General features: G+C 28.0%; 7 protein-coding genes and 1 long non-coding RNA gene across 11 annotated transcripts; 4 read left to right on the forward strand and 4 right to left on the reverse strand.

Annotated features, from left to right (window-relative positions):
• Positions 1 to 431: 431 nt before the first annotated feature.
• Positions 432 to 71764, reverse strand: LOC100869610 (uncharacterized). Of its 2 annotated transcripts, none has more exons than XM_012494003.3 (10): positions 71354 to 71764; positions 50179 to 50725; positions 36723 to 36789; positions 11841 to 12778; positions 10680 to 11527; positions 7175 to 7538; positions 6693 to 6889; positions 3338 to 3727; positions 1091 to 1284; positions 432 to 644 (listed from the first exon to the last, which is right to left on the reverse strand). In XM_012494003.3, exons 2-10 carry the CDS (start codon positions 50207 to 50209, stop codon positions 569 to 571), a joined length of 3105 nt encoding a protein of 1034 aa, XP_012349457.2. In that variant the 5' UTR covers positions 50210 to 50725; positions 71354 to 71764; the 3' UTR covers positions 432 to 568. The 2 variants fall into 2 exon arrangements, with proteins under 2 accessions (XP_012349457.2, XP_086759079.1); XM_086902953.1 differs by lacking the exons at positions 50179 to 50725; positions 71354 to 71764 and adding exons at positions 36906 to 37238; positions 39101 to 39304.
• Positions 37841 to 39309, reverse strand: LOC147658365 (uncharacterized). Its single transcript, XR_015290656.1, has 3 exons — positions 39147 to 39309; positions 38354 to 38428; positions 37841 to 38253 (listed from the first exon to the last, which is right to left on the reverse strand). It is a non-coding gene; the product is annotated as an uncharacterized LOC147658365 (long non-coding RNA).
• A 3437-nt stretch (positions 71765 to 75201) lies between the features above and the next one.
• LOC105736999 (uncharacterized) lies at positions 75202 to 78077 on the reverse strand. Its single transcript, XM_012494006.2, has 3 exons — positions 77929 to 78077; positions 77500 to 77619; positions 75202 to 76181 (listed from the first exon to the last, which is right to left on the reverse strand). The coding sequence occupies exons 1-3, from the start codon at positions 77956 to 77958 to the stop codon at positions 75822 to 75824; spliced, it is 510 nt and encodes a 169-aa protein (XP_012349460.2). The 5' UTR covers positions 77959 to 78077; the 3' UTR covers positions 75202 to 75821.
• Positions 78078 to 81847: 3770 nt separating this feature from the next.
• On the forward strand, positions 81848 to 86976 carry ImpE3 (Ecdysone-inducible gene E3). The gene is made up of 4 exons (XM_003698905.4): positions 81848 to 82226; positions 83814 to 83894; positions 84097 to 84920; positions 86224 to 86976. The coding sequence occupies exons 1-4, from the start codon at positions 82176 to 82178 to the stop codon at positions 86603 to 86605; spliced, it is 1338 nt and encodes a 445-aa protein (XP_003698953.2). The 5' UTR covers positions 81848 to 82175; the 3' UTR covers positions 86606 to 86976.
• A 1173-nt stretch (positions 86977 to 88149) lies between these two features.
• On the forward strand, positions 88150 to 89679 carry LOC100870680 (uncharacterized). The gene is made up of 2 exons (XM_003698903.4): positions 88150 to 88349; positions 89031 to 89679. Exons 1-2 carry the CDS (start codon positions 88314 to 88316, stop codon positions 89601 to 89603), a joined length of 609 nt encoding a protein of 202 aa, XP_003698951.2. The 5' UTR covers positions 88150 to 88313; the 3' UTR covers positions 89604 to 89679.
• Positions 89680 to 91810: 2131 nt separating this feature from the next.
• On the reverse strand, positions 91811 to 94553 carry LOC100870561 (uncharacterized). Of its 2 annotated transcripts, XM_086903108.1 has the most exons (5): positions 94101 to 94553; positions 93768 to 94028; positions 93141 to 93650; positions 92887 to 93075; positions 92220 to 92825 (listed from the first exon to the last, which is right to left on the reverse strand). In XM_086903108.1, exons 1-5 carry the CDS (start codon positions 94275 to 94277, stop codon positions 92724 to 92726), a joined length of 1239 nt encoding a protein of 412 aa, XP_086759234.1. In that variant the 5' UTR covers positions 94278 to 94553; the 3' UTR covers positions 92220 to 92723. The 2 variants fall into 2 exon arrangements, with proteins under 2 accessions (XP_003698950.1, XP_086759234.1); XM_003698902.4 differs by having other exon boundaries at positions 91811 to 93075.
• A 186-nt stretch (positions 94554 to 94739) lies between these two features.
• On the forward strand, positions 94740 to 97404 carry LOC100869488 (uncharacterized). 2 transcript variants are annotated; one of them, XM_012494008.3, is made up of 3 exons: positions 94740 to 94880; positions 95077 to 95227; positions 95304 to 97404. In XM_012494008.3, exons 2-3 carry the CDS (start codon positions 95103 to 95105, stop codon positions 96649 to 96651), a joined length of 1473 nt encoding a protein of 490 aa, XP_012349462.2. In that variant the 5' UTR covers positions 94740 to 94880; positions 95077 to 95102; the 3' UTR covers positions 96652 to 97404. The 2 variants fall into 2 exon arrangements, with proteins under 2 accessions (XP_012349462.2, XP_086759235.1); XM_086903109.1 differs by having other exon boundaries at positions 94754 to 95000.
• A 6021-nt stretch (positions 97405 to 103425) lies between these two features.
• On the forward strand, positions 103426 to 110414 carry JHBP-1 (take-out-like carrier protein). Its single transcript, XM_003698901.4, has 6 exons — positions 103426 to 103589; positions 104860 to 104958; positions 107123 to 107273; positions 107949 to 108082; positions 108544 to 108693; positions 110041 to 110414. Exons 1-6 carry the CDS (start codon positions 103517 to 103519, stop codon positions 110193 to 110195), a joined length of 762 nt encoding a protein of 253 aa, XP_003698949.3. The 5' UTR covers positions 103426 to 103516; the 3' UTR covers positions 110196 to 110414.
• Positions 110415 to 123415: the final 13001 nt, after the last annotated feature.

The raw sequence follows: 123415 nt of genomic DNA on the forward strand, positions 1-123415 counted from the left end.
AATTTGTTTAATTATTTGTAATATTACTTTCAGTTTCGAAAATCGAAGAAGTAGTACTGTTTAAAGTGAATTCATAAACGAACATAAAGTTGTTTGCTATGAAATCATTTGCAATTGTAATTACCATGAAATAATTGATTCAGAATAAATGAAAAATAATCGATACGCTAAAAAAAAATCATTATAGTACATGATGCAATACTTTGAAATAAAGGATATAACTATTTTCGCCGAAAAAACGATTATTTCGAAGTTATTTCAAAAAAAAACTTAATGATTTATTGCAATCATGTGGATTTTCGAATTTTTAAACCGAAATTTTGTATATCCTTTACATATAATAATATTCTGTGTGAAAATATTCCTTCCAGATATCTATAATCAATTTTTAGTTGTTAGAAATCAAAGAAAAATAGAAAAAAAATGAAATATAAATTTTCAAATATACAATGTATAATAAGTATATAGAATTAATTTCATTTGGTCATTGAATGTTATAGTCGGCTCATACCGTTTTTATCAACTAATTGGTTGATTGTGGTTTTCCTCGTCATGTTGATCCGTGATATCACCGTTTCTCTATTTCCGTTTCCTGAATGGATGCTTCTGTCACCGGAGGTAGAGGACTTTCTGTAGATATTTGTCTGAAAGTATATCGAGACACGGACAAGGAAATAAAACCGACAATTTATTTGTTACATATTCTAACACAAATGGACCATCAATATTACAAGTTACTGTTTTAAATTAAATAAATTTTCCTGTTCAAAGAGAACCATTGTTTCAACTATCTTTTAAATCATGAAATAGATTAATCGAAACAAATTATCTCAAAATCTTCTTTCGAAAATTGCAAATATACGTATTGCATTCAAGCTTAATCGATAAAACAGAACCGTCATGGAACATAAAGACACATAGATTGGAAACGTTTACATAAAAAATTGCACTCGCGATCTTGACAGACATAACATTGCATTAACATATTTTAACACGATTCACATTATTATTATACAAGATCGTACTTCAATATTCAATATTTTTGATCTACTCGAATCGAGATCAATATAAAATCGAAGATTGTGTTTACCTGCCATTTGTTTGCCAATCATAAGAATCCGGGGCGGAATTGCTTCTACCTGTTCTTTGAAACTGCTCTGTCTTTACGTTCCTAATTATTTTCTTCTCCTGTGAGATTTCCTCGGCTCTTTCCGATGGGGATAATTCTATGCTATCCGCCGCCGTGTTCGCCGGTTTTCCACCCTTCTTCGGCAAGAACGGATTCTGAAGATCGAAAAACAATATCTCGATTACACACTTTCATTGGAAAAGGAAAAAAAAAAAAAAAAAGAATAACAAGAATATAGATAGTCTTCTTGACGTTACTCTTCCAGAGACTAAATAAAGCTACGAATAGAATTTCAAAGGAATCGTTCTCGTGAAATTTCCACGATTTTTCGATTTATTTTCACGATATCGCGTGCTCCCTCGATGAAAACTGACGAAAGAAGCAAAAAGGGGGGAAGAGAGAGAAGAATGCGAGAACGAAATATAAAACGAGGAAGGAACGCTTCATGCTTTATGAGGCCGATACTCCACCGACATTATTGCCGTGTTTACAGAGCCGTCAACCTTCCTTGAACCCGGTTGATATTGACTCGGGCTGCTCATCAAATAATAAGGGCAGAGACGTGGCATTGTGGCGAGAGTAGGAGGCAGCTTTTCCACGCCACAGCCGCGTCGTGAACAGAAAAACAGAAAAGACTTGACCTCCTGCTGTTCGCTGCTCGTGACGAGAGATCAAATGTCGGCCGCAATTGAAATTCAATGGCCGACCTCTTCCATCGTAACTGCGACCGAACTGTTGCCAACAGCTTTATTATGCGCCCGATCAGAAATCTCTAAAGAAGAAGAAACTCAGCCAAGTTGATTCAATTACTGTTAATCAATGATCCGTGCGATCGATCGAACTTTCGATTGCGAGAAACTTTGAAAATTTGATCTCCTTGATGACGATGAATACGAAGTCGCGTGTATAATGAAATGAAAACGTGAGTGGCGAAATTCTAATCGTTCAAAATTGCCAATTTGTTTTCCCAATTCTTTTTTTATTAGATTTATACGACGAGTAGAAAAATTTATTTTTAGATTCATCGAATTATTTACGCTTTGGACGTAGCTGACGTTTCTGATCGATCAGAGTCATCAATTCAATACAATATTCTATTCTGATTTTTATCTCCTTCATAGTTTTCTATTCGTCGAGGATGGAATAAAAAATTAGAAAAAGTTACAAGGATATTTGGAGATTTGAATATAAATTGTTATAATCGTTCAAGTTGGAGAAAAGTTATTCAGCTTCGTTTCGTTTCGTTCAATAACTTTAAATTTAGAAAACTGATTCGTTACACTATTCTTGCATCGAACACTTTATATAAAAGAGTTCGTGATATTTCTCTTCCTCTTTTATTTTCTCTTTATTCTCAACGACGAAGAATTTATGCAGTTGATAGACGAGACACTTGAAGAATCACAACGAGGGAATTTTTACAAATGGTTAAGCTTTATCGCTGATGTCTACGTTACTTCCGCTTTTATCGCTTCGTGATGTAGATCGGCTCAAGGTAAAAGATGAACAATTTTACACGGACGCAAAGACTCCATTTCTCTTCAATGCAATTACACGAGACTGTCTGGCAATAGCTATCGTGTCGTCTTAATATTCTACAAATTGCGAATAAATGGGATCAGGAAGGAGAGGGAGAGAGTAAGAAAATTTCCAAAGCTATAAAAGTCCCCTTAAGAACGTCGGGCAAAGCCAGAGAAATAGAAGAAGGTTTCACGAGTTACATAAACAAGTTTGCCAATTAAAATTAATGATTTTCTTCTTTTTGATTTTTTCTACAAAAATTAACTATCATTAGTTTCTACTACTTGACTCACTGATAATTTGATTAAAAAAAGAAAAAAGATACATCATAATTGAATAGTTGGAGATATAACACTTCAAATGTGTTGTGGAATTTATTAATTAAAGATTAGAGAAGTTGATTAACGATTAAAACTAATCCATGATTTATCGAATACCGATAATTACAACTCAAATTTATACAAAATATAAGAAATAACGCTATTCATCTAAAAAAAAGAAAAAAAATTAAATTGAAAATTATCTAATGAAATTTAGAATTTAAGTAACATTTTTTAATATACAATTAATTCGTATATTCAATTATAATTAAAAATTAATATCAATTAGTTTATCATTAAATTTAAAATTATTTTTAATCTCGTGATAATAAAAAAATTTTATTTGAAAATTTTAAATTCCACTTACTTGAAAACTGTGCTGCTTCAGCATAGTTTTGATAAGAATCAAAGTGTCAAGTTTGGGTATTCTCGTAACCACTCGTTCCACTTCTTCATCCGTAACGGTAACCGGAAGTCGACAGTTGTCAGCTTCGATTGGCAGTGGTTCAGCGCCACGATTGGTCAGCCAAACGTGTTCCTTCATCTCTGACAGCGTGATCCTTTCGGCCGGATCTTTGGCTAGCATTTTTGAGATCAATTCGCGGAGACTTTGCGAAAGGGCTGGTTTCTCTGGAAATTTTAACGGTTCACTGCGTATTGCCGCTTGAACGCCAATTATACTTCCGGCTCCATCCCAAGGTATTCTTCCGGTCACCAAACAATACAATGTCACTCCCATTGACCATACGTCACACAACTGAAATGTAATTTTATTATTTCTTTAATTTCTTTAATATTTAAAACGTCGTTAATGCTTTAATAATTGGAAAATATTAACTTAAGATGTATTGATCTCTTATTTTACTCTTATTTTCAGATAAATATTAAGCTTTTGAAAAGAGAAAAAGAAAGGCTTTGGAAAACCAAAATAACTATTATTATCCTTATATCTATTACAAATTATAATATTATAATAATGTAATAATCATCTGACAAAGGTCTAATATATATATTGACAAAAATAGTATAATTTTGTATTTGATATTACTTTGTGCACAAGTTAATATTCTTAAAGTATATTGGATAGAAGAATATGCTTTTAAGAGATTATAGAAGATTAATGGAGATATCCCAAGATGAAAATAAATATTCAAACGTCACGTATTATCTATTTACGTCATCCACTTCGAAAATGACACGATTTAAATGACATTGTGTAAAAAGTGCAAAAGATACTATTGTGTATACAAGATATTTATAAAAATGTGGGACACTTTTTGATCGATTCTAGAAATACTGTAAAACGCTGAATATACCGAAAGTCGATATCCAGAAATTTGTCATTGAAATAAATCTAACGAACGAATTAAATTAAAATTGATAAAAATAAACGTATACGATGATATTTTTAAAAAAATCTACGCCTTTCGTGATAATAATTGCAAGCAAAAATCTGAATTATTTCAATCAATGGTTCAGATGTCAACTGTATCACTGATTGTTAATTACAGTTCTCGATGCAAATTGAAATTAATGTGTCGTTTTCATGGGTATAGACCTGTTTTCAACCAATTGTTAAAAAGTTCACCAAATCGATCGAGTTAAGTCGATAAGGTCACCACCGGACTATAATCACGATACGTGTGAGAGAGAAATAATTCTACGTTGAATTATATGTTTCTTCAACAACGATCTACACGACCAGAAACCATAATAACGCGTTGTAAACATTAATCATTAACTATACCGTTTAACCTGAGAGCAGATACAATACTTTTATTACCATTATGTTTTGTTTTCGCTGGAAGATTATTCAATAATAATCAGTCGAAGCACGTTCACTCTTCTATAAATGAGCTTGATTATTGATTATTAATTAATTCTTGGATCATTTTGATCCGCGGATTTAACCTGGGAGAGTAGATGAAATTTTAATTAAATCCTAATGGAATTATTAACTTGACACTTTGATAACCAGTAATTTACTTGCTTTCTTTTTTTTTTAATTGAAATGCTCTTCCACAAGGACGAGCTTGAAAAGTTAGTTGATTGCGGTTTCACGTTGTTAATATTAATTATAATATAAATATAATATTTTCCTTGTGTCCACTTGCTGTTTCGAATTTTAAAATATTATTTATATTGTAATGAAAACACATGAATATGCTATTTTAATTTAAAATTTTTATAACACTTCTGTATCTGATTTAATTTAAGATATTTTATAATGATAAAACGATAGATTTTTAAATTTTTAAACGAAGAAGACATTAATTTTTTTTTATATTTATGTTATTTCTAACAATATTAATATTTATCTTCAGATAGAATGTTTTAAAACTTATATACAATAACTTATATTTGAGGATTATTTAATTGAATCAATTTAATGATCGATTAAGATGAAAAATAAATTGATAAATCACTTAATAATTTTTTTCTTTATAAAATATATATTCAATAAAACAACATTTCTTGTCGCGTTTCAACTTATACCTTTAAGATATATGGAACAAAAGATTAAGTAACAATTTTTCTCTCTAACTGATCATACAAATTCTCAACTTTGTCAGATAATCGATCTAAATCATATTTACCCACTCTCGATAATTTTATTAGATTCAATAAAATTTCTTTAATCGGATGTAATAACTCAAGAACAACGTAGATTCAGCAAAGAGAAGAAACTTAAATTTGATTTCACAAATTATTTACCTTCAAGCGTGTCATGGTCGATTTAAATAAAATAGTGAAATGGTGGTACGACTTAACTTTCTTATCAAAAAGTTTCAGGATACGTGTAATATAATTATGTACATAGAAACACGATCAGAAAACTTGTGAAACGGATTGCGTTGCTCGACATCGATTTCTTAATGGCTTGTGAAATATGCAAGGAAACTTGCGATACAAAGAAATATTTTCCACTTGGATAATTGGGTTAAAGTTAGTTTTTTTTTCCTTTTTTTAATTCTGGAAAGATCTTCTAAATTGGCCTTCAATAAAAATAAGAATTTTTGCAGAAGAACACATCCATAATTGATACGGTATAATTATATTATGATTATTAACAATATTAGTTGTTAATAATCATTCAATTTTGAAGCATTCGAAACAAATCACGATCATAATATAATTTAAATTGATGCATGCATCCATATATTATTTATAGTTTTAAGGAAAAAATTCTATTCCAAGAAGCATGTAACAACAGATCAATAATCACTTTCTCATGAAATTTCCAAATAATAATTATTTTTAGAAACAGAATATATTTTTTAATATCAAAACCAAACAGAAATTATATTTTTAACGACTATAAAAAGTATTTGCATATAATGTTATACATAGCATTAACATTTTATTGGTATTTTATTTTATAATATTCTACATTTATTTTCCATAAAGATATAAATATACCATAGAAGAATTCCATTTCATTTCATTTCATCAAAACAAACCTACGCAATGCCGCTTAAATTTCACAATCGGCTCTCCTCGTGAGAAACGAGAAATAAAGATCTGTCACGTTATCTAAACTGTTCTTCGACTCTCGAGCTACTCTTATCATCGGACGGTAACCGATCGAAAATTGGCGAAGCTCGAGAGTGGCGAAGCGTGGATTGAACAACAGTGGCGGCGTAATAATTCTTCGCCACCTATAAATACCGGGCAAAATTGAAAATCGATCAAACGATAGCCCCAAACGATAGGATACTTACCGTTCCGGAATAATGGGCGCCAGGCGTGGTTGTTTCGGGTGCAGCAAACGCCGGTGTTCCGGCCGGCCCCGACAACAATTCTCCGGACGCCCTGAGCTCTGCGCTAACCCCTAAATCGGCGATCTTGATCCGACCGTCGCTGTCCACCAACAGGTTGCTCGGTTTTATGTCGCGATGCACTATCCTCTGGTAGTGCACTGAAACAATTTGAAATTTATTTGCAACGAGTATGAAATTTAAGTAGGATATTTTCTTGGAGTAGATCAAATCACTTTTAACTTAACGACGAGCATGTAATAAAATTATTGTAATTAGGATATAAATAATGTGTTTAATCCAACAAATAGGTAACGATTGTATAAAGTTATGGAATAAAATATTATGATATTGTTATAAGTTATTATTTATCAAATAGTTGTTAAAATAACATTTTAGAAGAACAGGTGTATCACAGTTTATATCTCGACAATTTGAATACTCACGATATTCCACGCCCATTACAACGTCACGAAAATTCTTCCTGGCAGTTTCCTCGTCGAGGGGTTTGTCGGTGGGCACCTGAAGGATCTCTCCCCTCTGGACCAATTCGAAAACAAGGTAAAGATTATCCTCGTCCGGGTCGTCGAGAACTTCGACCAATTTCACCACGTTCGGATGATCCAGTTTCTTCAACAACGCGATCTCCCTGTAGACTTTGGCCAAAGGGTTGGCCGCACCCTTTCTCCCCGGAGCCATCCGACCGAATATCCCCGCCTTCTTCATCAGTTTCTTCTTGCTCAGAATCTTCATCGCGTATTGGGTCTCGTCTTCTTCGTTATAAACTAGTTTTACAATCCCGTAGGAACCCTGTTGAGAACGAGAAAGATACAATCTTTCGAGTGTGTTCTAATTTAAAAAAGGACGAGAATTTTAATTTTCAACCCATCTTTCTTTACTTCGATTTTTAGTTTTATTATTTCATAACTTTCCAAGCTTCGTTTCGAAACTTTGCTTTTCTCCAAAGGGAAAATTGAAGAAATTGCGTCGGTTGATCGACGGGATAGTTATTAAAACATATTTGTTCATCCACGTTTTTCAAAGAGAAAAAAATGCTATTTTAAAACGTGATGTTTTAAAGAGAAATGGAAAAGGAACATTGTTTGTGTGAAACAATGCTAGTTCATTAAAGTTAAAATTCCCGATATTTCGATGTTCCCTGGAATTTTTTTTTCTTTTTGGCGTTAGTTCTCTCTTTTTCTTTCGTATTATTTTATTTTCGTTTCGTTTATTTCGAGAAAATCCACATATAAAAATCTCATACATTTCTTAATTCTATATATTTTTTTAATCTAATATTAAATTTCCTGAAAAATTCATTCATAGTAATGATAATTGTTGTTTTTCCAAAATTTTCTTGATCGTTGCATCTTCGATATTTTAATTATTATAAGTATTCGTACTTGAAATTATGTAACACTTATGATTTTTCAATGATTAAGTGAATTAATCAATGGTTAAATTTCAGTGTCAATCTTCGATTAAAAATCTTTTTCAACGAATGAAAATGAAAGAAATATATACGAAAAATAATATTTTTAAGAATTCTTCATTTTCTGCTCCACTAATCTAAAATTATATCATTGTCTTTCAAGATTCAGAAAATTATCATACTATTTTGAGAAGTAATTTAAATATTACTTAAATATATTAATATCTTTAGCAATGTTAGAATTAACATTTCTCTAAATTATTAAAAATTACATGCTTTCAAATAGAAAATATATATATATATAATTCAAAACTCTTTTAAATTTCACCAAATGAATTTGTTACCATTTATTAATCATTGACTGATTTGGAAACAATAGATTGAAATCAATCATAAACTTTGTTATTTCTACTATTACAGCCAATAATATTATTATTATCATTGTTATTGTTATTATAACAACTATTTCTTGCAAATGCTACTATTACACAATCATCAATATTGTGAATAATAGAACATACATAAAGTTATATTGGAAAATTCAGAAATAACATTTTTCCTGTTAAAATACAATAAATTTCAAATAGAAAAACTTAGTTTTTGACTCCTTGAGATTTGATGGAAACTTAATCTCGACCTATATATTTGGAAAAGATCAAACAGTGACCGAGAAAAAGTTCGAATCGATGCCGATGTTCAATTTAAAAGTGGCAAACGATATTTCTTCGCTTTTATATTTTTCCTCGAAATTCAAGTGATTTCTAGAATTTTGCTTTATCGTGAAATAAAAAAGTGAAGAAGGAAATTTTCAAAGTTTCCGAGTCTTGTTATTTTTGGCTAATTTTCGTGGAATTGTTGCGCTCAATCAACAAAAACGAAGATTACATCTCGTTCACTAACACAGAAACGGATGGATACAAAGAAAAATATTTCAGGAACGAGAAACATGAAAAATACGTTTTTGAAACGACAAAATATAAAATTTTTTTCACATTTGTTGAAATGTTTTCATATTTTAATAGATGTTAAAATTTTTTCGCCGTTTAGAAGAAGTGAAATTATATTTGAGATTCTATATTACTGCTGAAAGAAAATTAAATATATTATGTTTAAATTGAATTATACTTTTTTGAATAAAATTATTAAAATTTAATTTTCTTTCAAAAGAAAATTTGAACGAGCTTGTAGGAAAAAATATGGAGCGAAAAGTAAAATTTAAAAGTGTCGAGCGTGATAAATTTATCAAGACCGGTATAAATATTTTAAAAATCTTCTAAAATTTATTTTCTCGATAGAAGTGAAATGTTTCCATATTTTGATAAATGTTAACGTTTTTTTTATTTTCTCATAAAAAATATGGAAGCCAGAGAATTTCTGTCTAAAGGATAAATTTGTTAATACAACATTGATTATTTCACGTGTCAAAATACAAATACAGAATATAATCGAATAATTTCGAGAATTCCTATTAACAAACTGTAACAAATTTTCAGATAAAAATTCGTGTTCTCGAATAAAATTCCTTTCATCGGCTATTTCTTAGTCCAGAGAAAGAATTTCCTTCTAGGTGGAGAAGGTTTCTAGGTGAATGGGTAATTTACGAAATTGGAGCAATTTATTCGACGATGTTGAAGCAAAGAAAAAGTAGAAAATTGAAAAAAAAAAAAGAAAAAAGGAAGAAAAAAGAGGAGAGAAATAAGTCTGATTGCGGTTAACAATGATAAATGAAAATATCATTCCGTAGATTATTGAAAGTGTTATTTTTCATTGTTTCAAATATAAAGTGAAATATAAAATGTGCAATGTAAAAAAAAAATATATATATATATATATACATATATATATAAAGATATAAATATGCAATAGATGCAAATGAGTTCGAAAATAATGAATCTTTCTAAAAAATAACTTCACAAAATCACAGGATCGAGGATCAGTTTAATCAATTTTAACGATACGTTAATGCGAGATTTTCTACGCATCGACGGCATAATTTCCAATGCAACTGATCAATTAAACGCGATTAGAACGAATCGTTACATTTCGAAATTGGCCTTAAAATTTCTCGCGTGTGACGAGTAGTTTCGGTGAAAATAATTTAATAGAATATTTTTTATGCAAGAAAAAAAATTACTCTTTATTTTCCAGCGGGGAATTTCATTTATGGTTGCATTAATTCGTTGCTTTCGCGAATTATGTAGGTCACGAGTGATACGTAAATTGTTCACGAGATAAAATCTGTCTAAAAGACAGATGTTTTATAATTAATTTATTATGAAACATATACATATATCACTGATATAATTGTATTATAACAATATTACAATTACCATGTTTATTATTAATAAAATTATTTTATAATAAACATAGACAAGACTCATTTAATAAACGTTTTCTTCATTCTTGTTGACATTTCTTTATATCGACTCCAAGTTTCGCTTAATACGATAAATTGACACAACACGAAAAAAGAGTTAACCATATGCATTATACCAGACATTGATAGAATTGAAACTTACCTGACCAATGTTGTCCAACAATTTATATTGATTCAGTTGAAGAGCCCCCTGTTTGTTGTCGATGGAAACCCTCCTGCTCTCCCTCAAAGGCCTCCTCCTGTTTCTGGGTGATCCCTGAGGACTTCCATACGGAGAATAAGGGCAATAAGGATAAATAGGTCTCACAGAGACACTCGAGGCATCTCCAAGAAAACTCTGACTGGTTCCCACCTCTCCAGGTGAAATCGCTTTCCTAACGTTCGAATCGTCCGCAGTTTCGCCACACGTCAACGTCTGAATGTCCCCAGAAGCGCTGCTTTTCAGCGTGAAAACGCTCGAAGACTTGTTCAAAGGATGTTTCGTCGAAGATATCACCGCACTCGTGTCATCTTGTTTCGAAATTTGAAATATCCTTCTGTCCAACTGCAGCTCGCCCTCTACCCTGTCTTCAGACTGGGTGGAAAGCAACTGGTACATCTTGATCGGTCGTGGAACAATATTCTCTCTGACGGATTGCTTCATCGTTTCTTCCTTCCTCTGAATCACAGAGATTTTGTCGAGTGGCGTTTCGTTGATTTTTGACATGACAGTTCTGACCCTCTCGGGATTGATATCTTTCGATCGATCGATCGACACACCGTCCGTGCGTTTCGTATCGGTATTTCGAGAATCGTGAAAAATCGTTGGCGTGGTGCAAAGAATAAATGGTGTTTGACTCGTCGAAGTTGGAGAAAAGCGGTTTATAGAATCGTAAGGATCGAAGATGGTCGATGATTCTTGGCATTTAGTGGATGGTACTTCTGATCTGTCTTTTGAACAGTCGCCTCGATCTGCTAAATCGCTTAGACGACAATGCGTGGAGAAGTCTTCTGTTGGAATGAATTTTACATTATTTATATTGCAGAAGAATATGCCTAATAATTTTTTACAATTAATTAATTTAAATATTAATTGTTATAATAAATATCTAATTGTATCAAATATTGCACGAAATTCTTTGCAAAATTTCAAACTCAGTGGAGATATCTTATAACTCAACGTTCAAAGTATCACGAGTTAAAAGTAAATTTTGATTATTATTAGAACTTACTTTATTAATCTTTATGATTTCTATATTATATTCAGATTGTACTCCATTAAACGTTGAGATTGAGATTCATTTTAATTATATATATAACTTACCAGAATTGATACGTTTTGTCAATCCAGACAAATTATCCAGGCTCTCCTCCCTAGAAGGAGCTTCATCTCTGAGAACCTCCTTAACTTCCTCTATGTTAGGCATCTCGAGTCCAGCTCCGGACACCTTTCTATGCAACTCTGTGGTAGGCATGCTTCCAACCTCGACGTCCTCTGTCAAGCTTTCTTCGCCTCTCCCCAATATCACTCTCGAACTCAATCGTTTAGTCGTGGAGGATCTGCGCCTCTCCTTGATGAACGACAAATCTTGCAACACATCCACGGTCGACGAATTCCTTCTCTCCTCGTCGAACGTCCCCAAATTACTCGCGTATCCACTGCTCTCTCTCCTAGGTCTCACCACTCTTGGGGCCTTGGATTTCAAAATTTCTCGAAGGGTGGGCAATCCTTCGGCCTCCTCCAGAAACAAGGCACTGTCCTTTCTCACTTCGACGATCTCTTGATCAGAAATGTCCTCCGGGCTGGATGGAATCTTGGTGATGGAATCTTCGTGATCTTTGGATGATCCAAACGTGGTCAATTCGTCAGATGGCAACTTGATGGTCACTTTCCCTTCCAAATCGGCGAATCTTTCTCTCGTCTGGTCCTTTTGCTTGTCCCCATCTGGCGATTTCTTCGTTGGAAGTTTGGTCTGTTCTGGTGAACGGAAGGATTTGTTGAAAATGTTCACGGATTGTTGGGATTCACGTTTCGTGGATGGATACTGGAACTTGATGGACGATTCCTTGCACGATAGAATTGCTTTCGATTCGAATTTTCGGATGGAAGGGCGTTGGTCGGTGGAGGCGGTGGAAGGCAATGGGAAAACGAGATTTTCTCTATCCAGAGGAATGTCCAGGGAAGTGTCCCTCGAAGTTGGCGCGGCGATTGTCAACGATTTTGGGATGGAACCTGGAGACTCTTCGTCGATCGCGGTGTGTCTGAAAATAAAGGAAAAATTGAGATTAGAAAAAGAGAGGGAAACGAATTCGTCCCATCTCTTCCTTTCTTCTTTTTCTATTTATTCTCCATGCAACGCAATTCTATCTTTTCTTTGTTCTTTCCTTTTTGTTCTTGTACTTACAATTCTCATTATTTTATTTGTATCTTGTTAAACCAATTTTAGAGAATTTGTGTTCATTTGGAATATATATTTTTTTATCATACAATTACAGTACTTTTGTAGTTAAACTAATTTAACAAACTTTTAATTCTAATAACTTTCAAATCAATAGATTTGTAAGAAAATGTGCTAATACTTTTTGTAAGAATTAAGAAATTGCTTTGATTCTAATCCGTACAATTATATTCACATTATGCTGCAACTTATTTCCAATATCTTTTTCTATTTTTAATCATTTGAAACGTATAACTCTCTATTACAAAGATATTCTTATAAATGAAACGACTTCAGATAATAAGATTTTAACTTAATACTAAGAAGATTTCGTTTACATAAATGTTAAATTTTATTATTATACGTGTTAATGACTCCAAACTTGTATAAACGATACTTGTCCATCCAATGATATCTCTCTCTCTCTCTCTCTTTCTCCTGTTCTTTGTTTTGCAAAACAAAGAAGCGAAAGAAACGTGTTTCATCGGGATCGATTGTAGGGATGGAATTGTTAAGGGAGACGAGGTGAATTGGATTTTCCTCGAAAACAAGCCGGACAACTTTTTCGAGTGTTCCGTCCACTAACACAACAACAATCTGATCTGCATTTGACATTTAATCGCTATTTCGTGCTCCACGTCCTCGTTTAGTTCCCTCAACACCCTGACGAATTGCACGAAATGAACTCGCTACGACTATTCATCGTTTCGTCACTTCTTTTTTTTTTTTAAACGTAGCAATTGATTTGCAAGAATTACAATATATATACAAAGAAGAAAAGTATCTTTAAGTATTTTTCTGTTCGATCAAAAGAGTAAAGTAAAAGAATTTTTTCAATTTTGATGTCCACTACTTGAAAGAATCGTTGAAAAATTGAAACGAATCCCTTTGAATTAATCCCTTGGAATTATTTCTTAAGTATTACAAAGTATGGAACTTTCAAAGTTTCTACGATAGAGTTTTATCCAGGGCTATTAATCAGGTTTTTAAATTTTGTTTAAACTTAGTAATAAAATAATTAATAAATGGTCTTATATACGGTTATTATACACGTTCATCGAAATAAGATATTCGATTACTGTAACACAAGTCAAGATTATTACAAATACCATTAATAAGAAATCCTTTTTAAATCCTTTACAAATTCTTTTTGACAAGGAAACAAATGTTACGAGCTGAGGACGGGAGACGTTGAAAGAGCATGTGGCGCCCTCGCGTGTCTTTAAGACTGCATTAATTCACAAAGAAAATATACTTCGTCCTCGCCGTGCTTCTCCGAGAAGTTGGGCTGTCGTCATTTAAATTTCATATTTTCCTCGTTTCAACCCGACTCGATTTCAATTGCAAATCAACCATCCTCTAAGACATATAGATAGGTTAGTTCGTTGAAGATTTGATGAACTTGGCGCTCTCCAATGGCCAAAAACTTTCGTATCATCATTGAAACTCCTCCCTCGATCCTTCGTAAAATAGAATTGTTTTTCGATGTTTTTTCTTTCTGTTCGCAAAAATACGTTGCAAAATGTTATTCTTTTCAACGAACAATTTTAATCTAACCTCTCTTCTTGCGATTAATTCTAACAACAAAACGCTTCAAGAATTCAAGCAGAACGAATTTTTAAATTATTTTTAAAGAATTCTTCAAGATTTCATTCTTCCTTACGACAATTATTCTTATATACTTTCTCTTATTTCCTTACTTCCTTCATCAGGAAAAAGTAATTCTCAGAATATGGATGGATATTAAATATACTCTCGAGATCATCAGATTCGAAAAATCTGAATTTTTCAACGGGAACGAATAAACCGCGAGCGATCCGACTTGGAAATAACGTTGGATCAACGTTGTTCGTTTCGAACTGGGCCAAATGAATACGAAGACGCGATCTGCATTCACAGAGGGCAGTTATACCATCGTGTATCAACTCATATACCTTTCTCCCAATTGGAACGCCGCTTTGAACTCGATGCCAATTAGTTCACTTTTCCACGGTCAATTGAAATTTCGGTCGCCAATTGAATCTATCTCCACACGCACGTGCACCAATTTTCCAACGTGAGCCAATCGTATCGTCGTGCACGTTCAACATCTTCCGCCAACCAATCATCGAAACGACTATCTATCTTTACATTTATATTTATTCAACACCAATTGTTATTTCTTATCTCTGAATGGATGATGAATCATTGGACGGTTCGATTCGAAAATCGATAGAAAAGGAAGTATAAATATAAAAAGGAATGTTATAATTAATAATTAGAACGCGTTACAAGGAAGAAGTAGCATGATAAATCGATCTACGAAACCAATCTTCATGGGATTCAATAATATCGTAAATATAAATTATTTTGAGTCAATAATATATGCTCTTGTGTTAATTTCGATTAAACTGTTTTGTGCAATGGATAAAAATTCTGAAGAATTTTCTTTCTTCGGCCCAAAAACCAGATCTTCTTATCGCGTGGAAGATTTCAAACATTTTCAAACATACGTTACAATCAATCATGTATCAATTATGTGGATTGTTGTGAAGTGAAACTGATGCGACTAATAATTCCGTAATTAGGATCTTAAAATTTCTATCTTTTGTTCATAATTCCTACTTATCGGATTAACCGTAATATTACTCGTAACATCTGGTTACTAATTTGTTGTTTAGATACACGGATTAGAGAGGATTATCGAAAACCCAATCTGTTTTCGATTCCAAATCGTGCATCTACAAATATTACGTGTTACTCGAGGAATCTATATTCATCTCGTATTATCAAGGTTTTCAATTGATAGGTGTTAATTTCGAACAAGATGGTTCATCGTTTCGTGCCATTATAGGCATAGAAACAGGATTCATTTTGGCGATATGAAAAGGCTGAATGATGGATTCGCGATGAATGAAAGGAATGTGTTACTCCTTTCATAACGAGAACCATTTTAGGCATCATCTATTGAACACCGCCGCATATTGAGCAGATGGCGTTTCTGTAATATTTGATGAAAGCTTTTGAAGGCCTTAGCAGGCCTTGCTTCACATACCTTTCATTACAGAGTATTTAAGCTTGGAGAATTCTGTTTTAACGGAAAGTCATAGGAATTTTTCATGAAAAATTTAATTTTATCGATTTAAATTAATTTTAATTTTAACATCGTTGCAATACGATAACAAGATGAAGTTTCTCTCTCAAATAATTCTTACGTGAACAATTAGCACAAAAATAAGAAGGAACAAATAACGAACAAATAAACGAATAGTAAAAAAAATTGAATATTATAACGTTTCCCCTTCGATCGAATAAAAATTTATTCCAACATCTATCGTTGCCATGAGAGAAGCAAAAAAAGGTTCGATCGTTTGCAACATAAGTGCGCCGTTCTAACATGGAATGCGCATGTTCGTTTCGTTCGTTTTTGCGGTAACACCGTTAAACGATGAACGACAAGAGACAAGAATCATTACCATTTACCTAAACAGAAAAATCGAGATGTCACCATTTCGACAAATTATCGTAAAGGGAATACCGACCTCTCGCCATGATTATTACTTTTTATCCCATTCGCATGAGACGAATAATTACATTTTTTTTTGCGCGTGAATAGAATTCATAAACTCAACGAGTCTCGATTCGCACACTTTTTTTCTCCGTTACGTGTTCGCTTTACGTAATATATATAAACTCGAGGAAGCATTTTTATATACAATTATTTTTTTACTATAAACGCAATTTTCTTGATTAAACGTTTTTCCTTAACTCTTTAAGCGGTTTAATGTCGCGTTACATGTATGACAGGAATGACTCTAAATTTCAGAATCTGAATATCGATGAGATATATTCATTTATTTATCAATTAAAAGCGATAAAAAATTTAAATGACATAATAGATGTAATGAAGTAACGAATTATTCTTCGCGCATAATAAGAGCCGGAATGAAATAAAATAAATTCGATCGTTTATTACTTAATTAATTACATTCTTAATAACGAGGAGATTTGCAAAATTTTTTTCAACGAGGGTTGAAAGTTAAAAAAGCAAGAATATAATCTTGTATATAAGAAAAAAATTCGATCTCTCTCTTCTCTTCTTTGTTGGACTACATCATTTTGTTAAACGGGGTGTTAATTTTCCGATCAACACGACGAATATAGACAAATTATGTGGGGGTGCAACGATAATATGCTTGCCAACGCCCACTCGAGGATTCGTGGGAGTTGATACGTTTTCTCCCCCGATTAATGACGAGATAATGGAGAAGATCCGTGCTCGAGGGGTTAACGAGGTGGGTTTATAACACGGTGATCGGATAATATTTAAACTTCGTCGCTGTTAATTATAATTTAAATTTATTCGGCGAATAAATCTTAATAAATTTGGAGGGGCCCATTCAAGCTTGTCGAATTTTTTCTTCGGCGGCAATTAACGCAAATTAAAATCATGCAACTTAATATTCCATCAAAATTTTTGTTTCTTTGGATTTTATTTAAAATAATAATTTGTGAATTGTAATCGTGTAGGATACGATTTTAAATGGCCCACGCACGATTCTCTCGTCGCTAATCGTGCAAATGTGATAACCTTTCTTTTCCTATTTCGCAATTTGCGACTAATAGATTATGGATCATAGAAATATGAATATTTGGCTTATATAACATGGTATTATAAAGCGACGAAAAATCGAATGCACATCCGATGAAGTATACCTAAAACGTAATAAATCGAAATGTATTCCTCTCTATCTTAAAATTTTCGAATCGAAATAATTATTGACCAATCAATGCCAATTATCTCTAACGAGTTTCTTCGTGTATATCACTCGCTGGAAAACGATCTGACAATTAACGTTTCTGCTCTAAATCTTCCTCTATTTCTGTTCTAAGGAGACGGATGGAGAAGAGATTGAGAAGAGGAGAGGCCTCGAAACAGGAACGTCTCGCGCCTTTTTGAAATTGGATCGATTCCTCGATAGTTTACGAGACCTTCAGGAATTCGCGAATCTGCTGCAAATCCACGGCGAGATACGATCGACTCGAGAATTTCTCCGCAAAGTTGGGCATAAATTAAAGTTTCTGATTGAATTGCAACCGCGAGTAAAAAAAAAAAAAAAAAAATTGGGATTCGTTTAATGAAATTTGTCTTCGATAGTTAAAAGAAAGAAGAAATAAATCGTCGAAAAAATCGCAATTGATTCGATCGACCGAATAAGTACATATTAGTAGCTGCTTTAACTGTGTTATGTCAATATTTAAGTATCCAGATACTATTCACATTCATGTGATAGAAATAGCTTTTGAATATTTCAATTTTATTTGACATCGATTTACAGAATTTTATCATATCAGATTTCCAAATCAATTTTTAAGTTGATTATAAAGTTTAATTACGATAATTGATAATTCACTTTTAATTGTTAATCTTCCTTATCCAATTCTTTTCGGGGTAATGGAATCTTAACAACCTCGAGACGAGAGGCGACACGGCGTGTCGAGTGGATCGTTAAAAATGATCGATGTGCAAAAATATGAGAAAATGTGGCATTCGTTAAGATTTCCCCCCTGTAATTTGATCCGTATTTAGAATCGCATTGTGCTTCGGAATTATGATCGTTAAAATTAAAATTAAATTACGATCATTTATTGTTTCATTTACGAATAAAAAGAGAAATTGCAATTCTAACTTAGATTTAAATTTTTACAAGTTAAAAAACAAAGCAAGATTTATTATTAAATAAATATATTCTTTATTCTTTATCCGAATTTCGAGAGTTCATCGGGAAACAGCATCAAGTTTTTTTCAAAAGTATCCCAAATTATCTATCTTCCAAATCTTAATTTTATCTTCAACTCGTCATACATATATTCATAAAATTTCACACGCGTATGATAAATCTTCCAAAAACGTATCTCAAGAAGAAGAAGAAGAAGAAAATAAGCCAGCAGAAAATTATACGACCTCGTTTGCTCTTACCGCAAAGCCTCTCCGTTTCTTACCAGCTGATACACGCACACATAACCGAGATAATTCGTAACGATGATACAGAACGATAATTAAGTATCGGTGTTAATGGTTGACGTTCGAGGCTGACCTCTTCCCATTTGACGCGCGCAGATAAACGAGGCAAACAAGACGCGGCACGATATCGTTGCACGCGTGGGCTCGCTTATTCAGATTGAAAAGAACGTGAGGCCTTGCCTGGAAATGTCACCATCCGTTTAATTAACCATCCGTGGGTGGCGTCGCGATCGAGAAAACTTGATCGACTTGAGAGGGAATAGAGGGAGGCTAGATTGTTCTCGAGACTTTGATCATCACGGTGAAGATGATGGTTGGAGATACGAAATGAAATTTACTTATTGCAGTTTGATCGGGCTTAATTTTGCATTAACGACACACGTATTTACTTACTGTTAAGTAAAATCATCTTTTTATCTATTTATTTCGTTTTTATTATCTTCATCGAGGCAAAAAAAAAAAAATGAGAAATGTCAGATATATTTATTTATTATTGAGAAGAGAGATTCTGTGTTTGAGAATTTATAGAATTTTATTAGAGAATTGAATGTTATTTAGATCGTGCCACGATTTTTGAATGGATATTTTATAATAAAGGATTTGTAAAGAGATTTCAAAAATCATCTCTAAGTTATTCGAAGATGAATTGATTCCATTATTGTTGTTTCGCGATAAAATAATAATCGATGATAAATTTTTCGAATCTTATAAAATGTTTCTTAAATAAACATCGGATAACAACACTCGATTCTCTGATTTCGTTTACCGAATCCGAAACAGAGTTTTGTTTATATCGTAGAAATTGTTCGAACGAAAGGAACAATTTCCCCAAAACAACCTGATATTTCCCTTTTTTCCTCGAACGCGTTCAAACATCCACTAAAATATGGAAATTTCGAGGTTCGTGAGTCACGGATCGATCTTCGCTCGAATAATTCGTGTTTGCATAATTCTTTCCGTTTCCTTGATTTTCATTTCGAACGAATATGATGTGAAACAGCAACGTCGAAAGACGCGCTAATTGTGCGAACTGTCACAGAGAAACGTTCTAGCGCGATAAAACTATACGAGGAATTGCCCAATATAAGGGTGATGGCTATGGAAATAGAGACTAGTTTTGAGATAAGAGTTTTCATCCGTGTTTCAAATTGAATTTAAATTTTAAACGATCTTTAATATAATTAAAATTTCGATTCACACGTTCCTCTGTTCCTGAAAAAGGAAAAATTTATTTCAAAGAGTAAATTTTAAATAATCATGCTTTAAAAAAGAAAACTTATTTGTATAATTAAAATCCGGATTAACAATGAATTTTCTTCTTTGAAAAGAAAAAGGGGAAATTATTTTATTAAAGAATAGCTTTTAGTAAACTTTTTCTTTTTTTTTTTTTTTAAAGAGAAATCGTTCGTACGCCATTTTTTTGAAAGGTTTACGTTAGAATAACATTATTCTTTTGAAAAAGAGAAATTGTATGTTGTGATTAAAAGTTGGCTTAAACAATCTTGTTTTAAAAGAAAATCTTTTACGCGACTAAAATTCAAGTTGAAATCTCTTTATTTTTTCAAAGAAGGAAGGGAACTACTTTCCATAATTACTTCTGGAAAGAAAGAATATTATTTTGCGTGACTAAAATTTGTATTTAAATGATCTTTTTTTTTTTCCACGAATATTGATCCATTAATTGTAAATCGAATTTTCTTTTATCTGAAAATAAAGAGAATGATGAATACACGAAATTGGAAATTTAATAATTTTCAACAATATTGAAATAATTAAAAAAAAAACTCGATTTAATAATTTATATAAATAAATAATATTCACATATGTGATGAGAATATACGAATATACTATAGTCAATAACCTTTGTAATTGTAACGTTATTATACGAGATATTACGAAATCTTCGCAAAGGAATGCGTGTCTTTCATCGATGCTGACATCGTAGAATATCAACTAATGTTCATCCTCGTTCTGACACATTTTGGTAACGTTACGTCATTGATAACCTTGATTGATTATCATCATTGATTGGATTAATGAACGTCGAAATAATAATATAAAGCAATCGCACCATTATAAATAATAAACAGTAAAGACAAATATGTAACGAATAACGAAAATTTTAAAAAACGAATATTAATTAAAAAAAAAAACATTTAAATCAACGGATCAAGATATCGAAATGAGATATCCGTTTGTAATTGATTTAACAGACGATCGTTTCGAAACCACGAGGAATCGAGCCCTCTTCTTATTATGGTTTTACGTCCATAAAATTGTCATTAGACTTTAAAAAAAAAAAAAGAATTCTCGAACCAGAGAAAGGCAACATGCCACTCGTCTCGCGACATGTCACTCTCGTAAATTTTCAACACGAGGCCGTTAGCATCGAGTTTCTACATCGCGACAGACACTGACGCAAGCGGCCCCTATGGAGGCGCGCGTTTTATGGAGACGCATAAATCTTAACGTCTGGAAACGCTGATTGGAAAATTGATTCTGGAGAAACCGCATTCACGCTTGACAAACGGCCGCTAAACCGGATAGTTACATCAAGTACCATTTAAAGTTTTATTCTGTATCTGAAGGGCTGGTTAAAGGTATCGATCTTGGTGGACCAAAGCTTCAAGAAGAAGGATGCTAAATGTTAAGTTTATACATCGAACGAATGTAAATTAATCCACTCTTTATCCAGATAATTTATTTTAATATCATTGGATCGATTATTATAATTCTTCGTGATTGTCTTCGATTTGAAGAGATCTTCCATTTCTCCATTCTATTCCAATTCTATTTCAATAGAATTCTTGTTCCTATTTTTCTTCAACCTTAATTTGATTCTTTTATATTGCATTAACTCGTTATTCTCGATACGAAAAAGTCGTCTTTGCCTCGAAATTTTCTGATCCGATATCAAAAATAAATTCCAAACGCAAAATTGTATAAGAAACACTCTGTATCGTTAAAAGCATTAATAATAGCTAGAGTCTAAACAATCAGGCTACAATGATTTTCCTTCATCATGGATTTACAAAAAGGAAAATAGATAATAAAATAGATGTTGCAGTTTCGGTGTTATTTCAATGGACAAACAAACCGATAAATTCAAAACTAGGAGCATCGAAATGGTGGTGCAACAGTGGAATAAGCAAATCAAACTCGAAAACCACCAAACTTAACGAACGACCCCCCATGTAGGCATTAAGTAAGAGGACTGATTGCCATCAGTCACGGTTGGCAAATGGGAAAATCGTGGAAATTCGCGCTCGACCAAACCCATTATCCATCCCTGCCGGAGAATTCCTGTCCTCCTATTGTTAAGAACTTGATATACGGCCACTCGTGGAGGCAGCTGTTTCCAACTATTTCGACCGTTCTAAACGGCGCAATCCCTTCGAGCGTTAACTTACACACCAACTTCCGTCAACTCCCTATAAACATTATTCTTTGCCAGTGTTGTACAAGTTTCCGTGTCGGTGCTATTTTTCCGGATATAATTGTAGAATCGTCTCGATATTTAAATTGTGAGCCATTCGATCTTTGCTCGATTACGTTGAGTAACAGGTGTTGAGATCGATGTTGAGATTATTCTACTTGATTGAGTAATAAGTGAATTTTTTCAAGGGGAAAGCAATTTTTTCAATTTTGGATCTTTCAATTACGTCTCGTTCGACTCTTAGAAGTTTTGGAGGAAAGGAAGGATTGAAAAATTGTTAAGGTTATCGCGTCTATATTATATCTGTTATTCCAGGCGAATACGCATATAAACATTCCAGTACAAGTGATCGTACGCGTCGATTCATTATGCACTTATCGTTCGCTCAACTTGAAACCCAGATTTAGAATCATTACGCGGATCCACTCGAGACGATATCCGGTCCATTCGCGTGTTTTACATACAAGTTGTAACTATTTTTGTGTTACGATGCTTGCTGCTTGAGTTTCGTGGAAATAAATTAAATAAAGCTCACTCGATGTCTAAAAACATTCTGTACAAAATATTTCTCATAAGTATATTTTTTGTTTGAATTTATTTAATACGAGAATTGATCGAAAATATATCTTGCTATATCTGTGACAATTATTTCAGAAGGAATTTTAAGTTCGAACGAGAGGTAAAAATTTATATAATTATGTATGTAATTAAATCTTAAGTCTTTTAGAGTTATATTGTTTTATTTACATATTATATTGTGTTATCTTTCGTGCATAAGAAATGCTCTTTACGTGTAATTAATTACAATAATACTTGATATTAAATTATTATCGAAACTCGTTAAACTCCAGTACAAAATCTAATTATCTCATTATGAAAGAATATCAATATCAGTACATCGATATAAGAAATCAATATTGTCATTAATTAATTATTAATGTAATTAACGTAATAATATTAATTATAATAAACCACACAATTTGCATATTTGGACGTATAAAAAGGTACAAAAATACACGTGACGCGAAAAATATTCAAAGTACAATACACAATTATGATATTCGAAGGAGGAAACAAATCTCTATTTAACCTTCGTTCCTTTATATTCGTATTGAAAATTGTTGATTATAAAAAACAACACGTGTAGGATAAATTTCGTAAAAAAATAATAATAATACAATAATGAAAACGTAGGAAGAAAATGGTAGAAAATAGCATTTTTTGTAAAGGAAGAATTCTTGGATTGTTGAAAATAAATTTTATTCTCATGGAAACGTATCACGTGAGATATTAAATAGCAAATTTTCTACGTCGTGAAGGTTGTCGTATAAAGCGAAATAAAATGTCGCAATTTCACGAGATGCATCTTATCAAGGACGAGTAGCGAGGCTCGCTTTAAAATTCGAGTAAAATTTTCCATCGGCCAGTTCATTCCAATTTTCTTCGTGCTCCATTCAGCAACATTGTTAAAATACCGTTCTCTGTTTAGATAACTTTATGAAGTCATAATCGAGTCTGAACCAATTGTCTATGATGTCATGATACGTTTATATCTGTTTGAATTGGAAGCGTCAAAGTTGGAGACCTGGATGATAATTAGCATCGTTAATTGTTCCGGTTTCCAATGACGAGGCACAATACCAGGCAAAAAATCCATAATAGAAACCGTAACGCGTTTCTGTTATACCTTGCATTAATGAATTATCGATCTGATCGACCAAAAGGACACATTGTTAGACACATTAATTAATTACGATAATTAATCATATAACGTGTTGTTATATGATTCGAAAATTTTGAAACGTGGGATTTTGTAAAAATCTTCTCCAATATCGTGTGATAAATCTTGAATTATTCAAATTAAAAGTAAGAAATAAAATTTCAGAATTTTAAAATTGGACTTTGTGCAACTTTTACTTGTAAGAATATTTTACAATTCCAATTCTAGAATATTGAAGTTCTACGTTTTCTGGATTCTAGAATTCTTAGAGCTTCGCGAAACCTTGGAATCTTAAAACTGGTACTTTGAGTAGATTTAAATTTCGAGTTTTGAAATTACGAAATCTCAATATTTTAAAATTGTCGAATTCTAGAAGGATCTCACGCTTTTAAAATTCTAAAACTCTCAAATTTTGAAAAATTATTAACAATTCTGGAATTGGAATTTTACTATTTTACGATTCCACATTCCTAGATTCTATATTTGATAAATAAATCATCGACATTTTAGAACAATGTTATCCCTGAATATTAGAATTCGAGAATTTTGAAAATCGTAGAACTTTGAATATCACAATTCTTGTTATCGTAAAATTCTTAGAGCTGGAGAATTTAAAAATTGTATGATTACAGAATGACCTTTGAACTTTGATACTCAACTTTGAACTTTGTTCAAATTGTAGAAATCCAAATTCATTAGCGAGTGGCCATTCAATTATGGCGCGAATCGATTTATTAGTGTTGTAATAAATTACGAAATACGATAACTAGCATCGATAGGTCGACACATATTGGTTACGCGTTGCACCGTTTGTCTTTCCTCGTGGCATCGTTCCCGACATCGAACAGATTCAATAACGTTTCGTCGATATACCGATTAAAGTGATATCATCGTTCACCATTTCCATGTATTATGCATGAAATTTCATCCCAGAAGAAACGTGTTCTTCTATTCGTAACGCAATACCTCGACCAATCTTTTCAACAATGGAACACGAATCTGCAATTTTCCGGTGTTTGCCATTTTTGTCTATGTTTTGTGAAATGAATATAATGTAAAATATTATTTCCTTTATATATGCATGCGAATAATGAACGAATATTGTACATTTATAAATATTCTATTTGAATTTATTTCTATGCATATATCGTTAGATATAAATAAATTTAAATAGAATAGAAAATATTGGAAAATTTTTTGGAAATCTTAAAATTTTCCTTTGAAATTTTAATTCAATATTTATATGTCGTTATAATCAACGAAACGAAATATGAATCTGTGCAATTTTTCTCGATTTTTACTTTTTCAGTTGCAATTTTTGTCAAATAGATTTTATTATTAAAAGAAATCAATCGGTGAAAGTGTTTATTACAAAAGAGAAGTCATGAAGAAAGAGTTTTAAAAATGACAAGAAAAATATTACTTAGTAAATAATGAAACGAAGTTATTTAAAGAGAAATTGTTGCAAAATAATTAAAGTAAACTTGAAGAAGCCATTAAATTGCATAATTATCCAAATTTTTATCAAAATTGTAAATAAACGTATGTCAGACACACATAATTTCATTCTGTTCAAATAAAATCTGATATTATTCTAACTTCAGTTTATAATTCGTATTTATTAAAGCATGATTTATTTATCGAGAGATATTTGAATATCGTAATTCTGATCAAAAGGTTAAATAATAAAGAAAATTTCTCGAAAAGATATCTATTATTATTGTTTTTCCTTTCTGCATTAATTCAACTTCGAAACAATAAAGATTCGGTAAACGAATGGTATTATTTTAATATGCAAAGATATTTTCTATTCTTTCGGATCGTTCAATCTAAACATCATGGAAATTTCACTAGCTCCAAGAGCAAGATGAAACTTCTTCAAGATAATATACAGAATGAGTAAATCATTCTAATTTGAAATTCTAAATTTTGAAACTCGAACAAAGCAACAACGTGAGAGAAAAGAAAAACTTTATCATTAAAGGTTCATATAAATCCTGATAGGGAATAATATAAATAATGATGATGATGATATTATAAAAATTAGGTAGAAATATTATAGAAACTTTAAAATAGTAAATCTGTTCTAATTTTATACAATACTTTGATTATATAAATGAGTTTGAGTTTTTGAACTTAAAAATCCTAAAATTTGTTGAAAACTTGAAAATTTTGAAAATCCATGCTTCAAAATTTGAAGTATCTTAAAATTCAAAAAACTCCAACACTTAAAATTCGAGAACTCCAGATATATTCCAGATTGAAAACTCGAGTATTAAAAATTATGAAGCTCGATTGAAAATTTCAATATATTTGGAGTATTTTAAAACTTCGAAATACTTTAAAATTCAACAATTCTAAAATTTCAAACGTCAAGAAGGATTTATTAAATTTCTCGATAAACTCAATATTTAATCGATCCTACAATATTCCAAGTTTACCTCGACAAATCACGTATAAACAATACGTAAGTAGATTAAACAGAACGTGTGTAAACAGAAACAAACAGAGATAAATCTGTATTTTCAATTTCGCAGCACCAACTTTCAACTTCTCTCCGACCTCTTTCCATGTATTTATCACAATATTTACACATTATACGCATACAATAATTTTAATCAACAGTCACGAAGATACATTTCCTCCAATGATGAGAACGACAATAACCTTTCTTTTTTCAATTGCCTTCAAACGGAAAAATACAAAAAAAAAAAAAAAAAAAAAAGAAAAAAAAGAAAAGTCATATATATTTATTTATATACGCGCATATCGCGCATAATTGCCCTATTATCTCGTTTTCGTTCCATTACGGCATACAATTCATTTTTCCTCCCTGTTCATTCCATCGATTGCACGTACAATTTACATTGGTTTGTAGCGAATATCGGCAACACGTGCGCAAACGTTCGGGTTATGTGTTAAACACAGCTGTGGAAACTAAACAAACCGTCAACATTGCGATATCAATTTAATGATATATGCACCGTTTATTTTATCATTGAAAATTAACATCTATCTTTCGAGTATTTTAAACGATACAATTTTTTTTTTCCCCTCCCTCTCCTAATCTCGAGAATATTTTTCATTAATTATACTTATAATTATCAAACGGGATATATTTCTTTTGTTTATTAAAAATCTCGTAAAAATCGGGATTGTTGTTGAACAAACAAATTTACGTTCGAAAACGATTTTACAAATCGTCGAGGAAGCGATTTTGAAAGATGCGAATAAATGTTGAAAAGAATATAATTTGCATGGATATTTTTAGATTTGACTTTTAACCGATCGTTTTAAACTTCAAAGAAGATGAATACTTACCGAAAACAGAAATGATCCCAAATGATAAAAAATTTCTCGTGTATTGTACTCTTCTTGTTGAATCGAGATTCAGAGTTGACCAACGTCACTTCAAAGTTTATCGCAATCGTGGAATGTTGATCAATAATTATTTTAGTAACAATTTGCTATCTGTAAAGCGTGTAAATATGCAAAATACACAATAGCTAAACAAATTCGCTTATTGATTTAAAAGTAAGCAAGAAATCTGGCTTGAAAATATTATTACATCGGGAAGGAGAATAGATCAAAGATCACTCGTCGAAACTTTATCTTTCGTCGTGTTTGAATATAAATTTATAATAAGAAAAAAAAAACAAGAAAACAAATTGAGACTATGCATCGAAGTTTTGATTTTAAATCACAGCACAATAATTATCATGTCTGTGTGATAAATGTGAATCGATATCGGTCGCAGGCAAATTGACCAACGTCACTCGTTCTTGGAATGCTACGAAATCAAAATTAAATCGCTATTGTTAATTCTTTTTCTAAAATAATCACTATTTCAGTCTTTCTCTCTTTTTCGACGAAGTGTTCTTTTTAAATAAATTAAAATATTGTTTTCTTCTTTCAGCGTTCAATATCATTCACTCAAAGCAGCACTGTTTCAAGAGAATCCTTCAACTGTTCAAAATCCCAAGAAAAATGATTCTTCTTGGCGAATATCAATGGCAAAAAAAAATACTTCTTTCCAAGAAAATCTTCCAACTGTCGTGGATCACGAAAGACCTCTTTTGCCAAATGTCAAAAGATAGCATAAACAAATATTCCTTTCCAAGTGAATCTTCAAAACTTTCACAAGAAAATTATCTTCTCGTAGATCCCTCCAAGAATCCTCTCCAAGATCACGAGAGAAGAAATTGTCTCTCAAAATGATCTTCCAACTGTCAAAATCCTTCCAATTATCCTCTTCTCAAAAAAATCCTCAAAATTTAATCCAAAATAAAAAGAAAGAAATTATCTTCCAAAATAATTATTCTTCAACTGTCCAAAATCGCACGTTATCGAGCTTAATACCTTCCAAGAGAATCCTTAAATTATCCAAAAAAAAAAAAAAAATCGCACAAAGAGATAGTCTTTTCCAATCTGTCCAAGTGTGCAAGTATTCCTTTCCAAGATGATTCTTCAAGTCAGATTCCGCCCGAAACTGGATATCGACGCGGAGTATACCGATTCACAGTGACCGCTTCCGGCGAGCAGCCACACCGGAATCAGACTTGTGGTGTTATTCATCGACTACGTGGTATTCAGCGACCGCGTGGCTCGTCCCACCACTTCGTTCCTCGATCATTGCTGCCGTGCATCTCTCGTCTATGAGACGATGAGTCTTGAGATTGCGTAACGATGGAAAGGAAACGGTGGATGAAACAACCTTAACGACCTTTTTCTTCGTCCCAGAAGGTCGTCCATGATCGACACGAGTTCCGTTTCTTTTACCACGAGTTAGAATGGGATACGATGTTGGACGAGCTATCTGTGGGCGAGGATCTGCACGTTAGGAAGGTTATAGGAGAGGAGATTTAGAAAGACTGATGGACGAGAAGAAATGATTTAGGAAGGGGAAATTTAGGAATGGTGACCGTTTTGTTGTTCCAGATTGAAAATAATTTTTTGACGAGTAAAGAGATTTTTGGAATTGTGAATTTTGAGGATTGATTATCTTTGGAATTGGTAATTTTTTATTCGTATTTGTAATTTATATTTTTATTGTTTATGAATTAAAATATGGAAATATGGAAAGTAATAAGTAAAAATGGGATGCGATATTGGTGAAAAAAATTGGTTCTTATTGGACATTTTGTAAAATAAATGTGCGGTATGATTAATTGCAAGGCATTTTGAATGGGAGCCAGAGGGAAAAGTCTGCAATGGAGGCAGCTTTCAGATCCTGTTTTGGATAGATTCCTAATTTTTCTCTATAAAAATTATTATACGAGAGAAAAATGTAATATTTATTAATATTGCAAACACATTAAAATGAAAATTTCTATATCAGAATTGATAATAATATTAAATAAATTATCAGACAGATATAGATAGAAATTATATTAAATTAATAAAATTCTTTCATTTGAAAGAAAAATAATTATTTAATTTCCTTTTCTAATATTCCAATTTCTATATTTTAATAAAACTCTAAAACTCCTAACTGATATTTTTAGACCAATACTAATTATAAAAGTTTGTCAGATTATTGAATTTCAAAATATTAAAGTTTATTACATATTTTATATTTTGTACTTTCAACTGGATTTTATAGAATAATTATAAAATAGATCAAATAATGTTATCTAATCTAAACTGTTAATTAATCTTTGACCTCATAATTTTTTTATTTTAATTATTAAACTTCTTATTATTATATTTATTTTTAAATACAATATTAATAAGTATTTATCGAAATATGTTGAAAAAGAATTTTGCCAACAAGAATTCGATCCTGCTACCATTCTAACTATTCCAGATTCTAAGCCCTGTAGATTGGAATACAAGATTTGCACGTTCCTTTCGAATCATCTTTAGGAAATGCCAGAAAAATCTAGTTTCCGTGATAGAAAAAAGAATCCCTCCAAATAAGAATTCGAGTATAAAGGAAAGATTTAGAATTTTCTAAGAATATTTGGCTTCTTTTGGAAAATGTTTGCACAAAACATGTGAAACGCTAGTGAGAAAGAAAACGTTCAAACGAAGAAAATACAAAGCATGCATACATATATTTCGTTTCTTTTTAAACTGCTTTAAGGTGATAAAAGATTGGATGGAATTTTTTAGACACGTTATACAGTTGAAACCATTTTTTATAATAATAAATAAAACATGGATAAATAAATTATCAATATTTTAAAGTTTAAAGTTCAATGATAAAATCTTTTTACGAATGATGAATGTTAACCAACAACATTCTTGATATTTACAACAATTCTTAGCTAATATCAATAATAATAATCGGCATTATTGCAAAATCGAAGGCGGAATACATAGAATAAACGCTTTTACGTTTAATTTCTTTGTATTTCGAGATATTATATATTTATGAATAAAAGTATATATATTATATAGATTTTACATACTATAATAATCATTTCTTTCTGATACATTCTCTATTCATATCAATTTTCTTCTGGTATATTCAATATTTCGAATTTATTCGAAATTTCAAAGAAACGCCACAAGTAAAAACAACATGGCATCTATTCGAGCATGCACATTTCTATGTAAACCTATGAATTAATTAATACTTATATAAATTAATATAAACTTCTTTAATTATTTTAAAGATTCAGCTTCCAGAAACGAATGATAAAAGTTATAAAAAGTTACAAGAGTTTCAAAACTTTTAGCTCGAAAGAATCACAAATCCAAGATTTATCGCCATCTTTAAAGTGGTTTGCATTGATGTTATGGGTTGTTTCACGGAAAATTCGAAATTAAAGTCACGATGGAGAAATTAATTGTATGACACGATCATTAATATTTGTGAAAAAAGGTTCGTAGCAGAGTAAAAAAGAAAAAAAGAAAAAAGAAGAAGAGGGAGAGCAATTTACAACTTTGACCCTGTTCTGGCCACGTGCCACTATTCCAAAGCTTCCATCTACCGACTTGTCGAACCATGACACGTTTATCTATAGTTCGTGAAATTTTATTGGACATCGTTATTCTTGACTCGAGAAACAATACAAACTCTTTTATTGTGTTGCATCTAGGATGCAATTTTTTTTTTATCTCCACCTCCATTTCTTTATTTTAAAGTAGTGCGCAAAAAATGAAAAATCTGTGAAAACAAAAAGCTGTAAATCATCACAGTCGAACGATCGTTATATCTTTGAATTTACAACATTAATTTTTTCTAAACTTTAAAATTCTAAAATTCTAAATTCTTTAGAATGTATGAAAATTAAAAATATTTTAAAAGTTTTATTTTTTTTTTAATTTTTTATGAAGTTGTTGTATAGAATTTATTAATAATTCATTCATGAATAATAAATTTCTCTGAACCATTCATTCACTTCATTATGAACGAACCATTATCTAGATTAATGAATTTTGTCTTTTCAGTAAAATTACAGTAAAACTTTTATTAATAACAATACAAGTAGCGATAGACCTGATTGTAATTGTAATCAATCACAATGAAACAATGAGATTAATGTATGGTTCTTGATTAATTTAAATGTTTAAATCATCATCATTGTAAAAATTATTCTAAGAATTTCTTTCGTTTCAAAATTTTCATCATTTTGAAAATATATTCCTGAAGAAATTTTGTCTTTGGAAAGATTAGATTTGAAAAATAAAAATAGAAAATAATTTTTGAAAAGAGAATTAAAAAAAAAGAAACTTCTTGAGAATTGGATCTAAGGGAAAATCGTTTAAAAAGATTTTATTAATAAATTTCTTACAAATTTCAACTCCTTCTTCCTTTCTTTTTCTTCGAAGTAATATCTACATGTACATATAATTTGACTATTAATAAAATATTAAACTTCTTTCCTCTTATAATCTCCTCTTCATTTCTCAATTTTCACTTGATACCAAACAAATCATTACACGTACAATTAAAAATAAAACAAAGAAATTACCAATTACAATACAATTTTTATTCCAATTTTATATTCATATTTTCACTATTAATTTTTTCGATCTTCTCGTCGTAACATTAAGTGGTCATTAGAAAAGAAAAAAAGAAAAGAAAGAAAGAAAGAAAGGAAAAAGATAAACGAGCAAATAACACGATCGTTGGAATTCACGTAACAAAAACATTTATATTCTTTGAACAATTTGTATAATTAGATCGGTTTAATTGAAAACCATGTACGAAACTATAAATAGTAGCAAGATGATTAATCATTTACGATTGTGAACCGCGATAAAACGGATTCGCAACTTTGAACGAGTGCACGAGTGGTCGTAGGGAAGGAAATCGCGGAGTGGAATTCGTATGAGTGTCACGCAAGATGCAAATCCGGTAAATTTCATGTATTCCCCTCTATCTTGATCAAACACAAGTTCAATTTTACGATGCCTCGTAAATTTCATCGAATTATCCAGCAACATCGTATTATTCACTTAAGTGCGGCTAGGCGTGAAGACTGTTTAAATTTCTTTTCCACCATTTTATCGGTGGCAACCGTGCCAATTTATCGATGCTTTTATGACTTCGTTTAAAACACTTTTCATAATCAATGTTATAATCCAACTTCTTCTCATGTTCGTAATACTTGTACTTCTAATATAATTATTTATGCAATTCTAAAATGAATTTGATTTGGCCCCTTATTAACTTTTTTAAGTTTTTAAGCTCGGAATTTTTGAATTAAGGAATTTTCAATTGAGAATTGATCTCAAAATTTCAAGTGGGATAAAGCGAGACACGGAATGAAACGATGCTTCTTCTAATTTTAATCGTTCACAATTTAATAAATAAGCGTCGACATATTTGAATGAATTTGTTTCGATCTCTTAAATTAATCGATTCTTTAAAGATGTTCCATAAATACAGTAACATTGTACGCATAACTAAGAGAGAAAGAATGGTGATGGCATCGAACGTAACGCGATGGCACCGAACTGTAAAAATCGCGAATGCAGATTTGAAAAGAAATATTGAGAAATAAAAAAAGGAAATGAAAAGAAATAAAAAAAAGAAAGGAAAATAATGATGTAGAAAAATCATAGAGGAACTTAAGAATTTCGAAACTGCTTAAAGATCTAGAGAAGATCTAAAGAATTAAAATTTAAAATTGAAAAAAAATTTTTGAACCATGAGAATTTACAAATTGATCGAAGATTCAAAGAAATGTAAAAATTTCAAAAATATAAAATCCCAAAATGTCAGAAAATTTTAAGATTCCAACGATATCTACAAATACGTACAAAATTTAAAATCTCATAAATCCATAAAACTAGACGTCTAAAAATTCAGGACTATAAATAACTTATCCAGAGGATAAACTAGAAATTTAAGAATCTAAAAACTCCAGCGATCCAGAAATAAATGACCAAGGATAAAAAAGAAAGGAAAAACAAGATAATGGAAGAAGCAAACGCGTACAAAGAGAAAATGAGGGAAACCGGACGGAAAAAGGAAAAAGACACTTGCGGACGAGGTTAACCTCCGACGTATCCCGTTCTTTGTTCTTTGTCTCATCCGCTCGGTCTTCGTTCTATGATTAAAACGATTGAATCCAGGTTAACCTTCGACAATCGTCGTATAACGTAAATTGCCAACATGATACCGTTTCCCATCAATGCTGCGCCGCACAGACAGAGTAAAAAAAAAAAAAAAAAAGAAAAAAAAAAGGGAGAAGAAATGGAGATAGAAATGGAATATAAGATAGTTGTTCGAGATAACAAAAGCAAGGATGAAAATTGGGTGAAACGAAGTAAAAACGCGTCTGTTCATCCGGCATAAACGGTTCTTTTCTATTTTTCGTTTAATTGAAACAATAATGAAAAGAATTTTCGCGATTCATAGCGTAGTTGTAGCGAAAAATCACGAGCTCACCGACTCGAGAAACAGGTTACGATTCGTTAAATTTTCTAAGATCTATTATTATTTTTATTAAAATCTTTCAATGCTCGTTTATTATATCTTTACAACTCTTGAAATTATTCAACTTAGATATTCAATTAATCAGCACGTTTTCAATCAAATCATTAATCTTTCCACATTCTTACCACAACTACATCAACTATCATCTTTAATTCAATTTCTGTAAATTTAAAAAATGAACAAATAAATATCGGAAATCCGCTTAATATCAAAGATTATTCCTTCGAATAGGCAGAATTTGAGAAATTTCAGACGCCGTTAATCATCGATAATTCATCCAGCCTTTCTCTTGGAAGCAAATCGTGTAAACTATAATTCAAACGCAACACGTTCGTTGGGCAAGCGATCATCGATTTTTACCTCTTCTCGTCGAAGCCACAACCAATCGTTGAATAACGATGGAATAACGGTGTCGTTGATGCTTCTGGGTGTAAACTTTTGATTCCGAAACGAATATCACGTTCCCTCGACATTTCGCAGCATCAAAGAAAACGGAGACACATAATTCCAGCGAGGGTTTTTTTCCTTCTTACTTCCAAGATGCACAAAATTGGGGGGCAAAAATTTGGAAAAATTTCCCATCGAAACGTTCCCTTAAGGGGAAATCCAAGTCTCGTTTTTCGACAAATCGTATGTTAGCGAGACGACGACTTCGATTCGAAGAATGGAAGAGAGGAGAGGAATCGAATGATTCCTTTCGTATTCCAATATTGGAATTATGGAAAGGAGGTGGAAGGAAAGGAACATCGGAATCCGATTGATGCGGGCATGAAGGAAGAAAAATGATTTCCAACGTCGAGGAGGAGCAATTATTTAGACGAGTTTCGTGCCGGCTTCGTGGCTATCGATCGTCTTCGAGACAAGGTTAAAAATATCTATTTGCATGCCGAGATGCATTATACCAGATTAGGCCCTGTGCCTCCTTGCCTTCGCTTTTCCCTCCCCTTCTTGCTTCATTTCGTCGCGAAGGTCGCTGTTGATCGAAGCGAAATTTATCGTTGGAACTTGGATCCCTGACGGTAATCCGATTACACGGTTTCGTGCGTGTAAATTTGAGCGTTTCAAAGAAGAATTTATATATTCATCGAGCGATCTTTGAATGAGTCGAGTCGCTCGAAAGAATCGAGGTTGGATAACTTGAGACGAGAAGTATTCATTTTTAGAATCTAAAGTTTAACAAGTAAGTGAAACTTGTGTTTGTTATTTTTGTGTGAGAGAGAGATCTCAAGTTTGAATAAAAATTTCATCCTCGATTATTTCGTTTTATTTTTACGTTAATTAAAATTGTGATAAATTTGGCTCTTGATGTAGCAACAAAATTGCAATTTTGAAAGTAAAATCGTGAATCAATTTAGCAGGAGATGGTAATGAATAATGGAATAAATGTTTTTTGTTTCGTAATATAAACGATCTCGCTTCGTTTTTTGCTTATAAAGTTTTGAAGATGAAGATTTTAGACGTCTGAACAACCCATTCGATGTTAAATTAATTAATGAGACAGATTTTGAGATTTCTATCTTGCAATTAAATCTTAACAATATCTTTTTAGGATAAAAATAAAATTTTGCCTCGATCTTTGCACGCTAAACTCAATTCCGATATATAAATTAATTTAAAATATAATTGAAACTTGATTGAAAAAGTTTAAAGATTGATTAAAAATCACCGCAAAAGTAATCATTACACCAATAATAATAATCCAATTGAAATCTTGTGAATTTAAAGTTTCAATTTCGATTTGGCACAATTTTTAGATAAGGATTGCACGCTTTTTCAGCGATCATCGTCCCCCACATAATCCCAGTTAAACGGAAAATAAATTGCCGATGTATGAGAGGGAAATCAGATATCTCTGTAATGCGCAGCTCGTTTTGCCAATTTATCGAACTTCGATTCGATCCTTGAACGACTTTTTACAACCGGAAGAATCGGAAATTGATTTTAGTTAGATACCTCTCGTTTTAAAGTTAGAATAAATTATTAAAATTTTATAATAAGGATATTAGTATAATTCATCCTATCCCAATTTTCCTTCAGCTGAATATTATATTTTCTTTTCTATGTTTTAATCTTATATTGCAGTAGGAAATCGATATTGCACGCGTCAATAATTATTTGTATATCATCGAAAACTGAAGAAGCTAAAAAATGATAAAAGTGCAAAAAAAAAAATTATTTGTTATATTATAAGTTATGATATATTATAGAAAATACCTGGATATCAAGAATGCAAAAAATAACGATGCAGCACGATGGGTTCTGATGGAAATACTGCAAATACTTTCATTGCCGAAGATATTGCTAGTATTATCTTTTAATTCTGTGGAGAAGACTGCTATAATTTAAAAATGTAATAGATTAAAAAGTTTATGTGATTCAGCAGCAAGCTATAATTAAAAAAATATTTATATTTTTATATTTTATTCTTTAGTTATTATTAATTATCATTCTTTTTTGATAAATAATACAACAATCACGAGAAAAAGTGAACATTCTATTATTATTCAAAAATTCTTTTAACTCGAACAGTCTTGTCTTATTTCGGATATTAAATAATTTTCATTCTATTTAAATTTAAAGTTCAAATTTTAAATGCTATGATATAATTTTTGTAAATTAAATGTACAATTCTTCTGTATTCCTTTTATATCTGAAAATATGAAAAATTCGAATATTTAAAGGTTATTTAATCTTATTAAAAATTATCACTCACTTTGGAATATCGCCGATTTTCGGTGGCCGACATTTTCGCGGAGGAGCGTTGCCCCATACGTTGCACGCTGCAAAAAAATATTTTATTTGTTATTTAATTTTTTCTCACACTTATCACTTTATATCTAACTTCTATTTTTACTTGCAACATCGTAATAATAATAAAAAAAATGATTAAAATTACTTCGTCTTATATCTCTGGCAAAAATATTGGATAAAAATTGTTTCATCATAAACCAACTATTCTCGTGTGAATAGCTCGAAGAAAGATATATCGAAAACTTCGATACTATGCTTTTAAATTTGTTTTCTGAACGGGGACTGAAACTTCAATAATCGATCGATTTAATCTCAACAACTTTCAAACTTGCGAATTAACGCGGACGTCTTCGAACTTTGCACAAGTTCAAAGTTCCTGTCAAAGCTTCGAAGGTATGCGAAAGTTTGTCGTGGATCCTCTATAGATTCGAAATCTTGGGCAACAGAAATTTTCGAATGTGTTGGAACGCATTAAACTCTAGAATCAGAACCGGTCAAGTTCCCAGAATTATGCTAACTCTGAAATATCCTGTAAATTTAATCTACATATTTTCGAATTTAACGCTCCAGCAATTCTTTCTCCGTGGAATTTCTAACGCGCTTTTTATTCCATAGTAATGAAATAAAATTGTTATATATAACACGACGTGTTGTACATGCGACGTTCCAAAACTCTTATGACGAACATTGCTTATTAACTTTCATTTTTTTTAAATTTCAATTTTCGTGTTTCACATAGATAAATTGTGCATAGTAATTGCATTCTTTCCCTGTATTAATAAAATTAATAATCAAAGTGTTTCTCTTTAAATAGGGATAACGAGCATATCGAAAAGAATAAAAAGTTAATATAGAATAGAAAAATTATTAACATGCAAAATGTTTCGCTAATAACGAGAAGTGAAATTTATTCGTGCAAAATTTTATATACGAATAAAAACGCTTGCAATCACGTGAAATCGCGAAATTAATTTCAATTACGAATATATTTAATAGAATTTTTGAAAATTTAGAAGAAGTGATATTATTTAGTTTTAAATAAAAAATTATTATTAATTAATAATTACTATTAAATTAAAATTTCTTTATACGAAATCTATTTCATAACGTTATTTAAAATCACATGAAATCACTTAAAATTGCACTTTTTTTTTCTTTTTTTTTTTTTTTTTTTTTTTAATAAAATCGCTGAATGAAATTTGATGAATTTCGAAATCACTAGAAATTGAAAACATCTTTCCTCTCAGCATTATTACTCATCTACTCCATTTGTCCGCTTGGCTTCTATTCATTTCATTGATCGCCCACCTTCGAAGGCATTTACTAATTACAAGATTCGCTCTTTGAACACGTTTGCTGATCCACTATGTCCTGCGATCGGGTCTTGTTAAACCCAGAATGCGATTTTAATACGATTTAAACTCATTGATTCTTTGTTCTTAATGCCCCAATCCTTTCGCCACTGAATTAAATATCAGTGTTGATGAATTTTCCTTCAACACGAATTAAATACGTTAGATTTTTCACTTTTTCTTTCGTTCCGTTGTATAAATTTCGTTTGTTTAAATAAAAACGAAATCATATTGAAAATACTTTTATCCACGTTAATCTATGCAGGATATATCACATTAGCAAAAGAGTTTTCATCGTGTTTCTAGATTCTTTGCACTGAAATTTTCAAGTGGAAATTTAACTTCACTGCTTGAAACTTACCTGCAAAAGAAATTGATGTTTTAAATAATAGAAAAGAAATTAAATAATTGATAAGCAGAATATACAGTGAGATATCTTTAGAGACCAAAAAAAAAAAAAAAAAAGTACAATAATTAGTATAAAAATATAATGAAATATATAAATCAATGTTTCTCATATTCTTCATGTCATTTATCATTTATTACAATTTACTTTATAATAAATAATCTTTTCTATATTTTGAAAAAACGTTCTAATGAACGAACACTGTGAATCACATATTATCATAGAACACTGTTACGCGATAATGTGATGAGTCATTTTTTAGCGATCTGTATATGAAAAAAAAACATACAAGTGTACGTGTATATATATATATTTGTAATTTAAAAAATCGACAAAGTTATTAATAGCTTATCTGTCGATCATTTTCCTAACTTAATGATTAATACGTATGAAATAAATGAAAAAATTCATTTTTACAATCGTGTAATGAAAAAGTGATATTTTTATCATAAAAGTTGTTTCGTGTAAAAATATTCATTTCCATTCATTGTTACATTCGAAACTTGTATACCTTAATAATCTTTCGATAATATCTTATTATCCTAAGCTCGATGAAATTTAACATAGAATTTAACAATTAACCTTGGAAAGAAATAATTAACCAGCTAAGATGATTCTTAGCTACCACCTCAATTCTCTGGCTTTTGCTTCTGGATCCATTATGATTACGCCATGATTCGAGCCAGACAAGAAACTGTCTGGCTTTGATCGACGACCTTTCAATTAATTATCGCTCGTGCGTGCAATAGCACGGTAACCAAGTTTATCGATGCACAGACGGCGAACAAATTACGAGAGAAGGCGGTTATGGATTTTCTTCTTTTCTTTCTTCCTTTTTTTTTCGAGTATCGATATCTGTCCAATCTATAATAAATTTAAGTATTTGGCGAGAAATTTTATCGATAAGTTGAGGAGAGTGGAAAGGGGAGAGAGGAAGCAAGATGTTTCTATTTGTTTTCAATCATAAGCTTGATTTCATTCGTGATTCGATTATTTCCGATAAATTGGGTCTACGAGGGGATGAGGCGTTTGTGTCACGCTTCGATTACCGATTTCGTCGTCGATTTTTAATAAGTAGGGTGCAGTTGAGATTATGGCTTTCGCAGAAACTTCTCTCTGTTCTAGATTCAAAATATATATTATTTATTTTTCCTCTTCAACAATATCGACGATCGAAAATAGAAAATGTAATTTCCTGTTGTTAATTTTTAATTGGAAATATTTTTTTAAGAAAAATTGCGACGAAGAAAATAAACTTAATTAAATGTATAAATAAAAGCAAAGAAGTAAAATTTCATTTCTGTTTCAATTCCTTTGAAAGACTTTTTAAATTCTTTATAAAAGTATTTCTTTTAGATTTTTAGAATAATAAAAAAAAAAAAAAAAAAGGCATCCATGGAGGGATAATTTAATTTAAATTTTTTAGGTAAATTTATTTCGAAAATACGAAAGATTTAAATATATTAAATTTAATTCAAATTTAAATATGAAATTTAAATAAATTAACTTTTTTTACAATGTAACTTATATAATTCCATTAAATTTAAGATATGTTATATATCTGATATTTTGTAATTTAACATGTCTATTAGAGAAGAATTATATAATAATTTCGAGAAATTAATAAAATTAAATATCTATCAATTATTAATTGAAAAAGAAACATAAAGAAAATTAATCCTGTATCAATTTCTCCTAATATGATAATTTCTGTAAAAGATATAATATTTTTTCCAAATATTTAACAGGAATATTTGCAAATAATAAAATTATGTAGATATGTAAAAGAAACAGAATTCGATACAATGTGTCAGAGGATAATATACGAAGCAGCAGAGATAAATAAATCTCTATAATTCATAACTGTCATATTAAATATGATGTATGATAATACGTAGATTCGTGTCAATTGGGTTCTGTCCAAAATAAAGAGAATTGTCGCAATCCAATTTTTCCTTTATCCATCTGAAAACTTTTCGAATTTATGGTACATGATTGTTTTATATCGAAAGAGTAGGAAGCCAACCGGCTAAACTTTCAACAATAAATTCCATTTTGGCGGAGTTCGAAATAATCTCGAATTCTACACCGTTTGGAGAAGTAAGTAATGCAAGCTTTGGATGATTTCAATTTTAAAACGTGAAAGGAAATTCTTTCGATTCTTTTGCATCTGCGAATAAAACGATAATACGATTATACGACTTTATGTATTTTTATATCTTGCCTTTGTAACGTTGCCACTTCCTTCGAATCATTGTACCCAGTTATGTGTGAAAATATTGTATAATATATCTCACAATAATCCTGCGTAATTAATAATAAATAATTATTCTGCATCATTTTTAGTGTAATTATATAATAGTAATAAAGCATACGATCATATTTTTTATTTTATTATAATATTGTATTATTGCTTTTGTTTCACATAATTTTATGATTAATTATTTATTATGAAATATTATTGTTACGATGGAATTTGTCGTTTATAAATTGTTTGTTGTTTCGAGACGTGTGAAATCACGAGAGAAGACTCGATTCGAATGGTATGATTGATAATTGTAAATAATGGAATATTCGTAATAGCAAATGCATGTTTTATGTTTTATTTCTTAAAACATATCGTGCCATTATTGTTCTATATGTATTAATTAATATTCTTTACATCGTAATAATTTATCAAATGTAATAATGTTTAATAGATCATAATTTTAAATCAACCAATTTGTACATTTGCACGTTATGCAAAAAAAAAAAAATTCATTTGTATTAAATAGTTATTAATCAATAATATCATAATAGCTAATCATAATATTTTATTATTGCTCTTGTTCCAGAAATGATTTAGAACGTTATATTACATTATCCTATACAACATTGAGACGATGCACAAGAATTTTCATAATAGAAATATGTCCATCATCTCTGCAATATAGTTACTTCGGTTATAACGTGTACATCATAGAATATAACCGCTTAAGGGATTAAAGGTTAATTATATTTTTCATAATAACATTGTAGAACTAAATGAGATATAAAATGGATATGGTGCTTAACCGAGGCTATATAAACTTTAATCATTTTAATCATAATTCTTCCAAAATTAATTATGTCTTAGATTATTTTTAGTACTCGAGAGAAAATTGAAATATTCCAAGTAAAGTTTGATAAAATGGAAATCGTAAAACTTATTTTATATTTTAATTACTTCTCTTGAAATTAATTACTTTCCTTTTTTTCGCTCTCGTTTCTTTTTTCATCGTTTTTAATTATTTATAGTATCCGAAGGAAAATTAAAATAAAACTGAAAATGTGACAAGCTGATGTATTATGCAATTATTGTTCTCATTAATCGTTATTTTTACTATAATAATAATAATTATTATTACAATTTTTATAAATATAAGAAAATATTGTTAAAATTTTATTCGAAACAGAAAATTGATATTTTATCTTTAATACAAGTTAAAATAAATTACAATATTCCTGTTGGGAAAAAAGATTGAAAAAAATTGCTTACATAGGAATGGCAGTTAATAAAATTCATAATCGTTTTTGGGCAAAGGATGATTGAAAAATGTATAGATAAAACAATTTTCTGCTGATAAAATAGTATATGATGATATATATACGGTATATGATATCTAACGAGAAAATTGAAATTGTGAAAAATAATCGTGAATATTTCGTCTTTTTTAATTGAAACATCTTTAACCACTGGAAGAAAGCCAATCGATAGAACGATCGCTTCGATGAAACATTTAGATACCATTAAGTTGAAGTGCCTCGCGATAATTAATTAAGAACGCCTCGTAACCTTTAATTAGCAATTACGAACGATCGATCTCGTTTGAATGCAATGGTTTCGTAAACTTAAAATACTTTGAAATAAAATCACACCAAAGTACTTTGCCTTCGTATAGGCTTGAAGATGGAGGAAATAATAAAAATAATAAAAATTGTAGAAATACAAGAAAATGATAATATTATTAAAACAAAAAGACTGAAATTTCCATCATTTTTCTTTTCTTATTTTTAAAAAAAGAGAAAATAAATATGCTGTTTCGATTAAGAAAAAATATAGACAAGAAATGAATAATAAATATAATATTTGCTTTAAAATTGATTCTAATATTCAATTTTCGAAAGCTTGGAAAAGATTCTGTACACACAACCTATAAAACCTATAAATAGAATGCAATAGAATGATTCTTAATCCCCTCATTTTCTGAACTGGATTCTGCGATCAAAACGATTTTCGTGCTGACTCGAGCTTAAAAAACTTTCATAACAATTCTCATCAATGTCCTTAAAATTTTTCCTCTTCTCTCTCTCTCTCTCTCTCTTCGAAATTATATTATATTTATATTTCATTCACATCAAAAATAGGATTAAATATAATTAATAATTAAATACAAAATGGCAAATACACGAGGTACAATCTTTTAATCGATATTCGAATCAGACTCGTTTCAAAATTTCATTCTTGTATAATTATTTTAAATCTTGCTCGACGATTAACACGAGTCGAATGTATCTCTTCGCAAGATTCATTAATCAATTAATTGACTAATTAATTCTCGTTAAAAAAATTTTCATCGTCTATGGATAGCGCATTTCCTATCTCGAAGTGTAACCTGTTGCCCCGTTTCCAGTTATATTCACGCGAAATTTCGTTACTATCCTGATGCACTCGCCAGATGATAATTAAACGATAATTAATCTTCGTCAGAGGAGATATATGTCGCATCCAGTTTTCGCATTTACCGTGATCAACCTTCTCATCAACTATCGAGATAGTCACCTACGTGTGGAACCTATTTTTTCGAGACGATATTACCAATTTTAATAAATAACATTTAAATGAGTTTCGAAGCTTATTATGAATTGTATTTTAAAAAATGAAAAAAATCAACGAAACATTGAACGTTGATTTTATCCATAATATAAATAAAGCTTCTGATAAGATAGTGTATATGAGATTTTTCTTAACTGACTCATACACATAGAGAAAGTGTATCTAAATAATAAAGATCTAAGTTATGCATAGATGGATCCAGAGATAAAATAACTAAATTGATCAAAAAATCGCTTCCAAATTAGCTTTCAGACTCTCTCTTTCTTTATTTTTCTCTACTTCTTTTACCCAATACCAACCATTTCTAAAAGGCACTCAGGTACTACCTGATACAAACTCCATACCAATAGCCATTAGCGGTCGAACATTCTTCCTTGAAACAACGATTCCAATTACTCGATTTACTTCAAATACTCTTCTTTCTTCTTTGATATCAAACTGAGCATATACATTAACAATACTCGAACGCTTTTTCCTATTTCTTCCATCACACATACACGTGTCTAACACGTGTCTAGAATCTAAAAAATGATAATATTTAATATATTACTTCTTTTTTAATTTCCTCTTTCAATGACAAGATAAACCTCTGATCCATCTATCCAATTATTTAAACTCATCATAATTCAATGCCCCCGTAATTTTGATTCGAATCGAATCGAAAAAATATCGCAAAAAAGAGGAAAAAAAGATTCAAAAAAAGACTTATGGAAAAAATCGAAGGTAAGGAGAGAAATGTAAAATCCATCACGATTTTCGTTCAATTTCTCGATCCGGAGGATCGTACGATACGATCCTCCGCGCGCGCGCCTCTAGAGGAAAGAATCGAATGGGAAAACTGAATGAGCATCGCGACAAGCGTGTCGGGTCACTTCCAATTACTCCGGTATACGATTCCTAGGCACAAGTCAATTGTTAAATCGCCAAGGGACCACGAATCGCTTCGAGCCGGATCCGTGTTCGCATTATCTCGGTCATATCCTCTTTTCCGTCCATAACGGCTGACTCTCCGGCTACTCAACGGCTGGAATCGTTCCAGTGACACATACACACGTATACACACACACGCCCTCGGATATCGATCGCGATGACGAGGATGGAAAAATAATTGTCGAGATTCCAATCGCTCCACTTCGCGTAGATGTGCTGTGAGACATTTCTCGCGTATCGAACAAATAACAAATCCTGAATCTATTGCGGTGATTATTTATTCCTGTTATTAAAGTTGCTGGGTGGTAATACGAAGATTATTGGATAATTTGTAGTATAAAAGAATTATTTTGCATGTCATTGTACGATATGATAGAAATTATTTTATATATCATTGTATCTATCATAGTATTTTAAAAAAACTAATTAATCAAGTATATTAAATTTCATATTATTTGATTTTACGCGAGTACAAAAATTTGATATTATGAAAATAAAATGTAGAATCTGACGTAAAGATTCTAGGTTTATAGTAATTATAGTACATTTTTTTGTCCTGTTATTAATTATTTTATATTAAAAAGAAAAATAATTTGTTATAAATTCTGCAAAACTATTATTGTGATTTTTTAATATGAATTTAAATTTAGAAATCATGTCGAAAAGTATGGAGCATGTAAAATGTGACTAAATATGTATTTTCTGGAAATATCGATATCAAAGAGAAACATTGAAAGATATGTAATGAGGTTCAGTATTAAAAAAATAAATTGATTTCATTAATTTTATTATTTTATTCAATTAATAATATTTAATTTGATTCTTGAAGTTTGGAATTTTCGTATTTTATGTTTCTAATCTCTACATTTTAATCATCTTAATTTATTATTTAAACTAAAGTACATAAAAGTGAATATTTCCAGAAAATTAATTTAATCGAGTAATAATTAAGCTTTTGGCTTAAATTACTTTCGTATTTTTTTCTTCACGATATAATCACCGTTAAAAACTTTGAAATAAATAAAATTAAAAAAGTTCTTTTTTAAAAGGAATTATTCTATTTTTGAATTGCTATTCTATCATGTTTTATTATAAATTAATCTAAACTTGAAATAAAAATTCTTTTTTCGTCAAAGTAATTGTCCTATTTTTAAATATTATAAAAAAATATTAAAAATCGTAAAAAAGAATTGTTCTTTTTCGACAAATTCGACAAATTCATCAACTTTCAAATAAATATATATAGTTTACAAAAGTATAGTAATTCAAATAGAGAAAATTTTTATAATTATTACCACTAACATTGCCTAAGAAATGATAATAAATAGGAATTTTGTTTTGAAAATAGCTTGAAACATTTGTAAATCATGTTCTTTTTAAACTAAAACTTTATTATCACTGTGCACAAGGATTTTTATGAATCAAAGGCGAGCATTTGCGCGAGTAGATATGCATATAACGTACATTACCTTGACACACTTTTGAAATTAAAGGGATGCATGTGCGGATAACAAATACTTGGACTCCTTTATTATCCATGATACAGACTAAAATACTTTTGTAATTATACAAAGACAAGAGACGAATTGAATCCAAGATTTCATTGCTCAAAGTTATTAGATCAATAAATGTGAAATCTTCTTTTTCCTGGAATATTAAATTTAATTTATTAAATATTAATAAATGTTAAAAAAATATCGCGAAAATAATTGCTGAAAGCCTAAATGCATAATCATTTACATTTAGAACATTTATGAATATTACAATATTTCAAACAACGTATTCGTTTAAATGATTTTTTAATAATTTTTTAATTTATATGAATTTAACATGAAATATGGAAAAAGTATTTAATATGAGAAAAAGTGCCGTAAAAATCGTTGGAAATATTAGTGATGAAAGGTAATATGAATATCAAGATGTTTCAAATGACGCGAATAATATAGAAAATATTAATAATATAACGTAATATTTTAGCATGGATTTTAAAAAAAGGAGAAAATAATTTAGAAATTATTGAAAACATTTTGGAAAGGAAAATGTAATTTAAAATTACAATTATTAAAAATAATTTTTTATATCAATTTTTAAATTTTTATTGCACAAATTTAAACGGAACGATAAATATCAGGAAAATTGTCGAAAATATAAATTCAACATTCAAAACAGAGAATGTAGATGTCAAAAAACAATCAACGTTGATTTATGAAATTCAAAGAGGATGAGTTTTATTAATAAATGAACAAAGTGGACTAATCTCGTTAATGTTTTCCGAGACATGAATAAGTGATGTGTGCCTTACAATAATCAATAGGAAAAATAACGTTCCATGTGAAATTATTTTATTATTATTCTTTGATGTTTTTACATAGAGAAATTAAGAAAAATAGAAAAATTTTTAGTTAAGAGATATCGCGTATATTATCAATGATAAAAATGATTAATGCTTATAAAAAGTTTAATAGAATTTCGTGGAAATTCTTTTGATTGAAAATGTTTAGGATTTTTTGTAGAAATTATAACATTCAATTATAACACTTTGATGTGTAACATGTATAGATATTCGCAATTCTTTTAATCCTATGTAATCCATGGAATCTATTTGGATAAAAATTAAATTTTTTAATTCAAATACACTTTCAGATATATAATAAATTAATTAATTATTATTTTAACTATAATGTTTGAATAATGAAATAGTAAAAAAAAAAAATTGAGAATATCTTCATAATTTTTGAAAGTTTAAAACGTTGAAAGAATTTGAATGCGATGACAATAAAAATTCTGAATTTTTTAAATTAAATTTAAGTTGACATTTATATATAACACATCGACCATGTCCTATTTCTGCAGCAAATTATACGTGTTTCCAATATCCACTGCCAGACTTCTCTACTTAACGATCCTCTTTCTTACGAATTCTTTCTTATACCCTTATATCTATATATTACATACCCCTTTCTTTCTTATATTCTTTCGTATATATATATATATATATATTTTTTTTCCAACTTTTATAACACTTTTGAAATTACAGTTCTATAAATTGAAACTTATATTCACTTGAAATATTATTGCTTAAAATTTTCTTACATATAATTGAAGTATAACTTCGATATTATTTCTTTATATAACTAAACTTCGAAAAGGAAAAGATATAAAATCTTATATCGCTCAAAGAAATAAAAATACGTATTTCTATCTATCTACCTCGAAAACTTTTCTCTATTTTCCCTTTTTAGTTTAATTTCGACTATTATCGATTCGATGGTATCAAAACGAGATAACAATAAATGATAATATCGTGGAGGATCTCGATTTTACCAGGAAATTCGATATAAACACAATGCAGGGATAAATCGACGGGTTGGAATCATCATCGATAGGGGTGTTTACGGTGGGGTTTATCGCGCCGTTTATATCGAGGCCTGGCTGTGATCGACAGCCAAGTCCATTAATCAACGCAAACTCGATTAAGAGTCACGAAACGGTTCTCTTTCAACCCTGATTGTGCGATCCTCTTGCACAATCGAAGCCCAAGGGTACGGCACGTTTAAAGATGAAAACGAACGATCGTGGCGCGGTGTAATTGGAATCTACGAAATTTGTCGAGGTGTAAAATCGGGCTGATTCGAATTTATCGATAGAAATTAATTAAGGGATTAATTTCAGTCTAGCGGGAATGTTCGAGAGGGTGCATAAATATTTATAGAATTGTTGAAACTTCAATTAATTAAATTAAATAAAGGAATTAAATATTTTATAGTCTAAGCGTTTAAATTGTATTTTGTAAACACAAGATATAAAAAGATGCTATGAAAGAAATTCTGAATTAATTTATTGATTTTTATATATATTCGCTTTAAGGTTGCGTAATTAGATGACTAATAATTTCTTAATAAAATTATTTAATTTCTGATTTCAATAATTTCTTGGTAATAAAATTCTAACTTTGAAATGTAAATCGACGATAAAGTTTTTGAGGAATATTTAAATATACAGATGTTAATACGAAAAATTAAACGAAATAGATTGATAATATTTAAAAATATTTATATATTTAAGAATAAAGTGATTGCGTTCATGCTTGTCCTTGATTGATTTCTACTTGATTTAAATTTTAAATTATTCATTGGTAGAAAATTGTTATTAAAAAAATTGAAATCATATCCTGTTACGTAAAGTTACGAGAAAATATTGCTAATAAATGACTAGTTAGTTAGATCTGCATTGATGAGTGTGCACACACTCGTACGTAATGAGACATAATTCAATTTGCAGCGAGTATTACTTCCCTACGTTGATTAGACGGTATTAATTAATCTAAAGTTCGAAAGAAACTTATCTCTTAGATGTTCTTAACGAGCTTTCATATCATTTAGATATTTTAAATACAATTCTGATATACGAATATCAAAGAAAATTTGTTTCGACTAATATATTTTTTGATCAAAAAAAAAAAAAAAAAAAAAAAACAATGTCTCTTTATCGTTATAGTGATAAAGTAAGGAAGTTTCCTAACAAGAAAAACGTCAGAAAAAGCCAGAGGTGTTTATTTCTTAAACAACTTTCTCCATCGAATTAAGGCGATGAAATGTAATTTTTCTAATGATGAGAAAATGAAATAAGAAACTTTCGTAACGAGAAAAAGTTAGAGACAATTAGATTCTTTTCGAATATTTCTATTACTAAATAAGCTCTCTAGTCCGATCTATCAATGTGATAATAGAATGATTGTTAATTAAATAAAAAATTCGAAAAGTTTAAAAATTTGATCAGTTTAGAATAACTGTTGTTAAACTTTATAATAAACAAACTAAATAAAGAAAGAAACAATAAAACAAATGAAAAAAAAAATTGGAAAAAATCATGATATGATTATTTCAGAATATGTATATATTGAATTTTTCTTTAGATTAATTAAAATAATCCTTCTCAAAAACAATGAAAATAATAAAACACAATACTTCTTTTGCATAATTTCATTAACAACGAAACAAAACACTTTTTCTTAACAAAGATTTAAAAAGAAAATGAACAAATATGATTTTTTTTCAATATTTTGATCGCAAAACTTAATTAATGAAATTTATTTTATGTAATAAGGAGAAATTAAAAATCTGAAATCGATTGTTTTTCTTCTCTATTAATTAATAATAATAAATAATTCCCAAGAATTAATTTCTTTGATTCAGAATACAGACAAGATTGTCGAACAAAAGAACCGAGATCGAGACAAAGGTAAGGAAATAGCGAAACGTCCAAGTCAAAATTGCACCATCCAATCTTCGTATACTAGTCACGTTTCGTACTACGTTACTGCCAACGTTTCGTAAACAGTGAAATTCACTTCGTAGTTTGACTGAATATTTGAATAACGAACGAGAGCATGTCAATAAGTTTGATGAGATAAACTGCGACATTCCCAGACTGTCGACAAGGAAACGTGACCACATTCCGGAAATCAATAAACCGAAGAATAAGCTTAAGAATAACTTGAACAGAAGTAAACATGTTAAATCAAATTTTTCTAGTTTAGCATTGGTATGAAAAAAGATGAATCACAATTGCATTTCTATGTTATGTTACACGCTTGGTTCTTTGTGTAACTTGTTTGAAATTTCTTGAAATTTCTTTTAGATCGTCTAATTCGATGTTTCTAAAATAATAAAACATTCAAATTATAAATCTCAATACCATTCAACTGAAACGTACTCTTCTAAAAAGTTTTATATTAACAACGACGCTTGATCAAAAAATAAAACAAATGTTTAATTATAATTCTAATTATAAACTAATCCCAATTTCTAGAATCGAAATACACTTGCCTCCCTACAACAAATCGATCAAAAAATAAAATAAGAATCCTACTCACCATCCATAGTCATGTTATCTCCTAGCTTCATTTCGATGCTCACTGTTCCGAATGGATCCACGCTGTTCCAACCGACTTGTTTTCAATCGAGCCTTGCTAGATGGGAATACGAACGATTATTTCTCCGCAATGTCACTTTTTCCTTTCTCTCTTGTCCTTAGATAGATATCCAATTGCTAGGGATCCCTAGACGATCTCCTTTTTCCCCCAACGCGATTTCTTCGCGCTTGTTAGGTGAGTGGCTGCCGTGTCGGCGATTACACGCCTGTCTCTTGCCATGGTTAACGTCGTTTCGCGGCAAAATAATCAAATTATCAAACGATTCGACGTTCCACCAGCCTGCTGACACACGGACCAATCGATAAATCGTTACTTCTTCGAATCTTCGCCATGGACCATGATTCTTCCGCTTCCTGTGAGATCATCGTACTTGTCTAAAGGAAATCGAAATTTCTGATCGACTAGATTCGGGTTGGAGCTTGGTTATCTTTCGGGCAAGAGCATTTATCATCGATGTTAGAGAGATTTGCAACTTCTCATCTTGGACCTGTGAAAAGAAAAAAGGAATATTAGTATCATAAATAATTTTACATTTAATTGTACACGTATAGATAATGTCTTGAGCACGTTATTCAATGATTTGATCGAGTATCAACTCTTTTTAAATATTATAATTATATATCATCAATTGTTAGAAAGTATGCTTGCTATATATTCCAGAATATCAAAACTTTGCATACTTTCTGGAGATATATATATTCCTTATGAGCTTTCTAACAGATTTTAATAAAATCTGAACTTTAATAATCAACGTGATAATGATAATACATTTTAAGAAAAATATTTATATATAGAACATCTACTTTCAAAACTTCTTCACGTTGCATCACAAACGAAAGAGTATTTCTCTAACAGATTCCAATAGAAACCTTGTATGAATCAAATATTTAAGAGATATTTAAATTAATTATTCATAAAATAAATTTATTTAAAAAAAAAATTCTAAAATCTTATTAAAGAAACGTATTAAGTGATTTATTATTTTGTTTTTAGTTATAGTAATGAAAGAAGAAGACATATTTATATCCAAAAATCAGAAAAAAAAGAAAAGTTCTTGCCAATCGATCATTAACTAAAACCGAGTTTCACGAATTTTATTTAAAAAAGAATCACGAAGAAATTCGAATCAGTAAATACTAATCGCTTTGGAATAATCAATCGAACCCTTTAGAGGATTCGTTGAAAATTAATCTCGATCCATCGAGCGCGTATAACATCGTTCTTTATTCATCTCTGGCCGACGAATATCCGGGAAACTGGGCCACAGAAACTCAATGGTCCTTCAATTCGGCCAAAGGACACGGCATTATAATCCGTTGTGTTCCAAAGGGACTTAGTGTACTTAATTCGCTCACAACGACCTAAATATGTTTAGGTTTACGTCACACGTGACGCACACATGATTTCTAACACTTTCAACCATGTGCATCGTGACGTACGTAATGTTGATTGACAAGGATCGATGTAGCTATTATTATTACACATCGTCTTTGACGATGCTTTCACGTCGAAACGAATGTTCGCGGTAAAAATATTGGGATTTTGATGCACAGTTAATGTGAAAAGTTTAAGGAAAGTGATTATAAAAAAATCTACAGAAGTTCGAATTATTTGATATATGATTGGGTAGATATGATTACGTTGTAATTTCGAAGTTTTGATATCGAAAAATTTTGATTTTGCATGTCAATATCTTGAGAATGAGTTGTACAAAAGATGGAGTACAGGAAGATAATAGTTTTTGACATGTTGTTTTTATATAAATTTACATTCAAAAAAAAGTAAATTAAAGTATACCGCAGTTCATAATTCTTTATATTAAATAGAAAGTATCTTTGCTAATATAAACAAATTTCATGTAATATTATCACAAGAATAAAAAAACCTATCATTATAATGTTCATTACACAAGTTCATTACAGTGATATGTAAAAATAACATTGTTGATTAAATCAATATTACAAGAAAGAAACGTAAATCCATTCTTCCAACTTCTCATTTTTCATTCGAATATCAAAAATACGAGAGAAATACTCTAAGAAAAAAAAGAGAAAAGAATGTTATTTGTTAATGAAACTTTTAATATTCTATATATATTTCAATGAAGAAGAATCTAGAATGTATGCATAAAGTTGAAAAAGCTTTTTCGAATCGTAAAGTAAATCTTTATAAACAAAGTATCTAACGTGCCGTTCAGATAAGGTTACGCGTTTATTATTTCCGGCTATAATTCTGTTTCCGCTAACGATTCCTGAGCGCAAAGTGGCTAGGAATATAAATTTTTATTTTTATTCATTCCTTCATTCAACAAAGAGAATTTTAATTTGGAAATTTTATATATTTCGCAAAGTTGAGAAATTAATGGAAGGCGAAATACATAAAGTATTTTTAATAAAATTTTATTAACGTTCTACAAAATCCTTAATTTTATATGTCCTTTAAAATATCATTATCGATTAATGTTTCAATAATATTATTTGATGTTAATGATTATTTTTTATCTTTATCAGTAAGTATGTTCGCATAGCTATGCATATGCTTCAACTTGTTATTAAAATAAAAATTATGTTATATTGTTGTTTGCTTTGTTTGCTTTCCATGAAAAGTACTTAGTCTACTTACTAAGAAATAGAAAATTAATTTTCATAAAATTTTCATAAAATAATATTAATCGAAATTTAAAAAATCGAAAGGAAATTCTAACATTTCGCGAGGAAAGAGTATTGCATCTTTTTTCCTTTTTTATAATGTCGTCTGTAAAGTGATAAATATGTTGAGTCCTTAACAGACGATAAAAATGTTATATGACTTCGCCTTTCAAAAATAGCACAACAAAAGGGAGTAGCGCGTTATCACACAAAATTCATAGATATGTTGAAATTTATTCGATACTTGGAATTCTTGAATGTACTTCGTGTCCTGACCTGAATTTCATTTTCAAAATAATTTTCTCTCTTTTTCTTTTATTTTGATAAAGAGAGCAACAACAAACAAGAGAAAAGAAACGTAAGAATGTAAGATTTAAGACACAAAGGATATGATAAAATAAAAAAAATAATAAAGATAATAAAGTATAATAGTTAAGAAAAATAGAATAATAAGAGTAAGAGGAAATCGTGTATAGAAAAGTTCTATAGATTTTTCGTTAAATAATCACCAATTAAAACGAAATTCATCAAACTCTCGGCACGGGTTCAAAATGACCCGTATTGGATCACGTTAATTAAGTCAATATTTATTTTTAATCGATCTCGATAATACAAATCATCATTCCCTTCCCAATCCCTTCATAGAAACTAATCTGATCTTAAACTTTACGACAACTATGTAGAAAATTCCAATTTGAAACAAAAAATAAAACTTCAATACAAAGTTTTGTCTTATTAATATTATATTTGATATACAAAGTTTATAAAATAAGTAAATGCATCTATTTAAAAACATACTTTATAATTTATATTGTTTTATATTTAATAATAACTTTTACATAAGTAATTTTAAATCAAGTAACGATATAAAATAGTAAAATACCAATCATTCCTTACTGAATCATAATCTGTGATTGTGAAGATTTATTACTATACATTCTTTTTTGTAAAGAAATTCACATTTATTTTGTTTTGTAGAAAATAAGAAGACTTTGCATAAAATCAAATATAACACGTATAAAACAAAAAACATAGATTATATACTCTCATTAGAAATGCATTTTTAAAAAGATCAAAATAAAGATATGTATAATCAAAACGAGATTCTACATACGATAATATTAGCAAAAATACTAAATTGTTGTAATAAATAAATTCAAATTACTTTAATAACAATATTCAGCTTCGTCCACTGTTTGAAATATCAAGTCTCATATCGTAAGCATCGAACGAATAAAAGTCAACAAAAGGAAGAGTTATATTAGAATTCTTGTGTCGTTCGTATTTAAGAGACTTCTAGAAAAAGTAGTGCAAGTGGACAAAAACTTCCAGTTTGATAAAGTTTCACGAGAGCTCAGTTCACGTTTTTACTCGGAATGCCATCCCTCAGGATTAAGTTTCGAGGTAAAAATCACTCTGCACAAGTTTAGCAGGCTGCATCAGCAGCGCCCTCTATCCGGTTCAACCATCTTGCATTATGTACCATCTGGTATTCCAACACACTTTTCGTATTCTGCAGACGTACCAAGCTGCTCGTAAATTCAGATCAGCTCCCGTTAAATAACCAAGAAACTTAAGATAGCTTCCTAAGTACGTCGCGTTGCGTTTTGTGCGTCAAGATATACACATTTGGTCGCGAGTGAGAGTTTTCCCTGATGGCGCCAGAGTCGTTGATAAGATGGGGGACCCTAGATCTTACAACATAATTTGAGGATTTATTCGAAGGCTTATCAAACGAACGAGTGAAAAAATATTTTGAAAAGAATTTGAAAATTTGTAAATTGTAAATATCAAATTAAGAAAATTTGAAAATTTTTATTAACAGCAATAAGGAAATGTATTATAATAAGTAATTTTTTCAATGGATATTTTTAAACGTGATAATAATTTGTAAATTTATTCAATGATTTATTGAATGATTATAGTAATTATAGTAATTATTGATTAATTTTAGAGAGAATTTATAAATTATGATTAAGAAAATTTGAATTTTTGAAAGTAACAATGAAAAATATAATAAGTAATAATTGTAATTTAGTGGATATCTTTACATTTGATAGTGATTTTGGAATTTATTCGAAGATTTTTCTGAATATTAATAAGCAGTCTGAGATCTTGGTTGTGGAGAGAATTTGAAAATGAAAAATAAGATTAAGTGAATTAAATTTTAGTTAAGAAAATTAGAAACTTTTGTAATCAAGATAAAACGTACAATAATAGTGAAATTTGTAATTTAATACAAGTAAGAAATAAAATAAGAAATAGCGATTATGAACTTTAAATTGGATATTTTTAAATATTTACCATTCGTAAGCGCGAAATATTTAAATGCGTAGAATCGTATTTCAATATTTAATGTAATTTTTATTCTGTACCATATTCTGAATAATATATATCTATTTTCATCGAGATACTTTAATTCTAGATAAATTAACTCTAGTTAAAAGTATGAAAAAAATTTTCCTTTAAAATTTATATATATATATATGTATTTAAATGTAAGAGATTAATAAGATTTGCCATTGCTAATTCTGCATTCTCTTATGAGAAACAATATCAATATGGAACAAATATTCCAATAATATATTCCAAATGTAATGTATTGGAAAATTATGCGTTCACCCAATATCAACTGATTCTCTGAAACACATGTAATATATTTTGAATGTGCTAATTAATTAATTTGTACATTTTAAAGTAAGCAAAATGATTATACAATTGATTTGAAAATTACACGTACATTATATCACCATAAAATGACACGATTGTTTAAATATGTATACAATTAAAAATTGCAGAAATGCATTTTTAAAATTTTTAAACAATAATTCCAATAATTCTGAATATTTTTCTAAAGAAAGAAGGATTTTATAACAATACATTCATTTAATTAATCTACCTTAAAACACATGACCCATTATATACAACTTTGAATCCATACGATTTCTTTTTCACGATCAACTAACGTAACGTTGAAAATTAGCTTGTCTTCGTGTCTTGAAACGTATACAGAGAAAAACGAGAATCAATCCATTGTCGAAAGAACCGCAGTATCCTCTGATTTCCATTATTAAAAAAAGAATGAGAACGTTAATAACGTTTGTGTTCTTTGCTTTCTTTTCCCTCGATACATCTTTATTAATTAATCAGTGTGCTGCTTATTTTCTTTTTGGTAAATCAATTACATTTGCGCAGGTTATTATTATGAGAATATTTTTTTAAACTCTTATCGACATTTTTATATTTATATTCTTTTAAATAAAATTTAGAAAGAAAATATCCTGTGGTGTTTCGTGCGAGCTTTCGTTTCTCGCACGAAAGAAACTTCACAGAGAAAGGAGAATTTTTTCCTGTAATGTAAAAATTCTTTCCCCATAGACGTTTCTCGAATTAAAAAAGTGCCCCACCCGAAAAATTTCTCTTAACCCACTTTCCTGCCCGCGAAACCCTCGAGAAACAAGAACTTTCTTTCCACTCTCTGTCGTAAAACCCTTAAGGCCGTACAAAGAATACGGTAACCAAGGTGAAACGAAAGAAAGAAAGAACCTCTTGGTTGAAATCACCGAGTCATCAAAGGAGAGGGAGAAAAAAATAAGAGAAAAATCGCGACACATGTGAAGGTTTGGTCGAAAAGCCGTGGCCTTGAACTATTCCTCGACCTCGTCACTTGTTTCCTTGAATTTCTGTACAATATTCTATACTATTCTAAAAAGTAACACCACAGGTTGGACGGATCAGATAAGAAAAGATCTACGCGCATACGAAATGAGTTGAACAGAGAAGACCGAACAAGAAATTACGAGGGACAAAAGGGAATGAAGCGAAAATAGTGGTGGAGTGAAACGAATGTTAAATATAGGGATGGATGAAGCAATCGCGAAAAAGAAGAATAGGATGAAAGAGACAAAGGAAGGAAATTTGCGACATATGAGAGAGGGAAAAGGAGAGGGCGAAGTATGGGGAAGTAAGTGTTGTACCCGAAGGACAGTCTTTGTTTTTAGGATTTGGGAAGATGAGTTTCCTTGGAATCTAGGCTGCTCGATTCGAAATTGCCTTTTTTTTTGTGGTTTAGAAGAGCCAGCTGTGAGAAATATTCAATTAGGGATGGAAGGAAGGATCGAAATCGTAAAAAAATTGCACGGTGGTTTTCTTCTGAAATTTCTTTTTCATCGAATAGCGAAGAGAGATTTCCTTATTTTATTGGAATTGATTTTTGTAAGATTCAAATCAAGACACCAAGTTTTCCATTAGAAACATCTATATATAGACAACTGATGCAGTGCGGCATTCATCTCCAATTTCATATTACTGAATATAATATAAATAAAATTTTTCTTTTCCAAATATTTTAATTTTTCAAAATCGATCTCGGTATTGAAACGATTGTTTCTTTGATAAGTGAAGAATATGCTTTCAAAATAATTAAATACAATACATAAGAAACATACAATAATTTTTAATCGATATTAAAAAAGAACATATACATATATACACATATGATTATGCATAAAAAAAGTAGTGAAAGTAATCTTAAAAATTTATCGAAGAAAAAAAGAAATTATCATTTCAAAACTGTATCATTTTCTATGATTTTGTATAAACGAGCATATGGTTTCCTCGATAAGCAGAAGGAAAATACGAGGGATAAACGATCGTTCCCCTCGGTTGTTTGGGCGTGAAATCGGCGCGCGAAAAGCACGAACTGCATGGAAATTTATAGGCAAAAACTGAGCGCACGCCACTTGACCGTTTATTTGAATATCCTTCGTCGCGAAGACGAGCCCATTCGAGGGATTTTCATGAATTTTAACGCTGTTTAGCAGTGGAAAACGTACGTGTCGGTAATACCATAGGAAATCGTACCACCTGTCAAACCGGATTGGCAAGAAATCGTCTTTTCCTGTTTTCCTCGGTGTTTCCAGTAATCAAATATTAAACTCGTTTTACTCTGAATACGTGTATTACACTTACTTTGTTAAAACAAGTTTTTCTTAGCTGGAAAAAACATGATTTTTCCAACTAAGAAACCGTGAAAATGGAGTATCTCTCGACTGGGAAATTACATGGGCATTTTATGCATAGAAAAAGAATTGGAAAATTTATTTTGAGAGAGTGGTGTTTGAATGAAGTAATAAAAGAAATGAAAAGAATTGTTTTACGGAAGAATCTATTTAATTTATTTACCTTTTCTTATATTATACGTAGATGAAGGAATAATTTTAAGAATAAATATTTGTTTTAAAATTATTTTAAGTATTTTCAAAAGTTAATTTCTTTGTACTTTATTTAAACAATTTTTATTCATAGATTTTCTAATATTGAACAAACTTAAAACTTAAAATTTCGTTATAGTACAAACTCTAATAACACAAAAAATTCTATCTAAACATTTTCCAAACATTTTTATCTAATATTGGAATTCTATTATTCGAATATTATATTTTCTTTACTATCATACAAATAAATTAAATCATATGTCCTTACGATAATTCGTGTATCATAATATTGAAGATATATGTACATTATTTTTTTAATAATTACGAGAAAAATGTTCTGCTATCCGAAAATTTCTTTAATCCTGTTATGGAGATTCTTATTCAATATGTTACTTTTACTTTTATATTCTTGCTCTTCGTTTCCATCTCTCATATCTCAACTAATTTAAGAAATTGTAATATTGGTAAACAGGGTGTAATGTATCAGCAGGGTATTAATACAATTTGAGAGACACATTTGGAGGATCGAAATATTTCTAGAGGTCAAAATGAACAGAAAAGTTAATGTAGGTGGAAGAATGTCGGTTGAGGTTTATTGATTAAGTTATAAGCAATTGAAGTTTAGTATTAGATAAAACATTAGACAGCATTATCTCCAATGCGCTATCGTCTAATAAGCAATTTTTCGTTGGATAAAGATAAAATGTTAAATGTAAATTTAACAAATAAATATCAATCGAAATTTTTATATACCAATTTCTATATTTGAGAATCGATCTTCCAAAGATGTTTCACGAATATGTGTATTAACATTCCGTATAAACTAGAGAATCGTTCGAGAATTTATATATTTTCCTATTAGGATATTTTATATCTATAACAATATTTGCAACGCGATCGCCTAATATTTGCTGAACAAGATTGATAAACGCCAATGAAATGCTATTAGGAATCGAGAGTCGGTGTTAAGAAGTAGATGACTACATATAGATAAAGTTGACCGCGATCGGTTTAAATGGAGACAAACAACGCCAATTTAATCACGAATTGAGGTGTCCAATGGAAAATGCCGTATGAATATCAATTTTGTTTATCTCGTTATTCTTTCTATTTCGTTTATTCCATTTTGAATGCAATGAGATTCCATATCACATTTCCTATAAAGCTTTCTTCGATAATGTGTCTATTTTGTTTCTCATTTTTCGCGCCATTTTTCTTGTTAAAAGATTTAACAATTTGTTTAGAGATAAAGGAGAATTTCTTTTTATTAATTGTTTTATTAATAGAAATAGATATTTTCACAATTTTTCTATAAGATAATATCTGTTTCATCAAGAAGAAATATATTTATTATTTAGTTATTTAATAATTAATTGAAATAACACGTGTGCAATACAATGAGAAGAATTATTGAGAGATTGTAAAAGATTGCATCTTTTCTTAGCGAAAAAATTAATTTTTATTACTTTTATTAAATTTATAAATGCGAATGAGATATTTATTGAAATTCGGTGAGTAAGAATTTATAATTTGCATAATTATAACTTTCGTGTTTCAAGTAATTTCTCATTTATTTTATTAAATTCTTTTCACTCTTCACATTTTACTTGTACATAAATAAGACATACGCGTATCATTTATTAAAAAATAAATTGTAAATCCTAGTACGACACTTGTTTTTTAAAAAAACAATCGCACACGAACCAATTTTCGATATATATATATATTTTGAATACTTTCAGATTATATCTTCAATTGTTTAAGATTTCTAATCTTAAAAAAAAAAAAAATAGGGAGGAAGAGAGAAACTAGAATTTTTCATTCCATAACATAGCTGTTCTAAGAAATATCTACATACGACACGAGGCTGAATCAAAAGGTAAACTGTTACCTTATTTCACTTTTCATTCTCTAAAGCACTTCCGGCTGTAGCATCATCATCATCCACTGGGGTCAACAAAAGCGAGCTGTTTCGAGTGAAGAGGAAAGTTCTTGTGCTAGAAGTCGCACGGTTCTATTCGAGCGAGCGAGATGCCTCAAGAAAATCGATAAGCCCGGCCTTTAACCAAGGACATCGGCTCTCGTGCCACGTATTCTTCGTTTTTTCGTTTTTTTCTTTTTTTTTTTTTTTTTCTTTTTGGATAACGTATTGCTCGGAATAATTACAGAGAAACATTTATTCTGGCGGTATAACAGTCGATATTTAGCGAGTGAGTAACGAGGAGATCGAGAAGATTGATAGGGAAAATGGAATCGTTGATTTTCTTCTTTGTATATTTCAGAATTTTGGGGTAAATGAAGATATGTAAGCATTTAAATGTACATAGATATTTTAAAAATTTAAATATTTGGGATATATTTACTTGTATCTAAATTTTTAATTGCAAGTATTTAAAAGTATAAATAAGTATCAATAATAAAAGAAGCTGCAATTATACGAATAATATATTAATCATTATTAGAAATATCATGAATATCTTTCTTTAAGAGTATATCTTTCTGAAGTCATTAACTTTTAAGTCATACCTACGATTAATAAAGATGTTTAAAGTCACAAATATCTGTGACAATTATAAAATTACAAAAAAAAAAAATAACCATTATAACAAGTATTTTAAATAAATATTTTAAAAGTATAAAATATTATATTTCCATCACTAACAAATTTATATCTCTCTTTCTTCAAAACATTCTGTACAGAGATTCACTAACAAGTCTATCAAAGTACCAAGGAAAGAAACTGCAGAAGCAATTCCCACATCCCAACTAGGTATTGGATCCATTCAGAATCCGCGTTTGCAGCTATTTTAAGAGTCTATAAAAAAGATGCTCGTATAGAAATGTGAATGAGAAAGGATACAAGAACAGATTAAACTAAATTATAATCTGTCTACTAAACTAACAAAATCTAACTATGTTAAAGAATTAAACAAAACCAAGAGACATAGAAAGAAATAAAAGATCCCTTTAATTTTAATAAAAATTAATTAATGCATTATATATACATGCAAATACGTTTATTTCCTTTATTTCAATTAAAAATTCGTTGATTCAGAAAAAAATTGTTTAGAAAAAATGATTTTAAAAAAAAAATCTATTATTTTCTATCACACAATAATTTCAACCTTTTTTCCTAATAGAGTAGATTATAGTTCAAAACTTTTCTATATTTATTTTCCAAATTTTCCTTAATATTATGCAATGGCACGACTTTTAATTCGCCTTCGTTGTATCTATTATTCTTATTTCTAAAAGAAAAAGGAGTACGAATTGAATAAAAAAAAAAAAAAAGTCGAATCGAAAACGTCCTAAAAATGGTCACAGACAAAAATAAAAATGGTCTTTTCTTGAGGGAATAAAGCTTGGGAATCTCTCGCAATAAGAATAAAGAGTACACGAATTTCACACCAAGAAGACGAACTTCTTAAACTCGAGTTAAGTTTATCATCAACGTTGTTGTCTTCGAGAGCACGTGCATTATCTTCATCGATGAATCATGCCAAGAAATAGAAAAGAACGTATATATATATGTATATACACGTGGAAGGAATAACGAGCAAATTCTAAAGCCAATCCCATTCTCTCTTGTTTCTTCTCATCGATCAGATGCACGATATTGCGATAATACGGGTACTTTTAAAACTTGAGAGAAAAAAATATCCACGAAGAAAATTTTTCCCCGGTAAGGATATCTTCGAGGATCCATCGCGAAAGTTAAACGATAGACTTGGAAAGAGCTTGCACAATGGAAATTCAATACATGGAATTTCTTGTTATTCGAAGCTCCATTAACAACTATGCAAATATTTTATCGCTCGAAATGTTTTGCTTTCTATTTTTTTTTTTTTTCTGTAAGCTTTCTCTCGTTTTTTCCCTCCTTTTCTTCTTTTTTTAAACGTGGGTGTATTTTTCGTTCGGTTGAAAAGGTTGGAGCCTCGTCTTTGAGGTCGGGTTTTGAGTTGGTTAGACTTTGAGGTTAGGTTTATCGAGATGATCTTTGTCGTTTCGTATCGAATGGGATGAAAGACAAACGTAAAAGAAGAGAAATGTAATAAGACAAAGATACAAAGAACTACTACTGTTCTATGAATTGTATTATTCTGAAAGAAAAACTGATACAAAACAAAGGCAAATATTAGATATGGATAACGCGTACGTAAAGTATAGGATGAAAACAAATTTGAAAATAGAAAAATATATTCTTTTAGAAAAGATATAGCAATTTAAGACAAAGAGTAAATGTAAAAAGACAAAGATATATTCCATATGAATATACAAAAATAAAAGAAGAAAATATAAAAATATATATATATATATAAAAATTCTTTCTTCTTCGTGAAACTCTAAATTGAAAAATATTAAAAAAAAATTCGACAAATGGAAAAGGATCGATTATACGTGTTGAAAACACAAACTATTCTATACTTTTTCAAATAAATCCCTTCCATTCATTTATCTATCTATTTTTTTTTTTAAACAAAACGAAATTCAATTGAAAAAAAAATATTACAAAGTATCGTATCGAGTAAAAATTTTATATCAATTTGCTAATAATCCTCTACCAATTTATCGACGATTCGTTCGGGGAAAGAGAAAATTATCCGCGAAAACTCATCTCGGTTGCAGTTCAGCTCGATCCAATTACAAAAAGAAGTTTCTCAAACACTCACGACCTTTTTTGGGTCGAGCTACCGCGTATCCGACAGAGGCTTTTATCGAGCCAGATGGCCGACCTTGCACGGATCAAACTACTAGCCTCGAGGATCTTACTCTCCACTGTCGCCGAGCTTTTTCTTCTTTCTGTACACTCGACCGAGGAGTACAGTCACCCTTCGTGAAACGAAGATTAACAAAGAGAATTGTGCATGATTTATTTGCGTCACTCGAGCGGGCAGGCCTTCCATTTCTTTCGTTTTGCTTTTTTTTTTCCAACGTTTTGACATTTGCTATCGAATAAGTGGCCGAATGACGTAACACATTGATAATTGAACGATATTCGATCGGCTGCCCCCTGTAGAGCGTCATACGGATCACGTTATCCTTATTTACAGTTTTATTTTTCGATCGAACGGAGATTGATCTCGAATTAAAATTATTGATAGAAGTCAATGATGGATTATATTGTACATTATGAGTATTCGTGGAATAGTAGATAATTATATAATGCTTAATTATATGAGTAGTATATTCTATTTTTGATGCTCGATTTATGGAAATTGATATTTTTTTTTTTTTTTTTTTTTTTTTTAATACAGGATAATTACGTGCAGAGTAAAATAGTAGTATGGCAATTTTATTTAATTTTACGTGAATAAACAATTGATTTATTCTTTCGAAATTTAAACATTCAAACTTTATTGTAAAAATTAAAGTAGTAATTGGAGGGGAAAAACGATTTTACGATAAGTCCTTTTTCTGTTGATTCAAAATAATTTAACAATTGTCTGGAATCAACGAAGAACTTATTACGATTATTTATTATTATTAAAAAAATAATTCCTTGTTCGAATTAATTTATAAATATGTCTTGCGTTGTTGAAATTCTTCCCCCCTTCCCCACCCTCCCCCCTCCCTCCCCCGATAATGTCACGAATTTTTTCTTATTACTTTCTGAAAGCGTTTATTATCCAGGAATAATTTAACGTATAAACAAAGAATGTCGTCTGATTCTAAATGGATGGATTTATCTTCATAAATCTGGTCGATAAAAAACAGCCTCGTCGGCATGATTATTCAATTAGAAGTTTAAGAGCTTTGTTTTAATTAGAAAAGAATGGATTAAACGAGATAAAAAAAAAACGAATAAAGAGATTAACTAAAATAATTTGTTATTATGTTTTAACTTTTGAATTATGAATTGACTAAATCTGTTACAATTTCTTAAATCTGTCAAGAAAAATGTGCGATTTCTTGATAAAATTTATACAATGATGATGATTTTACATTTAAAGAAAAACTCACGTTAGTATTCTATTTTGAATAAAATTAAAAAAAAAAAAAAAATAAGAAAACAATTTTCTTTCATCTCAAATTATTATGATCGAGATTAATTACCTAATAATTCTTCTTTTAATCAATCATTTAATTTTTCCTATTCTCACACCAACCTTTCAATCATTTATTCTCAAAATGAAAGAATGTAATTTCCTTTTTTTTCTTTTAAAGACCGAAACTTAATTATATCTTTATTTCCGCAAAGAAACTTCAAACGAGAGAAAAACAACGAAATCTAAATTCTTTTAGTTTTAAAATAATACTTATTCTTTAAAAATAATATCTTGAAGATAATATCCCATCATTTAAAATCATAAATAATAATAATAATAATCAATATATATATATATAATCTACTATAACTTATTATCATAATTTGAAAAAATTTTCACAACAATCTAAATCTCGAAACTTAATCGCTCAAGCAAAAAAAAACCTGCACAAACGTTTCGATTCAAATCAAATTCGAGAGACCAATTTCTCCCTTTTTCCATTCAAAGATAATAATTTTATTTCTTTAATCCCAACCAATGGAAATGGAAACACGCAAAAGTGTCATGTCGTCGGTCAATCCTCTCTTTTTTCATACTCGGTTTTATTATAAATCGATGCAACCGTGCAAAGAGAACAAACGGCGAAACTGTGGAAAGAAAGAGAAACGTGAAAAGATCCTCGTTTCCTTTCTCGAGGAATCAACGATCCTTCTACGAGGTCGTTGTGACTGCAAACAATTTGGTTATGTAAACGAAAGGGGGGCAAGATAAATCACGACTAATATTCGACGGTCCATCTGTTAGAATATTATATAAATGGCAATTTAGAAATGTACATTAGAGAGAAGATCTAGGAAAATATGAAGAAAAGTCAGTATTATTCTCTTTTATAGGATTTCAATATTCGAAGATGTCAGAGATTCTGCGTTATACAATCATGAAATTTAAAACTGTTTCCTTTCTGTTTTTCGAGCAACTTTTGATTATGGAGAATTCCATTTGGTTTTTCAGGTTTCTTTTTGTCGTGGTTGATCTTTTCATGTTTAGTACGAAGAGAATGTACAATTATTGGAAACTCTTATTGCTAAAGCTTGATTAGTCTAAGATTATGTTGAAATTAAATAGAAGTTAAAATTTCAGAAAACTTTTATAAATTCCCTGTTTTTATCAAGAGTTGAAACTTGATGCTTAAATTGATCTAGTAAATATATTATGAATATATAATTACTCTAATATATGTAAATATTATGAATTTGATAGATACTTTGATATATTGTTCATGTTATTTAGACATGTTATTTAATTACATTCTGAAAATAATAAGGATTACTTAATTACTACCAAGAATTGTATTTATATTTTACTAATCTGTTTAATTCACTAAATTATATATTTTAATTTTTTATATATTATATACATTCTTTAAGTATATAAAAATTCCTATTTTAATAAATTACTAATGCAAATAATTTTGAAAAAAAAAAAAAAAAGGAACTACTTTTTAAACATACCGTACAAATATATGGAAAAACGAACTCACCGTTTAAGGATACAAATATATGAAGAAGTCCACCGTTCAGAAGGTTAACTAGCTCTATCACTCTGTATCGTGATCTTTTCGCAAGTTCGTTAGTGGGTTCTATTTAAAAAGATAAAAATGACCTTGAAATCTTTGCGAAACATCTTCATTTCACATCGTGTTGTAAACGATTCCGAATCACTTAATTTTCCTAATTTTCCTAACTAGCTTAACTCAGCCAATCCTAAAATATTTTTGATATAACATATAAAACGTTATGAATTTTTTTTTCTTTTTTCAATTACGATACTGATTCGAGGATGAAAAGATAAATAATTTATTTTTATTACTAAAAATTCTACTCGTTTTTTTCGAAATATTCGTTTTGATTTTAACGTTCATAAAACTGTGTAAACTACTTAAGTTTTATTAAGATTATTAAGGCATATTAAAGTTTATTAAGATTCATTATATAAATCTACAATATTATATTATAAAGTAACTTGCACAAATATTTTGCAAAGAAATTCATCTAATCCTGATTTCGATTAAAATTTATCTATACGTAGAATATAATGAATTAGATATGGAGCAATTCTTTCATTCAATAAAATCCATATTCAAAATTCGAATCATTATGTTTCGAATAAAATGTTGCCTGAAAATATTCTTTATACGTGTGATAATGTGATAAAAATCTAAATATTTTATATATTTAAATTTTTTATCTCGTATTATTAACATAAAGTTAGTATTTTAAAAAAAAATAATATTGAATCTTTAAAAATCCTGTTCACTCTCTCAATGTGATATCCCATTAAATTATCTCTTGTTTTATACAATAATTTCAACAATACCCCCAGAATTTAAATCTAAATATATCTCATTATTACAACGTTTTATTTGCAACGAGTGCTCTAATACTTTCGTGAGTACATTGTACAATATATAATAAAATATATAAAAGTTCGAATAGCGTGTCTGAAAGAAAGTTTTAACGATAATTTGCGGTCGACGATCGCTCTTTTCGGTAGTAACTTATTTCTTTCGATCACGCCACCAGTTGGATAAAAATAATTTGAGGTCCAGCTTAATTCACTGTAAACTGATAAAAATTGATAAAAAAGAAAACTTTTTGATTTATCTATTTTTATATCATACATTAGCAATAACTAAATATTATTTCGTTGGAATTCATACAGAATTTTCGATTCGGGGAACGCAATAACTTTGAGAGAGATTTTCATTCATGAATTTTTTTTTTTATTAAAAATAGATTTTATATCGTGTATTTTAATAAAAAAAAAATCATTATATTATTAATAATTAATCCTATTTCGTTAATCTCAAGAGAAAAGCGAAATTTAGGAAATTTTAATTTAATAATCAGATAAAGAATGAGATTTTTCGATATAAATTTTATAATTGTTGAAAATTATTTGAATATCGAGATAATTTTTATATAATATTTGTTGTCACTTTAACGTTTCGAATTTAGATTTGGCGAATCTAAAAAATACGAGAAAAAATTTTTATATATATATATATTCGTTACAAAAAAAAAAAAAAAACGAATTTTCGCCCCGATAAATCCCAATAAAAACGACGAAAGAAACTTAATTAATAATGTAACTGAATTGACGTCCAACTATGATAAAAAATTCAAACACTCATCGTCGAGTTTCATCTTCGATTCCATCGATTTTCCTCTCGCGAGAACTTTGTCCCGAAAGTATCAGACAAGAGCATTGAGATGTTAAGTTTTTTGACCGAGAAACTTTCGTGCTTGCATATAAAGCGTGACTAATTAAAAATGCATAAAGCATCGCGGTTTATTTTCGTGCATCGCGTATCGAGACGTAGGTGTGTAATTTGGTATTAGTGTATCAGATGCGTTTTACGTGTCAATTTGAAATTCCTGGGTGGTTTCTTCCAATACTCGTCACAGGATCCAATTCCTCTAAGAATTGAAACGATAAAAGGACGTAAAATGTGACAGAAGCGACTTTCGAGAAGAGTTTTGTGTAATAAAAAATATAATTCGATTCAAATACTGTGATATGTAATTTATTACAATAAATCAAGGGAAGAATAAAAGTTAACAATAGCGAAAGAAAACATTGGCAATAAACGAGAATGGAAGAAAACTAATAATTGAAACTAATCAACGACGATAAAAACGAAATGCGAAAAATCCAATTATTCTTTTCGACAAGTGTCAAACAATATGAAAAAAAGGAAAAATAGTAATACAAAGATTCGATACGACATTGGTATAAGATGATCTATTACAATAGAAATTTATTCGATTGTTTATTACAGTGTTTCGCCATTCAATCAAATTTTTATATACGCGGCAATACGTTTTCTCGACGCGAGTCGAAAATAAGCAAGAATTCTTCTTTATTCAGAACTCGTCGAAACGAGCGAAATAATTGATAGATCACGAAATATAGTCTTTTTACTCGAATAAAAAAAACGCAATTTGTTCTATTTATCTGTTTTCTATATATATGCGAATCGTAACATGTCGCAAACATGGAAATATCGCGCAGTGAATGGAAATTTTCACCGGGAAATACTCGGAAAATTTACTTTACATTCATTCTAACTAAATATTCCCTTGGTCGGTATTTATATAAAAATTTAAACAATGTTTCTTTAACCATATAAAATTCCAAAATTAAACAACACAGGGAGGAAAATATTATGTTTCGTAAAAAAAAAGAAAAGGAAATTACGCTTCATGACTTTTAATTCTTATTTAATCAACAAATAATTTTATAATTTATTTATTAGTATTAGTAATTATTTATTTAATTTATTTATCGTTATAATTACGAAATATCTTTATAAAATTTTCTCGAATAATGTCTATCGTTTCATACAATAATTTTTAAATTCTACAATTAAGATATTCATCTTTTTTAAAATCTAAGATTATTAAAATCTTTCCTACTTTCCTTTTTCTACAAAATATTTTCATAATATCAAAACTTTCGAGTTTTCAAAATCACATTCTCGCTTTCGACTCTTTCGAAAGACCTTGTAACATCGATTATTAAAAACTAACACCTCTTTCTCTAAATTAATTCTTATATCAATTTTTAAGAATTAATAATCCTTTCTTCTTAATAAACAATACCTATTGATTCTCAATCGTTTTCAACGATCTCTCATTCTTTTATCCCTCCCTTAAATCCTTACAGCGTCTCTTTATAAGAATCAATATCCTTTCAAAAAAAAAAAAAAAAAAAAAGTATTTCTATAATATTAATCATTAATCTCTGATAACCTTTTAGTTTCAAATTATCTCGCAAAGACATGTAACATCGGTTTTAACAAGTTTTTTTCGCACGTTCAAGAAAGTAACGCCCACGAACCGGTCGGTTCCCCGGTTATATTCCAGGGTTTCCTACTGCCAAACAGAATCTGTACAAGAGTAAAGAGTACATACTTACATAGTTAACTAATGATATCCAGAGATTTAACCAGTCACGCGAGATACCTTGTCGTCAGAGACAAGGCCTCTTAATTACGGTTTTATCGTGTAACATGATGCAAGTATTCGAACGAATTTACTTTTCGAGGTGAAACGTGAATTTGCGCCGAACTTTTGAATAATTCATTTATTCGTTGAGTAATTTGATTTGGATCGTGGATTGGGGGAAAAAATCTTGTATTTTGTGACACAAGTTTTTCATATTCAGTATAATTGTCCTATGTAGAATAATATATAAGAATTATTCTTATTTTATAAAATTTGATAAAAGTTCGGATAGTATCTCGAATTTTTTAGTTTTAAAATATTATATTGTACATGGATATTGCGTGGAAAAAAGTTTGTTCAAATTTCAAATTTCCTTTTTTTTATTTTATGTTTGATAAAAATTCATGGTATTTCGAATTTTGTTCCCGACAAAAAAATTTATGGAATTCGAAATAAAAGAATTTATGAAAAATTTAGGGGGAAAAAAAAATATTTTATTTTTATATTCTCTCTATATGTTTTTATATTCAATTATTCTATTTTTCGATTTTTATATTTGGCAAGAGATCGAATGAAATAAAAAGATTTTAGACGTAATCTGAAAAAACTACTGATTCGAAATAATCAATTTGATTATTAAATAATATTGTTGGATCATAAATGATGATATCAAATTTTCAGTTTTACAATTAAATTCTGTTAATTCAAAAATAAAATTTATCACAAAACTGTTTTTTTTTATATATAAATATATGAGAAGTTTTTAATGCATTTTTAATTTCGTAATAATTGCTTTTAATTTCGTTACTATTTAAATATTTTATTTTCTTTAGGATAATTGTTCTCTGTGCCATTCCTGATGCAAAGCTATTTATATTATAATTCTAATTTCGAGAAAGAAGATGTTTCATACTGCGATAAGAAAAAAAAAGAGGAATATTACAAAATTTGATCTAAAAAACTTTAAATTTTTGCATTTTTCGTCATACATATACTTAATCTGATTTTAAATCTAATGACAATTAAAGAATTTTTATTAAAGTAGAGAGATATAAAAGATATAAGTTTTTTACAAGATCATTTTTCAGAATAAAAAACGAAGAAATCATTAATTTTGTTCCACACAAAGATTATAATCCTCGTCGTACATTTTAATGCATGCATTTACATTTTAGAAATTATTCGTTATAATGAAGGAAAATATTATGTAAAATAATTCTTATTCCAATTAAATAAATTTCCATTAAATAAATACTTAAATAAATAAATAAATATATATATATATATATTCATTGATATTAAATAAACTAATTCAATGTATGATAAAAACTATCTAACTTCTGTATTGTGTAATTTCATTTTATAATTTCTTTTTTTAACTATCCATTCGTTTCATATCAAAACGTACTTCATATTATTAATCATTTTATATTATAATATATTTTTTTCTTTTTTATTTCATTAATGCGTCAAAGGAATTTTTATAACACACCTACGCGTATATTTTCATTCGCAGAAAAAAATATTGTAAATACGTTATAACACTATTAATATTGATGATATTGTAAAAACCAAAAAAAAAGAAAAGTGAGAAATACTAACGAAATTTGATTTTCAAGTTTAGAACTCTGTTCTCTGTTATTATAGCTCCGAAATTTCTCATTATTATTCTTACTTTTAATCGATATATATATATATATATATATATATATATATATATATATATATATATATATATATATATATTTCTTATAATAAGTCTTTATGATTTAAATTGCAAAAAATATATCATAATATAATTTGTTCTTTAAAATCTTATTTATCTATTATTAAATTATTATATTTCATATCATTATTTATCAACACTAACCTATTTGCCTTTTATAGTTAAATTTCTAGATTTTTAAATTAGAAAACGAAATATAATGAATCGTAATTTTTAAATGTTTCTCTTTTATGTTCAAACGAAATTCAGATCTACATAATACATGTGAAATTAATAATAAATGTGTCCCCCTAGCGGGCCCTGACTAAACCTATGTATTTAAATTCATACGAAACCGCGCGCTTTCTTCCACCGCCATGTCTAATTTTCAAAACAAATTACCTATCATATTTCGCTTATTGTTCGCTTATTGTCCTTTCCAAACATTACATAAATGTATACACGCGATTATTCGCACGTGATAACGTGTTTCAACAAGAATAATAACAAACATATCGAAAATCTAAACAGAAAATTAAGAATTTCTTACCTCATCGCGATACGATGATACGGCGTCATATACGTCGTTTCCTACTCATCCTTCTTCCTATTGAATCGAAAAGCAAATTTCTTCTTCTATAGTTAAAAAGGGAAAGGAATTGTGTCCAGTATACACGGTCGATTAATCAAATTCTCGATTCGAATGGAACACCACATAAAATAAACGAAATAAAGATAACACTCACGACCGAAACTATACGAGGCAATACGAACGAAAAAACAACGTAAAAACTTCGAGGCGAGCACAATTATTACTTTTCACCGTTGCAAGCAATTAAATTTTACGTTTTTTCTTCCGTTTCGCGTTTATCTTTATATACACGTTGTTCGTTACACACTTATACCGACGATCAACAGGATACGTATTACTTGGTCGACTGACGAGCCTCGACTGCCGCCCCGATGCGAGGCTCACTTCATGGCATCCCTACTTGTGCCCGCTTCCCCCACTAAGGGTTCACAGTCTGATGTACGTAAGGTTATGAATTTCGTTGAATTTGTCTATCCTAAAATTCTAAATGTTTTAGCGTTCCAAATGTCGTTCCAAGAAATGAAACATGATGCATTATTTATATATAAGTATTTGCATAAAACACGTTTTATATTTAGATTGATTTAGACAAGTTTCATGTAGAAATTATGTCAATTTTCGAATTAAATAAAACAGGTTATAAATATTTTTTCGAAAAATTTTAAGTGAGATGAAATGTTAGTTTCTTTTTTCTATTAGCAACGTAATATATTATTTTATTTATAATATGTTTTCTAACAATTGTAAAAAATTTTATTACATTTTATACGATTTTGTTGAAAACATGAAATATAAATACAATGAATCTGTCTCGTTAAAACTTTCTACGAAATAAATACTACGAAAATAAATACAATTCTTTTTCTCCCAAACTGTTAAAACTGTTTGTTTTTATAAATAATAGAAATGCATATTAAAAAATAATCAGTAATAAAATGCACGACAAAAAATAATTATATCTTTTAACTCATTTTTTTTTATCTGAAAACTTTTTACACGATAAATTAATAATTCACGAGAATTAAATGCGAAAATAAAATAATCAATTAAAACGAGAAAAAACTATTTTTGATAAAATTGATTGCAAATATAAAAAAATATACAAACAAACAATAATGAAATATCAATATTATATCTTTTCGATATATATTCATTATATATATTAAAAAAATAAAGAATCTTCAAGAAAATATCAAAATAATTCGTAATTAAAGAATTATAGATTAAAGAAAAATAATAACATTTTTGATATTCAATTTTATCAATGATCAAGACAACATCGCGATACATTAGATATATATATAGCATGAAATATGATGAATTTATTAATAAAACCATGCAAATATCTCAATAGCATTAATATTTTAGTATTGGAATTCATTACGTAGTGGAATTCACACGAACTATGAATAAGATTGATAGAATAAAGGCTCGCCGTATAGAAAATTAAATTTAAATAAAAATAAAAATTTGAAAGAATTAGCATTAAAGAAGATTGATATACATATACGCGTGAGAATTGAATTTTCAATAAAGATATGAAATCGTGTAAATGATATTTTAATTACTACTTATTCGATAAAATGATCTAAATTCATTTTAAATTTATATTAAATTTTCTTCATATTTCATGGTTATTGGAAAAACGATGTTATAAATTGACGAATATTAATCAAAACGACTAAGTATCCGACCGTTTTCCAATAATGGAACGTTTCCTTTATCACAATTCACGTTTTCCACGAATCACTGTAACCAATAATTAGTTCCGACAGAAACTAAACCCAAGGATATATGTATACACAATTCACAATGCATGTCACACTTTGAAACCGCGGAGGACTCGTTAAAACTTTAATATCGAATGTTTCTACAAAACCATTTTATGCACTTGCATTTACTGCTAACATTCCTCGCAACTCGTATAATACTTTTTAAAAATAAACTAACTGTTTAACATTGAATTTGCGACGTTATTTCACAAACAAATATGCGAATCAGAAATTATTGTTTGAGTTGAGTGACGAACATTGTATAGAAATATATTGTATTCTTTATATTGCAGACAATTTCATTATTTCATTAACAAAGAGACATTATACTCATCATCATTGTGCTCAAAATATCCTTTTCATTTGTTTTAAAATTTTATATGACTTCATAATTTTTTTTATTTTATTTTCTATTCATAAATATAATTATTCTTTTCTGATAAAGATTAATATACTTTGAATTTTTGTACTATAAAAATAATGATTATTATATGTCATAACTCTTTTTTCAAAAATTAACAGGATTTCTTATTAATTAATTCTATAATTTCTTGTTGACATAAAAGAAATTACTTAAGAAAAAAGATTAGACGAATCTACAAAAGAAATATGTATCAATTTAAATATAAAATTATAGATGAATGGATTTTCAATAATTTTACCTTTCATTTACATTTGATTACAATTCTCAAAATATTCATTCTTTATCATTCTTTATATTTTATTTTGACATTATTGAACATATAATAAAATAATGTATATCAAGATTCTATTTCCTTTTGTGAATTTCAATCTGAATTTCAATGTTTCTTTTTTTTTTTTATCATATAATATTTTACATAAACTGAAACATTTAAAAGTGATTCGAATGTTTAATTGTATACAAAGAGAATATTATATTTCATTGTGAAAAATATCATCGAGTTTTTAGCGAGATTCGCGCAATTGATTGTAATATTATATCTTTTGATAGCTTTCTTCAATAAGTAATTTAAATTTACAGCCAGTTGATTACGTGAAAAATTTATTATATTTCCATTACTTTGTACGCCATAAAATCCATAGCCACAAATTTCATTTAATAAATTGCACAATCTGTAAATTTTAATTTAAATTATTAAATGATTTATTTACAACGATTTATAACAATTAATTTTTAAATTTTAAATTAAAAAGCTGTCCAATCAATTATAATCATTCTCATCCATATATAAAATTCTTATTAAAGAGGATCTATTAATTCTGCTTAAAAGAGTAATCCATTTCCACAATAATTCAGATAAAAATTCTTTTCTCAGTATACATTCTTAATTAATTTTGAATGTTATATTTTTTTATTGAAATTTCTAAAAAAAAGAAAGAATAAATCATTATTAGAATCCATTCTTGCTGTTCATGTCATCTTTATAAGAAATTAATATTCAAAAAGTTAAAAGATTGTATAATATCATATCTAATATAATACAAGGAATTTCACCAAATTTGAAAAATCAAAATTCTTCAGTAATTAGTTCCAATAGCATAATTCCAAATTATTGATCCATTAATGCATCGCATAGGAAGTATACAAAAAAAATTGAATGTTATCAAGGGCTTCTACTGTACTTATTCCAAAAGAATTTCTTCCTTGTTCAAAAACTGCTTATTTATCGAAAGCTTTCGTCTCGTTCTCTAAAAGGTTATCAGAAGAATTTCCACATCTTTTTCGCACACGTTCCATAGGAATTATCTACTTATACTTTATTTGCTCTCAATACTTTTTCTTATTTTATCCTGTTCCGTTTTATTCCTCGATATTTCAATGTTGGAAAAATTTCAGTTAACTTCATCATCAATATCGGACGTTTACCTTCCGCAATTCTTATTCATTAAACCAATTTCTCCACTTCGACAGTTGAACATTTGCTCGATGTGTAATTTATTGGAAAGAGATAAAAAATAAATTTGAAAAATAATAAGAAATTCCAAAGAGGGAAGAAACTTTATAATATAATAGAATATTTAAAATATTTGAAATAATATAATAAAATTATATTTTGCTCGAAAAAAAAAAGTAAAGAATCTCTTTATTCATACATACATTTTTCCACTTTCCTTCTTCTTCTTATCTTTTCTACAATTGATCAATTTTTCTCAATTTCGAAAAGAGTCATCCAGAATGTTTCTTAAATGAAAATCCTTCAAGCAGTTGAAAATAATCTCATACATTTTATTGTCATCTTCTAATTCAACATTTTTCAATATAAAACAATATTGAGAGTCAAGAATATTTTAAATATTTTCAAAACAATTGCAAAATGATTGCATTCATCATTATTAAAAATATATAAAATTTCTAACATGAAATTTATTATTCATTGAACAATAATCAAAATCAATTTTACTTATGCTCTTCTCTTAAGTAACTATTTACATTATACATTTCCAAAACTTGATAACAACTAATACCCTAGAAATACAATAATCTTTGAGGTATTGAACTGAGATATGATTTAAAAAAAGAAATTAAAAAATTAAAATAAAAAAATATCATCCCTTAATGATATCTTCTTCATTTTCCTCATTAACAATCATATATTCATTTCCAACTATATAACAATTCATTAAATCATCGTCAAGTCCATTTTCTATCAGTTATGATATAGGAATCGCCTTTACTTCCGCCTGTATGCCGTGGGATAATCCGTCAAAATGCTGCCAGTTGAAAGAATGGCACCTGGGCCGCCCAAGAGTCCACCTTTGTTCGCCAACCATCCGTTTCCACCGAAAAAACCGGCTGGTTCCACTCTATTGGTGTAAAACCCGGAATCAGTCAAACCGGCGAGATTCAATAAATTATTCGCGTTGCTTAATTGCTTCCCCTCCTTTTCATTCCGAAAGCCAAGGTTGTTCAACGCCTCTTTGAGCTGGATGACACGATTCTGGAGAGTTTGGGGGTCGATCTGAAGATTCTGCACGAATGGCGTGAAAAACCAGGAGAAGAGATTTGGCTTCGACGTGGTGGTTGCTTCAGGCTGAAAATTAATGTTAGTTTGTTAGAAGAGCCATTTAATGGTGGAATAATTTCATATGAATAAGTGGTACGAAAAGAGAGCTTGATGTAGAATATATGAAATGTAATCGAGTTTTATTTTTTCATTCGATGGAATTTAAATCATGGGAGAATTTGGGATGAAATATTTTTTTATCATGTTGGAAAATTTAATAATTGGAACGAAGAATTTGAGAATTTGAAATATTTCTTTTATATATTGGATTGATAAAATTGAGGTGAAGAATTTGGTTGGTACAATTGAGATTCCTTTTTATTGGATTGACAGAATTTAATTTAATAAATGCAGCAAAGAATTTGATGCATAATTGTGATTCTTTTTTTTTTTATTGGATTTTAAAATTTGATTTAATAATTGGGATGTTGAGATACTGATGTTCATGAGAAGTTTTAAAAAAGTTTTTTTTAACGAGATAGAAGAATATTGTAATTGCGATAATAGAATGCAATTTAATTATTACGATAAAAAATTTAAAATGCAACAATTTAGCTTAAAAAATAATAGAAAAATATGTAAATTAAATCAATGATTGGAAAAAATTTACATTTGCTTACAATGCCAAAGAAAAAGAATCAAAAATTTGAGTTCATTTCCTTTTTTAATAAAATTTATGTTAAAATTTTTTTTCTTTCTAAATTGAGGAAAATAATTTAATATTATACAAACTTATTTCAAATAACATAAGAGTTTCAAAAACATATAAATTAGAGAAATATAATTTTACACTTAAGGATTAAAACATATAACTATTTAAATAAGATAATTGTCTTTAAAATTAGTAATAGAACTACAATTTCTTTCATTACATATATTCCTTTACTTATTTGCAATGATAAAAATAAGAACTTCAACTTACGATAAAATATTTTTACTATTTTTGTTTTATACCTTCGAATCAGATCACATCTCAATTTGGATAAATCTAAAATCTATGTGAAAATCTTAAAAAACTTTTTTACACTCTTCCACGAGGATTAAGGGGGATTATTCTTTTCTGTCAAACCTAGAAAAGAATTAAAATTAAAAATAACCATCGTAAATCTTGCGAAAAGCGTAAAGAACTTGTGTTACACACGTTTTATAATCCACATACGTATAAAATAAATATGAAACACGATTTATAATCCCAGAAATGTTTCACTTTATTGTTACAAACAAACTACTGTACAGCAAGTACTCCAGTGCTTTGTGCTCTGGCTATTGTATCATCCATTGCACTGCTTCTGTTTCGAATGTATATCTTCCTCGAGTGGATCAATTATATACCTTCGATACTTACGGTTTGAACGTTCTTCAATGTCGACGTGATAATAGAATCTTCATCCACGATATCTGTCAATTTCACATCGTTAATTTTATCGGACGATTGATCTGGGGACTGAGCGTATGATCCAACAATCTGAATATTCAAAAAGAGAAAAAATAAAATAAATAATATCAAGTTCTTTCGAAATTGAAAATATATTTGAATAAAATAGATCTTTTGATAAACGCATAATATCAAAAATTATACAAATAAAATTCCTTCGAAATAACAGTGATAATAATCTAAATATTGGATAGAAAATTAAATTCAATGTGTAAATAAAATATGTCCATAACTTTTGTAAAAAAAAAAAAAAAACACTCAAATATAATAAATTAAATTCTAACAATGATATCGTACACGCATAATGCACGTAAATGAACATTCACAAATACGATTTACCAGTAAGATCAACATCAAAACCGACGACATCGTTTTCCAAAATCGATTTCCTCGACAATCCCAACTTCCGCCGAGGGAAAGCACTCACGTAAGTTTCCACGAAGTGCAATAATCGAAATGCAACTGCGTGAACCGTTCCCGCATTCGACAGTCTATATACCATTTCACCGTTGAATAAAATTTCTCTTATCGAATGGAGGTACCCTCATACGTTCAATACATCACTGATAACATTATGATTACCAAATTATACCAGTTTCGCGTTACGGAAACCTGGAGTAATCTTTTCTATCGCGTTTCAATTTGTTAATTGGCGAAAAAATTAGTTAACTCTAGATGCTAAAGTTGAAAAGTTGTCTTAAAAGGAAAAGAAAGAAATATAATTTTTGTTTCTTATTTAGGACGTGTCATAAAATATGATATTCAAATGTAATTTTATATGTATTCACTTTCATTGTCGTAAAATTTGTTCGGCAATAATATTTTTTCAAGCAAATTTAATTATGTACAAGATTTTAATTAATATTTATTTACTTATAAAGATTTAAGTAATTTGATTGGTTAAATAAGATCACTTAATTTTTCTCTTTTGTTAGTTTTATTGTTCTATTTTTATTACAAATAAATTTATAGGCATTTTTATATCAGAATATATTTATTAAAATTATTTATCATTTATTACTGTCCACCTACAAATTGTTTTTAATTGAAAAATGAAACTTTACTTTCTCTTTTTTTTATATTTTGTTAAATGGAATTTGAAATTCTCTGAAACAAATCATTATCAAATTTCAAAAATATTCTAGAAAAACTTCTTCTTAGCATAATTAAATGAATCTTGAATAAAGTTTATTAGAATAAATTCTAAGAATTAAAATCTGCTGAACATGAACGGTGTATTATTTATTTTATCAGCTTTTAGTAATTTTCTTAACAATAATAAAATGTTAATTGAAACGAGAGTGTGAAAAACAAAAAATAAATTCTACTTTCAAGTTAAAAAAAATTTCTCATTAAAATATATACAAATAATGAATTTATTTATGAAGCGAAATATGAGATTTATAATATTTCCAAGTACAGATATTTTCCAAGAAGAGAAATAATTTCTACTTCTCTGTACAATTTCTCTGAAAATAATTAATCTATTTCAAAAATAACATTTTTCAAAATAATTCCAACAATAAATTATTATGTTATTATTATATTTAAAAGCACAATTATTATTATATTTATAATTATTACATTTAAAATTAAACTAACTATTTTTTAATAGATACCGTAAATCAATAAATTAAAAGTCTATTTTAAAAATGCCAATAAATTATTTTTATCAGGAAAATTTTAAAAAGGAAAAAAATTTTAAATTCTCTTCTAATATTCATGATGTATTAATTTTAAATACATTAAAACTTCCGTTATCCAAATAAATCTAACATTTGTTCTACTAACCCATTATTTTGTTACACGAATTATACATTATAACTCAGCAATATAAATATCTTTCTTTATATTTTATAAAATTTTATTTGAAATTTAATTATTTATTTTGAAATTGACGTTGTATCTACCTATGTCGATAATGTGTTAACAAGTATTGAAACGAAACCGGAAATGCTTAAGAAATTAGAAACTGGTAAGAGTGTTGATAAAATATTAGGAAATCCGCAATTAATGACATTGATAGAAAAAAAGAAAAATAGAATGAAATAGAAATTATATGCAAGATGCATATAATTTCTTTATGCATTAATTGCAAAAATTTGTACTCTCTCTAAAAAGTATAAAATCTCTAATTTTAAAATAAAAATATCAATTTTTTTTATAAATAAACATATTATTTTCCTCAAAACGTAGAATGATTATTTATCTAATAAAAATCTATGTTGTTTATATATCATTATTTGAAAATTCGTTTAACCAAAATAGTTCAAGTAACAGAGATACTACTATAACTAAAAGTCTTCTTAATACTTTCAACAAATGTGCTAATAAAGACACAAATAGTCAGTGGACGAATAGAGATTCAGAGACTCGTGTTAAAAACCAGTCGGCCTTTTCACTATCGCGTACAATCTGGATCCACAACCGAATTACCTTGAAAGTGCAGTCATCGAACAGGATTCGCTGGTTCTCGTCCATTTTCCTTTACTTCTCTACTGAAATCGTCATGACGGCCTTGTGCAAGGTCGCAGCCTTCCGAGAACGAAAGTTCCAATCGTTTGATTGTTCTTCGTGATTCACTTTCGCTCCATATGTTTTACATTTGATTATTGAAATGAATAGTTCATTGTTAAAAAGATGAAAAAACAAGATTCATGATTTCAAGGACGACGAGATATAAATCAAGGATAATATTATTATTTAGACATTTTCTTCTTCTTCTTCTTCTTCTTCTTCTTCTTCTTCTTTTTTATTTTTTTATTTTTAAGAAATTAGTCGTAGTTATATAGTATACATATAGTAAGTGGAATTAATTAATGCTTAAAGTTTTTTGTATTATGAATTAAAACATTTTTATAGTTTTATCTGAAAAAAATGTTTGATTAATTAATATTTTAAATACATATATATTTAGAATTATAAGATAATTACAAAAGTTAATACTTTGTTTATTATAAAAAGTAATAATAACTTACTTTACTCAATGGTAATTAAAACTATTTTTAATTATAAATATTTATAAGTATTTTATAAATACATGCACAAGTTCTATTAAGATTCAATCAATTAATTAGATGTATGCAATCGTATGCAATATCTACGTTAGTTAAGATCCATTCCACCAATCGACGTATAAACATCAAACTCAACAAATTTCAGATCACATTAATTAGAAATTTCCATCCGCATCTGAAAGTAGTACCGTTTTTTATTTATAAAAATAATTTAAGAATATAATATACACATTTCATAATTTTATACATAAAGTGGATTGTGAAAAGAAATTAAAGTAAAAGAGGAATAGAATTTACTACAATTATATACAAATATTTATATACAAAATAAAAACTTGATTATGAACTTTGAAAATCAAGAGAAGAATTATTCCTTTATAATAATAAATATTTTTTCTTCAAACGAATACTAAATTATTAAAATATTGAAATAAAAACTAAAATCCACATTATTACATAGTAGCAAAAAACTAAATCCAAAATTCAGAAAAACAATCCTTGCTTGCACTAAATTCTTTCTTACATATATAAACCAGTTCCTGAAAAAATAAAATAAAAGTAAAATTAATTTATATACCAATAAAGGATAAAATTTATCATGATCAATTTCAAAAATTAATTGTATAAAAACTATTACTTACAAACCAAATCTAGAAGACAAAACAAATTTTATCATTCCACTCTTACTCGCTTCAAACTTGAATATATTTATACATATTTATTCCATCCCATAATTGGAGCAATAATTTTTCTTTTTTCGTTCTATTCCTCTTTCCAGTCACCTTAAATTCAAATTTACATATATACAATATCTATTCTACATTTTTTTCACTCCTACTACCAATCCACTCACCTGAAAACTCGAATCTACATATCTACGTATTCCAACGTACAATTTCCACCAATAATTATTTTCTTTTCTCGCTTTACTCATCTCAAATCTACATCTTGAATCTTGACAATCTCTGTTCGATCATTTTTATTATTTTTCCGGCCCCATCCTTAATGCTCGAACCTTGATGCGGAACGCGAGCATCGCTGTTCGCCCGAAACCGGAAATCAAAGGAAGCGAATCCAGCTCGGCCACGCTGCATAGCGGAAAACGAAGCTCGGCTCACGCACGCGAGCCGCATACCGATCTCAACTTAATTCAAGTGTCACGCGTCTGCGTTCGTTCGCGAACCCTTGCGTGGCCTCTCGTTTCTTCCTCCTTGATTAACACTTCTGCTCTTTTCACGCTTAGAATGTACTGTGCGCGGCGATGGAACCGTTACCAGCCTTTTTCGAGACCAGTTCCTCGGCGACGCTCGGCCGCGAACCTTGATCCACGAGAGGAAAATCGACGAATCGAAGGAACGAGCACTCCGTGGACCGGTCTGGGTCGTTCAGTTTCGATATAACGACGCTCTCACGCGGACTAGTCCGATTTTTTTCCCGGATGATGGCGATCTGGTGACAGTATTTCTTATTGGAAATACGTTTCTCGTCCTCTGGGAATTCACATTCGAAGAGAGGATCTTTTCGAGGAAAGGAGAGGTATTATTATAGCGGAGGTCTGGAAAAAGCAGTATGAAGAAGATATTTTATTGTTTTTTGGTGATCGCGCTGCTGTCTCGACAGGTGAGATTTCTATGTGCTGATATTTTATATTTTATAGGGAATCGTTGTTTCACGACAACGAGTTTGGAAAGTAATTTTGTTGATCGAAAGACATTAATCATGACAGATTTTATTCTTAATTACGAAGTTGCGAAGAGATTGTACGGATTTTAAATGATTATATTATTTTTAATTATTGAGTATAAAACGAAGAGGAAGGGAATAGCATCTTTTTTTAATAATTATAGGTATAGATAACGTTATAAATTTTCGAATTTGGAAAAGAAAATTGTATTTTATCTTGGAGATGGATCGTATCGAAAAATTAGTTTAAATAAATTATTATTTTTCGTTTGAACCATGTAATAAACACATTTAATCAATTAAGATACTTAATATAATTTACAACATAATTATTAGAATTACTTAGAAATTATTTAAATTTATTTTTCTAAATTTTTCGTAATTATTAAATGAAATTCTTAAGAATTTAAAGGAAATATTGATGTGGATTATAAAAAAATATCATATTAAAACTTTATAATATCGAAAATTAATATTTGCTAATATTTTTAACAATGATATATTATTGTATCAATATTATTAACCATGTACTTCTCAATATTTTATTTTAACATTCGTGAAGTCCAAAAAAAAAAAAAAATAAGTATTTCTCAAAAAATTAATATTCTATCCTCTATCGGAAAAATCGTGTCAGATATTAATGTTAAAATTATATTAATATTAAAATAACAATTTCACATTAAACTCGATTATTTGAAGTTCGTTTCGATTAAATTTCACAAATTGCCACAAATTAATACCAATGTTCCCTTTAAAGTCTCATTAGCCATTTCATTCGCATTAATTGCACAATTCAGTTCTTTTCCAAAAACTTGCGCTGATGAAAAGGGAGAGGAAAAAAGTTACCACTTACTTTGGCATAGATAGAAGGTCGAGTTTTAATTAACTCTCGGAGAGAAGTTTCACCAAAGCCGCCCCTTGTGTCGTTCTACCGTTCTCAAGAATCGTGGCCGACGATTTTCTGCCACGAGAACTTTTCCTTCCTCTTAATTATCCTTTAAAGAAACGATTCTTAACCTTTTGTTCGCGAATCTCTTCTTTAGATAATTCTCATTTACTTCAAAACTTGAATCTGTAATGTGTGAATCGAATATATGTATGCAGTATTTGAAATAACGATATTAAAAGATAAAATGAACCAAGCATTAAAGCAACAAAGCATTAAATAAATGAAGGAAAAAATCTTACCATAATATTATTTGTTTTTGATATCAATAATTCACGCTATAATCTAAGAAGAACATTTGTAGATGTTTAATTAGAAAATAATAAATTAAAATTATCTTGTAAATTATACATACATCTGTAAGAGAATTGCCATGTATATTTCCTTCAAAATTAAGATACAATTTATCGAAATTTTACTAAAAATAAAACGATTATTAAGACTTCCAGCATAAATACACCAAATATTCCTAAATAAAAATTACGAATCGCAAGAAAAATTTTCGAGGGAATTAAAATTATAATTTTCCTTTTCATAATTTTTAGATATATTGTGATAATTATTACTTTTTGCTTTAGGCTCTTTGTGGAATTCTAAGAAATCCACCGGCCTTCTCGAAGCCAGTTTACTCGGACTCCTATCTTCCAGCAGCTATGCAAGTGAGCATCATCATTAACTGCATCAAAAAAAAGAAAAGCTTCATTCGATCCATAAAAATGTCAATTTTAAAACGAACATAAAAATCGATTAAAAAAAAAAAAAAAAAGTAACGCGTATCGGATGAAACGTAATCTTAAAATTTTGTTGAAAAACTTACTTATCGTAATCCCACCCAAAGGAATCTGTCTCTATCTTGCACAGGTGATATTCCACGCTGTCGAGCAATTGAAACTCCTCCAATCGGAAGAGGCTACGCACACTTCGACCAACTCGGGGAACCCCTCCACCTCACCGATCACCCTCACGGATCTGGATCAACAAACAACCTCTCAAGATTCCTCCACCTCGCTCGTGTTAACCTCTCAAGAGGACTCGAACGCGGAGGAGGAAGAATCCAACTCGGAAGACACGTCGAGAAACGAGGAGGAGCAAGCAGCTCAACAATCGCAAGAAAGCAAACCGGAGGAAGACACGTCCAAGATCCAAGAGGAGGAGGCATCGACAGACAGAATGGAGGAGGCGTCTAAAATCGAAGACGGTTCGGAGGATTCGAAAGAGGCATTGAGCGATGAAAGGAAACCGGTGGAGGAGAAAATGGAAGACAACGCGAAACCTATTGGATCTTACGAGGATCACACGAGGGTACAAGGGTCGCCAGAGTTGAACGAGGAAACGCCAGAGACGAGCTACGCGACGCCGGAAACGAATTACGAGGAACCGGAACAGGTGCACGCCGCGCAAGAAACGAATGAAGAGGTTGCCGAGGAAAATCACGAATGGATTTCCTCGATTGACACGGAAACGAGGGTGGAAGTGACGACAGCCGATTCGGTAACCGTGATCGATGAGAAGAAGAAAGAGCCGACGATCGACAGCGTGGTCCAAGGCGTCTACGAGATCTTGAAACCTACCACGTCGAAATTCGTGGATGAAGAATTATTGGAGGAGTCGAAAAGCGTCGGGGGAGTTGGAATTGAGAAGATGGAGAAAATGGAGAGGGCCGAGGAGGAGAGCGATGAGAACAGGTAAGGTTTTAATCTTGGGACGATTATCTTTTGTGAGGGAATATTTTGGAAATGCGTAATTAATGCAATTAAATTATATTTGTTGGGATGTTCGATAGATTAATAGTATTAAAATTTGTATCTACGTTTACTTTTTTTTTTTTTTTTAATCGTATTCATGAAAATATGAATTTTCATAGGTGTCTAGTTTAATCACGTGGATTTCATTTAGATAGATTGTTTCATTATTTCTATATTTCTTAATTGTAGGATATATATTTTATATGATGCATAAGTGGGATATATTCGTTTCTTCTATACTGCATCAAAATATTTTCAACTACTCGGGAACTTTTTTTGTAAACATTCCTAGACATCGATTTGAAATAATTTTTTTATATTCTATTTAATTTCTTTAATCGTTTAGAAATAGCGTTTCTTTAAAAAAAGTAAAATTATTTAAAAAGACAATCAATATCGTCAATTATCAGATTAAATTAATATTTACTTCGGATATTTTTATCAAATCTCGTATATAACATTATATAATCATTTTTTTATCGTAAATATAAAAGATTTAAATTCGATTGAATTTGATACAACATTTGGATCTATCACAAATAATGTTTATAAGTGAAACGAATTCTCATTAATGTTTATTTCGAACTTGATACGAAGTAGATAAACAGTAGAGTGAACCAACCGCGATAAGAATATTATTATTCAGTATTCAGTTGAGATATCGATTCGAGTCTCGTTAGAAACTTTACCTAACTAAATACACACAAACAACAAAACAACAGTGATTACTTCGAGTGTAAATGTTCTATCAACTCGTTACGAAACTTAAAAGGTGTGTATTCAACGAAATTGCTCCATTACCTTCAGAATTTCGACGATAATCCAATTAAACATGCTGTTTTTCTTCTAAATTTTGTTTTAAGATTAAAAAATGTATAATTAATATCATTTCATAAAATAGGGATAAGTAAAATAATTTAACGACAGTGAATATTTTCAATTTTTCGAAATAAATCGATGAATGAAATTTAAATAAGCGAGTAAATATAATAAAAATCTTTTGCAATAATTAAAAACAAATAACAAAATTCCGAAAAACGTATCAAATAAATGAAATCAAAGACGATATAAAAAGATTATTATTCTACGAAACGAACTGACCAAAACTTAGATAATTTTGAACGAAAGATAAAAGATAAATCGAACAGCAAAACTGATATTACGAAAATTATTACGATAAGAAAGAAAAATTTATCAAATATAATAACTAACTTTTTACAATTTTCCAACCATTTCTCGTCAGGTTCACACGTCTGGGCGAGAAGGTGACCCAAGTTCCAAGGCCAAGTTTGACCAGCTATCTAAGACGTTCGAAAGTACCACCGAGTGCCACTCTTCAACAACTTGCAAATCTTTACGACTCGTTGAGCAAGGATGCTAGAAAGCAGGGATTTGGCAAATATACCGGATATTCCGACGAAGTTCTCAATACTTTGGAAACTTCTGCCGAGGGGGGTATAGGGCCACAGATGAAGAAGATTCTTTCCAAGGTGTTGGAACGAAACGAGTTGACGAGGGAAGACGCGAGAATGAGGGCGTCGCAGGCTGTACGAGATCTCGACAACCCTTCGAGCATGCTCAACAAGGATCTAAGAGCTGTGTTGCCTTTGCGTTACTCCCCGTAATCCTAGATATTAGATATAATCGATTCACACACGTCCACGTCGATTAATTCGATTAATTCAATACGTTGATTTGTTAGTTAAGACTTGTTATTTTGAAGGGAAAATTGATAATCTGTAGTGTAGAGATTGATTGGATAAGCAAGTGGGATGTCTGTGGACCAATACTCGTTTTGATTTGAAAAATTGATTATGAATTATTTGGAAATTGGTGAAAATTTTAAGTAGAATTAAGTAATTATTTGAATTACTTGTTGAAATTTAGATTACACTTTCTTCAACATTGCTTTCCAGTATTGACGAATATACGATGGAAATAAAATTATTATTTTCTTTCTGTATAATTGATAATTCAATAAAACTTTTATACACAATGGATTGGTCGATTCAGTGAACTGCGATTTTTCTATTGTTTTAAGGTAATATGATTATATAAAAGTGATTTAATCTAGTATATCATTGAAATGATCTTCAAATGCCTTTGGAATTGAATTTTAATATTTGAGAAATTACTTTTATTAACCTTGAAACTAAACCTTTAATAACATTTAAATGATATTGAATAAAATTTTGAAATGATCTTGACCGAGTTCGAATCTTTTTCAAATATTTTTTGAGGATAAATATAATTTAAATATTATATCCTTAAAAAGTATTAGGAGAAAAATGTTTTCAGAAAGATGAAAATTTAATAAAGCATTTTCCAGGCATATTCCAATATAATTAGTACAAAGCAAATATTCCTGGAAAAGCTTTGACTAAAGCATTGAAAGCCACAGGAATTTAAAGGTGATTCAATAATTCTGAGTACAATGAAGTTGATTCACAACCGATTTTTTTCGTAATGCATCATCATTATGATACCGACTCGTACAAAGTTTTTGAGAATAATGTCATTCTAAAGAGTTGTACCTAAAACAAAATATAATCGAACAATTCGAGAACTTGTAACATTTTGCAAGCACGCATCACACAAAAATCTTTTTTTTTTTCCAACATATATTAATTCATTAAACAATAATTAATTATTGCATTTGCAAAATTCATGTTTGTAATATTTGATTGACATTATTATTCATTTCAAAGAATATTTCTCTAATTGTTTAATTAATTAACGAAAAAATCACACTTATACACAAAAATTATACCTGCCATTAAAAGAATAATCCAATTATACAAATCTGCTTGATCCTGAACTAAGTCTAAATCGTACTACAAATATTGATATTGATTAAATTCTCTAAACATCATAATAGAGTCAATCAATTGCAAAGAATAAATTAACACTGCCAATAACAAATCCAAATCATCTGAAGGCTATACAAACATTTTATTTTTTACAATCCATCACTATTATTCGATACCATTTATATCAAAGAAAATCTCGAGAATTTTTCCATCTACCTTGACCCATGGCACGATATTGTTTATTGCTCGAACAATGCGAGCTGGCAAAGAGTCCACGAAGCGACATTACGTGCCTCGAGTAGCAATCTCTATTGGGTAATCTCGCGTTTGTCCAGGAGTCAGCGGCGCGGACAGAAAACAATAGGGTCATTGGTACCGATCGAATTAGAAGGATCGAGACGCTACGCCTTTGCATTGCACACCGGTATAAATGAATTTTGAAATCAATGGGTCCTTCAGTCGTTGCCTCGCCTTCGAAGAAAGAAATCATCGAAAGGGAACAATCGACTAGGGTTGAAACATCATGAAGATTCTACTTCTTGGATTTTGTCTTTTTTGCGTGAGTAGAAATTTAATTTATTTATTAAAACAAAAATGGGAAAGAGAAAGTGAGAGAAAATCATTTGATTATTTTTTTTTTATTAATTATTAAAATGTTACGTAAATATTGATAATTTGTCTTGATTGATGACACGTATATTTTTTTCACAGAAAGAATTTAAGTATCGAAAGAGATGAAAATTTCTTTAATTAAATTTTGTGTAATTAGTTTGTAATATTTTCATCTTTACTTTAATTTATTTAAAAATTATAGTGATTAACATATTTATAACACATGGAAATTATCTTTGGGATAATAAATTCTCTTATATTCTTAATTATGTATTTTCATAAAATTAGTTTCAAATTTTAATATAATATGACTTTTTCATATAATATCATATAAATAATTAAATAAAGTTTTAAAATTTAATTAAAAAAAGATTTGATTCTTAACCGATTAATGAATTTTAAGCAATCAAAGATAATTTTTTGTTTGTGACAGTGTTAAATAATTTAAAGAATTTCTCTATATGAAATTTTTCAAAAGAATCTTAATTTCTAAATGGTTTCTGAAAAATTTTGAAAATTATTAAATTAAAAAATAGCCCGAAAACGTTAATTTTCTATATCGTAATTGATCGATCAAATTTTGAAAGAAAGAAAAGATAAAAAAATAAACAAACAAAATGTATTTCAGCTCTCTATCTTGAGAGTGGAATCGAAGCCACAAATAACGAAACTGTTCCCGATCCCAGAAGAAACAAGCGATCCTCCACAACGATCCAACAACGATACGAAGCTTCTGGACAAATTATTCGGAAAATTGCGAGCCACGTACAACTTCGTGTTTCGAAAGCCAGAGAACATGAGCAACGTGGAGAAAATTTTGGCCAAGGATACACCTGACCCTGACATCGAGGCGCTGAAAGTAATCTGGTCTAATCGAATGCAATCGAATTCGAAGGAGGATTCGAACAAGTCTCAGCCGAAGGGAATAATGTATTTAGCGGCAAACGACGAGTGGGTGAATGATATTCAACCTTTGGATCATTTAGAGCCTCTAGAACCATTGGAATTGGAAGACGAAATAGAAAATAATAAGGATCGAGAGGTAGAGATCGTTACACCGAGAACCAGTTTCCAGTTTCCGGCCACACTCAATCGTCATCTCGTTAAGTGGCTTGGATCACTTCTGGGAATTACTTATGGGGTCTATTCTAAATTGGCCAGAGCTATTTACAGCAATAATACTGCAATACGTATTAGTTGAAATATATATTTTATATTACTTTGGATTTTTGTTTGTATTAAAAATAATTGAATAAAATGAAAAGTGATGCAGTTCATCCCAGGATCTGAAATATAATAGAAACATGGTAAAACTGCATTTATTTTAATCCAACATTCCATCTGATTAGAGTTTCGTTGATTTTCATCAAATTTTTATGAGTTTTCATTTGTATAATAAAAGTTCATAAATATGATTGAAATAAATGAAGTTTTACAGATAATACAAGTAAATTTTTTCTTTACATTTATTTTATTCAAAAATATCTTGGTCTGAAAAATACATGTGTTACCTCTTATCCATTCATCTTCTCTTTTTTTTTTCTTTTCTTTTTTGGCAATCATCATATTATACATAACAATCGTTCATCGAGTAACACCTTGTCGCGAATCCATTGTTAAAATATTTCAACACCTTCGTCATATCATTTTACGTATTAATTAATGTCCGCGAGAAATGGCCACAAGAATGTGGACATCGATATCTTAAGTTCTACTTAATTAACTTTAATGGAAAGATTAGTACTGTTTACCTTAACCCAGGATAGTGATACAATACTAGAAATGCTTGAAAATTAAAACAATTACAATAATTATTCTTAGAAAAAAATCCATTCAAAATTTTCAAAATATTATATAATTGTTCCTATCCAGGGCGAAGTAAAACAAGAAGTTTAAAGAAGTTGAGGAGGAAAAGACAAAATACTGTTATTCTCACGAATATTTAAAGTCTTTGGTTCTATTACAATGCGGTATGAGTCTTATATCTTTAGTGCCATCCGCAGTCATTCATTTTAATCTTATGTATGCCTAGCAGACATTTCAAAGATGTTAGTCATAATTAAATGTAATCACAAGTTCCAAAATTTATATGGAAATATTTAGAAGCATGTTCCATAGTAAATAGTAAATTGTCAAAAAATAAATTGTACTTTCAAAATTATAAATAAAATAAATGTATATTTAAAATAATTTTACAAATAATAAAAAGAATAATACAACGGATTTGTTTTTTAAAAGTTCTTTTTTACCAAAATTAAGAAATAAATAAAGATCAATTTTATAAATGCTTATGTTTTTGACAATTTACTGTTTTCATTTCAAAATTATCTTTTGAGCAATTTTTGTTTTATTATTTTTATTTAAGAAATTTCTGAGTAAATATAAGAAACTGTACGATAAAAATTTTACTTTATAAATTCGATTTCTATGAAATGAACAGAAGTTTCATTTTTAGTAAAATTCATTCGTGAATAAGTAATGTAATAAAAAATAATGAGAACTTCTTCGAATCTAAAATAAAAAACAAAAAAAAAAAAAAAGGTCAAAAAAACAGAAGTTTCATTTTTAGTAAAATTCATTCGTGAATAAGTAATGTAATAAAAAATAATGAGAACTTCTTCGAATCTAAAATAAAAAACAAAAAAAAAAAAAAAAAAGGTCAAAAAAACTGTTACTCAAACAATAATATATTTTTTTCGTTCGTTATAAACGAATATTCTTTGGTACGAAGAAAAACAAAAAGATTTTCAAGTCACTTTAAAATATTGAGCAAAGTAATCTTTCTTTCCTCTAATATCACTTCTCAAACTTGTAAAAATTAATACATAATTTGCAATATAAACTACATTACAGAAAAAAATTCTTAAAAAATATAGTTATATTTTTTAATAAAAATTTCTTTTTTTTTGTCTTAGAAAATTCATCTAAAAAAATAATAAAAGTAAAAAAAAAAAAAAAATGATTATAATGGCATTTTTTACTGAAAACATATTATTAAAAGATATCAACTGTATAAAAAATATGTTTGTCCAATTGGAATATGAAAAAAATTGAAAAGAAAAAAACAGTAAATTATATTATAGTAAATAATAAATGGTAAATGGCTTAATTAAAATACGAATCTATAGGTATGGTAAATATGAACACGGACGAATCAGAGATCAAGTTTTAAACAACATACCTACTGAGTCTCCATCAGGTAAAATTTGTATAGTACTTATATACAGAATTATTCTACAAATTTTTATAACCATATTTATTGGCAGTATACTATTACTTGTTCGTACTCGCTTTGAAATTATCCTAACGGTAGATTGGCATTTAGCGTATTTTTCAACGCTATCATTGTTTATTATTTTTGTTATACGTACTCCATTCTAGGACACAAACATGCACACTGAACTCAAATTTATGAAAGAAAGAGAGAAAAAAAACAAATCTTTCATTACGAACACAATAAAAAAAAAAATCAAGTTCAGTGATCTATGTCAAGTTTATATTTTGTGATCATAGACTAGAATCAATAAACAAACTGTTTCCTTTATAGCTAGTTTAAATAAGATAAACGATGCATGTTCTAATGCAAATTGATTGCTCGTTTTGTTTCAAATTCGTATGTTATTATTTTTTTTTTTTTTATTTCAATTTATCTAAAGTTATTAGACTCACTCAGGCTTTTTGGCGGATTACTATTAAATGATACTGTTTCATACGAATAATGGAACTTAACTATATATAATGTGTTCAGTAAGAATATGAATATAAGATACTGCTCACTGAATATTAATATTTTTTGAAACGAAAAAAGATAGTTATGTTTTAAATTCATTGAAAATTTAGTTAAAATTTAAGAGCTTAGAACTCAATCATTCAAACATCAATTATTATGAAAATCTACATTATCCATCATTCAATATTGATTAATCAATTGCACCTCAGTCTCTTAGTGCTGTCTTTTTCTTATCCTTTTCTTTTTTCTTGAAAATTTCAATTTAAATTATAGAATAGGTTGCAATTCCTAATATATATTTAATCAATTTTCTATTTTGTGCTAACCACAACGCTTCCATACGAACAGCCTTTATTGCTTTGGATTTAGATGGACTTATTTATGACTAAGATGGCATTAAGTACCTTGCATTCTGAGGCAGAATTTCATTCATGTTGACTGCTTGTTGTTGTAATATATTCGTTTCTTTCAAGGCTTGTTCCTTAAATGAGGAGAATGTATGGATCAGATTCTGATCCTTTTGAAGATTTTGAATATATTGGAGAAAATTAGGCTCTTGTTTCATAAAACCTCCATCTTTCAGCATAAAGCTTACTTCTTGTTTAGGCATTGTAGACACTTCAGAAGCTTTATCGAAAGATTCTTTTTGTTCCATGAAAAAAGAATCTTTCTTTGTTCTATTTCTCCTAATTCCTAAGTGTGTTTGAGTATGTTTATTCAAGTGATCCTTTCTAGAGAAGGCTTTTTGACATACCGAACATGAAAAATTCTTATCGCCAGAATGAATCACGTAATGCCTCGTTAAGTGTTCGTTTCTTTTAAACGCTTTTTGACATACTGGACACTTAAATGGTCTTTCGTCCGAATGACCGCGCATATGTTGATCGAGATGCTCCTTTCGTTTTAACATTGCACCACATTCTTTACATTGATATTTGCGTTCCTATAAGATAAAAAGTTCATATTTATTTAATACATGTATAATATATTTATATAAACAATACATACTTGTATATGAGCTTGTATATGTTGTTCAATTTCTGTCTTATCCGGAAATGCTAAATTACATTCTGGACAACAATAAAGTGTCGAACCATCTAAGGCGACGCTGATTTTGATTTCTCCGGTTTTCGCTCGAAATTTCATTTTTTTCTCGGTCTTTGGCGAATCTGTTTGTATCTGTTGTTCTACTTTAATACTTTGCACTGTATTCTCGTTTTCTTGTTGATTTTCCATTTGAACATTTAGATCATTCGGATTTATAGATACTAGCATTTGATCTGAATTCATAAAAGTATTATTCCCATTTTGTAAATGAGTATTTCTAAATACTGGAACACTGGGAATGTTAAGAATATTGTTTTGTGTGTGCTCCACTTTCTCCTCTTCAGTCTTTTCTTTTTTCACCTGTTCTGTTTGTAATTTAATTAATTGTTGTAATGTTAATGGAAGTGTAGTAGCTTGTAATTTTTGAAAATATTCTGCCATGGCACTTTGTTGTTGAAGTTGTGAATCTTGCTGAAATATTAACTTTTTATTACATAAAAATACATAGATATATTATAATAATATTTATATATTATATTATAATAATTCATATATATATACAATTAGTTGGAATAAAAAAGTCTATACCATTGCAGATATTTGTTTTTCATTTTCATTTCTTGTTTCCAACTCTTGTTTTATAATTTCTGATTGTGAAGTTGATGGTAAATACATATTAGGTATAATTCTTACAGGTAAACTATTTGTCTGAACACTAAGTATTGGATTACTCTGATTGTAATTAGGAATGTTAATGGCTTGAATGCCTTGCTTTTCACAGAATTGCATCAAAGTATTTGGATCTGGCCATGCTAATATTGGCCCCGTATATTTATTCGCTGAATTTACCTTAAAGAAAATGATACATTAAGTACATTATAAACGTATTATAAATAAAGATAAAATAATAATAAATTTTACCAATAAACTTGGTTTTGTTTGATTCGATACAGCAGCAGTTGTATAAACAGTTGTTTGTTCTACTTGAGTATTATCACTACTAGTAAATTTTGACGTGGAAACTGTGCTTGAACGAGACGTTAACTCCGAAAATTGTGGGAGTGCACCGTGGACTGTGTTATTTCCGGAAAAATTCATTTTACCACAGATAAACGCGAAAGGTACGCGCGTTTGCGATTAAAGCATGCGAGCGTTTATAACCTATAATATCTCTTACAAACAACGAATGAATAATATAGCTATTTCTACCTTTTTAGTTTCATATTTCTCACAATATATGAAATGTAGAAATGTAGACTAATATCGAAACAAAACATCGATAAAAAAAAAACACAAGATTAATTAAATTAAAAAATATTTGTCAAGCGACGGTACATTGTAACGTACGCCGCGTCCTATGCGTTGTTCCAACATGGCTACATTAAAGTACTATTTCCAAAATTCCATTTTTATTTGTTCTCCGAATAAATATAATTGATTTTTGAAAATATATAAAACATATTCTTTCTTATATATTTTAAGAAAATATATATGTTTTGATAAATTAATAAATAATTTTTATTTAATTAAGAACAAATTTCTAAAGAAAAAATAATTTTTGTTATGATGGCTAGCCTGGATTATTTTCTGTTTACACTGGACGCTTGATAAACTTCAATTGATAAAATAAAAATAAATATCTTGGGATATTTTAAAACTAAAATATAAACATAGTACTGATAATCTAGAAAAGCTAAAGATGTAAGGAAAGATAGTTAATAATTTTAAAATGAACTTAAATGTATATAATTAAAAACTTTTAATAACGTTATTCGATTTGTTGGTTTATTATAGTACAAAGAGATATTTTATCAAATATAAGTAAAATCTTAAAAAATAATCCTCATTTTATTTGTCTTTGGATATATCGATTACAAATTTTCCTTTTAATTAATAGGTAATATTTCCTAAACATGTAATCATATGGGTGAAAGTTTAAACGAACGAATAGATAATTTACGTAAACGAAGTAGATTTTTATTAGCAGAAGTAGATAAGAATTCTAATAAAGTTAAAAATGAAATTAAAAAATTAAATTCCCAAAATTTGTGAGTATTGCTATATTTCATATTTATTACTAATATATTTATTAACTTATATATAATTTCAATACATTTTTTATAGAATATGCAGAGAAGATTGTAAAAATCATGTTGGCAAAATAAATTCACAAAACTTATGCTACAAGAGAAATAATAAGTCATGGAAATTAAGAAATGATTCTAGTGGAGTGAATGGAGCTTTGCATTTAGACTATTTCCGTAATACCTCTAATCAAACGCTTACATCAATGCCCAACACAACGAATGCCTCAACAACAAAGAAAACATTAATATCTTCAAAAAAACATTCTGACAATCAACACTGTTTGGATATTCGCAGAAAACCAGTAAAAGGATGTTATTGCTCTGAATTAAAAAAATTACAACAAAAATCAATAAAAACACAAAGTAAATCATGTTATTGTAAAAAATGTAAAAGTCATATTCTTCCTGCTATAGTAATAGAAGATAATTATGAAAAATCAACTATATCTACACCCATTAGTTGTGAAACATTGAGAAGAGTTCAAAAGATAGATTATGTACCCAAATCTCAATTTTTACGTAATGTCAGAAGCAAAATTTCTCTCCTGCAATCAGCAGCAGGAGATTGTCCACAGATCTGTTCTAAATCGCAGTGTTATCATAAACTTATGACCAAAAAAGATATATGTAGTATTCCAGACACTTATAAATCCATAGAGAAATTGAAAACAGATGAAATTATTCCTGATTTAACAAAAACAAAAGTCAGTGAAAAATATTCAAGTTCTGAAACTGAAAGTATAGAAAAAAGTGATAAAGGAATTCAGGTATCTTTAAAAAAAAAATCAAAGATTCTTTCTTCAACATCTATACCTTATATACCTAGTATATCTGATATGAAAAAAATACAAGATGACAAAATAGATCAATATCAGGAAGAAAAGCCAAAAGTTTGCAAAAATGATTTAGAAAAGAAGGATAATGCTGATTCAGAAAAATATCAAAACACAGTCTGTGTAAAGAAATCAGTAGATGAAATTGAACAAAAACATCCTTCTGATAAAGAAATGAAAGATTTAAATAAATTTCGTGAAAAAAATTACTTTGACACACACGGATCTAATGATATTTTAGTATCATCTAAATCTTCTGGTTCCTTGGAACAATATTTCTTAAATGACAGATTATTCCCTGAACGATCAAGAACTATTCATAAGAAAGATTTGGTTGTAACAATGCCACCTTGCGCTACTACGCAACTAAAACGAATACATTATTTCCCTAGATATATTGTTCATCAAGAAAAGAGTAATTGTAATACAATTGGTAAAAAGAAACGTTGCCAAACCTGTCCTTTGACTGGCCATGCCATAGATCTTGGTATTACAAAAATAAAAGTACCTTTGAACAGTTTAGCCCTTAAGTTTCAAAAACGATTGCCTTAAACAAAAAACTATTTTATTGCAATAAATAAAACTAGGAAAAAATAAAGTAAATAAAAATCTAATAATTTAATTATATCTTTCTTTTTTTTAACATCAATACAGAATTTTAGAAAATCTATTCCATTTACTTTATTCCAAATCTTTAATTTTGTACATATTTTTGAATATAAATTGTAATAATTAAATCAACCTCACATATTTTTACTCAAAGCATAGTAAGCTGTGATTGAGAATTATTAATCACGTGATTATTGAGATTATTAATGTCTTGTAGAATGTATTTTACAATTAAGTTTCATGTAAAACTCTCGATATCTGACATGACATTTGATAACGTGATTTAAACAAATATTTGGAATTGTTGTATCTTTTTTACTTTCATAAAAAGAAAATAAATAGTGATATATAATGTAGTATATCTTATAGTGTGTGTTATCTTATATGCACGAGTAGAAATCATTGTTGGATCCGATAATTCCCGTAATCTTAATAAGTCGACAATCTCTATTGAATTCAAATTCGTCAAATGAAAATTTCCTTTGAATAAAATATATGAAATTGTGATTATTGCAATTTTGAATATTATTCAGCAATTATTAATATTATTAAGTAATTATTTGATAAGTTTTTTTTTCAACAATGATGTAGAAAATATTATTATACAATGTTTATCATCAATTTTTATAAATATTTATTTGTAATATTATTATGATTCTATTCTTTGAAATAAAATATATTTTATTTAATGATTTATATAATTTTTGATTTTAAATATATTATATTAATTGTATGATTTATATATATAATCAATATAAATAATTGATGTAAAAATAAATTTTTTTTATTAAATTCAGATGGAATAAATAAAAATTATGAAGCTATAAATAAATTTGGTAAAATATGAATACATAATGACTGGTTCATATATTTTCACTGTTCCTCATTCTTTTTTTCATTAAATTCAATAAAAAAAAATTCATTATAATATTAAAATTAATTAAAAGTGAACGTATCTCTATCTCATAAAGATTTTATAAATGGATGAAATTTCTTCGATTAATTATGATAATTATGAATTTTAAAAAATAAAGAGAAAGGATATATCATAAGACTTAAATTATGATGAAAGCAAACTGTTAACATTGTAAAATTAAAACAAACTGTTCAATTTGTTAATTAAAAAATGAGTAAAAAGAATCAAATCATTAATCTTAACTTTTATCGATAAAAAAAACTAGTAATTTTCTATATTTTAAATAGAACAATATATTGAAATTGTTCGAAATATTATAAAATAATTCGAACAATATCTAAACATTAATGTTTTTTTATAAATTATATGATACAATTTTAATCTATAACAATAATAATAAAAAAATTGTTTTATTAATAAAATATTCTTAAAATTGTTCAATTTGAGACTATTTAAAAACTTGAATCGAATATAATGCTTTTCAATTTATAATTAAATATAATGGCACGTTAAATTATAATAGAGAATTTCGACCACGGTATGAATAATTAAATATTCGTTCGTAAAATAATGAATTTGCAATCATTGATTTAAATGTCGATTTCAACAAGAGATTAGCGCGGAAGGAATGCCTTTCACACATAAAATGTAATTTTACATTTTCTCAAAGAATAAAAAGTTAAAAAATAATTAGACGCTTATCTTAAGAATTTATTGAATTTAAAGTTTCAAAAGTTTGTAGTATAATGATTTTTAAAAAAAATAAATTTTAACCAAAGATAATTCTATATACAAAAAAAGCAAAATTAAGAAAAAATCAAATTATTATATTATTGATAATCGTTCCATAAAATTAACAATGAATTGATAATTTTCAGTTAAACAAAAAATAAAAATAAAAGTAATTTATCATTTTATAATTTGTTTTTTCTTATTTTTAGATAGATTATAAGAAACAATGCATATTATTGCATAAATTAAAAATAAAATGTATTCATTCGTATTCATTTCCTCGTATTCAACACGATATATGCTTTCAACAAACGCTTCATCTACTTGGAAAATAAAAAAATGAAACGAGAAGTACACTTAAAACTGGTTACCCTTGGTTGGATTATTAAACTATTATTTTTCTATCTACATTCTTATTTTTCTTTCTCACATATATTTTATTGATAATTTATTAATTGTTCATTTAAAAAAATGGAATAAAAATAAAATAAAATTTAAATTTTATACTATAGAGTGCTATTTTAATATCATCTAATAAATATTAATTTTTTCATAAATTATTGATTCATTTCCACTTTTATTTACTCATGACTTTGTAAGTAAATATTTACATTAAATTCTTGATGAAAGTTCAAGGAGGTCCATTGAGATGATGGTGATGAGATCGAAGAAGGGAATGAACGAAATAAATAGAATAAATTCTTCTTAATAGGCATATAAATAAAGAAATAAATTAAGCGTTTCAAGAAAAAATACTAAATTAATAAAAAGATAATAATTTATCTTGTTCCAACTAAAGAAAAAATTAAATTAAATAATATTCATCTTTTCTCAGAATTCTTTTACTTCCTTATGCAAAAACTTGTTGATATTACAAAAATATATAGACATTCTAATTTGTTAATAAAATCTTATCTAACGTTCTTATGAAACGTAATTGTACTTTGAACTCGATTCAATAAATTGTAAATTATAAGTAAAAAAATCAAATTTTCTATCATTATTCCAGTTTTTCTTTTTTTTTTTTTTTTTTTACTCTTAACATCTTCATTTTCAAATCAAAAAAATTTCATATTTATCTACTTAATTAATTAAAAAGTATGACTTTTTATTCGATATTTAAAAATTGTAAATTAAGAACATGTATTTATAATTAAGAACATAATGTAAGTTAAGAACATCAACTATGACATTTTAAAATAAAAATTGCTAAAAGGACAATATTCATGTAAAAACAGATGAGACGATATTGCATTTCAAATAATGTAAACCAATTATCCTATTTATAATTTCAAATGAATTACGTCGAATTACGTCACTGATGTGATATGTGATTTTTCATTACGATTTATCCATTATTATTTTTGTTTATTCATACATCGATCGTAAAATTATCAATAGCTTACATGCTATTACACTTTTATTTTTTTATTTCTCATTTATTTTTCTTTTATTCAATTATTATTATTTTGTTTGATTTTATTATTTATATCGATCTATAGTAAAATCATATTTTATTTATGATGGAAACTGTTCAAAGTGATCGTAAACGGTATAAACAAAATTTAAAAAAAATACAATCGAGAAAAGTTATTATAATAAATTGGTAAATTACAAATTATATTTAAATTTTTTGATTGTATGCAATTTTGTCATTATTTAAATAATTCATAGAGTATATTATTAAACATCCTTCAAAATCTTATGATTCAGTATTATTAATTATCAATATTAATTAATGACACATTAATTTTTTCAACATGTTTTTTGCTTTTGCATATATAATGTATTAAACACTGTTGAAATTCAATTAAAACTTCTGACGTATTGTGTTAACGTATTATAAAACATATCGTTTTATAATATAGAATATAAATAAAATTAAGAGATTCAACGAGAGAAAAGATCGGTTTAATGCAAATGATTAATCAACATCTCTTTGCAAACGCGAAGAATATGAGAATCTATTAATATATGATGATAGTATTTGGATGATATTCAAATTTTAAAAATTCACAATTTCAATAGATAAAAAAAAATTATATATTCCATAGAATATTTTTAAACATTTTCATTTTTCAAAATATCTTTCTTTCGATACAATTATCAATGATAATCTGATCATTTATAATGAAAGAAAATAAAAAAGTATATTATACGACAAGTATTTCTGAATTCTAAATATTTAATGTATCGTATTTTATTCAAAGTCGGCAAAATGATTTTGAGATCAATGAACCTTGAAGCAATTTTTTATGATTTTGAACGCTTAATCTTCAGGCATTCCTAATCTCATCTTCGAGAAAGCCATGGTAATATTTATATGGTAATATTTATCTTATGTCAATGTCATGTGTCGTTCAACTGTTCAATGCTAGATCGTTTAATCATGAAGAAGAAGATCTCACAATGAAGATAATAGGTTTCGTTTCGCGCCAAAAATCGAAGAATCGAACGATCTTCGGTTGGCTCTATGTATAAAAATGTAGATTTAGATCTTGGCTGACAATTTCATTTGAGTCAATGTCATTTGAATTTTAACTGAATCGAGACAAGAACGACCATATAAGAAGATGAGGAGATTAATTCTTAACGATATATTATGAAGTATTTAAATTATAATTTATGAATAGAAGAACGATTTTATGCGATGAAGAAATGATGATTTCTTACATTACAATGATTTTAGAATGGAAAAACAAGTTTTAATAGTATAAGGAATAATTTTCAACTTGTAAGAATAATTATGGAATGAAGGATAAAGAAAAGATACTGTAAATTTGCGAATAAATTGATTTTAAGTAATAAAAAAAAATGATTTTAAATGCTAAAAAGTTTATTTTGAAATAATAATTTCAAATTGAAATGATTTTATGCGATGAAGAAACACTTTGGAATATTTATATAAAAGAATAATTTTACATGAACAATAAGAAAGTAAAAATTTGTATGTGAAATTTTAAATTTTAGATAAATGAATATAGAATTTGCTAATGAAAGAATAATTTTAATAAAATTTTAATAAAAACACAATATGTAACATGTGATATGTAGAAGGATGATTTTACACAATGAAAAAGTAATTTATGCTCTGTAATTAGTAAATTTTGAAGAGTGATCCTACGTGACAAAAAGCACGCTGCATTAGGGGAACAAAAATTAAAATTCTATTAAACTTAACCTATCAAACTATTGAAACGAGATCCTACTGCTAATGATATTATCTTTCCAATGAAGTATCTCATTATGGATTTTTACATATATCTCCTTCTTAATGTATCTTGTCGATGAAAATAACTTTTAAATATACTTTTGGCTGTCAAATTTTTTGAATAATTTTAAAAAAAACATTTATTTACACTGGATTTAAATATTATGTATAATTAATTAAAATACTATAATTAATCTAATTCAAGAATTAACATTTCACAATATTTTTTAACAAATTTCTATGTTTTATGTAAATACAATTGTATGATATTATTTTTTTTTTTTTTATTCGATGCAAATTTAAATTTAAAAACATCATTAACGACGTTATATGTTTGTCTAAATCTTCTTGTTTGTTCTCTTAAATGATTCACTTCGAACGATTATACGTTTAGACCACTTTGAGATTTTCTTTCAGATTTTTTATTTAAAATTCCGATGCAAGAAAAAACTTTTATTTCATTTTATTATTTTGTTCAATTTAAATTCTGTGAATGAGATAACATTGTTATTTAGTTGTCATTTTACACTTATATTATTTATATTTTTTATATTAATAGGATTTTCATAAAAATAAATATTGTTACATTATTAATTTCTTTTTTGTGCTATATTGTCATTTAAAAATTCTTTTAAAAATGATATTTATAGAAATTAGTAATAAATTTATTTTATTACAGAGAAATTGTTTTAATTAAAAAACGACAAGAAAATCCAGAATATTTCATTAAACTTGTAATAAATAATTCATAGAGCATTATGCAATATAAAACATTATGCAATATAAAAATCTTCGATTTATTTCATCAATCATTATTTATTTTTAAGATTATAAATGAGAGTGCAATAAAAATACATTATTAATTTTGATAAATATTTAATATCGTAGCTGCTTTTAAATTTCAATTCAAAAATTAAAATATTGTTCAAATCCTTTACACGCACCAACTAATTTTTAAAAAATTTTTCCCTCAATTGTTTGATTCGTGCAATTCAAATATAATTTAATATTAAATTTTATAGAAATCCAATTTATATTAAATATATGAAATTTAACGTTCCTTTTAGAAAAATTGTTTCTAAATTTATAATAACCAACTTAAATTGACGAATTAATCACAATCAATGGAGCACTATAAATAGCATAAAAAAAAAAAAAAAAAAGAAGGACAGAACTTTCATACGTAAAATATTCTGCGTTTACTTTCAAAGTGAATGAATGCTTTCAATTGTGTACAAAACAGTATACACCACTGACCGTGATCTTTCTTAATGACGTTTGTAAATACCTAATTGCTAAAACGGAAAAAAGTATCGGGGAAAAAAAAACAGCATAAAAAAAGTATAAAAAATAGATGCAAAATTATAAATTTACATATATTACGAGTATATTTATTTTTTATATAAATATAAAAAAAGATATAATAAAAAAGAAGATAGAAAATAAGTCAACTTAATTATAGTTGAATTTGATAAAATCAGAATAAATCAGAAATATGAAAAGAAAAATGCACGAATAAAAAAAAAAGAAAAAATACGATACCTGTTGAGAATTTTTATTTCATAAACGAGAGCATTAAGTTGTAAATTTTTTTTTTTTTTTTTTTCTTTTTACACAAAATACAAGATTTTCTATCGACGAGTCGATTGGTATCGATATCTCCATCTATCATCAGTATCAGCACAATGAATCATCTCGAAGTATATTAAACAAATTCACTACCACTACCATATCTTCGCTCTGTAGCTCATTTAAAAGATTCTTTTTTTGCATAATTTCATGGGAAGAGAGGTATACGTGAAGTACTTGGCCAGGTAAGTAGTGGGGCGATCCTTCTGCTTAAATAGACTGCATCAATGACCGTTTCTTCCAGTTCACCTTCAACAGTCCAAAGAAATTTCCATTCGGAGAAAAGAATAGTTGTGAACTGTTCATCGAACAGATTTAACATGGGAAAAATAACAATAATCAAATTTTCCGTCTTGACGACGATGTTGATGATGGCCGTTGCTGTCGAATTGCGTGAGTAGTTTTTTTTTAAATTTTAATAATTTTTCGATATTGAAAATTAAATTTCAAAGGTTAGTCTTTAACTTTTTTAGGATTGTGATAATAATTTTTAGTAACTCCTCTTCAAAATGATTCTCTCGATAATATTAAAAAAAATAACTTTTATTAATGACTCGAAAAACTATAATAAATTTTCTTTTTTCTTTTAAAACACCCAGTATTTTCTACCTAAACAAATTCTATTATCATTCTATCCTCATTTCTCATCTAATAATCAAAATAAAATGAGAAACTATTAAAATCATTGTTTGCTCTCTGCACTATTATCTGTGATATAAAATCTTAAAATGAAATTATTTTCATAAAAATTAATTGAACGATACGACATCTCGAATTCAATTTGTACTTATTTCAATACAACAATCTGTTATTAGTATTAATTCGGTAAATGTATATGCTTAATAATCAATGTATGCAACTTTTAATATGATAAATAAACATTGTAAATATTTTTTAACAAAACTGTATTTTCGATTTAATAATAGAATAATATAGGACAAAAAATTGATTTAAAATAAGATATAAAACCAAAAATGAATATATTCAAATGTATTCTTACACTAACAACGTTTTGCAAATGTATATATACATATATATATATATATGTATATATATTGTCTAAAAAAAACATATTTATTTTACTTGCTTACTTATTAATTTGCTAAGAATAGCAGATATTTTTAATCCATATATCTACTAAAATCTTGAAAATATTTATTGTTAACTTGTTGTAAAAAAATATATATTTTTATCAAGAGTAAAAGTTACATTATAAAATATTATAAAATACGTTATATAATACATTTTTAAAAATATATATTATAACATTTTATTGTAACTTCGATGATATATTTTACTCTTAAAATATTTCACGATTTTATTTCAACAAATATGTACAAACCATTGCACGTGGATCTAAAAAGAAACAGCATTAAATGTCAATGTCAATGGATAATAAACAAACAGTTCTTACATAATTGTTAAGTAAATCGAAAACCGTCTCATTTCCACGAAACGATCGATCGAAAAATCATTAGAGCACATTACATTATATGGATACATGTGGTCTGAAAGAGAAAGTCAACTCCGAGCTTCGTAACTGGTGTTGAACTTTATTGGATCCATTGCAATGCAATAACTTTTTACGTAATGCTTACATGCGACATTTTTTTCCCTTTTTCTCCTTCTTTTCCTTACATTCTTTATTGCTTTTTTCTTATAGCGAATAATTGGAAGATATGCGACAGATCGCTACCACAAGAGGAATATAATCAGTGCATCGCCGTAGCTGTAAAAGACGCGATCGTTTCATTAGCTGGAGGTAAGAATTGCAACTTTATAAAGTAAAACTTGTAAGTAAAGCAGATTAGTTTCAATAATAAGTTTCAATTCTGATATTTGTCTGATTATGTTTGATTTCAATTCTATCTCATTTTTTTCTCAAATTTTTGTTTACCAATTAACATTCGTTTTATTTTATTCTTTTTTTTATTGATACAAAATTTTAGTATTCGTTGATATTCAATTTTTTGCTTTTTTTTTTTTTTTCCTTATTCGATCGATATAAAAAGACAGAATTTATGATTTATAAAAACTCGTAAATCATAAAAATTCGTAAAAAAAAATATTTATTATAAGTGTCATTTTGTCCGATATAATTATTATTATTGGCAATAAAATATTCAATGGTCTAATTATACTATAACATTAATATTAGGAAATAATAAAAAAATTATTGTTAGCAACATTAATTTCAATAATAATACTATAATCAAGATGGAAACATTATTCAATAAACTAGTAAACTATTTAAATCTAAATCTATTTGATCATCAATCATCTCTATTATTGCACAAAAACCATAAAAACCATACTGAATAATCATTATTTGTCCAGTTACGTAAAACATTTCATCTGGCCGATCGTGACTGCCCACTTTAACATAATTTTCATTGAGAAGCTAATATCTCTACTAACTATAAAACACTAATTTTCCGCAAGCATTTCTAGCATTTCTACCGTTTTAATCCTCTATTTCTTTTTTTTTTCTTGAAATTTCAATATATGGTAAAAATCGATAATCAATTTTTTATTTTTAAAAATTATTAATAATAATAAATATATCTTATTCTTATATATATATAACTCTTTTTACAGTTGTTTATCTGTATCTAGATATGCAAATCTTTAAATAATTCACTAAATAATAACAATTTTCATTGAAGTTCACGGAAGAAATATATTTGATCCCACAAATAAATTTTCATTTAAAAAATATTTCTCTTCATATATATATATATATATATATACTATTTCTAATTATATATTTTATATATATTGTTATATAAAATACCTCTTTATTTATTTCTCTACAATTATATGCTAGCAATGTATGTATTATCAAGCAAAAAATTCACGAAGAAACGTATCCTCGTACGAAATGTAAAATCAAAGAATTCAATAGATCTAATAAAATGTTATCCTATCGAGGGATCTCAACTTGGGCGTTGAAAAGAAATCCCCAAGTATAATCGTTTCTCGATTCCAATCAAATTTCCATCTCTTTCTCCTCTCAATCCTTTCGATTCGATCAAAAATAAATTAAACAACGAAGTAAACATTGAATCCCCATTGATTTCACGAGAGCAATGCTGTTTCCACGAAACTGGTATTAATTTCTCTGGCATGATCACGCGTTGTAATTTACAGAAGTTCTCCTTGACTCGAGAGTTGACCGTTTCTTCGCTTTCTAGGCTCATGACAAAAATTCACGCACGAAGCAAAGATACTTAGGAACATTCCCTTCTATGAATCATCAATCCGCTAACTTGAAACAAAATATTTAAGAAATAATTTGTTTTTCAAAATATTTAAATATTAATCAACTATTAACTTCGTACGATTAATATCGGTATATCCATTTGAAATTTCCATTCATGAAGTGCTCCTAATCATTAACTTGTACTTACTTATTAAATTCATATGCCGTTATATCGTAAATTTTATTAAAGTGTATCTATTCATGAATGTGATTAATATCCTATTACCGAAGTAAAGACATTTTAAAATTTGAATAATAATGAATTAATATTAAATTCTTTAATATTTATTTATATCTTTTAATATACTCACTTTACCTCACTGTAATACGTTTGAATTTGAATCTATCAATTTTGCAAGTATTATTTTAAATATCTGTTCGATGATTGTGCATATATTTGCATGTCATTGTTGACTCAGATATTTCTTAACGCAGTATATTTAAAACACGGTTTTTTTATCACTACATCTCTGAAATAAAAAAAGAGAAATAAAAATTGCAAGATGCAATTGGAACACGAGAACACATTTTCTTTATTCTACTTACAATTGTAAGGAGGAATTTTTATATATTCAATTTTTTAGTTATTTGGAATGTTGTTTCATATATCTGCTTTGCAGAAATTGTGAAAAAGAGCACGTAAAAGAGAATACTTTTTGTGCAGGTTTGAAGAGTTTCAAAATTCTACCGATCGAACCATTGGCCGTGGACAGCGTGAAAATTGGAGAATCGCAAGGATCGGTCGCTTTGAAGCAAGAGTATAAAAATATCAAGTTATACGGACTTACGAAGAATCTTGATATCAAAAATTACAAGTAAGTTCGCTGAAAAATTTTGAAATTAATTGATTTCAAAATTCTTTCAAAAAAAGTATAAATACAAATTAAATTTACTACTTTTAATTTAGATTAACAACATTAAATATCGTGTAATTGATAATCGATTAAAAGTATTTTTATTCAATTTCAATTGCTTGAAAAAATTATATTGCAAAAATAATTCAATGATATTTAATGTAAAAATATAATAAATAATTTAATGTAAACATAAATGTCATTATACATATATTATGCAATAATTTAAGAGAATGTCATATTTTTACTGACTTCATGTTTCATTTTATACTCTAATTAAAATTCGAATATGGATTCGAAAACCGGTATACAGCCCAATACAGCAACAAGAAAAATATACGTACCTCGCTGGTATCGAAAGTTGGATGTTAAAAAGAAATTTTTCTTAACCGTCTTAACCGTATAATTTATAATTTGTAAAAGAAAAAAGTTATACGTACGATATAAATTATAAAAATTCAAAGATTCAAAAAATATAAACAATTTTGATCGATTACAATATTAATTTTGATTTAAGATTATATTACGTACGATGAACAATTTAATCTTTAATTATAAATTGAACATCGTCCAGAAAACGTCCAATTAATAATAATTATTAATAATAAAACAATAATAATAATGTTGATTCTTTAGCATAGATTGGGATAAATGTCTCTTGTCGTCGGAATCATACAATCCTCAGGTAGACTTTGTCGCCGATTACAAAATCGAAGGAAAAGTGTTGCTTTTACCTATCAGAGGAGCGGGAAAATCAAACATAACTATGTGTGAGTATATTTATTAATTTTTTTTCTTAAAATTCGAGTAAAATTTTGTAGATTCTTTGTGTACGGCTATTCTAGACTTTTCTGCAACGTTTCGTCCATTTGTTCTGTCTAAAAATAAAAAAGAATACGTTATACAGATATTGGTATATTCGTAGATTAAAATAGATTTCGTTAAAAAAGTGAAAAATATAGAACAAGAATACGAAATGACAGAAGATTGATCTTTTGTTCGATGTATGAGGATAGGAATATTATTTGATATGCGACACAAAAATTATATTTAAATAGATAACTAATGTGATTTATGTTGAAATTAATAATGGAAAACCGATAGTTTATTTCCAACGAAAAATTAATCCATTTCTATTTATATTTCTTTTTTAACAAAATGCTGATAAAGTTTTAGACAAAAGCTGAATTGATTCATCATCTAAACGTTTATTTCATTCGAATGTATCTAGATGATTTGAAATCACACAACGAGATATACTGCGAAAAATACCAAAAGGACGGTGAAACTTACTTGAGAATCAAGAAGCATGCGGTGAAATTCAATCCTGCTAAAGTGAAGTTGCGATTTGAAAACCTGTTCGATGGCAATAAGGAACTAGGTATTTATTAAAAATTATTGCTACAATTATTGCCACCTATTTATAAATATCTTAATGCTTTGACCGATTTTTAATAATATATAGAATATTTGTATTTCTGAGACACATGTATAAAGTCAATTGCGAAGACTATAATAATAAAAGTCAATTCTGAAGGCTGTAATAATAAATATAATAGTTAATATAGTTTAGTATATAAAAACGTCAATCTATGATATACACAGATTGAGATCTATTAAGTCAGGAGCAATTTAATTACATTACATGTCTAACATTTTTATGTACTAACATCTTGTATTTATCTTGCCTTCTAGACCCTCTGAAAGAGTATATTGACACCTTGTATAAATATTATTAAAACATATAAGTGAATCAATGATTAATATTAGTAAACAGAATCAATACTTTCTTCGTGTTTGATTTCATTTTTATTTCACGGAATAAGAGAAACAATAATGTTATTACATTTTAATCGAATTTAAAGAACGTAATAGAAAAATTCAAATGCATCAAATAATTTTTATTCCAAATGCATCGTGATGTTTTCATATAAAATTATGCGAGAGTTACTCATTAGAAACATTATTTACATACGAGTTTCAAGCGTGCGGGACGATTGTTATTCCGCTCGTGAAAAAGAAATATAATCTTGGTTATCTGACGAGGTCATCCTGTTGAATAGAAAGAAGAATAGAATGCAACGTATAGTTGCTACACCATTAACCGTTCAATAAAATATCGTTGATCTCGTGTCAGATTAGTCACGGTTGCATGAAAATTATTAGACAAACGTCTTTGTTTCTTCAACTCTACGTCAGCGACAATATTTATAGTATTTTATTTTTTATTAATCTTGGTTATATTTATAAATTATATATACATATACAAGGTTCGTTTAGATTTCAAAACTTGTCACTTAAAATGAGTTAAATCCGATTTAAATTTCATTTCAGGTTATAAATCGATGAATTAAGATTATTACATAATCGATCTAACCTAATCATATTAATTTTTTTGGTTTTAAACATATATTGATCTTACATATTGATCTTTGGCGGAAAGTATTCGATCATTTTTTAAAATCTATACATTTTTGTATTATTTAATATTTCGTTACAGACTTGGATAAAAAAATTTAAAAAATTTTCTTTATAATCGAGATCAATTTTTCAAAATTCTTCCTATATTATATCATTTAATAACTTGATTTTTCTAATTAAAACAAAAAGTTGTTTTGTTGAATTTAAAAAAAAAAAAAGCTATTCTACTTTAGGAGATAATCGATTACTTTTCGTCACTTGTAGTTAAAATTACGTTTTAAATATAATATTTTGATTTTTTTTATAGGAGAACAAATGAATCGTTTTATAAATGAAAATTCCGAGTTACTTTTCAAAGAGCTCCAAGCTGCTTACGAAGAAACGTTCAGTCTAGTTTTTACCAAAATCGACAACGAAATCTTCAATCGAGTGCCATTCGATAAAATTTTCCCGTCGAAATAGATCGAAATGAATTTTTTTCGTCATTTTTTTCAAAAATCTTTTATCAATGTACAATATAACAAAATACGATACAAAAAAAAATAATTTCGCGATATACCAAAAATTTGTATATGATTAGAATTGTATATGAAAAAAATTATATTCAATTGTTATTGTAACATTGTAATTTTCTTCTTTTCTTTTTTTTCTTTTTCTTTAATAAAAAAATATTTTTATTAATTTTTATTTTTATTTACTTTGTCAATCATTTGAATCCTTATTAATCCTTCCTCCATTATATTATTATTTTAAGTTCATAATTTTATTCAAGAATTCGAGTCTTCTACGTTTGTATTTATCTACGGTTGTATTAAAAGAATGATGATTAATATCTTGAATTATCAAAATTTTTTATTAATAGATATATATTTTGGAAGTTAGGAATAATATATGAAATGACTTATGAGGTAATTTAATTTATGATAAATGAAATAACAAGTAGAATCGAACTTGTTTTTTTCAAGGTTTTATGAGTATTTCATTTGAATAATGATGTTCATTTTTTTACAGATTTTACTTAAAATTATGTCAATTGAATAAAAATAACTTATTATCATTGAAAAATATTTCAGAAGATATAAATTATATAAAAATAATATATAATTATCCGTTTAAAGTAATTTAAAAACACGACGATCGCCAAATTAAACGATATTGAATAAATTAATACGAATTAAATATTTTCGGATGACTGTTATATTATGAAAAAATTTGAAATGAAATAAAGTTTTCATTTAGAGAAACTTAAATTTTATATTATTTATATTATTTTATATTATATTATTTTTATATAACAAAAACATTTTGTAATTTTTAAAAGAATATTTAAATTCAAAAACAATTTCTTCGATCAAAAATAATTGCGTATTATGTATAAACAGATGTCTGAAAAAATATTTTAACAATAAAAATAATTTTTAATTGTTCTTAATTAAAAAACAAAACTGGAAACATTTTTTAGAAACAATTTTTTAATTTTTATTTTTATCTCGTTAAATTCCTTTTAAGAATTCTTTATAATAGTATTTTAAAATATGAAATTAGCATAGACGAAAAAGAAAAAAAGAAAAGGAGAGCAAAAGTGAGAGTGCGAGAGAGAAAGAGAAAATTTATATAGAAAAAATACAATTTAAAGATCGTGTATTTTGGCCGAATTTCGCAACAATTGCGAAAAATTTTAAACAAATATAAATATATCGATCGTTATTAAAAATACACAGTGTTAATTTATTTATTTATCTTTGCAGAATCGATTCAAAAAAATAAAACAAATACAAAAGATGTTATACAAAAATGATAAGTTGATCGAGACTAATTTATTAAATTATAAATAATTGAAATTCGTATTAGACGAAGCAACGGAAACAGAATACAATAATGATACAACAAAGATGGAGCGGTTTCATTCTTTTTCCGTGATATAACATTAAATCAAGTTCCTCGTATAAATTAATGTTTAATAGTTAGTTACATATTTTAAAAATGCACAAAATTATAAATAACGAAAGGATAAAATCAAGAATATTCGATAGATTATTCTTTTTCATTTTCTTTATCGAAAAAGAAATTTTTATTTATTTTGAATTTTTATTTATTTTTATTTTATATTTTAGTTTCATTGAGAATGAGCACTGCTCGTGTCAAAAACTCGAATAAAGAAATATTATTTTTTACAAATTTATGATTTTAAAGATATATTATAAAACAGAGAATGTAAAATTAATATTACTTATATTAAAGATTAAGATAACTAACAGTTTTGAAAAAGAAATGACGAAGAAAATATATTCAATTGTCACGCGCCAAAATAAATATAGAAAAGAAGAATAAACAAAGAAAAAAAGACAGAGGTAAAATAAAAATTAGGAAATTAGCGCCATCTTTTGAATGAAATTAAATGAAATTAATACATAGGAGAAACATTTCATAGTTTAGATTTCATGTTTCTTGCTCTGAAATACCGACCAAAAAGTGTTTCTTAGTGCCCTCTGTGATTTCCTTCACAGTTCATGGTCCTAATATCTTGCGATTTAAATAGAATTATTTACCTAACCATTGAAAATATAGAAAAACACTTGTTTTAAATATGATTTAAATAATTATATTATAAATTTACGAATAAATGAAAGAAGTAATACAGAAATCACATCTATGAATAAATAGAAAAAATAACAGAGAAATTACCAAAATCATATACTATCTAATAAACAATGGGTATTTATTATGAACAAACTATTAGATGATATTTCGCGATATCTAAAAGTCAAAACGAAGACCAATAGATTAAAAAATCTAAATAACCACGTAATCGCGTGCGCAGCCAATCAGCTCATATTATTGGCTATAAAATTTACAACCGTATCTGTGATACGATTATGAATAATATAGTAAATAATAATGATTTCCCAGGTCTCACCGCGTGGAGGTTGCTGCGAATTGGAGACCCACCCTATCCACGATCCCATCCACCCTCCTTTACGTAAAAATTTATTTCAAATCAATACAAGGATAAATCTTCCTTTTGACGTAGGATTGCAGAACGTTCGAACGTTGATCGTTGCGCAAAATAAACGGCAAAAGGAATTTTAAGAGAAAACCGACGCGACAATCTAAACCTGAAAGTAAAAATTAAATTATAATTATATATAACTCTATATGAAACACACAAATAGCACAGACATATATGACATACATTACTTCGTACGTATATCAATATTTTATATTTTATAAAATACCGATAATTACGATGTTTAAAATAAAAGCAAAAAAGAAAATTTTCACACAGAGTCATATTTATTTTATCGACCACCACCATAATACCACCATTTTTAATACCAAAATTACTACTTCTACTACTACTATGCATGCATCTACAAATAGATTCTACTTTAAGCAACATTTCTACAGCAGCAGTTCTACAAGCATCTACTTATATTCTAAAACTTATATTTATCAGAATCCTTAATTAAACTTAATTAAACTTACTCTTAAAAGTAACTTAATTAAATTTAAAAAGTATCTTAATTATAAACATAATTTAATACGATTCTTAAAGAATACTGACACAAAATAGTTTTACTTAAATCTATAATTTTTTGCAGTTCTTACACATATGTTTAGGGAGTCTATCTACTAGAAAAATTTCAATGAAGGGAATTGGGAAAGGAAATCAAGGGAATTGTACGAAATACGAATATCCTTTATTGGTTTCACACTGATCTCTGAAACAAATAAGACTACACAGGATTAATAAAAATTTTATAAAATAAAGTACTTTGATAGAATTGGTACTACCAATTCATATGATTCCTACTTACATAGAAATTAAATATTTTTCTCCTAACAATGAAAATATTATTTATCTAAAACCTGTTTATGGATAATTATCTGTGATAATTCAATATCTTAATACAATTATACATGATAATTAATCTAAGATTTAAGGGACCCCTTCTACAATATAAAATAATAATAATAACAAGGGAAAGAAATCAAAGGAAAGGGAAAGGAATGATATATGAAATATGTCTTCGAGCAGTTCCACAATGATCCTGAAACAAACCAAACTACGAATAATTAATAAAATATCACAAGAGATAATTACCAAAAATTGATATATTTCAAGAAAATGCGGTATTTGAACCACCAATTATTAATTGACGCTTCCTGAAAGTTTATATATCTGAAACAAACTTATTTAAAGGATTAATAAAAAAAGAAAAAATATTATGATTTGAAATAGTTTAAAAAGATAAATTTTAATAAAGAACGTTATAATATATTTATAATGAACATTCATCGTTATTGACTTTAAAAAATTTAATAGAAAAATTTAAATTTAATTTTACTTTGGAAATAAATTGGATAAATTTTGATCAATGAGAAAGACAAACATACCTATGCAAAAAACGTAGAATGTGTGCTGGGGGGTGCTGAAAAAGAAAAGAATTCAGTAGCCAGAAGGGCTACTAAAAAAAGAATATTTTCCACTCGATATGAACCCGAGCAAACCGCGAGTGGAATGTTCATTTTGTATCGCAACACTAATGAACTAATATTTTTTTTATAAATCAATCGCGAAGAGTGCTTCATTGTATTTGCAAGATTAATTAATTTTAAACAAAAAGAAAATATATGTATATATAAAAAAAGCTGAAAAATTCCCGAAAATAATCAATTCTTTACGCAACACTATACTCTATGCACTCGAATTTCAACAACGCAACACTAATGGCGAGAAATCCAGTGAGTGCAGTCTCCTTAACGACTGCTATCGTACAATCACCGTTGTAGTGGCTTTAGCCACTTAATTGGTGATTCAGGAACAGAAGAATAAATATTTCCACAATCTCTGTGGAAGAAATTTGGGCATTCAATATTCGCAACACTAATTGAACAAACGCGAAGAAATTTATCAACGTAACGCTACTTTTTAAAAAAAATTTAATCGAAATCATTATTTTTTTACAATAACGAAGCTATTATTAATAAGAAGTAAAGAATTTAATCAATAATAATACAATTTTAATATAAAAAAATATTATAACGATTTATAACAAATAAAAAAACGCGATATGTTATAATTGGCAACATTAATAAAAACGCGATTCTGGTTTAACGCAACACTAAGGCAAACAGGAAAATTAAAAGGCAATTCTAATTCAACCCGTTATTAATCGATCGCAACACTAATAAAAAATCGCGATGCCCATGATGACTGAATCTGAATTGGTGGGCCAGCATGCAATTGGCCATATGATACAACACATATACTACATATTACTAAAACGAGCACAATGACAAAATAGTAACAATGACTTCCCATTCTTTGGACCCAAAAAAAAGATCCAAAAAATGAGAAATCATTCGTTGCAGCCCTCTTCGTGACAGTTTGTCGGGCCTCTTCGGTCTTCCTCCTTCGGGCGCAATGCCCGCTGAAACTTACATCTAGGCTCGAGATTCACTGATCGTAAATCAAAGAAAAAAAGAGAAAAAAAAAGGCTAAATCGCGGAAGCTAAATGCACATGGACGACCAAATGATCTTAATGATCATCGATCGTACACGCGCAGAATCTCGAGCGCAACGTACGTTTCGAATTTATTTCGCGACCGCGACCGCGATAATTCGAAAAATCGATGAATAAAGCCAAATACGAATGGCATGCTCCATTCGTACGTTCCAGCTTCATTCTCGATTTTTCAAATTGTATTTCCTGAAACAAGTTGCCACGCGAAAACGCGCCTACCCGAGCAGAGACTGTGACAACCTGCCCGGCCCTACCTACTTATAATTAACAGACACACCAGAAGTATACTACCTATCCTACCTAACCCTATATTTAAAAAATGGCAAAACAGGCATACCAACACATTCATTCCACGATTCTCACGCATAATACTCGGGCGCAAAAGCCTACACTAGGGAAAGCGTCCCGGGACACCTCCGACACCCGAGCTTGGCACACAACTCGCACACTCTAACTTTACGTACCATTTTCCTGAAATCGACTGACGATGACTAGTGACCATTGCGTGAAACGCGATAAAAACATATGTATATTTCAATTTTAATTATTTATTAATGAAATGCTCTTTTTAAGGAAATTATATCATTATTATCATAATTTGAAAATAAAAATTATAATATTTCATATAAATTAATGTTGGAAATTGTTGAGATTAATTGTGAATATTTTAAATATTTCAAATTACACTGTATAGGATGATTAACGAAACGATGCAATTCCACAGCCTAACCATACACACAAAATGTGGAAAATACATCGTGCACGATACACTAACCCATCGTCAATCGCTAAAAATTTTTTATTAGCTTATGAACTAAGGTCATCATGTCCATTGCCTTTCTCTCACCCAAGTAGCACTTGGGCACGTGAGTGAGATCCTGGCAATAAACACGGAAAGGGTTAAACCTGAAAATCCTGAGCTAAAAAAAAAAATTAGTGCGAATCTAACGGGCTAAAATTGTATAATTTTATTTCAATCTTTAAAAATTTAATCATTTACTCTACAAATTTAATGAATTATTGAATTATTAATTTCAGAAAGTAGAATTAATTTTAGAAAATACAAATATTAAAAAAGATGTGTTTATTTGTGATAATTATTAATAAAAAATAATTGAAATTTTACAACAATTAAAAAAATATTAATCAAAATAACCTCAGGCGATCTCTTCATCAAAGCACATTTTCGAAAATGAAAAATCAATGTGCAAAACTTCTGCTCTGATTCAGAAATCTACCTGTCGCGAAGTATCTTCTTGCACATAATATTTCATATATTTTTTTTTACGGAGAAAATAAAATATTTTCATATTTCAAATCATACTTAAGTTTATAAAATGTCAAATAATTAAATATCACGATGAAAAGTAAAATTGAAAATTGTCTATTATCAAACTAATGATAATATGAATTTTATTACTGTGTAATAGATATTTTTTTTATCTGTTATATAACGAAGTCGAAGGACATCCGACTTCTTCACTACGAGAGATTTAATTAAAATCAATTCAATATTTCTTATTTATTCGAATATTCGTTTTTATTTGTAAATGTTCGATTCATATAGTTATTTTACAAATCTTCATTTTATAAATGATTACGGAAGCATTTTTCAATTATAAACGTGCAAACTAATTATTTTTATCATTCATATTAATAATACTAAAATAACTAGATATATTATATTATATTATATTATATTATATTATATTATATTAACTATCATTATCATCTTAGAAACGCGACGTGCAAGAAGATCTATCCTGATCTATAATAAATAAAACACAAAGAAAGAAATGTTACTATTCACGGGTATAATGATATGAAATACCCGCGGTCATTGTGCTCGTGCAAAAATCTACGTATACAACCAATCACCCGTGTCGATTCGGACCTTTTGTCCTACGACATGATTGAGTGACCGGAGGAACATAAATGCATGCGACTCACCAATAGATGCGAAGAATCTGCACTGTCGTGGCCCAAGATGTCATTCTGAAATTAGTCATCACAGAGAAAAGAAACTGGAAACTGTAACAAAACGTGAAACATTATAATTAAAACACAATACTGATTATTTGAGAAAGTTGAAATGGAAAATATATATAAATAATTACCTCTTCGCGTGGTGGATGATTGCCCTATTCCTTCGAGAAACACTGATTTTACCCTGTACCGAAAACGAATATTTAAAGAAATAAAATAAAAAATAAAAAACTATCGCGTCGATTTAAAATGTAGGCGACGAACAAACACTGATTCTAGTTTCGCGAATAATTATGATAATTTAATTATTTAGAGTTATTTTTCACTTCACAAATATTTAAAAAAAAAAACTGTTACCGAACAAAACACTGATTCTATAGACCGCATTGCACGCGGTTATTTCGAGAAACACTGACTCTATTCTGTATCGAAAACGAATATTAAAAAATAAAAAAAAAAATAAAAAACTATTAACGCGTCCGTTTAATTTAAAATCGGCGAACAAACACTGACTCTAATTTTCCGATTATTAATAAATAAATTTAATTAGAGCGACTGCGCTCTAAAATATTAAGAAACTTTTACGAAGCAAACACTGAATCTACCGATCGCATTGCGCGCGATCACAATAATTGTCTGGAAATAAAACTGTATTAGTAATGAGGGGGGGGGGGGGGCTATATAGAAAAAAAAGCAAAATATTTTTCCAATATTTTTTCTTTTTCTTTTTGTCAAACATTTGTTTCAGAAAAAAATTGCTATTTTTATTAAAACTATGGATTGACTATTGTCAATTTTTTTTATAAATAAAAAAATTTCATATACAAGAATATGTATTATTAATACAAAACTATTAATATTTATGGTGAATGTTCATTATAAATATTCATTATAATATTACCTTGAAATGATAAAGAATATCATAAAAATGATCGAATAAAAATAGAATAAAATACATACAGTACGCAAATGAAACATCAAACTTCTTGAAAAAGTGCGATGACGTCCATATTGAAATTTTTCCCGCCTTTCAAATTATATCAGTAATCAAGTAATAATCTGTACGAAAGAAAATAAGAATTTTCAAATATATATATGAAATAAAATAAAATTAATCGATCATACATTAAAATAAAGCACAAATTCTATTTTAAAAAGATATTAACACAAGACGAGTTAACTAAAATTTTAACGAAAATTCCAACCGTCGAATTAACCGTTACTATTTCGATAACGAATTAGAGGGGTGGGGGGAGAGGGTGTATGCGCGCGCGGCAAGTCTAAACCTGTCGAAACCTGTCGAAGCGTAATAAAAAACGCCAATTCTCAAATTCTTGAAAAAGCGATATTATGAAAACAAATAATGAGCCTCGAGCATTGAACAAAAAAGAAAAAAAATATACAATTTTATAGAGAGATGCATTTAGAAACAAAATACGTTTATAATACGTATATATATATTATACGTATACATCGATATATTTCGAATATGACAAAATAAAATTGACTTTATACACGATCGTTTCAATATGGATAAAAAGATTATAAAAATTTATTCTAAATAAATTTATTCTAATAAATTAATTCGTTAAAAGGTATATTAAACACGAAAATCAATCATAAATCGTTGTAATATGTCCATACCATCAAATCATTTTTCCTTCCAAGCTATCCCGACAATCGAGCGAATGAATTCTTTCGATAAAAATTAAAATCGTAAAACAAACATATAAAAAAATTATAGTAAAAAGAAGCAACTAAAGTGAATTCGAATCCCGATTCAACGAAGCACGAAATACCGGTAATTTCGACGGAAGCGATCGATGGAAAAAACACAAAAAAATCATAAATACTAATTAATTTTAACATTACAATGATAAATAAACTATTTAATAAACGAAAATGATGATAATTTATAAATTTTATGGTAAAATATGATCAAAATTACTTACTGCGCAGTAGAATTTTCGAAGCCGGCTGCGACGACACGTCCTCCCGCTAGCACTTTCCACAGAAAACTGACACCTGCCCGCCAAAATTTTCCTAGGAGCTTTCTGATTGGCCGGCATCGTACGATTCGATAATCGAAACCACACAGAAAATTAAAATATTGCATAATATATTTTATTTATTTTAATTAACAATATTAACTAAAAAATTAATTTACTTATATATTATTAAATTTTAATCTATTATTTCTTTCTTTAATTCTTATACTTATTCATTTTTTTATCAATTTATTTAGTCATTAATTTATTATCGATTTATCGATTTATCGATTTATCGAATTTATTTACTAAATTATTTATTCCTCTAATGATTTATTTTTAAATATTTTTATAAATTTCTTTAAATTGCTCATTTATATACACATGAAATTAATTATTTCTTAATTTATCATTTTTTGTACAAATATTTATAAATTTATTCATATAATGTAATTGTTTATATACTTACTTGTCCATTTGTCTCATAAATTTTCATAGACATTTTTATAGATATTTTTCTTCTGTTCATTCAAATATGCATCTATTTATTTATTTATTTGCTCATTTATTCCTTTATTTGGTTATATATTTATTTATTCATTTGTGCAATGATTTATTTGTACACTTCATTAATTATGTCCATTTATGCAATTTATGCAATGTATCAATTTATTTATTTATTTATTTACTCTTTCACTTATTTATATTTATTAATTCTTTTATTAATTCATTTGTCTACTGATTTATTTATAGACTTTTTTATTTTATTCATTTATATGTGCATCAATATATTTATTTTCTTTTTTATTCCTTCATTCATTTAATTATTTATATATATATATCTATACACATATTTGTCTAATGATTTATTTATGTAAACTTTTTTATTATATTTATATATATATATATACATCAAAGTATTATATTCATTTATTCCTTTCTTTATTTAATTATTTATGTATTTAATAATTCATTTGTCTATTGATTTATTTATAGACTAGTATATTTTGTTCATTAATATATGTTATATCAAATTTATTTATTCATTTAATTATTTATATGTTTATTCACTAATTTATATAATGATTTACTTATAAACTTCTATATTTTGTTCATTTATATAATCATAAATTTATTCATCTTCATTTCTTGAATTATTTATATATTTATTCAATTATTTTTTTAGTGACTTACTTGCAGACTTTTCTATTTTATTTATTGATATATGCATCAAATTATTTATTTCTTTACATCCTTATTTATTTAATTATTTATATATTTATTCATTCATTTGTCCAGTGACTTATTTATAAACTTTTTTATATTATTCATTCATGTATGCATCAATACATTTATTTTCTCTTTTACTCCTTCATTCATTTCAGTTATTTTATTTATTTTATTTATATATTTATTCACACATTTGTCTAATGACTTATTTGTGTAAACTTTTTATTATAATTATTTATATACGCATCAAAATATTTATTCCTTTTTTTATTTAATTATTTGTCTATTGATTTATATTATAGACCATTGTATTTTGTTTATTTATATATCTATCAAATTTGTTTATTCATTTAATTATTTATATGTTTATTCACTTAAATTTATATAATGATTTACTTATAGACTTCTATATTTTGTTCATTTATGTCTTCATAAATTTATTCATCTTCATTTCTTGAATTATTTATATATTTATTCAATTATTTGTTTTTGATTTACTTGCAGACTTTTCTATTTCATTTATTGATATAAGCATCAAATTATTATTCATTTCTTTACATCCTTATTTATTTAATTATTCATATATTTATTAATTCATTTGTCTTGTCAATGATTTATTTATAAACTTCTTGGCTTTGATCATTTATGAATACATTAAATTATTTATTTATTCATTTATTTCTTTATATATCAATATATTGTAATTATATAATGTTTTTATATAATTTATATAATTATTAAATTATTAAATTATTAAATTATATAATTTTATATAATTATTATATAAGTATATTACATGTTTGCATAAAAATTTAGATATAAATTATGAACAAATGAATGAATATAGGAATGAACAAATAATTGAATAACTAGAAAAGGTGGAAATGTATAAATAATTTGATACATATATAAGTAAACAAAATAAAAAAATCTAGAAATAAGTCATTTATTAAATGAATGATTAAATATATACATTATTAAACTAAAATACAAAATATTTCTTTATATATATATTTTGATACATAATACATAATACATAAATGAACAAAACATAAAATATATATATATATCTATAGAAAGATAAATGTATAATAGAATAAGTTTAAATAAGTATAAATAATTGAATTGATGAAAAGATAAATAAATCAATAATTTGATGCAAAAATAAATATATATATAAGTAAATAAAACAAAAAAGTTTACAAATAAATCACTAAACAAATGAATGAATAAGTACTTAAGTAATTAAATAAAGAAAAGAGTGAATAAATAAATAATAATAATAAATTTAATAAATTTGATGAGCAAAGTCTACAGATAAATCAATAGATAAATAAATGTATAAAAAAGTGAATAGATATATAAATAAATAAATAATTAAGAAAGAATTTAAATGAATAAATAAATATATGAATAACTAAATAATCAATGTACATTAATTAATATGTAAATTAATATATATCATTTGTATATAAATGATTTGATACATACAAAAGTGAACAAAATTAAGGATTTATTAGTTATTTATACATTTATACATATTATACATATGATGTTTATTTCATTTGTATAATAACTTTTTTCTTGACTTTTTTGTAGTTTTTATTGTTTCATTCATTTATATCTACATCAATTTATTTATTTGTTCTTTTATATATTAAAGATTAGTTTTATCATAAAAGAATGAATATATAGATTTACAAATTGTTAAGAATGCAAATAAAAAATACAAAATAAGTAACTGTATAAATAATTGAAGGAATAAATAATCAATAAATCAAAAGAAGAATATAAAATAAAAAATAAATAAATCAAAAGAATAATATTTATACAAACATAAAATAAGTACATAAATAAATAAATAAATAAAAAAAATAATGAAAGTGAATAAATAAATAAATAAATAAAAATATTAAAGAATTAAAAAATAAATGTTTAAATAAAAAATATGCAAATAATTAGGCAACTTGATAAAACAATTAATAAAAATTTATTAAAAAGTAAAAGTAAATAATATATAATATATATGGCAATATGTAATAAATATATTAAAAATATTAATTTCGAATAAGGTTGAAAATTATTTATTATATCAAAAAATTTAATTAAAATATTATAGAATCGTTCCACGCGTCGACTAAGTTCGATACGAAATGAATACTCTGTCGCGACATGCTTTGTATTTATAGGACGCGAAGATTTACGGGAACATACGTACTTTACCGATTGCTTTAAATTCGACTTTTCGAATATAATAATTAATAATTTTTCAAATTTTAGATTTTTATTGTTAATTTATGCATTTAATAATTCATTACATGTATTAAATATAATAATTAATATATATTTTTACAAATCAAGTTGCTGTTTTATGATCTTAATTTTTGATTTATTACTCTATTAAAATATTGTAAAATATTTTAAATATTTCATATAAAAAATAAATATAGACCAACCATAAACAAATTTATAATGATTAATAATTTACAAAATTATTGTTATTAATTTATGAATCGAACAAATGTAATAATTACATTTTTGGAAATTAAGGTTATTTACATATATATATTAATTTAATTATTTATTATTAACTATTTATATATTTATTCATTTGACTAGTTATTTACATTTAATATTTTACATTATTCTATGTATACTGTATATGTATCTTTACTTTGTATTAATTATTTATTTATTTATATACATACGTATTCATATTTTTTATTCATCTATTTATCTTGTTTATTTTTAGATTTTTTATTTTGTTCATTTATGTCTAATTAATGATTTCTTTTTTTGCTTTTTCTTTTATTTAGTTATTTATATATTTATTCTTACATTTATTTAGTCATTTATTCAGAAATTTTATGGTTTGTTTATTTGTGTATAAATCGATAAAAAAATAAAAAAAATAAGTAAATTTGAAACATAATAAATAATTTTTAATCT

This window comes from Apis florea, unplaced genomic scaffold, assembly GCF_048593485.1.
Source record: "Apis florea isolate Af1SG1 unplaced genomic scaffold, ASM4859348v1 contig_2274_pilon, whole genome shotgun sequence".
Classification (NCBI taxonomy): domain Eukaryota; kingdom Metazoa; phylum Arthropoda; class Insecta; order Hymenoptera; family Apidae; genus Apis; species Apis florea.

Excerpts from the sequence above, each read along its gene's own strand:
- LOC100869488 (XM_012494008.3), top strand. The coding sequence starts at position 95,103 with ATGGGTGAAAGTTTAAACGAACGAATAGATAATTTACGTAAACGAAGT. Across the intron at positions 95,228-95,303 it reads AAATTAAATTCCCAAAATTT|AATATGCAGAGAAGATTGTA; the intron begins GTGAGTATTGCT and ends CATTTTTTATAG.
- LOC100869610 (XM_086902953.1), bottom strand. The coding sequence starts at position 36,954 with ATGATGAAACAATTTTTATCCAATATTTTTGCCAGAGATATAAGACGA. Across the intron at positions 11,528-11,840 it reads GACAAAACGTATCAATTCTG|AAGACTTCTCCACGCATTGT; the intron begins GTAAGTTATATA and ends TCATTCCAACAG. Across the intron at positions 3,728-6,692 it reads GCGCCCATTATTCCGGAACG|TTGTGTGACGTATGGTCAAT; the intron begins GTAAGTATCCTA and ends ATTACATTTCAG.
- ImpE3 (XM_003698905.4), top strand. The coding sequence starts at position 82,176 with ATGAAGAAGATATTTTATTGTTTTTTGGTGATCGCGCTGCTGTCTCGA. Across the intron at positions 82,227-83,813 it reads TCGCGCTGCTGTCTCGACAG|GCTCTTTGTGGAATTCTAAG; the intron begins GTGAGATTTCTA and ends TTTTTGCTTTAG. Across the intron at positions 83,895-84,096 it reads ATCTTCCAGCAGCTATGCAA|GTGATATTCCACGCTGTCGA; the intron begins GTGAGCATCATC and ends TATCTTGCACAG.
- LOC100870561 (XM_003698902.4), bottom strand. The coding sequence starts at position 94,277 with ATGAATTTTTCCGGAAATAACACAGTCCACGGTGCACTCCCACAATTT. Across the intron at positions 94,029-94,100 it reads AAACAAAACCAAGTTTATTG|GTAAATTCAGCGAATAAATA; the intron begins GTAAAATTTATT and ends ATTTTCTTTAAG. Across the intron at positions 93,651-93,767 it reads AAAAACAAATATCTGCAATG|CAAGATTCACAACTTCAACA; the intron begins GTATAGACTTTT and ends TTAATATTTCAG.
- LOC105736999 (XM_012494006.2), bottom strand. The coding sequence starts at position 77,958 with ATGTCGTCGGTTTTGATGTTGATCTTACTG. Across the intron at positions 77,620-77,928 it reads TTTTGATGTTGATCTTACTG|ATTGTTGGATCATACGCTCA; the intron begins GTAAATCGTATT and ends TTGAATATTCAG. Across the intron at positions 76,182-77,499 it reads CATTGAAGAACGTTCAAACC|CCTGAAGCAACCACCACGTC; the intron begins GTAAGTATCGAA and ends ATTAATTTTCAG.
- JHBP-1 (XM_003698901.4), top strand. The coding sequence starts at position 103,517 with ATGGGAAAAATAACAATAATCAAATTTTCCGTCTTGACGACGATGTTG. Across the intron at positions 104,959-107,122 it reads GATCGTTTCATTAGCTGGAG|GTTTGAAGAGTTTCAAAATT; the intron begins GTAAGAATTGCA and ends CTTTTTGTGCAG. Across the intron at positions 108,083-108,543 it reads AAAATCAAACATAACTATGT|ATGATTTGAAATCACACAAC; the intron begins GTGAGTATATTT and ends GAATGTATCTAG.
- LOC100870680 (XM_003698903.4), top strand. The coding sequence starts at position 88,314 with ATGAAGATTCTACTTCTTGGATTTTGTCTTTTTTGC. Across the intron at positions 88,350-89,030 it reads TTGGATTTTGTCTTTTTTGC|CTCTCTATCTTGAGAGTGGA; the intron begins GTGAGTAGAAAT and ends AATGTATTTCAG.